Source organism: Papio anubis, chromosome 8 (genome assembly GCF_008728515.1).
Source record: "Papio anubis isolate 15944 chromosome 8, Panubis1.0, whole genome shotgun sequence".
NCBI classification, from domain to species: Eukaryota; Metazoa; Chordata; class Mammalia; order Primates; family Cercopithecidae; genus Papio; species Papio anubis.
Genome location: NC_044983.1, coordinates 84,098,379 through 84,242,557, shown reverse-complemented (window position 1 = coordinate 84,242,557; position 144,179 = coordinate 84,098,379). Strand labels below are relative to the sequence as shown.

At 34.9% G+C, this 144,179-nt stretch overlaps 1 long non-coding RNA gene across 1 annotated transcript; it reads left to right on the top strand.

Moving 5' to 3' along the window:
* Positions 1 to 29,114: 29,114 nt before the first annotated feature.
* On the top strand, positions 29,115 to 95,657 carry LOC103886946. The gene is made up of 2 exons (XR_650823.4): positions 29,115 to 29,412; positions 95,523 to 95,657. It is a non-coding gene; the product is annotated as an uncharacterized LOC103886946 (long non-coding RNA).
* Positions 95,658 to 144,179: the final 48,522 nt, after the last annotated feature.

Sequence of the window (144,179 nt, the reverse complement as noted above, 5' to 3'; positions counted from 1 at the left end):
TTTTTCACCCGCCTGCTTTCCCCTATGCTGTGGTTTCCCATACTGCCTCTGGTCTTTGATAGTATTGATGATGGTGGCGTACTGATGGGGTTTTGGTGTAGGTGTCCTTCCTGTTTGATAGTTTTTCCTTCTAACAGTGGGACCCTCAGCTGTAGGTCATTGGAAGTGCTTGGGAGTCCGCTCCAGACCCTGTTTGCCTGGGTATCAGCAGCAGAGGCTGCAGAAGATAGAATATTGCTGAGCGGCATGTGTGCCTGTCTGATTCTTGGAGGCTTCCTCTCCCAGGGGTGTACTCCACCCTGTGAGGTGTGGGGTGTCAAGACTTGCTGGTGGAATCTTCCCCAGTTAGGCTACTCAGGGGTCAGGGACCCACTTGTGAGCAGGCAGTCTGTCCCTTCTCAGATCTCAACCTCCGTGTTGGGAGATCCTGCTCTCTTCAAAGCTGTGTCAGACAGAGTGCGTTTGCATCTGCAGAGGTTTCTGCTGCTTTTGTTGTTGTTTAGTTGTGCTTTCTCCCCAGAGGTGGAGTCTACCACAGAGACAGGGCAGACTTGACTGCTGTGAGCCACTTGAGCTTCCCAGTGGCTTTGTTTTACCTACTTAGCTTCAGCAATGGCTGAAGCCCCCTCCCCAGCCTTGCTGCTGCCTTTGGGTAGATCACAGACTGCTGTGCTAGCAATGAGGAGGCTCCGTGGGCGTGGGACCCACTCCCAGCCAGGTGTGGGATATAATCTCCTGGTATGCCTGTTTGCTTAAAGCGCAGTATTGGGGTGGGAGTTACCTGATTTTCCAGGTGTTGTGTGTCTCAGTTCCCCTGGCTAGGAAAAGGGATTCCCTTTCCCCTTGCGCTTCCCAGGTGAGGTGATGCCTCGCCCTGCTTCAGCTCTGGCTGGTTGGCCTGCAGCAGCTGACCAGCACTGATTGTCTGGCACTCCCTCGTGAGACGAACCCAGTACCTCAGTTGAAAATGCAGAAATCACCCGTCTTCTGTGTCGCTCGCGCTGGGAGTTGGAGACTGGAGCTGTTCCTATTCGGCCATCTTCATGGTTGTTTTTGATATAGCCTACTTGTTCCTCATCTCCCTAACCCAAACCCAACTCACCCTACATCTACTCATTGTGATAAAATTCACATTCCAATACCAGAGTCATATAAATAAATTTTTCCTTTTATGCATGCATTTTTTTTTTAAAGAAACTAGCCAGTCCATAACCCCTGTGGAAAAATCTAAGGGATAATCCCACAGGTCTTAATAAGGGAATAGTCTTAAAGGTCCTCCCAGTCTCCCTTTTCGCTTGCTGGTTGAGCTTCCTGTCACCTCAGAACTTTCCATAGGCTCTCATTGATACACCCAACCTCTCTAAGACCTGTGAGTAATAAATTTCTTCTGTTTATACATTTTGGTTTCACCACCCCATCGTGTCTCACCTGACATATATCTGAACCTAACTTGCCCTTGGACAGGGCTTTCCTAGAAAGTGGCTCTCTTCTTTTCTTAAGGTCACTCTTTAAGGGAGAGAACTCAAGACCGAATTAAAACAAACCATATCAATAAAAATCAAACATGTGTAAATACTATAGATTTGAACTATAGCAAACTCATATCTAGCATTTTTTCTTTAGAGATTATTAGCTTAATGGCGTACTATTGTTTAGAAATTAAATGTATTCAATTTGTTTTATAACAGTCTGTACTTCAACTTTTGCCCTTTTGTTTTTAAAGAATTACTAAAACATTTCAGATGCTTCTCAGCTTGTCTTTCACACAAAAAAGTAACATGACTTTATTTTCCAGATTATAATTCTCAAAATATTATTTTGAAAATATTGCCATCACAGTTGCCTCATTTGTTCTGTCCACATGCCCATTCATCCATCCGTTCATTCATGCGTTCATTCATCCGTGCATTCCTCAGAAAAGTTTAAAGCATTTTATTCCGTTTCAGGAATACAGCTGTTGTCTGAATATACACTAATTAATATGGCAGGCAAAGTCCTTGTGTTTTTCAAGGTTTAGAGGATGGGATGATAGAAAGAAAACCAATATTTTTTAAATTACAGATTGGATACATGTTTTCAAAACATTTTATATTAGGTAAATGATATTCTCTTTGTGATGATGACATTTAAGCTGAGCCCTAAAATATTAGAAATAGCTGGGTACCATGCATGAATTGATGCCACCCAGATGACTTTCAATATGTTTTTAAAAGTCATTTAATGCAAAAAGCGTCATGGATTTTAGCGAATATTTTTGAAGATTAATAGAACTTAGAGAATGTCCAATAATTACTTTCTTTCATATAGAGATGCTTAATTTCCTCTATTCTCTTTTTTCTTTAGGTGAGGCAATACTGAGTAGAGGCAAAAAATGGCAAAACTAAAAAAACAAAACAAAACAAAACAAAAAAACCCTACTATGTAGATTAGTATCAAAGCTCTGTCAATTACCAGCTGAGTGAACATGGGCTACTAAAAATAGGTCCCTGTATCTCTTGTGTTTGAAGCTGGGATCTCAGTATCTCTCGCTTATTTGCTATTTCTTATAAGGTTTAAATTAGCACATATATATTACTTACAATTATACATTACTCAGAAATGACAGATTGTATAAGCTGCATATGTCTTAGCTATTATTAACTTTTAAAAATTTACTCTCACTTCTGTTTTTTCTTTGATTCCCAAATTTGAAAGAGTTACGTTTTTGTTTGTTTGTTTGATTTTACATTTGTGCTAAGACTTTAACTCACATTAATTTTTTTGTGTCCTCCCTCATCACCAAATGAGGTGGTTCTCACTAATAACTGTAACATATATCCCAACCTTACCCTCAGTAACATTTGACACAGTTAAATCTCTCATATTCCTTAAAGGTCTGTTGGCTTCCATGATGATACCTTTTATCCTTCCCCTTCTAAATTTCTACTCATTCCTTTATGACTTCCTTAATGGATACTTTTCAATATACTCGACCACTGATACTTAAGCATCCTTTAGAATTCCTCAGGTAGTCTTCTATTCTCTTCATATTCTAATCGTGGCCATATTTACATTCACAGCTTCAGGTGATGATTCCCAAGATCCCCAAGATTTGTGTCTTTAGTGTTGACTTCTTTCTTTCATACTTCAAATAGTGTTTTAGATTTCTTGTAACATAATCACCATCTGCAAACTCCCACATGTTTGAAACATATGTTTATTCAGCATGAAATCCTTCTTAATGTTTTCCTCTATTGACTCCTACTGATACTCAGTTACCCAAGGAAAAACTTTATTGAAATACCCTGTTCCTCTAATCTGTAACTAAGTACTAACTTTTCTATTTATTTGATATCCCTCCAGTCTCATGCCCTCTAGCTCTAGTGAAACAATGTGACTCAAATGTTACTAACAATTTTCTCTAGATTTTTTTTTCAACTGTTTCCTAATTGGATTTCCTCTCTCAACTCTTGTGTCACTCTGATCAATCTGCTGCTCTCCAGACCATCTTTTTATCATCCATGTTAATCCAGGTAGCAAGATATAAATGAAGTCTTGGATGCAGTAAACAATATTTCCAGAGACTTTTTTCTCCTCTTGCTATTAAAGGATATCTAATTTCTAACCCATACTTTTCTTCCTCAATTACATGCCATTTCTTTTTTTTCTAAATTTCTTTATTTGTTAACCTTTGCTGAGGCAATTTCAGCTATCCAAGAAGCCATATGACAGTTCTCCTGCCTTATTCTGTGTCTCCCTACATCTGCTTGGGACCCAAAGCTGAATTATGTATGTCTTAGAAAATCTTTTCTGTCTACACACTCTTAACCTGTGGCCTGCTTCTTCATCCAACCTAGTTAAATTGGCCAGGAAGAGAAGCAGACATTTTCTTTCATAGGCATCTGTACAAAAACCACTTCTTCAAAGACTCTTAACATTCATTGTAGATAATACATGAACTTGGGGATGAGTTGATTCCATCAATCCATAGAACACACCTAATCTATGAATTTCACTTTAGATTTATCCGCATACCCAGCTTTAAAAGTGTGCCACTTAAAATAGTGCTCCTCATTTTGGAAGTAAAGATACTTAAAGATAGATATGGATATAATATATAGAAAGATAAAATAGAGATAATATAATTTTTTATCTCTTTAAGTATTCTTTGGCTTTCTCTTGATACACAAGAAGGGATTTGGGTTCACAATAAGATGGATTAAGTTCAATATTGGTAAACAGGAAAATGACTAAAAATGGTTTCTGATATTTAATAACTATTTGGTGAATCATTAAATGGATGGTTAAATGGCAAAGGGAGTACTGTGTTGATTGACCAGACAAATCCAAATGAAATAGCACTTAAAAAGCAAAGATAATTGCTATTGGCTCTGCAGCACTTTTTTTCTTAGTTATTTCTCAAGGCAAAAGGAAATAAGATAAATTCTCTCATTTAATCGTATGTTTATTAAATTGCTGTTCTCTCACATTTTCCATATGCACACCTTTATGCCTAGCCTACATATAGGCACTTCATAAATAATCAAATCAACTTCATATGACTTGCCAATTTCTTTCAGGTCAATTTAATCCAAGCATTCTTGAGTTATGTATTAAAAATAATCTCTATTTTACTTTTCATGAATAAAATCTAATATTCTTTGGTTTCTTTAACCTTTAATGTTACTCTAAGCTACTCAATTTCAGATCATTTTAATGTTCTAACTTTCACGCACATTTGAGTTAATCCAAAATTTATATCATTATTATTTTATAGACCTTATGTCTATTCATGTTCCATTCACTCCTAAGTGTATTTGCTCACTATGAAGATAATTTATATAAAATGTCTAAAACAATACTTGATTTATTCAATCAAAAGGCAATTTTTATTCAGAAAAAGGTAGTTGTTCTCTTCTAAGATTCTTCCCTGATTAACTCTGTTTCTTCCCTTGTGTTTTGAAACATTTTTACTATTTTTATTCTAAAGCCTCTTTTAGATTGTTTTATTATTTGTAATTCCATTACAAATAAAAAAATTCAAATTCCATTTGAAATTCCATTACAAATAAAAAAAAATCCATTACAAATATAAAAATTCCATTTATTTCATTAACTCTATTTCTTCCCTTGTATTTTGAAACATTTTTGCTATTTTTATTCTAAAGCCTCTTTTAGATTGTTTTACTATTTGTAATTCCAGAGGCATTATGCCCCCCCCCCCTTTTTTTTTTTTAAACTATAATCTAACCAATGTTCCCATTTGTGGGGTGGGGAGGAGGTGATGACAAAGTCTTTATGTTTTCCTATTTGGTAGACTTTTTAGATGGTCCCTGTCTTGCTAGCTGTGATGAAGCAAGCTGCTATGTTGGAAAGCCTGTGTACCAAGGAACTGAGGACAACCTCTGGTCATCACCCAGTGACGCTCAGTTACGATAGGCCCTGAAAACTGAATACTGCCAAAGACAGATGAGTGAATTTCAAAGCAGAGCTCTCCCTACTGGAGATTTAAAATAAGACAGCAGCATATAAGAGACCCTGAATGAGAATCCAGCTAAAATGACTAAATTTCGGATCCATAATAATTATAAGAAAAAAAATCTGTATTACTCTAAGCTGCCAAGTTTTGTGATAATTTCTTTATTTCTTTTTTCTTCTTCTATTTTTTTTTTTTTTTTTGAGATGGAGTCTCGTTCTGTCGCCCAGGCTGCAGTGCAGTGGCCTGATCTCAGCTCACTGCAACCTCCACCTCTTGGGTTCAAACGATTCTCCTGCCTCAGCCTCACAAGTAGCTGGGACTACAGGCGCCCGCCACCACTCCCAGCTAATTTTTTATATTTTTAGTAGAGACGGGGTTTCATCATGTTGGTCATGCGGTCTCCAACTCCTGACATCAAGTAATCTGCCCCCTTTGGCCTCCCAAAGTGCTGGGATTACAGGGGTGAGCCACCGCGACCAGCCAAGTTTTGTGGTAGTTTCTTACGGAACAATAAATAATTAATACACACTTATGTTTGAAGAATTTCTGGTGTGGGGGCTAAATATAGAGTATTAAGTTGGCAATTACACCTACTCTCATCCCAAAACTTTAAAGATGTTTTTACATTCCTTTGTATTCTATAGTTTCTACTGCTTCTTGGATATTTATATTTTTTATCTGGCTGTTTTTAAGGTGTTTTTCTTCATCTTTATTTGGAACAGAATGATTATGAAGTGCCTAGGCATAATTTTCCTTGTATTTATCCAGTTTAAAGTTGCTGATCTTAGTGAATTCATAGATTGATGTCTTCCTGCACATTTTTTTTAAAATTAAGCATTTATTATTCCAATATTTCTCTGTTCCATTCTCTCTTTCTCTGGAAAACTAGCAATATTAATTTTACATTTTTCTTTTTTGAAACGGAGCCTTGCTCTGTTGCCCAGGCTGGAGTACAGTGGAAAGATCTCGGCTCACCGCAACCTCTGCCTCCTAGGTTCAAGTGATTCTCCTATCTCAGCCCTCCAGTAGCTGGGATTAGGGGCACGCAGTCACCATGCCCCACTAATTTTTGTAATTTTGGTAGAGATGGGTTTTTGCCATGTTGTCCAGGCTGCTCTAATTTTACATTTATAAATGTGTTCCACACATCACTCTGCGATGTTTCTTTTTCTTTTATTCTTTGATTTCTGTGTTTCACTTTAGATATTTTCTACTGAACTCCTGAATTTAAACCTATGCAGTAACTCCTTAATTTTATATTATTATGTTTATGTTTTCCAATTCATGACCTTCCACTGGTTTTTCTGAAGTCTATATCTGTTGAAATGCTCTACTTTTTATATATTTGAACTATTGTCATCTTTATTTTATTTTATATCTTAATCTTAACATTTTGAATTCTTTGTTGTCTAATATCTAACTCATCTCTGGATTTACTTTTACAGCTTGCTTTTCTTTCTTATCAGTCACTTTTTCATGCTTTTTTATATCTAATACATATTTTTAATTTTATGCTGAAATTGTTAATAAAACATTTAAATATTCTACATTAGGTAACTTTTCCCTGAAAGATGTTTCATTTCATCTGGTAGTCAATTAAATCGCCCTCAGATGATTTTTTATCATTTTGGAGTTTAAGTTTTGTTAGGAAGGTTTCTTTCAATTCTTGTCTTAGTCCTAAACAAGTGTGCGCTTCCTTAACGCTGGGTGTGCCTGCTTTGGTGTTAACTGAATGCATGAATGATCATCAAGATTTTCCACTCAGGATGGGTCAGGATTCCAGGTCTTTCCAATTCTCTGCTCCTTCATTAATCTCTGTTTCTTTTGTGTTTCCCAGAGTCCTGTGCTACACATGTGCAACTTTAAGATTAAGCTAAGTCTGTAAGAGCATCTGAAACAGATTTTTAAAATTTCTTCTGTGTGATCTACCTCTATGAAATCATGCCATTAAATCTGAGTTGTCTTAGAAACTCCAACACTCTAATACCTGTTTCATCTGTCCTGTCCTATGACTGTTCCTTTCTGCCTGGCGGTCATTTCTCTGCACCATAGTTTCAAAAGCTCTCAGAGTGAAGATTCCTTAATATTTGCCTCATGGTGTATGCTTCTCTCCTCTCAAAACGAGTATTTTTTATTCTTTTTCCAGATGTCATAATCCCATGCAGGACTACAGCTCTGAGGATTCAGGGATTCAGTATGCTGGGCAGCAATCGGGTTTCTTTTGAAGCATGCCACAGCAGAAGCAGAGTCATGAAATTACATTCAGGTGGCTGTATAGGCCAGAGAAAGCACAAAGGAGGCTGGATTGACTTGAGCAGACTTTTGAGACAGGTTTAAGAATTCCTAGAAATGCATTCTGAGGACTTTGAGAGAGAACTGACATGCTATGGTATAAAGATGAGGGCAGTGATCCAATGCAATCTGAGATATTGTAATTAAAGCAAATAATATTTATGCTATTATAAATATTTAAGTATAATAATAATTAAAATATTTAAAGTATATTTATCCACAGTGTGTATTTGGGTATGCATCTCATTTCATAGTCAACGGACTGCCTTTAAATGCAGCATAGGAAAAGCAAGTCCTTAAGAACCACAGCTAGCTGCCTGCTGTCTCTCCAGTAAAGGCAACATTGTGCCTGCCAAACCTGGAGCTTAGCATATAGGATGATATGACTTAGATTTCAAAAAATCATAACCAAACTTAGATTCATATCAAACCTATAATTTGTTTCTAGGTACCTTTTCATCTGGCTGTTCATATGTATCTTTTATAATAAACCAGAACACATACTTATGTTTTCCTAAATTCTGCGAGCCATTCTAGCAAAGTATCAAACCTGAGGAGGAGTTCACAGGGGCCCTCCCTACAGATGATTAGCCAGAAGAATGGGAATGCCCAGACTTGTGATTGTCCTTGAAATGGGAGCACTCTCCTGTGAGACCAAGCCCTTACCCGTGGAATCTGATGCAAAAGCCAACTAAATGGTGTCAAAGTTGAATTGAATTGTAGAATACTAGTTGGTGTTAGATAATTAATTGGTATGAGAAAAAATTCACACATCTGGTGTCAGATATATTTTGTGTGGGTGTAGAGAAACAATTTTCCCCAGAACGTTATTTGTTATTCTAAATATATAAACAAGTTGATGATGACTCTGGAAAATACTAGTTACATAATATTGCTAAAGGGACTCCTGAAAGTCATATATTTCATATTCTAATCAAATTTTCCAGTATTTGTCAAATATTACCAAATAAACAATCCAAGGTTTTCCCAGTAGCACCTAAGAGGCTAGTTATAGATTATAAGCAGACACCATTAAATTAATTAGACAAATATAGAGAGATCAATAAGAACTACAGTTAGTATATGCCTTTTCTTTTCAGGAAAAAAATAATTCTAGAACATTAATCTATTTACTTTTCTACATATGACACGTGAGACACTGAAAAACAGAAGCATTGAGGGCATCGTTTATAAGGTTCTAATGCCTTTTATTTTTGAAACAGAAACACTGAAACCAGTGCACTGTCTGGTAAAATGACTGTCAATTCATCTTTAAGTAAATTAAACATTTATAAAATATTTAAACTTTCACAAACACCAGCCTCTTAGACACTAAAGCTGCTAGTACTCTGTATCTATCTTTGAAAAGATAAAGAGCTGAGTCAATTATGTGGGGTTTAAAATTATGGCTCCAGGGAGTCTGAGTATTTTGAACATAGAGCAGAAGATTCATTGATAATATGAAGCTCTCTGCTACACTACGGTGTTTTCTTGTATTGACTTGCACTTTGAATCTTGATAACTGATTTAAAACGTATTAATTACAGAAGAAAAATAGGATTCCAGATTCCCACAATAAAGGGAATAAAAAAATACAGTACATGAAATTGTAAATCTTTTTTTTTTTTTTTTTTTTTTTTTTTTTTGAGACAGAGTCTCGCTCTGTCGCCCAGGCTGGAGTGCAGTGGCGCGATCTAGGCTCACCGCAAGCTCCACCTCCCGGGTTCACGCCATTCTCCTGCCTCAGCCTCCCGAGTAGCTGGGACTACAGGCGCCGCCACCACGCCCGGCTAATTTTTTGTATTTTTAGTAGAGACGGGGTTTCACTGTGGTCTCGATCTCCTGACCTTGTGATCCGCCCACCTTGGCCTCCCAAAGTGCTGGGATTACAGGCGTGGGCCACCGCGCCCTGCCAAAAATGTAAATCTTTTATTGAATTATTCAGTTATCTAAGATTATCTTAATTAAGTGCATTTTTTTCTGTGCATCAGCATGTTTGCCATCACATATTTAATTCCTTCCAGAAAGGAAAGAGTTACGTAAATCTTCAGTTTTGAATATCGCCCACAAAATATCTTTCACTAAGCAGATTAGCTCAGATATGCCATTATAGAGTTATGTAGCAGTTTCAAGTCTCTTTTTTCATATTATTAAGCTCACATGGTATGTAATTGTCATAATCAAAAAGCAGTGCTACTTGGGATTTTTAAATATGCCATAAAGGAAATAATGAACTTGTCTCTGTTACAGATCCTGGATGTAAAATATTAAATGCTAAAGATTTAATCAACAATATTGTAAAAGACATAGCTTAAGATAGCTAATTAAAAGAGTTTAAGAAACTTTTCAATCCTATTCTTATTTGCCTTCTCAGAAGCATTTGACACAGTAGATCAATCCCACATTGCTTTTGTGAAAGTTACTTCTCATGGGTTTTGGAAGACCACAGTGTCCTTTGATGGATTCCTCTCCCTGACCTGACTCCTAAATGTTGAGCCTCTCCAGGCTTTGTCCCAAGCCCTTCTTTTTCCATTTTCTGCATTCTCACCTTAGGCTCTTTACCCGGTTTTATATGCCAGCTATATGCTAACATTAAAAATGGAAGAAAGTGTTAAAGCTCTAGAGACAGAGGAAAGGCTTAGAAAGTTCTTGGTTTTGAATACTAGCAGCTAAAAAGTTGATCTCATAGAAATAAAAAATAGGACAGAAAATACTAGAGGCTGGGAAGGGTAGGAGGAAGGGAAGGATAGAAAGAGATTTGTCAAGGATACAAAATTAGCTACATAGGAGAAAAATGTTCTAGTGCTCTTTACCACCATAGGGTAATGATAGTTAAAAATAACATATAGTTTCAAATAACCTGAAAGGGGATATTGAACATTCCCAACACAAAGAAATGGCAAATGCTTGAGATTATGGCTATGCCAATTACTCTGATCTGATCACTATACATTATATGTACTGAAACATCACTATGTACCCCATGAATATGTACAATTATTATTTGTCAATTAAAATAGATTTTTAAAAAATCATCCATATTCTATATTTCTTAAATGTAAATTGAAGCTCAGACCTCTGCTCTTAGCTCCAGTCATTTATTTAACTTGCAAGTTAGTTATTCCTCTTAGATCCTCATAAGCATCTAAGATTTACCATGTCCCACCAAAATTAAATATATTGTAGGTATTCTTTACTTCAGTAAGTGACTCTTCATCCACACTTGGTACCTAGAAATCATCATTAAACTATTTAGAACCTGGGAGTCATTGTTAACAATTCTTTATTCCTTACATTCCAATGCTCTATTAGGAAGTACTGGTATGGATATTTATAAAATATATCTGAAATCACTCATAAAATCCTTGTCACCTCAATAAAAATGTCTTCTAGTGGTGCCCATTTCTATTTTGATTTTAACCAAAGCATTTTACACCTTCATCAAACTAACATAATAATACAGAAAAACATATAGTCATTTAAATAGATGGTAGAAAAGCATTTAACAAAATTTTATGTATATTCATGTTAAAACAACCAGAAAAACAGTAACATAAGGAAGTTACTTCAATCTGCTAAAGAGTGTCTATGAAAACCTTACAGTTAAAATCATACTGAAGAAGAAATACTGAATGTTTTCCTCCTAAAATTAGTAAAAAGGCAAAGAAGTTTGCATTTACAACTGCTAGTCAATAATTTATTGTATTTTGTGTTAGTGCAATAAAGCAAAAAGGAAAGAAAAGTCATAGATATTAGAAAGGAAAAATAAAACAAATTTACTTACAGAGGACATCATCTTTTATGGAGAGGATTGCAAGGGATCATTAAATAGACACAAAATTATGAAGTTAGTAAGGTTGCAACGTGCCAGGTCAATGCAATTATATTTCTATATACTGGCAAATAATGCCTGAAAACAATATTTTAAAATGCCATTGACAATAGCACTAAAAACATGACATACTTAGGAATGAATTTAGCAAAATATATCCAAGACCTGTACAATGAAACATATGATATTCTGTTGTAAGAAATTGCAAAAGAGGTGAACAAATGGTGAGATATACCAACTTCATAAATTGGAAAACACAATATTTTTATATTATCCTAAAATTGATCTAAAGACTTAACACAATACCACCCACAATCTCTACATGATTTCTTTGTTTTGCTTTGTTTTTGTTTGGTTTTAATAAAAATTGTCGTATTGATTTTAAAGTGTCAAATATCTCACTATCTCTCTTCACATATTTATATGTAGACTATAAGTTTGTTATCTTAGAAACAGACAGTAGAATAGTGGTTACTAGAGGATGGGGAGGGTAAAGAGGAGGGAGGAATGGGAAGAGATTGGTCAATCGATATAAAGTTACAGTTAGGAAGAATAAGTTCAGTTTTCCTATTGTACAGTAGGATGACTAGACTTAACAATAGTGTATTGTATATTTCAACATAACTAGGAGAAGTTCTTTAATGTTCTCATTACAAGGAAATGATGTTTAAGGTGATGGATATGTTAATTACCCAGATTTGATCATTGTGTAATGTGTACATGTAAAAAAACACATTATAACTCAAAAATATGTGCAATTAGTATGAGTCTATCATAAATTTCAAAAATGAAATGAAAAGAATCCTTAATAGCCAAAACAATTTTGAAAATAAAGGACACATTTTAAAGACTTTATTTCAAGACTTTTTTTTTCTTCTTGAGACAGGGTCTTGCTGTGTCACCTAGGCTGATGTGCAATGGAGTGATCTCCGCTCACTGCAGCCTCAACCTCCTGGGCTCAAATGATCTTCCCACCTCAGGCTCCCAAGTGCTGAGACTGCAGGCGCAAGCCCAGAGAGTTATTTCTATTTTATGTAAAGATGGAGTCTCACCATATTGCCTGGGCTGGGAGACTTTGATAAAGCTATTCTAATAAATACAGCGTTATGTTGATATAAGAACAGGCATAGAAATCAATCAAGCATAGATGTTAAAAGTATTTTACTTCTTGAAAGAGTATAAAGGGAAAAAATCTACAATCTCTGGGATTTTGTTTTGGTAACTTTTAGATAAGAATGCCCCAAATCATGAACTGTAAACAATAAATAAATAATTTAGGGATTACCAAAACATAAATGATATGGTTTGGCTGTGTTCCCACCCATATTTCATCTTGAATTCCCACATGTTGTAGGAGGAACCTGGTGGGAGGTAATTGAATCACAGGGGCAAGTCTTTCCTGTGCTGTTCTCATGATGGTGAATAAGTCACACAGATCTGATGATCATATAAGGGGGAGTTTCCCTACAAAAGCTCTCTTCTGTTGTCTGCCACCATGTGAGACATGCCTTTCACCTTCCACCATGACTGTGAGGCATCCCCAGCCACGTGGAACTGTAAGTTTAATGAACTTTCTTTTCCCACTCTCAGGTATGTTTTTATCACCAGCATGAAAACAAATTAATACGATAAATTTATTTTTTTCAAAAGGGATCCCCAGAAAATAAAAATGCCTAATACAGATTGGGAGGAAATATACATACATCTGATAAAAACTGGCATCCAGAATAAATAATGAATTCTTATAATTCAACAATGAAAGGACAATTCAATAAGTGTGGGTAACATATTTGAATAACCATTTTACATAGAAAGTATAATAATCATCAGTAAGCACATGAAAATATGCTCAACCAAGAAAGCTTCAATATAATTTTAATGAATTGTAATGAGATGCTATTATATAACCACTAGAATGCCAAAAAATAAGAAGACCAGTAATATTAAGTGTTGGTAAATATGTGGAGCAATTGGAACTCTCATCCACTGTGGGTAGGGATGAAAAGTTGTGCAGTCACTTGGAAAATTCCTATAAAACTAAACAATTCCATATGACACAGAAAGTCTACTTTTAGATAGTTACAAAAGAGAGATTAAAATATATTTACACAGAAATGATTTGTGTGAAAATGTTAATAACAACTTTATTTACCTTAACCAAAAAGGAAAAGCAACCCATATGTCCAACAGTGGATTAATGGATAAAGAATGATGATATGTTAAAATAATGGAATATTGCTGAGCAATAAAAAGGAACAAATTTTGGATATGCAAATTATTGTCAAATTTTAAAACATGGTGAATGAAAGGAGGCAATAAAAATGTACACTTTGTAGAATTCCATTTGTATGAAATTCCAGAAAAAGCAAAACTAAACTATATTTCTAAAAGCAGATCAGTGGTTGCCTGAGACTGAAAGGAGCACCAACAATTTTTTGGAGTGATGGAAATTTTCATACTTTTATTGTGGTGGTGGTTACACAGAGGTATATGTTTGTCAAAATTTACTCCACTGTGCACTTAAACTGGGACCTTTTATTGTATGTAAGCAAGCAATGTTACTTTAAAATATATAACCTAGAAAAGAGAAGATAACTAAGCCTCCTGACTTATAATAAAAATACTGCCATTTATTATGTACTGAACATGAGCTAGGCCTTTGTCTAAGTACTTTAAAGGCACTATCCCACTTAATCCTCATAACATCCTTAACTAGCAGAAACTACTGCTATCTGTCTTACAGATGATGGAAGCAAGTTTTAGAGAGCAAGACAACCGGATTTTTTCTTGCATTAAGCACTCAAAGATTATTTAGTGCTGTCTTAAAGTTTCTAGAAAGCTAAAAAAATTTCCTGTTTCTACTTTTTAAATTGCTTTTTCTTGGCAATGAGATTAAGTCTACTTCCTGTGGACTGAAACCTTGAAAATCAATACATCTGTTTAATAGTTTGAGATCTCTGGAATTCTCATTGAGGCCTTCTTCCTATATAAAAAACAGGCCAGAATGATGACTTCAACATTATCAAATGTAAAATGAAACCAACAAATAGAAAAAGCATTCTACTTTTTAATGTAAATTATATACAAGTATCTATGCTATATGCATGCAGTTTCTTCCAAAATATGATGATCTTCCCATATTTAAATTTTTATAGGGGTAAACTAAAAATTAAACAAAAAACTTCTAAAATATATACATAATATTCTACAGTAATATATTAAATATACTTTCTGAGGATAGAAAAGTTAACAAGATTGGAATTAAAGACAATATTTTGCTAAAGAGATATGCTGATAGCAGCATATTAGATTTTGCACAGAAAATACATTATCAGAAGGAAATTTTCTGGAGAGAATATTTAATCTTCCTCAAATTTCGATTTCCTCTGTGTATAGTAGAGAGTCAGAATGTCATTTCCAATAGTGTTCTCTGTGTCTTCAGAAGGTTTCTTCCTCCTGCATGTCTGGGCTACCCTTCTATAATTAGTTATTACTGGTAGCAGACTGGAAGCATGTAAATAAAAATAAAAATTATGCATTTCAATAATTTAAGATATACATACTATTTGTAACAAAAAGCTTCATAGCATGTCCCTTTTTCAAAATTTATCTTATAACCTATGTGTAGAATTCTTACTATAGGTGATGCCTTTCATAGAACAATGTATGTTCATCATTGTCCTTTGCCTTTACGACCCAAATTTTCTCTGCAAATTTAAGTAAACTGTTCTTATAGACACTTTATTCAAAGAATATCTTATTCAGAGAATAAGATTATATATGTGTACATATCCACATATGCACATACATTCATATCTACACATAAACACACACACACATACATGTCTATATTATATATTTATAATTTATGTCTCCGGAAATTGTCCAAACAGCAAACGTACAATATGATCAATGACTTAGATTGTCCCTTGAAATTCACTATAATCATATCTAACAAGTAATATTGATAGCAGCAGGAAGCAGACAAATTCCTAGGCAGAAGGGGTGGGTCCCCATGAAACCTGACCTTCAAGACAAAATCAGCCTGAAGCCTGAAAACAGGGTTGCCAGTTTGGGATGGTGTCTGCAACAGGAGTGAGAACTTCTATTTCTGTTCACCCAGTCTTTCCCAATTGGTTCTTTCTAAATACTACTTTTTAACCAATCGAATGTTGCCTTTTCCAAGACTACCTACAGCCCTCACCTCCCCCATTATAAGCCTACAAAAATTCCAGACTCAGCCATACAGGGAGACTACCTGTCTTCAGGTAGGAGCTACCCAGTTCAGGTTCCCTCTCTGCTGAAGGCTGTTCTGTCATTCAGTAAAATTCTTCTCTGCCTTGCTCACTCTTCAGTTGTCCTCATAACCTCATTCTTCTTGGATGCAGGACAAGAACCTGGGATCCGCCAAACAGTGGGTATGAAAGGAGATGTAAAGCTGTAGCCCTCCTGTCCTCCGCAGGTGTCTAGCAGTCACCTTACATAACAGGAAGCAGTGTCAGGACTGGGCCAGCCCAGGAGTTGCAGGTCAGAGTGGTGCAACAGGACCGAACAAGCTAGGACACGCCACTGTTCGCCAAAATGTGTGGATGGCAGGAACCAATGAACTGTAACACAAATGAGCTGCGACCCTTCTGGGGCCCAGACCTTAAGACTCCCCAAGCCAGAGTGGTAACATGCTGTAACACCCGCTTTGAGGCTCCATGGTTCCTGGTCTGAGTTTTTCAGGTGCTACCGCATTCCCCTCATCCAAACACCAGCACCCAAGGCAGAAGCTGCTTGCAGTACACCTGGTCCAGCTGTAGTCTCACACAGAGCCAGCACCTGGAGATTCTGTTCTGCAACAGCAGCCAACATGCCTGGCTCACCCTTGGCAGGCATGAGATCCAGGCCCCTAGCATAAGCCAAGTGCAGTCTGCCAGCCCAAGTGGGTGGAACAAACCCAGCAGGTGCAAGCAAAACTCAAGCAGGGGTGCTGCTGGCCATGGAGGTCTCCGGCTGGTGAAGCAGCAATGATAAAATCCTGTCAAGATTTTATGTCAGTGAATGCTATCAGTAAGAAATAAGAAAACATTTTATGCAGAAGGTTTTCTGAAAACCCATCAAAAAGGAATATTCTTGGTTTATGCACAATGAGCTTTCTACAAAGAATAATTTTGAACATTTCTCCCTGTCGTGCTTGACCATACAACCTGCCTTGTGATTAAAGAGTAACCATGGGTCTGTGTCCAGGCATACAAGTGAACATACACTCACAGAACTAAAGTTAACAAATAAAAGCCACTTAAGATGATGATATTTTTCAGTCCCGGAAGAGCAGAGAGGAGGATATTGCTGACCTTTTGTAAACAAGCATCAAAGATTAATTTCTCTTTGGTTTTATTTTCTCTTAAAAACAACTCTGACAACCCAAATTCAATATTCATCTGAACTCCCAAATCCTTCAGTAATCACAGGAAAACTGGATACTACAAGTTTTGAGATTTGGAGGGAAAACAAAGCATGGCATGGTCAAAACTACCTCTTTGTGTGGTCAGGTATGTGTGAAATAAACTTGACAGAATTTATCAAATATGTGCTGTATACAAGTTATCGAGAAAGAGCTCGAGGGAAAAAAGCCAGAACCTGTTCTCACCTACATAAAACTTACAGTCTACTTTCCAGAATGTTGGGTTATTTTTATTTATTCATCAATACACTTAGTGAGCAGCATCTGTGACTCTTGCAAACTGCTGAGAATAGAGTGCTAGATATTAGGTCAGGCCTTCAAGTTTTGAATAGACAAGCAAACAATTAATAGCATTTAACACTACGGTGTGAGTGATGTGTGATCATGGAAGATAAAATAGTATGCCGTGAGATATTGTAAAACAGTGCACCAATATATAGTTTCCTTAAGAGGCCAGAATCAGTGCACGCTCCTCCAGATTTGTAAACAGGATTGACATTGTGGCAAAATAAGCATGATAAGAGATAAATTTCATAATAATGTGCCTTACTAATAGTTCCAACTCCCCTAACATGGTTATGATGAAGAGTAAGATGTTCTTTGCAAAGTCTTATTAGCCCCTTCAACAAGTTTTAATACAAACTGGTGCTTCAATTACTAGGTTACCCAGTTTAATTGAGGAGCACAGAATTGGAAAACATGTTGTTTTTCAACACAAACTTGTCAACTAAGGGGCTGTGGTTCTGACAAGTCACTTAAAGAATGCGCTTATGTTACATTAGATGTTGAAGAGAGTAATATTTATTTTCTCATCTACTTTACAATGCTTGTATAGTAATGGAGCAACACCTTTAGGCTCCAGAAAAGAAAAATAGTGTGGAAGAACGAAATAGTCTAATGCTATCATTTAAGATGACAGAGAAAGAGTTGTAATAAATTTCGACATCTTTACCTTTCAAAAGACCTTTCTCTTCATTAAGTTGTCAGTGACAATGGAGGAGGCAGTTCAAGGGCTGCAAGAGGACAAGCACGAGTAGATTCCCTCCAGGTCCAGATTGGATTTCAACTTTCATTTGAAAAATTAAAAAACTCTGGACTCTAAATTTTAGGGTTGGTCAGAAAAATGTGTGACTGACATTCTTTCTTCTGAAAAGCAGTTACTAAACATTTTAACTGCAGGGATCCTCATTAGTCCAAATAATTACAGCTTAACTCTGCATCAAACTGGCAACAAATGTATCACTGATAATGTACAGATGCTTGTAAAGAATATGATGACACATTCTTTCCATGTTTTGCTAACTATTATAGAATTATTAGAGAATGTGTATGAAACAGGAATGTGTACAACACACACACACACACACACACACGATTCGTACTTAGATGTTCAAATATAAAATGGTAAATTAAAAGGAAATGGTTTGAGATAACGTAAGAAATCTGTGAAAGAAAGGAAGAGAGAGAGAGAACATCAAACTACTTGCAAAACGATACATAGATGAATGTACTTTTCAGCCCCGATCCAGTTCCGTGTGTGCCACAGAAGCAGCATTGGACATTCACAAAAATGATTCAATGAAATTCAAAATTTAATATGACTACCAAGCTAATAAGCAAATTTGTTTCCATTAGTAGGTGACCTGCTATTCAGCTTGAGAAAATCAAAACTAGCAGTGAATTCAACAATTAAAAGGTACTTTCACCCAAGCTATCTAAGGGAGCTATAAGTATTTTATTTACTTATTTTCTTTTTTTGACAGATAAAATTGTTTGTATTTACCATGTACAACATATTGTTTTGAAGTAAATATGCAGATGGATGAATACATCTACCTAATTAACATATGCATTACCTCATAAACTTGTCATTTTTATGGTGAGGCTCCTTTACATTAACTCTCTTAGCAATTTCAAGAATCCTATATCTTGCTACCTATAGTCACCATATCATAGTATAGATGATGCTGATGTTCCTTTTGTGAATTTTACAAAAGAAATGAGAACAAAAGCCAGAGAGAGCCAATGGGTGAAGCAGGGGGGTTAAGAAATTAATATAGATAAAATTAAATGAATTAAATATTCTCTCCTCACTCTTTTGACTCAGTCCACAACTCTGGAACACATATTGAATTTTTAGACTTACAATCATTTCAGTTTCTCTAAATCACTTTACCAAATGTCCTCCTGAAGGCAGTGAAATGATATATTAAAAAATTTGTATGGATATAAAGTCACATACTCCTAAGGGATAAGTGCATCATCACAGAAAACTCGGGACCCTGCTGGATACATTCTTGGCACCAGTTGAGGGAAACGAAAGCAAAAGAAATCAGAGAAAGTAGCAAATGCCATGTAATTGAATGCATTTAAAATAGAGAGCTCCTGACTTCTATGTGCAGCTGGTATCTGTACTGCAGGTCACGTTATGTTCCACATATATCTATAAATCTCATTTAACAATATTGTACGTAATAACATTCCTAATGATTTGTAAAGAGTAAGGAAGCATAAGACATAAACTGTTTCCTTTAAATGAACTGGGACACACAGATACACATAAAATATTTTAAAATGCTAAAAAATGCATAACAATGAACTATTGATTTATTGTTAGATTTCTCTTTTTAGCTCACACATGAGACTTTTCCTGTGATCAAATATCTATTTTCTAATGTGTATGCTTGTAGAAACCTTATGAACTATTTTTCTACTTAACGTATCATAAAGTAAAAACTTATTGGTGATTATGATTATAGGAAAAATTAATGGTTTTATCAGGCAATGTCTGATCGTTTCTTGCAGCAAGAAAAAATTATAATGTGGAATAATAAAGGCATGAAAACTTTTGTCCTCTAGCGAAAAATGACAGATTAAACACTGTATTATGAAATCACAAACAAAAAAAATGCAGTCACTTTCTGTTTTATAGCATTGCAGAAAGACTGGTAGGGAAACAAATATACCAAATTAGGAGCCTAAAGAACTGGATTCTAATTCAAACTTTGTGACTTACTAAATACAAGCTCTTTGAGTTTTAGCTTCCTCGTCTATAAAATTGGTAAGCATTACTACAGTTAAGCAATTACAATTATCTCTGTGAAACTGCTTCACTTGTTTAGGATTTATTATAATTACATGCTTAGTTCCCAGAATGTAACATAAAAAGTGCCTTTGAAAATAACTTTGTTTTAGATATGAGATAATTTTAATGTTAATTTTGCCATATGACAGATGAAATCAAAGCCCTTGGACATTTAAATGTGAATGGAAAAGTAAAGAATATATACAAGTTAAGCATCCCTAATCTAAAAATTCAAAATGTGAAATGCTCCAAAATCTAAAATTTTTTGAGGGCTAACAGGATGCCACAAGTGGAAGATCTCACACTTGACCTCATGTGAGATGTTGCAATCATAACTTTGTTTTATGCAAAAAAAATTATTTAAAATATTGTATAAAATTACCTTCAGGCTGTATGTTTAAAGTCTATAAAAAACATAAATTTTGTTTTTAGACATAGGCCCCATCCCCAGGATATCTAATTTTGCATATGCAAATATTCCAAAACCCCCCCAAAAAATTCAAAGTGTGAGACACTTCTGGTCTCAAAGCATTTTGGATAAGAGATACTCTATCTGTACAGCTTTTAATTTTTTTAGTGGGCATTAAAAATGATCTCCAAAGTCAGTTATTGATGGATCTTGCATCTTGATTTCACCTAAAACTCTCATTATGTCATTTAGATTAGAAGAGATGAAGCATCAATGTGTCCTAGGAACTCTCTGCACATTTTCTGTGGCCCAGAATTGTGCAAGCTTTGTACCTGTTTCTGTGAGTGGTGTTGGTAGAATGTGGATGTATGTATGTATGTAGGAAGGAAAAGTTTATGAATGATGGAGCCTCTGAACTTTGTCTTCTCCTTCCTTTTCTGAACATCATGATGTCAGAGACTTGTATTGGTGGGTCAAGGCTGGAAAGTCCACTTGACTAAAAGCTATGCATTCCATATCCTCAGCATTCTCAAGAATGCATTACAGTGTCCGATTTCCCTTCAGAATTCTTCAGAAGTATTTTTTGATATGTGCAGCACATAGATAGTAATGATTTATTACTCCCTTCTTAGCCCTTACCTGTTTATTTTCTCTTATATTCAAAGTGTGTAGAAGAGTGAACACAATTTGAATTTCTATCTTGTGTTCCAAAACTCTAGCATCCATCAAAACACAGTAGAACTCTAATTAGACTCCACATGTTTCTAACATCTGATTAATCCTCAAATGTTAATCTCCTTTGGCGACAGCCTCACAGACACATCCAGGAACAATACTTTGCATCTTTGAGTCCAATCAAGTTGACACTCAATATTAACCATCACAACATTCAAGAAAATACAACACAGACAAAAATGTGTGAGTATTTATGATGTACTTATATATAAGTATATGAAAAATCTCACAAACAAGTTTAGCTTTATTTGGAAAAAAATAAAAGAATAGCCCTCAAACATAATGCACGGAACAAGAGTTCAACAGAGGTAGGAAGTCCAAGATGAAAGAGTCAACGAAACTTCTGGAGGTTTTTTGGGATTCTCAGAAACAGTTGGGTTTTTTTTGTTTGTTTGACTTTTTTTATTAATATAACGGTGAAAGGGAGGTTCTAGTCACACTTATTTAGTTAGCGCTTAATGGATCGCTAAAAACCAGGCTTCGAGTGTATCTTGAAGGCCCTCCTTAGGTCCTAATTATCATTTAAATCTGATCTGGCACACAAATTAGGATTGCCAGATAAAATCCTGAAAGCTCAGTTAAATTCAAATTTCAAATTAAAAACATATTTTGTGTGTGTGTCACAAACGATATATCGGCCATAGCTATACTAAAAATTTATTCATTGCTCTGTAATCCCAGCACTTTGGGAAGCTGAGGTGAATGGATCACTTGAGATCAGGAGCTTGAGACTAGCCTGACCAACATGGTGAAACCCCGTCTCTACTAAAAATACAAAAATTAGCTGGGCATAGTGGCACATGCCTGTAATCCCAGCTACTTGGGAGACTGAGGCAGGAGAATCACTTGAACCTGGGAAGTGGAGGTTGCAGTGAGCCGAGATCACACCACTGTACTCCAGTGTGGGTGAAAGAGCAAGACTCTGTCAAAAAAAAAAAAAAAAAAATATATATATATATATATATATATATATATTTCATTGCTTATCTGAAATTCAGATTTAACTGGGTATTCTGTATTTTACTTTATTTGTTCAATCTGACAACCATAACATAGATATAATTTTTCTTTTCGTTTACTTAAGCTTAATTTCTGCTTGCTCAATCTTTCTCTCATTAGTCTTCATCATCACTGTACTTCTTCAAATGGAGTCACTTTGTCTTATCCATCAACTTGATATTATGTATCTGTGAGTGATTTCTATTATTGGATGTCTTTTAATGTGCTAGCTAACTTAGAGTTGCCTTCTGCTTCTGATGAACTGAATATATACAGGTTCCTCTTCACTAGGGAATAACATTTTGACATAAATAGACATAAATACTATTCCAAGCTCCACAGATGAAACTAGACATTCTAATTATGATAGTTGCTGTGGATACCTTTTAAGGCATATTTCCATTTAATAAATGCATCATAGATTAGGCAGTATTCTAGGAAATGGTAACAGAAAATTACAAAAAAAATAAGACAGGATTTTTCTCCTTAAAGTTCTCACATTGCATTTGGGAAAAATGTGAATAAATGAGTAATTTCAATATTAATTGCAAGACATAGGAGGTATGCACAAGAAGTGGCAGCTAGAGGCTGGGGCAGGTGGATCACTTAGGGTCAGGAGTTCGAGACCAGCCTGGCTAATGTGGTGAAAACCTGTCTCTTCTAAAAGTACAAGAATTAGACAGGCATGCTGGTGCCTGTCTGTAATCCCAGCTACTTGGGAGGCTGAGGCAGGATAATTGTTTGAACCCGGGATGCAGAGGTACAGTGAGCCAAGACTGTACTACTGGACTTCATCCTGGGCGACAGAGCAAAAATCTGTCTCAAAAAAAAGGGGGCGGGGAGGAGGAATTACAATATTTGATATTACTACTTACAAGAAGGTCACACAAATTTTAACCTTTGTGCTTGAATAAACAATTAGATCAATGGAGCTAAGTAGAGAGCCAAGAAACTTACTCACACATATACAAAATTTTATTCCTACTAGTAGACTTTAGAGATCAGAGGGAAAAGATGACTGACTCAATAAGTAGTACTGATACATCTGATTATCCATATAGAAATCAAAGTTGATTCCTATACAACATCATTTTTAAAAAATCAAATTCAAGTAGAATGAAGACTTGCATATTAAAACCAATGGTATAATCCTTTTAGAAACCAATCAAGGAAATTATTTCTGATTTTGAAGTAGGCAATATTTCTTCAAAAAGACACAAAGAAATTTGTTCATTTGAAGACACTAAACTGGGCATACAAAGTCAAGCCACAAACTGACAAACCACAACCCAAGCAATTGACACAAAAAACAAGACAATGGATCAATATTGAGTTACATGAATAAATAAGTGCTACAGATCAATAATACAATATCATCAATACCATAGAAAAATCAACAAAATAGGCTGGTGCAGTGGCTGACTCTTGTTATCCCAGCACTTTGGGAGGTGGAGTCACAAGGTCAGGAGTTCAAGACCAGCCTGGCCAAGATGGTGAAACTCCATCTCTACCAAAAATATAAAAATCAGCCAGGCATGTTGGTGGATGCCTGTAATCCCAGCTACTCGGGAGGCTGAGGCAGGAGAATCACTTGAACCGAGGAAGTGGAAGTTGCAGTAAGCCGAGATTGCACCACTGTACTCCAGCCTGGGCGACAGAGCGAGACTCCATCTCAAGAAAAAAAAAAAAAGAAGAAGAAAAATGAACAAAATATTCAAGAAGTCAATTTAGAGAATAAGAACAAATAATGGCCCCTCAAAAAAACCCTATTAAAAGGATAGCAAATATCATTATTAAAAAAAAAAAAAACAAAGAAATATACAATTAAAAAAAGGAATATTTTCTAGAACATTAAAAATTAAAAAGTTTGAGAACACCAAATGTTGTATGTACATGCAGTAAGTCTCTTCACATAGGGCTTCTTAAACTGCAAGTTGGCACTATTATTTTTGAAAGTCTTTTGGCAATATGTAATAAAGTTTCACATGCAAAGAAAAATGATCCAATAATTCCACTTCAAGGTACACACTCTGAAGAAACTATTAACACATGTGAACCAGGAAACAGGTCCAAAAATTTTAAAGTTGCAATGTTCATTGCAACTTTGTCATTTTAAAAATCTAGAAAAAATATCAATTGACAGTAAAACAGATGTGTACACTATATATGGATTGAATTGAATGCAAATCACTGAAAATGCATGAAATACAGTTGCACAATTCATCGGGGATTAATTTCAATACAGTATTTAGCAAAGTATTTTCATTATGAAGTTAATAAAATACATATTATATAATTTTATTAACATGCAGTGCAAAACAAATATTTGATAATAGTTATCTTAAGAAAGAAAGAGAGGTATACAATTGGAAAGTAAAATCCAGGAAGCATTCAATGAACAGGCAATATTTTATTTTAAGTCTGAGTAGGCCATTCATAAATGTTTATTTCATTTTTGAACTGTTAATACGTTGTATGTATTATTTGTATAATGCTTTTTTGTGTAAAACCTATAATTGATGCCTCAGTTGCTATGTTGGTAATGTCTTAGATGGAAATCTTGGGATTTACTATAATATTCTAGACATTCTGATTGATAATTATTATCACACATTTCAGATCTATTTGTTCCTGGCTTCCATGATGAATAACCAAACAACTTCCTTGGTGTCCAGCTTTAGAAATACTGTGAATTGTTCACTAGTTGTACTGGTTTCTGATCACAGAAGTTTCTTCCAGTATCTGGTGTTATCACTGCTGCTTAGCCAGCTCCTTGGTAGCCCAACTTCAGGCTAATTATTACCCGGACAAAAGGTTTGTGGCTTGCATTTTTTAGATCATAACATTATATTTTTCCTGTAAACTGTCATATCTGCCTGAACGACGTATTTGTTTACCTGTAACCAATTATACTTTGTCCAGCAGTTACTTTTCCTTCGTCAGAAGATTTTATTTGTTTCCTGCATGCTTGACACTGCTGTCAATTATAGAAGTCACAGTATTCCTTTCATTTCATCCAGTCTTATTAAAGTTTTGGGAGGAGTTTGAATTTACATTATGCTTCCAATCCCTAAAAGATCTTTAACAGATATCATGCAGTTTCCTACCATAAGCCCTAATAACTTTAATTAATCTGCCAGTGTTCTTTCTCCAGCTGAGGCCAGTTTAGTGACAATGAATGCATTTCCTTATTGAACCTGACTATAGTTCAATACATACTTTTTAAAAAAATTGTTGAAGGTTATTTGCTTGTTTGTTTGTTTCCTCAATGCAAAACCTCCTTATCTCTTTCAGCTAATGGTGGGGAGATTTCTATCTAATGGTAATATTTGAAGGCAATCAAGATTTTGCATCAGAAGAGAAAGTCAATAAGAATGGATTTTTGTAAGTTAGGTTCAACATTTTTTTGGTCTTATAAAAAGACTTGTTAGGTCAGAATGAGAGGAGTCAGGGCCTCTCCCATCCAAATTTCACCTCTTGGCAAAAGATGCTCTATTTTTGGTTCTTCTTAAGAGAAGTCCTTGTAGAGGTAGTGACTTTGACAACTAGTTTCTACTGAGCTATAGAAACCCACAGGCTTAATCCGTAATCCATTCCCCACCCTTCATCCCGCTCTTCTGCAAATCATTCGTCAACATGTATTGTTGCTTATTATTCACTAAGATCTTATTTGTGATGCAGTGAAGATATAGATACAACAAAATGACGGGTAAATTAAAGCAGAAACATACACACATACACAGAACCACAAATACACAGTCACACTGCAACTATCACCATGAATCATGAACACTGCTACCATCACCAACAACCCGTAATCCTAAATTGGAAATAATGAAAAGGAATAAATCTAGAAAGATATCACATTTCCAAAACTGTGTGAAAGTGATTAGATGTTTGAAAATAATATGTTTATTTTAATTAATATAGCTGCTACACTCTCATAAATAGTTGATACTTTCAAGAACAAGAAAATATGAAATATGATTTTTGTGTTGCTATGCAGGAGGATATAATCAATTTGCAAGTAGAGAATGTAACAGAATTACACACAAAAAGGGCTTCTTTTTTTTTTCTGTTGTGTACTCAGAATAAATGCTATTTGTTAAGGTTAACAAAGCTCACACAAAAGCTGTTTCAATCCAGGGTTTAACAGTGTAAATTCAGAGGCATTAACTTGTGGATTTACCTTACATCCCTGGGTTGAATGTGTTTGTGACTGGCTTTGATCAAAACTAAACTAGAGGCAAATCCTCCCCCGCTTAAGGTCAGGGTGGAGGTCAGTGTGGAGCAGGGTATCGCTAAATCTACCAAGATACTGACTAAATCTAGGCTCAACAAGATAAAATGTTTATATTATTATCATTTTTAATTTTGATGCATGAGCAGCTCGAAACTAGTTGTATACTCATGTTATTAAATATTACTGTAACATACGGGTCAAATGATTTTCTCAAAGCTAAATTATTCAGAAAAGAAAAATATACTAGAAAGAGCATGGGTTTGAAATTTAAAAAGACTGATTGCGTTCAGTCTCTTTTTACAACCTACCATGTGTGTGATTTGAAGCGATGGACTTACATTTTCTGTATGTGTTTCCTAAGCTTTAAAATGAGAACAACATTATTTACCTCAGAAATTTGTAAACTTTTTCATGTATGGCACATGAGGTTACACAAGAGGCAGTTTGTGGGTATTTATGTGGAGCTTGGCAAAACATAATCTTTATATTATATTTTTATTAGAAAAATACAATTCAAGTCTTGGGTAAAATACTATATTAGTTTGTATGATACTTCCAAGTAGTTTCATGAGCAACTTGAGCTTCATTCATGAACATAACATTTTGGAGGTTTTTAAAATATCAGGTCTTAGCTTTGCTTACATTTTTATAATAATCCTTTCAAAATATTTTTAGTTGTCATCAATATGTAACTCTGCACAAGTATATAAGAAATATAAAGCAATGGCCAGGTGTGGTGGCTCACGCCTGTAATTCCAGTACTTCGGGAGGCCAAGGCGGGCAGATCACAAGGTCAAGAGATCGAGACCATCATAGAAAACATGATAAAACCCCATCTGTACTAAAAATACACAAATTAGCTGGGCGTGGTGGCGTGCACCTGTAGACTCAGCTCCTTGGGAGGCAGGAGAATCACTTGAACCCAGGAGGCGGAGGTTGCAGTGAGCCAAGATCGCACCATTGCACTCCTGCCTGGTGACAGAGCAAGACTTCGTCCAAAAAAAAAAAAGAAGAAGGAAAGCAATATAAAGCATTTTAGAACCATGCAAAATTGTTCAATTGAATTATATTTAGAGTTGAATAACTCTTATTTTATTAAAGAATATAATATTAAATGTACTGGTATAATGTGAATGTATTTTAAATATAACTGAATTTTTCATATAAATGATTTCACAGTAAGATGAAGCCTTTATTTGCAAAGTTTTGTATACTTTCTGAGCAATTAACTCTGGGGCGAGTTTAAACAGCACTATTAGTTCCAGTTTTCTATTGCTACATAACAAGCCACCCTTAAATTTTGCAACTTAAAGCAATAATATTAATTTAGTTTTCCCACAAACTTGCAACTTGGGTAGGGTTCAGCAAGGATGGCTTATTCCCCTCCCCTCAGCCCCACCCCAGTGGTATCAGCTACAATAGCTTGAGTGCCACTAAAGGATCCATTTTCAAGAAAGACCATTTACATGGCTGACACCTTCACGCTGGCTGCTGACTGGAGGCTCATCCAAGTGCTGTCAGCCAGGGGCCTTAGTTTATATCTATATAGTCACCTTCATAGAGATCCTCAGGCTTCTCCCAGAATGATGACTGGGTTCCAAGAGCTACAATTCCAAGAGACAGGAAAGTGGAGACTGCTAGTCTTTTATTACCTGAGCTCAGAAACTAGGCATCACTTCAGTTTCATTTTGTTGATGAAACAGTTACAAATTCACCCAGATTCAAGAGGAGGGAGCATAGACTCCCACCATTTTCAGTCCACTACAATATTTAAAAATAGAGTCTTGGAGGTGCCACTCATAGTCATGTGTGTCGTGAGACAGTTTCCCTGTTTGTTATGCTCTACAGATCCCTGAAACCCAACCCCCTACAGCAGCATCACTAGTTCCTTGTGGGTAACAGGCAGTAGTGAATTCTGAATCTACTACAGTTGTTGAAGTAGCTATCCAGGTAATAGAGCATTTTCTTGGCCAAGCCCAGGATGTTAATGAGTATCAGCAAGTACCTGTGCTGCTCACTGTCTGTGAAGATCATGGAGTGCTCATGTGCCTGTGCTGTGCTTTGCTATCTATGGGGTACTTCTCATTGACAGAGACATTTCCAGGAGTTCTGACAAACTGAAAACCCTTCAAGTTTTCCTGAAAGTTGAGAAGTTCAACATCTTGTTGTACACCTGTCTTAGTCGGTTTGGGCTGATACAACAGTACCATAGACTGAGTGGCTTATAAACAACAGAAATATATTAGGTTGCTGCAAAAGTAATTGCAGTTTTTTTATTAGGTTGATGCAAAAACTGCAGTTACGTTTGTACCAACTTAGTATTTCTCACAGTTCTGGAGACTCAAAGTCCAAAATCAATATACAGCATGGCCAAGTTCTGGTGAGGGCCTCCTTCCAGGTTCCAGACTGACAACTTCTTGCTATAAGTTCTCATATGGTAGAAAAAGGAAAAGAGGGGTTGAAAACTCTCTAGAGGTTTTTTTTGTTTGTTTGTTTTTGTTTTGTTTTGTTTTGTTTTCAAGACAGAGTCTCTCTTTGCCACCCCAAGCTGGAGAGCAGTGTTGTGATCATAGCTCACTGCAGCCTAGAATTCCTGGGCTTAAGGGATCTTCCCACCTTAAGCTCCCAAGTAGCTGAGATTATAGGTGCAAGCTACGGTGCCTGGCTCTTGGGATCCCTTTTATAATCCCATTCATTAGGGTTCCATCCTCATAAGCTAATTATTGGTAAAAAGCTTCACCTCCTAATTTCATCACAATGGGGGCTGGAATTCCAATGTATGCGTTTTAGGGTGACAAAATGTTTCAGTCCATAGCAACACCTATAATCTATTGAAGCAAATCAGGTGTGAAATTTGTTTCCCTTCACAGAATAATTAACCATGATGCATATAATATGAGCTAATAATAGGTATGTAAATAGTGATTAAAAATGTGGGCTCTGGGTTCAGACCATTAAAATTAAATTTCTGGTTTCATCTTTATCTAGTTGTTTGATGTTGTTGGTAAAACAGAGATTAAAAGATATTTTACCTAGGGTTGTTATAAGGAATACATAGGATAAGGCATATAATAGATAAGGTCCAGCACATAGTCGATATTATAATAAATTGCTCTAATTACAATAAATGTCATAAATCACATATCTGCAAGCCATGGGTAAACCCAAGGTTTTCAGTGGTGCTTACTTTTATAATCTTTCCAAAACAATCATGAATGGCGATTTACTCAATTTGATAGGTTTTTTTATTTTTAACCATTTTGCCTTACACTTAATGTTCTCTATTTTCCTCTCATTTACAATGCTTGAAACACCTCCTATTTCAATATTGCCTATGGTACGTGATAATTCACTTCAAATTTCATACAGTAAAATATTAATGAAGAGGCCAAGGAAAAACAGACCACAGATCTGCTAGATCTGCAAATTAAGACTCCACATTTATTATTATGTTTTCTTTATCATCTTGAAGCCAGATTTCAATCTAATAGACTCAATCTTTATATAGGATCTAATTTTTAAAAACAAAATTTTAGGAAACACTGTATAGTAAGAGAAAATTAAATTTCACAACTTAAAAGTTCATTTAATTGATTTTTAATGGTGTAAGTTAAGCTTTCCAAAGTGATAGATTTTTATTCAAAAAGCATAATCAGAAAATATTTGGTGCCTCCCTGCCTTCCCCCCATATACTTCTGTTAAGACTGGCATCCATCAGAGGATTGACATGAGATCACAATATGTGGGGACGTCAGTCTCTTAGTGTGCTGAGTGTCAATGAGGTACAAGGCCGAGTGGACAAAGGAGTGCAAGGAAAAAGAGCAGAGACCAAGAAAATTGAAACAGAATAATATTATTTTCTTAAGAAGGAACTAAGGGGGAGTTCTTAGAGTACTCTAGGTATTTCCAACCCACTTAACTCCAAATAATATTTAAGAAACAAAGGGAATCTGTTCTTGGGTGAGCAGAATAGATTTTATATGTAGCAATAAAATCATCATGACGCAGTCGTAGAAATCCAGTCATTTGGGGAAATTTGCTAAGCATAACAATGGAGACAGAAGAAAAATTCAGGTGCACTGAAAACAGGGGTTGACAAAAAAGGAGAGAGAATCAGTAGACTTGGGTCAGATGGCTGAGGTCCTTCACAATATCTCATTCTCAAAATATCAGTAGTTTGCAAGGAGTGATCAGAGACAATTGTACCAAAGGCCTCTGTCAGAAGTGAATCTGATAGAGAAGACTGGCCTATTTTCCCTGATTTCCTTTAGTTTCAGGGACCTATTTATTAATATCACTCAAGTTTATTATGGCTTTGTCAATTTTTCTTGGTTTATCTCTAACTTATGTTGTATTTATTTTGCACTAGTTTCAAAACTTTCTGTAGAATTTGAAAGGCCTTCTTGCATTATCTTCTTGCACCTAGTCTTGCAGCTCATAATTTATCTTTCCTCAGAACCCCGTAGGTAAACTTTTCTTTGGAGTCAGGTAGTAAATACACTAGGTTTGAATTTTTAGGGGTGGTTGAATGGTCTCTGTTACAAGTTCTCAATTCTGCCTTTGTAGTGCGAAAATAGCCATGGGCAATAAGTAAATTCATGGGTGTGTCTGTGTCCTAGTGAAATTTTATTAACAGAAATATACAGCTCATTGTCTGTAGTTGTAGTTTACTGACCATTGCCTTTAGAAGGTAAACGCATCCCTTCCCTGAAAAAGCTTTTAGGATTTTTGTTTTGTTTGAATTCTTAGTTTTGCTGTTACTAGGATACGACTTCTTGCATATTTTTTTTTCTTGCATTAATCCTGAATGTCAAACAATAACCTTTTTCCAAAGACTGGAGCTTTTATTGTGGAAAATGTCCTTCTATTAGACTGATGATTCTCTCTGCCCATTCTCTCAATTCTGTTATTTTGTTATTATACTAAAGAATAGTTGGAATTCTTGAACTAGCCATATATCATATACCTTTTCTGTATATTTTTTCTCTGGTGATTATAAAAAAATTAAGTTCTTTCTTTTATCTCACTTATTTTAACTTTAATTGGGTCAAATCTGCTATTCACTTTTTTTAAAATTAATATTTGGTGGGTTTTTTGTCACAGTAGTCAATTAAAATAATTCTGTTTTCTCTTTTTATTTCTTTGGGTGGGCTAATTTTCCATTTACTATGTTTGCTATTTCAGTTTCTTTGTGCTAGGCAGAATCAAAGGCATATTTTAAATTATTTATTATATATGTAATTTGTCATATAAGCAGAATAGTATTTGTATCTAGAATGTTTGGAAGAATTTTTATTCAGCATTTAGTGAAGTTCAGGTATCTGCTACAGAAAGCTTACTCCTAATAATGAGGGTGCACATTGTGCAACTGGGGCAAGGTGTGTCGGTGTATTTTCTTTGCTTTTTTTTTTCGAGACGAAGTCTCACTCTGTTGCCCAGACTGGAGTGCAGTGGCACCATCTTGGCTCACTGCAAGCTCCGCCTCCCAGGTTCATGCCATTCTCCTGCGTCAGCCTCCTGAGTAGCTGGAACTACAGGTGCCCGCCACCACAGCCGGCTAATTTTTTGTACTTTTAGTAGAGACGGGGTTTCACCGTGTTAGCCAGGATGGTCTAGATCTCCTGACCTCGTGATCCGCCCACCTCAATCTCCCAAAGTGCTGGGATTACAGGTGTGAGCCACCGGGCCCGGCCGGGTGTATTTGTTAATTTTGGGTGACAGAAAATCCTTTCCCTCTTGGCAGTCCTAAATTACTTGGGATTCTATTGTGTTTTTCTTTCTCAAGTGACCAATCTAGGTATATCCTATGTTAACATTCTCACTGCAGAGAGTCATACTTGTAGTTTAAACTCAAATCCCATTAAAAAATAACATGAGCAAACACTAATACTGCACTTATGAGCAAACACTAATACTGAACTTAATATATTTCAGGTGCCATTCTAAGTACTTTCCACTTATTAACATTTTTAATATTCACAACTCCATATGAACAATTATTATCCCTTTATTATACCAATGGAAAAATTGAAAATTGCTAGATTATAAAATTTGCCCAAGTTTATGTAGATAGCAAGTGGAAGATGTGGTACTTAATCCCAGTGTTCACAAAACATAAAGATAGTTTTATGTTGAACTTTCAAAGTCTGTAATACCATCCCTTAGAGAAGGAGAAAATGAATGTGACTCTCAAGTGAAAGTCTTACTATGAAATTATAGATTTTGTTACTATGAGATCATTTTCTGAGTAATGACAGTGATATTTTAAAATTGACAGGAAAATTACTAATTAAAGTATGACTATAGCCCTTTTAACTATTTATCTGACAGTGTAAGACATTTTAACTTTGGGTCCAAAATGTAGTTAAATATTTTTTCAGTGCTATCAGTTTTAATTAGATGTGATACGATAAGATCCTCTATAGTATATTCCCAAGATCGGTCATTATATCTAATTTAAGATTTGAAGGGGGAAAGGTCGTCAAAATAGGGATTAACTTAAGAGCCTAATACACAAATGAATACTACAACCCAATTTCTTTGTTTCAACTGTCTGCTAGATAAAGCAGAGTAGATATAGCATGAAAAGATAGAATGATATGATAGTAGAATTATCTGGAATTAACAAGGTTCAGAAAAAAAAAAAAAAGCCCTTTTTTTAACATGTGATTATCTTCCTCACTTGACTGAAAGTCCCTGAAGGTAAGAACAAAATAGAAATAAACCTTGACACCATCTACAATTATTCATTGAGAAATGAGTACCCCCTATTTTTTTACAATATTTATGAAACTGATAAATCACATTGCTATTATGGAAAAATATATATAGAACGTGATGTAATTTTAGCCATTTGTAAATATACAGTTTAGTTGCATTAAATTTATTTACAATGCTGTCAACTGACACTATTATCTATATCCCCAAATGTTTTATCATCCCCAACTCATCAATAGCTCTCATTTGCATCTTAGTCATTTATAGTCTGGTATTGAGAAGTGTTTTAGGTTTGTATATTCCTTTTCTGACCTTTAATGTATTCACTAGAATGGTTTTGTGTATAAACCCTGTACCATTAAACAATAACTCTGTACCCATTAAACAATACCTCTCCCCTCTCCCCTCAATAACCCCTTCAACCCTTAGTAATTTATAATCTTCCTTCTGTTTCTATGAATTTGTTTATTCTAAGTACCTGACACATGTGGAGCCATACAGTATTTGTCTTCTGTATCTGGCTTATTTTACAAGCAAAATTCTTTCAAGGTTTATCCATGATAAACCTTGAAACTTATATCAAAATTGTATTCTTTCCATGACATTAGTAATGTGGTGAAGTAGGCTATCCCAACCTTTGTCTCCCCATACAAACAAGAATTAGACAACTATCTTTGGATGAAAACAGATCTGGATGAGTTCAGTTCAGATAAAAAGCTGCAACAATAAGTTGAAGAAAAAAAAAGTAACGACAAAGAAAAAAATAGCAGAAAGAGTTTTGTTGCCTGCATCGTCCTATCCCCCAGCCTGGGACAGTTCAGCCTTGAAAAGAAACTCTCAGCCCATGATTTTCCCTCGTGTAAAAGAAAGCAGGGCAAATGACTGGTTTCCCTGGCCTTTTGGGTCACTGCTTGAAGGGTCCATTTTGGTTATATCCCAACCAGGCTACAGGAAAGATCAATATAGCTGAGATGTCTGGAAAAGCTGAAAACAAAGAAAAAGGGCAGGGCCAAACAGTTCCAGCCATGCAGCAAGTGATACTATGGTCCCTAGTGGCCTGCAGGAAGACTCTAGCAGTTGTTGCTGCTGAGGAGCTCAAAAACCATCAAAGCTGCTGCGGAAACACCATAAAAGGAGATGTTGCTTCACCACCCTGGGCCAGAAGCAGCACCCACTCTTCTTTTTCCCCTGCAAAAACATGCACATTCAAACTCCAGCACTGCCATTACTCTACTCCCTTCTGTGTTTAGGATCCTGGCTCTGCACCCACTCTATGCATGCCCACATCTGACAGGAGCACCACAGGTGGCAAGCTGACACCATAGTCTCTGGCCATAGTCACTCTGTTCATGCTCATGCTTCCAACCCTAATTCTACAACCTATCTGCGCAATTTTATGCCTTACACAGTGGCATCACTGCCACAGAAAGCACACTCAAATGCTGGAATCAGCACCAAAATGAATTCCCTGAACCATAAATTCATCTTGTGGAGGTAAAATAAAGCGAGAGAACTGCAACAGCCTTCACCATTAAGGATCTCAAAATTCGTAGCTATGTTAGGAGAGTAGGAGAATGCCCACAGCCTTGGCTAACGAGATCTCCCTGAGTCTATGCTGACACTGACCTCAGCTGATGGAGTTGCATGGAAACTATGCTACCACACCCATTTTAGCCAGTGCCCTTGTACCCACCAATAGGTGAATATCTTCCAACACACACACACACACGCACACACACACACACAAAGTATGTAAAGGTAGGAAGAGGTGACTATAGGAAGACATCAATGCAAGGTTATAATAAACAAAAAAAATTAAGAAAACACGACACCACCAAAGAAACACAATAATTTTTTAGTAACTGACCACCCCAAAATGGAACTTTATCAATTCCCTGACCAAGAATTCAAAAAAATCTTAGGAAAGCTCAGTGATCTACAAGAGAACAAAGAAAATCAACTAAACAAAATCAGGGAAACAATACACGAACAAAATTAGAAGTTATATAATAAGAAACAGTTTTTAAAAACACAGAAATTCTGGAGCTGAAAATTTCAATAGGGAGCCCCAACAGAAAACTCAATCATGCAGATGAAAGAATCAGTGAACTTGAAGAGAGATCACTTAAAATTATCCAGTTAGAGGAACGAAAAGAAGAAAGAATGAAAATAAGTGAAGAAAGCCTTTATAATTTATGGGATACCATTAAGTGAAACAATTTACATATAAATGAAATTCCCAGAAAGAGTGGAGAAAAAGAAAGGAGTCAAAACTAATTTTTTTTAAATGATAGAAAATTTCCTCAAATTGTGCAGAGAAACAAGCAACCAAATCCATTATGCCCATAAACCCCAAATAAGTTGAAGATCAAGTGATCTTCAGAGATAACATTATGGCCAACTTGTCTAAAGTCAAGGACAAAAAGTACATTTTGAAAGAGGCTAAAAAAGAATAACATCACATATAACAGAATCTCTATAAGATTGTTGGTAGATTTCTCAACAGAAACCTCATAAACCAGGAGAAAATAAGATGACATATTCAAAGTAATGAAATAAAAAATTGCCGTTCAAGAATACTATGAAAGGAAACATGTCCTTCAGAAAGAAAAGAGAGATAAAAACTTTCCCAGGCTAAAACTGAGGGAGTTCAACACTGCTAAACATGCTTTACAAGACATGCTTAAATAAATTCTTCAAATTGAAGTAAACCCATACTAAACCACAATACAAAAGCATTTGAAAGCATAAATTTCACTGGGGAAGGTGACTATATAACCATATACAGATCATTCTTACTCTTTAATGGCGATGCAAAATTTATTTTAATTCTAATATAAAAGTTAAAAGAATTTGTCAATCCATATACAATATTAATAAAAGCAAATCATGACTACAATAACACAAAGCTGAAGGAGGAAAGTAAAATTGTAGTTTTAACTTCAGTCTTAACTGAAGTTAAGTTGTTACCAACTTAAAATAGAAGGTTTAACTATAAGATACAACTTATGGCATCTCAAAACGAGATACAGTATACAAACATTAAGCCAATCACAAAGAAAAATCTGTAATAGATGTACAAAAGATAAAGAGAAAATAATCAAAGTGAAATATTAAATAATTATTGAATAACAAAATAAGACAGCAAGAGAAGAAAAAGAATAGAGAAACAACTGAAAAATAGATTCAAAAGAATGAACGAAATGGCAATAGTACGGCCAAACTTACCAATAATCACCTTACATGAAAATGAACTAAGCTCTCCAATCAAAAGGCTTGGAAGGGTTATACAGAAAAAAAAATCACAGATATATGTACAATAGGCTCGCTTTAGACTTAAAGACACACATAGGCTGCAAGTGAAGGAATAGAAAAATATATTTCATGAAATAGATAACTAAAAGAAAGCAGGTGTGACTATACTTATATCAGATAAAATGTAGTTTAGTTCTAAACCTGTCTCTAAATGCAAAGAAAAACATTATATAATGATAAAAGATTAATTCAACAGGGAGATATGACAGTCATAAATATATATGCCCCCAACATCAAAGCATGTAAATATGTGAAGAAAATATTAACAGATTGGATGACAGAAATTGACAGCAATATAATAACAGCAGGGGATGTTTGATATTCCACTTACAATAATAATGAATAGAACATTCAGACAGAAAACCAAGAGAGATACAACAGACTTCTACAATGTGTAGACTAATGGACCCAACACACACAAACAGAACTTTCCAACAAACAGCATAAGAATACACATTCTTCTCAAAAACACAAGGAACATTCCCCAGTAGAGATCACTTATTAGTTCACAAAATACATCTTAACAAATTTAAGGATATTGAAATCATTCCAAGTATTTTTTCTTGACAATAGAATGAAAATTAAAACTAGTAACAGGAAGAAAACTGGAATATTCACAAATACTTGGAAACTAAACACATAGCTTGAACAATCATTGGGTCAAAGAGGAAATCAAAATACAATTAAAAATGACAATACAACATACCAAAACCTATGAGATACAGCAAAAGCAGTAATAAGAGTATAAGAGTAATAAGAGAAAAGTTTACAGTGATAAACACTTAAATTAAAAAAGAAGAAAGACCTCAAATAAACACTTGAACTTAACATCAGAAATAACTAGTAAAATAGCAACAAACTAACCTAATGTTAGTGGGGGAGAGGGAGGGAAAAGGAAATAAAAGTAGATCACAAATAAGTACGCTAGAGATTTTATGAAAATAGAAAAGAAGAAACAATTCCAGAGTTGGTGTTTAGAAAAAATAAGCCCTTTATTAGACTAAAAGAAAATGAGAGAGGACTCAGACAATAAAATCCAGACATGAAAGAGAAGACATTACAATGGATGTCTCAGGAATAAAAATGATCATAAAGGAATATTATGAATAATCATATACAACATGTTGCATAACCTAGAATAAATGAATAAATTCCTAGAACCATATAACCAAACAAAATAAAATCAAGAATAAATCAAAAACAGGAGCAGATAAAAAAAATCTAAGAAGATTGGAGCAATAATCAAATATCTCCTAACAAATAAAAACCCAAGACTAGATGGCTTTATAAATGAATTCTAACAAACATCAAAGAGGAATTAACATCAAACCTTCTTAAATTTTTCCCTAAAATAGAAAATGATCAAACACTTCCAAACTTATTTTATGAGTTCCAAGTAACCCTCATACCAAAATAAGACAAAGACATTACAAGAAAAGAAAACCACAATATAATATTTCTAATAAACATAAATTAAAAGTACTCAATAATATACGAGCAAACCAAATTCTGCTAAATTCAGAGCATCATACGCCATGACCAAGTGTGAATTATCCCTGGAATTCAAGGATCATTCAACATACAAAAATCTATCAGTGTGATACAAAACATTAATAAAATTATTTTAAAATGACCATCTCAATAGATGCAGGAAATACATTTGATGAAATTCAACATCCACTCATAATTAAAACAATTAGCAAAATACAACTGTCCCTTAGTGTCTGAGGGGAATTGCTTTTAGGACCTTCTGTGGTTACAAAAAACCATGAGTTCTCAAGTCTCATGGTCAGCCCTTGCAGAACTGTGGATACAAACATTGCCACTTCAAATCTGCAGATTTTGCATCCCGCAAATTATATGTTTTCTACCCATGGTTGAATCCAGGGATGTGGAACCCAGGGATATGGAGGACTGACTATAGTTTTAGAAGGCACAATAAAAGCCATATATGAAAAGCCCACAGCTAGCATCATAATTAATGGGGAACACACAAAAGTTGTTCCTCTAAGATATGGCCCAAGGTAAAGATTTCCACTGTAGTCACTTCTTTTGAAAATAGCACTGAAAGACCTAGCCGATATGATTAGACAAGAAAAAAAAATAAATGGCATCCAAATAAAAAATCATTTATATTTGTTGATGACATAATCATATATGTAGAAAACTGTAAAGATTTTAGAAAACTGTTAGAACTAATACACCTTTAATAAAATTGCAAGTTATAAAATCAAAATACAAAAATAATTACATTTCTATAAATACTCATGTATACACACAATGAAATATTATTCAATTTCAGAAAAGAAAGAAATCATCCCTTTTATGACAACATGCATACAACTAGAGGGTATTATGCTAAGTGAAACAAGCCTGACACAGAAAGACCAATACAGCATGAGCTCACATGTGGAACCTGAAAAAGTCAAACCCATAAAACAAAAATTAGAATGGTAGTTACCAGGGACTGGAGAAAAGGGATATGGGGAGATGATCAAGGAGTACAAAGTTTTAGTTACATGAGATAAGTAAGTTCTAAAGATCTAATGTACAACAATGTAACTATAGTTAATAGTATTCTATCGTGTACCTGAAATTTGCTAAGAAGATAAATCTTGTTTTCACAACAAAAAAGGAAATATGAGGTTATATATATGTTAATTTAGTTGATTGTGATGAACATTTCAGAATGTATTCATATATTACATTCATACACTATTCATACACTAATTCATATATTACATTCATACACTATATTACATTCATACATCATCTAGTTGTACACTATATATGTGTGTGTGTACATGTATAACATTTTTAACTGCAAACTATACTTCAATAAAGTAGGAAAATAATTTTTTCTATGACTGAATAGTATTCCATTGTGTCTTTAGGCCACATTTTGCTTATTCATTATCTGTTAATAGACGCCTGAGTTATTTCTACCTTTTGGTTATTATGAATAATGCTGCTGTGAAGACATCGCTGTATGGGTTTCTATTCCCTGCTTCAATTACTTTGGATATATACCTAATAGTGGAATTGCTTTGGATACATACCTAGTAGTGAAATTTCTGGATCATATGATTATTATATTTTTAACTTTTTTTTAGAATGTGTCGAACTGTTTTCCACAGTGGCTGCACTATTTAACATTCCCACCAGCAATGCAGGAGGGTTTCAATTTTTCCACATCCTCACCAACACTTGTTATTTTTCAGGGGTTTTGGTAGTTGCCCTCTTAGTAGGTATGAAGTGGTATTTTATTTTGGTTTTGATTTGCATTTCCTTAATAACTAATGAGGTTGAGTATATTTTCATGTGCTTATTGGCCATTTGTTTATCTTTAAATAAATGTTTACTCAAGTGGTTTGACCTTTTTGAACTTTTTTCTTGTTGTCATTATTGTTCAGTTTTAATTGCTTTTTATATATCCTAGATATTAATCTTGTGTCATTTACGTAATTTGTAAATATTTTATCTCATTCTACAGATTTTCTTTTAACTTTTTAAACTGTTTAATGGGAGTGGACGTATCCTTGTTTTTTACTTTTATTTTTTTCTCTTGTTCTCTATAAACAAACCAAAAAACAAACATTTTCCCAGTAGCAGAAACCAGAATCAATTTTGTCATCTCAACCTCCCAATACCACACCAATATATGACCCTTTTGGTTTTGGCTTCCATGTCTCAGTTTCATCACCTTTTATCCACTTCATTCTTGTGACCACCTATAAGTTACCATGATTCAGAGCAATCATAGGCTCTAAAAAATCACAGTAAACTTGTAGGAAATAAATTGTATAAATTTTCTGCAAAAAATTTAAATAATTTACACTAAGCATCATTTTTTCTTGTTCAACTTTTATTTTAGAATCAGGGTGTACATGTGCCGGTTTGTTATAAAGGTATACTGTGTAATGCTGAGGCTTGGGCTATGATTGAACTCATTGCCCAGGTAGTGAGCATAGTACTTGATAGGTAGTTTTTCATCTTTGCTCTTCTCCCTCTCTTCCCCTTCTATTATTCCCCAGTGTTCCCATCTTTATGTTTATGTGTATTCCATGTTTATCTCTCACTTATAAATGAGAATATGCAGTATAATCCATCCCACAGAAACACAAAAGATCTTCAGAGATGTTTATGAACACTTTTATGCACACAAAGTCCAATATCTAGAAGAAATGGATAAATTCTTGGAAACATTGAACTGAGATGAAAGTAGAAACTTAAACAGACCAATAACAAGTTCTTAAACTGCATCAGTAATTTAAAGAAATCCTACAAACCAAAACAGCCCTTGACAAGATGGACTTACAGCCAAATTCTACCAGATGTATAAATAAAAACTAGTGCCAATCTTACTGAAATTATTCAAAAAAAAAAAAAAAATGAGGAGGAGGACTCCTCCGTAACTCATTCTGCAAAGCCAGCATCATCCTGATACCAAAATCTGACAGAGACACAAGGAAAAAAGAAAACTTCAGGCCAATAATCCTGATGAACAAAGATGCAAAATTCCTCAACAAAATATTAGCAACCAGAATCTTTTAACTTTCTTGATAGTGTCCTCTGATAAACAAAAATTACTAATTTTGATGAAGTTCAACTTTACATTTTTTTCTTACCTGTGTGTTTGGTATCATATCAATGAAATCATTACCAAATCCAATGTCATGAAGATTCTCCCCAATGATTTCCTCTAAGACTTTTGTAGTTTCAGCCATTAAAGTTTTTGATAATTTTGAGTTAATTTTTGTATATGTTGTAACATAAGGGTTCAAATTCATTCTTTTGTATGTGGACAGCACATTTATTGAAAATATTGTCCTTTCATTCTTTGAGTGGTTTTGGCATCTTTGTAGATAATTTGACTAAGTATGCAGGGTTTATTTTTGTGCTATTATATTTTATGAGTCTACATGTTGTCTTTATGCCAACACCATACTGTTTTAAGTACTATAGCTTTGGGGGACATTGCAAAGTCAGGAAATGTGAGTCCTCCAGCTTTATTTTTCTTCTTTATTTGACTATTTGGGGCCCCTTAAAAATCCATATGAATTTGAGGGTATCTTTCCCATTTCTATGAAAAAGTCTGTTAGAATTTATATAGGGATTGCATTGAATCTGCAGATCACTTTATGTGGCATTAACACATTAACAATGTTAAGTCTTCCTGTCCGTAAACACAAACTTCTTTCTTTATTACTCATGTCTTATTTGATTTCTTTTAGCAATATTCATAGCTTTCAACATACAAGTATTTCACCTTATTAGATCTATTCCTCAGTATTTAACTACTTTTGACATTACTGCAAAGATAATTGCCTTCTTAATTTTCTCTTTGGTTGGTCATGTTGTCATATAAATACTCAACTGATTTTTCTTTATTGAATTTTATGCTGCAATGTTGCTGAATTCATTTATTAGCTATTGGAGATTTCTACTAGGTTCTTTGGGATTTTCTAGGTATAAGACCATGCCATCTATAAATAGAGATGGTTTTAACATGTTTTTTTTCCAACACGAATGCTTTCTCTCTCTCTTTTTTTTTTTTTTTTTTTTTTTACCTTTATAGTAGCTCTGGTAGGGACTTCCAGTACCATGCTTAATAGCAGTGGTGAAAGCAGGCATTCTTGTCTTCTTCCTACTCATAGGGGTAAAGCCTTCAGTTTGAATATCTTTTTGAATATAATATTTGCTGTGGGTTTTTCATAAGAGCCCTTTATCATATTGATGAATTATTCTATTCTAAGTTTTCTGAGAGTTTTTATCATAAAACTCTCCTCAATTTTGTTAAATACCACTTCTGCATCAATTGAAACGTTTATGTGTTTGTTTTTTACCTATATTCTATTTATGTGATGTATTCCATGGATTGATTTTCTTATATTGAAGCACCCTTGGTTTTCTATGTTAATCCCACTCAATCAAGCTGAATAATACTTTGAATATATTGTTGTATTAGATTTGCTAATACTTTATTGAAGATAGATATTTGCATGTATATTCATAAGAGATATTCATCTGTAATTTTATTTTCTTGTTATTTTATTATCTGGCTTTGGTATCCAAGTAATCATGGTCTCATAAAATGAATTAAAAAGTGTTTCCTCCTCTTCTATTTATTGCAAAAGTTTAAGAAAGATGCATATTAATTCTTCTTTAACTCTTTGTTAGAATTCACCTGTGAACACATCTGGTCCAGGGCTTTTCTTTGTTGGAAGGTTTCTGATGACTGATTCAATCTCTTTAGTTAGTATAGGTCTGTTAAGATGTTCTATCTCTTTTTGAGCCAGTTTCACTAATTTATGTGTTTTCAGGAATTTATGTGTTTTCAGGAATTTTTTAGTTATTCTTTATAATCCAATTTTCTGGAATACAATTGCTAGTAATATGCTCTTATAATTGTTTGTTATAAATATTGTCATAATTGTTACCCATTTAGTCAAGGTTTCAAAAGATGTACACTTTGGATTGAGCATGCTATATCAATATTTATTAAAGTGAATGGTAAAGAGTGAAACTTAAAGCATAGACATGCAGATCACAAAAGTTCAAGTTTACGTGGCTTGAATTGTCATTGAGTAATGGTTTGAGAAAGAGTACTGGTGAAGAAATATAATTTGGCTGATGAAGGAGGTAGAATGCCAAGTTAGGGACTAAATGCCTAACGTAGTAAATTCATTTATCACATAGGTGTTGGTTATAGGACTTTGACCCATATTCTAGGATGCCCTCTCATACTCTCAAGGTAAAAGTGAATATATTTCTATTAAGAGTCATAATTAATTGCATGAACTATTCAACTGGGTTGAAAGTATTCAGGCTCTGCTGAGGTTCTGATGTGCTTTTCTCTGCCATGCTGAAAAAGAGAATTTGAAATGCTGTCTGAAATTGGTCATTTGACCCTAGGCAAAAAATAAATTCTAGAATGTTATTAATGCTCAGTTTTTCTCCTCTGGGACTAAAGTGACTTAACTCACCTATATTTCTTCTTTTTCTTTGTCAGTGAGTACACCTTTTCCAAATCATCTGATGAGTCAGAGTCATAAGAGGTTTATGGTGCAGTGAAAAAGTCGGCTGCTCTTAGTTATAATCAATGTTCAAAGAGCTTTAACCTATGTTTTCAAGATACATGGCCTGATGCCCAGTAAAGATTACTTAAGATAGACAGACTGTGTCATCACCCAGAATTCTGATTTCTTGTAGGCATGCTAAGTCAGAAAAGCCATCAACATTATCTTATAACTTTCCTCATTCATGACCACACAGTGACCTTCTTCACTGAAGAGTCAATGTTTAAAATCACTATTCACCCTTTCCAGTTGCCAAGGACCTAGCTCCAAAAGAAATGCATTATATAAGTGAGTCATCTGTTTGCGAGTTTTCTTATTTGATATGGCAAAGGGCCATGCTGACTCAGAGCCAATTCAGTAGCCAAAGCTTTAGAAAATCACTTGACATGTAAACATATTCAAATCCTCTAATCTTTCAAAACTCTACGTTTTAAGGAGCAACTATATATATCCCTGCCATTTTATAACCTTCAAGCAACTACATTGCGGCGTTTGTCCTCAGTTTCCTCATTTACAAAATAAGGAATTTGGACTCTATAATCTGCTGGATCCTTTGGGGGCCTATACATTGGCAGTTCTTACATTTTCCAGTTTTGCTGAAGTTTTATTGTTTACTTTGTCAACTGAAGAAAAGCTAGTGTGAATGTCAGCAGCTATTGAAATTGAAATAATCTATTATTTCAGAATTTTACCCAGGCATTTAAAAAAACCTCACAATTTCCCCTTTGGATATTAAGTAAAAGACGATCCAGAAATCCAAATATATTAGTAATTTAATTTCAAGAGTTATTACAGACGGGAAGTATTGTCCCAGCAAACCATTAGCAACTATTTGAGGAGGAATTTACCATGTTAAATGTAGGTCCAATTAGTATGGTTTGGAACTTTCCCTTTCCAATGTTGGTTGAAAAACAATGTATACTTAAAAGTATGCTCCCAAGGCACTAAAATTACTGACCGTGGTTCTCTCTTGATGTCACGGTAGGTATTACCTGGTTATTTAAAAAGAAAATTATATGGAATATTATATAGAAACAACTTTGGAAGAATAAATTGCTGCTTTTGATAGAAAGACTGGCAATCCAGCTAAGCCATTGATAGAGAATGAAGGTGTTAGAGAAGAAAACTTTTCCTCTACCCTCTCAAATTCAGGATCTGGGTGGAAGGTATGCTGTGAAAATACAGATTAACAAGAGAAAAAAAACAGTTTATTTGTATGCAATAGTTTACAAAAGAAGTAGTTTCCTGAAAGGTTAAAGTTAGAAGTTTATATATCTAACTTAGTAGGAGAAGCAAGCCGGGAGAAAAGACTTCTATAAGGAAAACAAATGGATTTCTTTAGGAAAGACAAATAGGTTTTTGGGAGAACAAACAAGAGATAAGAAAGCTTGTGATAACATTTGTTTATGCAGGTGTGATCACTTTTTTCATCTTCTTTATGGCCATCAAACTCCCCTGGAGAGGGGATGTATGGTAGATTTACCCTTGGTCTTGTTTCTGGGAGCAAAGCCACTCTCAAGAGAGGATTTATACCAGTCTTATTTCTCAGAAGTGGCTGGTTTTAATCAGATGAAGGATAGTTAGCTCTTCCTGTTGAATTGATCCCTTTACCATTATGTAATGGCCTTCTTTGTCTCTTTTGATCTTTGATGGTTTAAAGTCTGTTTTATCAGAGACTAGGATTGCAACCCCTGCTTTTTATATGCACCCAATACAGGAGCACCCAGATTCATAAAGCAAGTCCTTAGAGACTTACAAAGAGACTTAGACTCCCATATAATAATAATGGGAGACTTCAACACCCCACTGTCAACATTAGACAGATCAACGAGACAGAAAGTTAACAAGGATATCCAGGAATTGAACTCATTTCTGCACCAAGGGGACCTAATAGACATCTACAGAACTCTCCACCCCAAATCAACAGAATATACATTCTTCTCAGCACCACATCGCACTTATTCCAAAATTGACCACATAATTGGAAGTAAAGCACTCCTCAGCAAATGTACAAGAACAGAAATTATAACAAACTGTCTCTCAGACCGCCGTGCAATCAAACTAGAACTCAGGACTAAGAAACTCAATCAAAACCGCTCAACTACATGGAAACTGAACAACCTGCTCCTGAATGACTACTGGGTACATAATGAAATGAAGGCAGAAATAAAGATGTTCTTTGAAACCAATGAGAATAAAAACACAACATACTAGAATCTCTGGGACACATTTAAAGCAATGTGTAGAGGGAAATTTATAGCACTAAATGTCCACAAAAGAAAGCAGGAAAGATCTAAAATCAACACCCTAACATCACAATTAAAAGAACTAGAGAAGCAAAAGCAAACACATTCAAAAGCTAGCAGAAGGCAAGAAATAACTAAGATTAGAGCAGAATGAAGGAGATAGAGACACAAAAAACCCTCCAAAAAATCAATGAATCCAGGAGTTGGTTTTTTGAAAAGATCAACAAAATTGATAGACCGCTAGCAAGACTAATAAAGAAGAAAAGAGAGAAGAATCAAATAGATGCATTAATCAGATGAAGGAAGCTCTGAGAAGGTTCTTTTCTGCATCTGTTGAATCTCAAATATCTTCAACTAAAAATAACCACACCAACTTGAGGGTTCTTTGTGGGTTTCAGCATTTCTTCCATTTTGAAACGTCTTGAGAAGTTTTACAAATGAGAAGCTGTGTTGGTTGCTGTAGAAAGATTTGGGTTAGAAGCTGTGAGGCAAGAGATCTGCAAAGGGAAAGAAGAACATAGATTAGAACAAGGATGAATAAACAGAAAACCAAGCACATTGCCCCATCCCCCACTGAACCTGTCTCCCCATCTTGGGAATAGGTCAGCCTAGTTAAAGACTATGCCTCATTTATTTGATGGAGAATATTAACCTTTTTTTGTCAGAGGTGTGAATTTGACACATTTTTTCCTGTCTGATTTACATAAAAGCAGCATTGTTTGCCCATAATTGCTCAAGTTCCACCTTTTGTTGTGCTCCAAAATTGTCCCATTCTGAATACTTCAGTGTATCCAGAACGGGACAATTTTGGAGCACATCAGAACCTAAACTTTAACTTCCAATTGGAGTGCTCCTAGAGACTTTATGTGTTATTGCATATTGATTGTATTAGTTTGGAAATATCTACCATCATTCTTTCTCAATCATATGTTTCAAAACTTGGAAAAAAGGTCTTCATCACTAAATAGAGGTTAGAGCTGTAAGACACATTGGGTTTTCTATGATGTCTCATTGCATATATCCATGTGGTGTTATCTCATGAACACAGGAGCTCAGATTTGTAATTTGGCTTGCATTTAATATAGAATTCCCCATGAAGGAGAGTGCCAGGTATCCAAATTCACATTGCCCTCAGCATTTAAGTAGAAACACTTTATTAATATATACTTTTTTGCCCCTTGAAATACAGAAACTAGTGTTGTTCATGAACAAGGTCAGATGGGAAACTGTGACTCACCAAGTTGGGATCTGATGTCTTTTACAACCTCTGTCATCAGTTATGCTGGATCTGTGCTTCTCTACTTACATGTGTCTCTATCAGGATGTAAGAGCAAAACAAGTTGTGAATTATTTGCTAAAGGAGACCTACAGCCTGATCTTGGCAGTTATGAAAATCACTTTTACCACCTAACCAAGTTAATAAAAAAACTTTGGTTTACCCACATACGATTTTTTAGAATAAGCAGCCTGATCAGAGAAACAGCTAAGGTATTCCAGAGCCTGCTAGCATGGCCCATAAACCAAGAGTGACACCCAGTGACCAGACAAATGCTTGTCCCTTAAAAGTTAGTAATAGAACTATCTATGACATTTGTGCAGGGTTTAAAATTACACCTTGGTTTGATTTCAGTGTTGTCATGGTATCTTACCTAGAAAGGGTCCAGTACCATTTCTTTTTCCAACGAAAAGGGAAATTTGTCCATTCAATAACGTCACCTGAACAAAGAATAGAACTTGAGCTTCCATGGAATTTTCCAAGTGCCAAATCAGTTTACCAGAAAGAGAGTTGAAGTGATTTTTGTCTTCCTGTTTGTAGATACCATACCCTTTTGCACATCTATAGTCCAGTCTGTGTCCACCAGGTATTTGCATTGGCAGAAACAAAAACTAGTTACCTTTGTCTGTGTACCTATATGTTGACATAACCAAAATTCAGAGTGATTAGTTAAAGTTGCCAGTGTTCAGAAGACTGGCGCAAGTAGGTGTTGGATTTATGCTAGAATTGTCAAAAAAAAAAAGAAGCCATAAGAGTTAGTTGAAGCAAGACATAGTTTGGAAAACATCTCATTGTGAAGAAACAGAAGAAGAAAAGAGTAGCAATCTCCAGACAGTCCATCAATAAATAAAGGGGAAGGTTTCTGTTTAAAGCTCAAAGAGGTTTTTGAGGTTTTTATTAACTTTTTTTTTCCTTTGGTCAGAGAAGAAAAAGATATCAAGGGAAAATAGGTGGAAAGGTAATTCTTGATCCAAGATATTGGAAAAAATAGTCTACTTTTTGTTGTCATCTGCTTTGGGATCCTGTGAATTGTCCCTGAAAATCCTTGGTTTGAAGTCAGCTCTAAGAATAGCTTTTCAATTTTTCTGGAAATGATGATCTGGGTCTAGCTTGGCATGACTTGCATGAATTCAGGAAAGATTTCTTTTCATTTTGATGGCCACGTAGGTGTACAGCAGTGCTTCATAAGGTACTTCCCAGAAAGATGACAATGCATGCTTTCTTTTCCAAAGTTTGATGTATACTTGATAGTTTGGCCAAAAGCGATAGCAAGGCTTCTTGATAGACAATGGTCATGACATTTTTGCCTGTTAATGGTATGCTCTGAGTATAACAGATAGTTCTTTCAGATATCTAGTCATAATACTGAACCTTGCACCCAGGTCTCCATAATGCTCACTCACTTCAGGAACAAAAAGTTTGGAGATGCTAATAGGCATAAAGCTACCAAAAATTATTCAAAAAGCAATTAATCCATCTCTCTTGTTTGGGGTTTTCCAGATTTTATCGGGGTCGGGGTGATGCTTCTGGCCACTTAGGTCTATTGTATTGACGTATTTTATAGTTCTTTTACTGTCTAAATTATCACATTCCACCTCTCTGAGGACCAAGGATGGTAAAAAGTATAGAATTTTAATGTCTATCCTAAAGTTTTTGTGAGCATGTAATTTACTTCTGCTGGTAAGTGAGTTCCTTGGTCTGATTTAATATATAAAGTAATGCCACAATGAAAAATAATCTTAATTATTTGTTTTCTCACTACTGTTGTGGCATTAGCATGTCTAGGTGGATAGTACTCAGTCCATCTACTAACTATGCAGGTAATCACCAATTATGAGTTGAGTATTCCTTATCTGAAATGCTTGGGTAGGACCAGAAGTGTTTCAGATCTGGGATCATTTTGGACACTGGAATAGCTGCATCATATTTACTGGATGAGCATCCTTAATCCAAAGACCTTAAATAAAAAATGCTTTCATGGGAATTTCCATTGAGCATTATACCAACACTCAAAACGTTTTGGATTTGTATCATTTCAGATTTTGGATTTTCAGATTAGGTATAGTCAACCTATAGTGATAATAACCTGAAGCCTGAGGGAAATCTATAAAGTCCGCCAGGAGTGTTGCAAAGGGGAATGTGGGTCTCAGAGGATTTCATGGGGAATGCTACTTATACCCAGAAATCTGGTAAGATTTACAAATAATACATTGGTAAATAATTTGATCAGAAATGTTGTGGATTCTAGGGCAAAACCAGCTGTCATTTACCTCTTCGATTTGCCCTTGTTTACACAAATGTTCCATTTGATGGGCAATAAATAGAAGCATAAAACATTAAAAGATAAGGGACTAGAGGAAATCCATTTGGTCCAATGTATAATCCTTCTAACAATTGTCTGGTATCTTCTTGCAGGTTTTTTTTTTTTTCATTGTAAGGCATCTGCCAAATATTATTGATATCAGTCAATGTTAAAGGCAGGGTTGTAAGCTGGGTGAAAAAAGGGTTATTGCCAGAGTTGGGGGGTCCATATTTGGCAGCTTTTTCAGACGTATTGTCTGCCAGAGAAACACTATCAGTCTCCTTGGCATGTGCCAACAATAAACAAAAGCAACCTCAGTTAGAAGATGAATAGGCAGTAATAGGGTAACAATTATATGGCCACTGGCAATAGCAGTACCGGCAGAGGTCAGAAATGGAACTTTTCAATAGAGCCAACAGTATGGTGGAGTCCAAAGCACACCTCAAGTGTAAATAGTGTCTGTTTTCTCTTTGCCAAGGCTCGTGTAAGATCTAGACTGAATTCAGGTTCAGGCTGATTCCATAGAAAGCAGAGTTTGTCTCAAGTGTTTCATGTAAGGAAACTATGGCACAGTCAGTTATTATGTGTCAGTGAGAATTCTGCTTAGGACAGCCATGACAAAACAGAAATCTGGACTGTCGAGGAGGTGTCTAAAAAATCATAGTTTTAAAACCATTTATATAGCTATAAAGCAATCACGTAGAATAGAATGGGCTTTCCATCATCAGGGAGGAATAATAGAATAGCACGGTTCAGGGTGTTACAACGATACAATAGAGACAGAATTGTTAATAGGTCCTGTTCATCATTGGTCTGCCATTGTACAAAGAGGTGCTGTGTTTTATGAGCTTGTAAGAGTGCTGACACATCAAGGGTAACACAGAGGTGAGTAGGGAGGCCTAATGTAAGAATAAAGTCTTTGTCCATTGGGGTGGTAGCTGTGGCTTCTGCACACAGGCATGGAGGCATGCCTGATGTCATAGGTTGATCAAAATGAGAAACATGACATAAAATGTAATTGAGAGACAAACAGCTATTCTGGAATACTAGCAACAATCTCATTAATTTCATGGCAATATCATTGAAAATGTTTGTCAAAACTGGATAAACTGAGAGCTGGGGGTGAAGATAATGCTTATTTTAATACTTCAAAGGAGGCCAGTGTCTCAGAGGGCCATAAAAGGGGTTCTGAGGTTATACCCGAGAGGAGAACATATAAAGGCTTGGCTAGGATGGCAAAACTAAGAATCCATTGATGCCAATAACCAGCTACCTCTAAAAATTTTCGTATTTTTTTCCCTTTATTCTTAAGATTGACAAAATTCATTCAAGGCATTTTAGTGTGAGTTTTTAGTGCTTCAAGATGCTTTATGGCCTAAATAAGTCAGTTGTTTGTACCCATTGAAGTTTAGATTTGGAGGCTTTGTAGCCTTTCTCAGTCAGTACCTTCAGAAGGATTAGGGAGTCTATACAAGCATTCTATTCAGTTTGGTTGCAAAGTAGGGGTCATCGACAAATTGGACAAGTGTGGAGTCCTGGGTAATGATTATAATGTCTCAATCCCTTTGAAGACTTGAGAAATATTGAGGGTGACTTCGCAACTCTTACTGGTATGAGATTCTTGGTTCTCCATATAATAGCAATTAACACGAGGCCAGACAAACTTTTCCCACATAAGGTTTATTAAAACTTATGCCCAGAATTGTTGGGCATAAGGGATACAGTGCAGGAAGAAGGGTTCTTTGGCTGGCTCCTGGAGGGTAGGTCCTTGTGGTGTTTTCAGGAGTGTAACATGAATAACCTATGAGGTAAGCAAGCATCACTACAAGTGCAGAGTGAAGTACTGGGTGCACAGGCACAGTAAGAAATCATACTAGCACATACATTGCATGATCAGAAAATAACAAATAAGATCCACCCTGAGCAAGGATCAGGATCTTGCCCCGAGGGGAAGGCTATGGTCAGTCACCTTCCTTGTCTTGTGTGCATGTGGGTGGTAGGGTTGGCTGTCCTGGGTAAGCTTTGTGATGGAATGTTGTTTACCCTATCTTTCTAATAATTTGCAGTATCTCAGCGAGTAAGGGGATGATCATGCAAGGTCTGATGGTTAGTGGGTATGTATGAAAAAATACATTAGTGGGAGTGGGGCCAAGTCCCACATCTACTCTTTCTCAAGTTCAAATCTAGAGACATATATTTTTAGATATTTTTTATTATCATCTAATTTCTAGTATACATTTCTATGTTATTTAACTTTTGTTAGAACACCAAGTAGTCAAAATATCAGAGACTTAACCTAAAAAAAAATACTGTTTGCTCAGATTAATTCAAATGGGTTCAGCTAGGCTTCATTTGTCTTCTCACTCTAGAACCTCAGCTTAATGAGTAGTCACTATCCAGAACATGTGTCCTCAAGGTAGAAAGCAGGAGAAGGGGAGATGAAGAAAAATAAAACAAATGTGTTTTTTAATGCCTCTGCTGGTACATGGCATAATGTCACCTCTTCTCATATTCAATTAGCCAAAGCAGTCACATGGCCAAGCCCGAATCAGTGAGTGAGATAGGTATACTCCACCCACAGTAAAGCATCGTAAGGGAGAGGAGGAATTAAGAGTTGTAAGAAACCAAAATAGGCCGGGCACGGTGGCTCACACCTGTAATCCCAGCACTTTGGGAGGCCGAGACGGGCAGATCACGAGGTCAGGAGATCGAGACCATCCTGGCTAACACGGTGAAACCCCGTCTCTACTAAAAAAATACAAAAATTAGCCGGGCGCGGTGGTAGGCGCCTGTAGTCCCAGCTATACGGGAGGCTGAGGCAGGAGAATGGCTTGAACCTGGGAGGCAGAGCTTGCAGTGAGTGGAGATGGCGCCACTGCACTCCATCCTGGGCGACAGAGCGAGACTCCATCTCAAAAAAAAAAAGAAACCAAAATATCTGCAACAATGTGCAGGGTAAAACATTTAATTGAAGGACAGACAGTGTCTAATAAAAATATATATAATTAATCATTACATTTATTTATTAGTGTAGACATGGTATGCATACTAAATTCTCATCAATTATAGTTATTAACTTAGTAAACATGTCATAACATTTATTAATGTTTTTGTCCAGTCTATTACATAGAAATCATTAGTAAAATAAGTTGCAGTAAATAAAACATGATTTGGAACGGCTTTATTGTAAGTCATAAGTACCGTGATTTTTGATAAATGAATTAATCTTTAAAGGTGTGGAGCATAAGAAGTAATACCTGTACTTTTTAATTTAAAAAATAGCACTCTGGTGAATGTTGGTAATACTTTATTTAGAGGAAATACAATAGAAAGAAGTCAGTAATAAATTTAGGGTTTTACATAAGGAATTGGTACCTCCATCCTTAAATGCATCAGTGGTCCCCAAGTTATATTTGTGTTGAAGAGATAAGCCAAATGCCATTACTCTGACCTACAGTGGTTTGTATTTTTAGAAAAGATGGAATAACCAACACTTGCATTTTTACATCTGTGATATGAACCAATAACCCCATGAAATTGGATGAGCACTAAACTTTTGTTAAAAAAAAAAATGATTAGTCCTATTTTCTAAGATAAAAATAATAAAATATGAAAATATTTGAAGGGGAGATTTTCTTCTTCTAAGCCGTGAATTAGATTTCTTTGAGAAAAAATGTTGAAAGCCACACATTTCCCTGAGAAGATGAAAAACTAAGATGTATTATTTATTATTTTGAACTTAGCAAAGAGAGTGCTAAAAAAATTACATATTCTCCTAAAAACAATTTGCTCCCTAGCATTTTTTCCAACCCCTTTCATTTCTATGTGCAAAGAGAACAGAAGCACAGAGGAAGAGTGTGCCAGTAGTGATGTCAACTACAGAGGAATAAAGTTCATGGGCTGATTTTGAAGCATAAACATCATACAAATCAATGCATTCTAAGGATTGCTGAAACCCAGATCAAATCTAGTTTTTCTGAAGCAATATGTTTCTTTGCTTGAGGCATCAAACACAATACAGCATTACATTATTTTCCAAAAAACTATTTTGTGAGAAATATTCTTGAACTTCAATAATGAATATATGCTCAGAAAGCTCATCTGCCACTACATCTAGATATGCTTCATAATTTAGATTTTGTTGTCATCAAAAATACTAATATATGACATGATATTTTATGTTTACTAGGTTAATAATATGTTGATGAGACATAAGCTCATTAAAAGTTAAAGAAATATATACACAATGCTACTTCTTCGGTTCTACTACAGTAACAGATAATTACAATCAAAATGAAAAAAATGCCACAATCTTTATGATTTTAAAATTCTCATTTCTAGAATTTATTTTGAAAAATATTTTGGCCTATTGACTTATGCAGAAAAATAACTGGAAAAAATATGAAGGAATAATGCTGCAAATTAAGATTATGCAAAATTACCCAGACTCGTAATACATTTTAAGAGCTATTTAATGAAATTGCAAATAATAAGGCATATGTTTTATATATGTGCTATTTCTTAAGAGCCACAGTAAACTTCAGACAAATTTATGGCTTAATAAACATTTACAATTTCCAATTAAATAGATTAAATACATTTAGTTTGTTTATAATGATATAACTATATGCTTAAATGACAACGATGCTTCTTGAGGAATCAGCAATAGAATTTAAGTATATCAACTCCAAACTGTTGGCCTAATGAGGGCTCAGGGCAGTATTTCCTTTATTCTTCATTAGCTCAACGGTATTAATCAAGGCTGAAGCAAGTATCTGATTATAGGGCTGGAAGGAGTCACTTGTATGAGAGGCAAAGAGGTTGAAAGCTATTATATTCATAGGGCTGGTACTTTTATATGGCTTGCCTCGGTAGATTGCTTCTTTGTATTAAAAATTTGATGTGATTAGTGGGCACAATGAGTTTGTGATGAATAGCCTTTTACTTAGTTGGGCATTTTGTTCTGGGAAGACCAGAGATTCTAGTATAGGGCGCAGATAAAAAGAGAATTTAACTGGTATATTTAGCTTGTTGCTCTAGGCTTTGAAAAGAAAATGAGAAAATGTCCTTTTACTTGTATTTCATTTTTCCTGCCACTGAAATTATAGAATGCTAAAGGTCTTTGGAAATGAGTCAAAGAAGCCAAAGGAAATTCTCCAACTTTGCATGGTTCAAACTGACTCACCAGAGTAGGAGCCTGCATAAGGCTTTGTGGGTGGATGGTGAAGAGCGTCTTGCAGCAACTCCAGAAGCTAACAGTCTCCTAAATGCTATTATTCTAGTAACTTCACACTTCTTTCACCCTAATTATGAAGAGTAAGCATACACATTAAGCTAAAAAATGTCATGGAGTCACAGAGTTAGAGGTGGAACTTTAGATATTTAGTCTTAAAAATCTGAAAACTGATTAGAGAAGAGAGTTCTCTTTTTTGTTATCTTTGCATTATCTTCACTCTGTATATAACCTGTGTGGAAAGGCTGCATGAGATCTTTGGAAGAAGTATGATCTTCTAGCCCATACTGGTGCTTTTCTTCTTATCTGGATCTGAGGGGTGGAGGAAGGTGAAATAGATTCATTACCTGCATTTAATTGCTCATTATTTTAATTTTCTACAATTTTGTTTTCTTGGTAGCATTAATTAATTGCTTTACATATATCTACCATTTTTTTTTCTTCTATTCCTTTTTGATCTTATGTGTTTATTCAAAACTTTATATTTTAGAGCAAGAGTTGAGTGGAAAGTACAGAGAGTTCCCAAATAACTCCTGACTCCACACACATACAGCATCCCAAAGTAAATATAACTAAATATCACAGATAAGAGTGGTATATTTGTTACAATCAAGGAATCTGCATTGACATGTCACTATCATCCAAAGTCTATAGTTTATATTAGGATTCACTATTGGTGTTGTATAGGATATGGATTCTGACAATGTCAAATGCTACTTTTTATAGCAACCTATCAACACTAATACATGTATGTAGTATATTTTGAATATTAATATTCAAAGTATGATTTTAAACACGGTGATGACAAAATTCATGGAATATAATAGTAATTGGAAGTGCTATTTATCAAGAACTTTTCCTCTTTCCTTTATTGGAGACAGTTCTCAGGATTAAGGGAGGAGACAGAACTGGAAGGAATCTATTAAAGGTAATATTTATATAAACTCTCTGTGAAAGTCTTGTTCTCTGACTTGGATCTAAATAGTGCAATCATCTAACCCCCATAGTCTAGTCAGTAGTAATTTATAAAAAGTCTAAGATGCTGTGAATAAAAAGCCCTTTGTTCCCTTTCACACTTACCCAAGACCTGTAGGAGAAATAGTTATTGGGGAATAAATTCTAGTACTGGTGACACCCTTGGTCTTATATTTTCTCCTTACCCTGTGCCCTACTTTTCTAAAATATGCCTAGTCATTATCTAAAAATCAGTTCATACCTCACCCTGTTGAGGAAGGCTTTTCTTATTACTGTAATGTGATAAAATTAATCACTCCTCATTTTCAGTTTAATACATAATTCTATCAGGGCACTGCATATTAATTTCTGTGTTTACATGAACATCTCCTAGAATAGATTTCCTTAGTTGAAAGCTGGAGGTCTCATTAATCTCTGTTGTGCAGCAAAAAGCACAATGTCCTGCCTGATATATGTGCTCAATAAATAATTTTTATTTGAATTAACTAATGGTTACACTACAACTCATTTTTTATTCCCTTTAGTTGAGACTTATCTTTGTTTCTCCATATGGTTTTTCTGTTATATTCCAAACCATTCGCTGTTCAAATAAACAAAGAAAATGTGACTTTAATTTTTCTATGACTAATCTAATATTTATCATAAGCACCACAATCCCCAGCTGGATAACTCAAGAAAATTAAATTTGGTCCACTTTAGTTAACTCAGTCCAATCCAGTAATTTAAGCAGTCTCTTCTGATGACCCAGTCCTATGTTCATTGTTCTATCATTGTTAAATCTTTGAGATTTTTGCTATGATTATTTTCAAGATAGCATATGTATATGTAGTAGAGATGGGTCTTTAAATACTTCATTATTTATATGACCACATTAGTCTCTGCTGTAAAGGTAATAATGTTGTCTTCTTCTTGGACTAGTGACAGATATAAACAGTTTCTATTAGGTTTTTTGTTTGTTTTTGGGGGGAGGCCAATAAGCTTTTACCAGGAACTGTAATCTCTATTTCTAATCATTGGTCTATTAACTCTTCACTCATTTTGCCTTCATCATTGTGATCCCAGCCATCAAAGTGTAATTTTCAATTTGTTCAAAATATAATTCTCATACACACAACCCACATATACGGTAAACATGTGTTAAAATGTCAAATGAGAGAAACAGCAACATACTAAACTTGTTGAAAGAAAAATTCAATAAATGGAGTTTTATATATAAACATTCAACAAAAGAAATGCTGAAATACGTTTTCTAAGAGAAAACTTATTCATCATCCTTTTGGGCAATGAAAATCTTTTTAGTTATCTTTTCTACGGAAGAGAAGTCAACCATGAACATATAACTTTTCAAAGTCTGAATCCCAATAAAGGGTAAATAATGTAATAACAATGGTGTACTTTTAGAGTATTAAATAATATTTGGGTAGACATGTTAGGCAATACTTAAGCATAACATTGGAAAGTCATGTAGTCATCTTTTTGACTTATTTCCAAGTTTCAGATTATTTCTCTTAACAGTGATCGAGCCCTCTAAGGAATTTTGATTTAATTCATTGGATAATGCCTGAATGTCTGAATTCTCACTATGCCATGTGTAGGGCATAGGAAATCAGAAGGCATACAAGAGTTATTTCCCCAAACTCAGATAACAACTCCCCTGTTGCAGGAAGTCAGGGACCCCGAAAGGAGGGACCAGCTGGAGCCACGGCAGAGGAACATAAATTGTGAAGATTTCATGGACATTTATCAGTTCCCAAAATTAATACTCTTATAATTTCTTATGGCTGTCTTTAATCTCTTAATCCTGTTATCTTCGTAAGCTGAGAATATACATTGCCTCAGGACCACTATTGTACAAATTGATTGTAGAACATGCGTGTTTGAACAATATGAAATCTGATTGTAAAACACAGGTGTTTGAACAATATGAAATCAGTGCACCTTGAAAACGAACAGAATAACAGCAATTTTAGGGAACAAGGGAAGACAACCTAAGGTCTGACTGCCTACGGGGTCAGGCAGAATACAACCATATTTTTCTTCTTGCAGAAAGTCTATAAATGGATATGCAAGTAGGAGAGATATTGCTGAATTCTTTTCCTAGCAAGGAATATTAATAATTAATACCTTGGGGAAGGAATGTATTCCTGGGGGGAGGTCTCTAAATGGCCACTCTGGGAGTATCTGTCTTACGCAATTGAGATAAGGACTGAAATACACCCTGGTCTCCTGCAGTACCCTCAGGCTTATTAGGGTGGGGAAAAGATCCCACCCTGGTAAATTTGAGGTCAGACTGGTTCTCTGCTCTCGAACCCTGTTTTCTGTTGTTTAAGATGTTTATCAAGACAATATGTGCACAGCCAAACATAGACCCTCATCAGTAATTCTAATTTTGTCCTTTGCCTTGTGATCTTTATTGGCCTTTAAAGCATGTGATCTTTGTGACCTACTCCCTGTTCGTACACGCCCTCCCTTTTTAAAGTCCTTAGTAAAAACCTGCTGGTTTTGTGGCTCAGGCAGACATCATGGACCTACCAATATGTGATGTCACCCCTGGAGGCCCAGCTGTAAAATTCCCCTCTTTGTACTCTTTCTCTTTATTTCTCAGACTGGTCAACACTTAGGGAAAGTAGAAAGAACCTATGTTGAAATATTGGTGGCTGGTTTCCCTGATACTCCTCACCATAGCTGCTATTGCACTACTGTCTCTTAACATGTTAAAAGTATTTGCTCATAATGTTTCTTCAAAAATATTGTGGGCTTCCTCTTTTAGATATTATGAAGCATACCATTAAATCTGTATCTATCTGCATGTTTCTATTTTGTGGTATCAACTTTTTGGGTATCAGGGTGGGACCAGCAGAAGGGCAGAAGAAGAAAACTCATTCAAGTTATCTATTTCCCTCAGTTCTAAAGCCAAGGTAATAAAGCTTTCAGATTCCTCTCTCTTTCTGGTCAGAACATTCTCTGTGTAAAATTTATAATCAAGTACATTAGGCCTGGCTGTCAGAATGTCAATGAAGGACATATTGTAATTATCATTTCTTAATTATTATTTTCTCCAGTCTCATAAAATAGTACAGAAATAAGCTTTGAGTCCCAAATATCATGACTTATTATTAAGTTATTCAAATTATGTAAGCCTTAAAGCCATTATCATATTTTTGATACTTTTATGATAAATTTCCAATTTCTAATTTAGTCAAACAAAAGAGTATGTTACACTCTGGTCTCTCTCTAGACTTACCTCTTAGCACTTTTCTCATCATAAGCTATTCTTTAATCAAAATGTGATTTATGCCTGGGCGCAGTGGCTCATGCCTGTAATCCCAGCACTTTGGGAGGCCAAGACGGGTGGATCACCTAAGGTCAGGAGTTTGAGACCAGTCTGGCCAACATGTTGAAACTCTGTCTCTACTAAAAATACAAAAAAAAATTAGCTGGGCTTGGTGGCAAGCGCCTATAGTCCCAGCTACTTGGGAGGCTGAGGCAAGTGAATTGCTTGAATCCGGGAGGAAGATCAGGCCACTAAACTCCAGCCTGGGCAACAGAGTGGGACTCCATCTCAAAAAAAAAAAAAAAAAAAAAAAAAAAAAGGGGATGTGTCATTTTTCTCTGTGTGCTTCTGAGTTTGTCTTGCTAATCATTTTTTTCTTGAAACACACTTCCCTAGCTCTTCTGGCTAAATCTTAGTCATCTTTCTTGTTTTGGCTTAAGAATGACTTCCAAAATACCTCTTGTATGCTATGCTTCTCACAGTCTAGAAATTACCATTGTTCTGTTTGTCTATTTCTGTGTAATGAACCACCATAAGTTTTGTGGCTTAAAATAACAAAAGTCATTTATATCGCTCATGAATCTGCAATTTCCATGGAGCTCTGTGAGAATGATTTTCTCTTCTTCAAGTGGCATTGGTTGGGTTGGCTCTGAAGCAAGACTCTGGTAAAGTCTTTTTCACTGAAGAGTAGGCTATTGCTATGAAGAATGTTCTCTCTGTATTTTAAGAGGATTACTCTTGCTCTCCCATGGTGGAATGTAAGGAAAGGAAATATTTCCTGGATTTTCACGTTGAGAATCTGGTAAGATTCCTGGAGATTAAGAATATAAAACTTTGCCTCTCCCAAGAGCAGCCCTTAGGGGTTTCTTAGTCTCTACACTGTATTAGGCTATTTTTGCATTACGCTAAAGAATACCTGCATTTTATATTTAAAAAGAGGTTTAATTGGTTAACAGTTCTGCAAGCTGTACAATCATGATAACATCTGTTTGGCTTCTGTTGAGGGACTTAGGAAGCTGACAATCATGGTGGAAGAAAAAATGGGAACAGGCACATCACATGGTGACAACAAGGGCAAGACAGTGATGCCACACACTTTTAAACAACCAAATCTCACATGACACTAACTGAGCAAAAACTAACTCATTACCAAGGGATAGAGCTAAATTATTCATGATGGCTCTGGCCCCATGATCCAGTCATCTCCCACCAGGCCCACCTCCAACTTTGGTGATTGCATTTCAATATGAGATTTGGAGGGGTCAAATATTCAAACTATATCACACACTAATCTAACTTAATCTCCAGCAATTCATCAAAATTACCATACAAGTATTCCTCCCAGTTTTTAGCTATAGCACCTTCTTCTCTAGGAAAGCAGATATTTGCTACGACTTTATTAATTCCCCGTCTATAGAGATTTTGGGGAAGTGGTTTGTCCTGAAAACCCAGTTTTCTTATACATCCAAGAAAAGTCGTTGGTTTTTTAGTTTGTCCAGCTTTATCTTTCTGTCAGGACGCAAGTGATAACTTCTAAAGTTGTCTACATATCATATTTAAAACTGAAAGTCATCACAAAACACCATGGGAGGCGGAGCTTGCAGTGAGCCGAGATCGCGCCACTGCACTCCAGCCTGGGTGACACAGCGCGAGACTCCGTCTCAAAAAAACAAAACAAAACAAAACAAAACAAAAAAAAAAAAAAGAAAATTAGGACACAGAGTAACATGGCTATTATCAAAATTCAAAAAAATAACAAATATTGGTCAGGGTATGAAGAAAAGGGAACTCTTGTATACTGTTGGTGAAAATGTAGATTTGTATAGCTATTATGTAAAATGGTATGGAAGTTTCTAAATAAATCTAAAATAGAACTACTATATTACCCCAGCAATCTCTTTTCTGGGCATATATTCAAAGGAAAAGAAATTGCCATCTCATAAAGTTATCTGCACTCCAGTGCTCATAACAGCATTATTCACAATAGCCAAAATATGGAAACAACTTAAGTATCCATCAATAGACAAATAAGAAACAGTGGTGTGTGGATACAGTGGAATACTATTCAGCCTTAACAAAGACTGAGCTCTTGCCATTTTCCACGACATGGATGGGGCTGGAGAACATTATGCTAAGTGAAATAACCCAGAAACAGAAGGAGAGATGTTGCATTGTTTCACTGATATGTGTAGTCTTTTAAAAAATTAAAAATACAGATATAGAGAGCAAAATAATGGTTATCAAGAGTGGGGAGGGTGGAATGGATTTGGGTTTGAGGTAAAAAGTAGCAGATATGTAAGACAAACAATTCCAGAGATTTAATATACAACATGAGGACTGTAGGTAATGAAATTGTAGTATATATGGGACTCATGCTAAATGAGCAGATCTTAGCTGTTCTTGCCACAGAAACAAAAAGGAACAAGTAACTGTGAGATGATAGTTATGTTAATTTGCTTCACTGTGTTAATCTTTTTACTGTATATATGTACTCCAAACATCATGTTATATACCTTAAATATACACAATGAAAATTATTTTTAAACAAGAACATTTAAAAATTACACCCAACCTTTTCTCAGCAGTACACATATTTCTAAAATAAGAGTTGGAAGAACAATTGGAAGAATATTCATTGAATATAATGGAGTACCTACTACTGAGGCAAGGAAAACAGAAGTGGATGACATAGTAGAAAGGGGAAATAATAAAATACAGTTTTTAAAATTGTGCTAAACTTTTTGTTCAACTGTGGCCTTCATACCAAACCAAAAAAAAAAAGCAACAAAATACATAATGAGCAATTATTAGTTTACAAAGATGTATTGTATTGAGGTTTGTTAATACATGAATTCAATGAAGATATCAAAGTCAAGACATGGGATCTTTAGGTCTCTCCCCTCTATTGTCCACATTTCCAGCTCTATGCTGAGGCTGGTTTGATTCTTTTATTGCTCTATAATGTTGCCATTATCAGTCAGCACTTCACTCATTCCCAGAAACATACAGAAAACCTCTCCTTGGTTTCATTGCCCACATTTGAATTTCCTATAAATACATGGCATTGAACCATGCAGAAAGACAGAAGGGCATTTTACTTTAGTCATCCCATCAGAATTAACCTTAAACATTTCCTTAGTATGTGTCAAACAAAACGGGCATATACAGATAAACCCAGATAATTATATATAACATACTTACCTACAAACTCAATCTCAGCCTGTCAAGTCCTAACTCTTCATTTGATTCTTTAATATGTCATCCGTGATCTGGTATTTATTTCTGATAGCAATACTACCCTACTATACTGTTGTATTGTTCTGTATCCTTCCCACTTTTCTTCATTTCCTGTATCCTACACACACACACACACACACACACACACAGAGGCACGCACAGATATTTCTCTCAGATTTCCACCTGATTTTCCTTTCCCAATGTCTTCACACAAAATCAGGCTGTCTCATTTTAATCACAGAAAACCATCAGTCTTCTAGCAGGTTCCTCTTCAAATTCACTTTACCTTATAATTTCCTCTTTAATTTGTCATTCCCTACTCAAGAGCCTACTACAATCTCAGATTCCCTTAGCAGCTGGCACAAAGCTCTTTCCTAGCTTTCAAACTAATTGTCTATTCTTCCTCAACATGCAGTTTCATTTCATTTATGTGACTCTTTTCACAGTCCCTGAAGACAACCTGCTTATTCCAATTTTTATTCTAAAAATATCTGCTTCTTATTGTACATTTTGTTTTTAGGTCTTTATTAATGTCTTGCACCCAGAACTGGAGTTGTCAGTCTCTCCTTTATCAATCAAAAGCCTACTTGTATTTTAAGAAAAATCCAAATAGTTCTTTTTTTATGAAGGTATTGGTAATTCATTATTCCTTGTCTGTACCTCCCAGCCTTCTTTGTTCGAATATAATTGTACTTATGGTCAGAAAGGAGGACTGAAGAGGGGAGGGAACAATATTTATGGATTATAATGCTACAATTTACATGTTATCTTATTTATTTCTAAAAAAAAATATAGTCTTATGTTATATTAGGCTTATTTTACGTATAAACAAACAGAAACATAATATAGCAAATAAATATCACAGCCAGGATTCAAATTGAAGTCTGTCAGAGTCTAAAACTTTTCTCTTTTAACCAAAGGGGATTTAAAAATTCACCTCTCAGTGTATCTTTCTCTCAATAAAGCCTAGTTACACTCTCAAGGGGTCTCAGATAATTTCTTTATGTTAGTTTTACATCCCCAACTACATTCAGTGGAAGAACAGTGTACTAGTTCATTCTCATGCTGTTAATAAAGACATACCCGAGACTGGGTAATTTATAAAGGAAAAAGGATATTTTTTTTTTTGGAGATAGTCGTGCTCTGTCGTCCAGGCTGTAGTGCAGTGGCACAATCTCAGCTCACTGAAACCTATGCCTCCTGGGTTTGAGCAATTTTCATGGCTCAGCCTCCTGAGTAGCTGGGACTACAGGTGCATGCCACCACACCCGGCTAACTTTTTGTATTTTTAGCAGAGACAGGGTTTCATCTTGTTGCCCAGACTGGTCTCGAACTCATGAGCTCAGGCAATCTGCCCACCTAGGACTCTCAAAGTGCTAGAATTACAGGCATGAGCCAACATGCCCAGCTAGAAAAGAGGTTTTATTTACTCACAGTTCCTCAGGGGTAGGGAGGCCTCAGGAAACTCACAATTATGGCAGAAGGGGAAGGAAACATGTCTTTCTTCACATGGCAGCAGCAAGGAGAACTGCAGAGCGAAAGAAGGGAAAAGTCCCTTATAAAACTATCAGATCCTGTGAGAACTCACTCACTATCATGAGAACAGCAACATGGGGGTACCTCATACCAGGTCCCTCCCACAACACAGGAGGATTATGGAAACTACAGTTCAAGATGAGATTTGTGTGGGGACACAGCCAAACCATATTAGACAAGAAGAGTCACATACATATGTGATTGACATTCATCACTATCTTACAGCTAGTTACTAACATATCTCTCTCCTCTTCTTGATTGTGATTTCTTTAAGAAAATGAACTTTCTCTTCATGATTATAATTTCAAGAAAATGAACAATAAGTGCATAATTTTTCTATTAGTTCAATAAATGAATTCATGTATTAAGCAATTAATTAAGAAATAATACATTATTGGCAAAGTAGCTGGCTTTAGAATAATGCTTTGACCTAGTATTAGGCAATAAATGCCAGTTGATTATAAATTGGCAAACAAAAAGGTAGAAATTTTGATTAAACTAGATATGTTATTTTGACATTTTAAAGAGTGATGGTAATATTTTTAAAACAAAATTCCCATTTTTTGTTGTGTCCATTCATTTACTCCATTTACACTTCTAACTCATTTTGGTGTCAATGAGAGAATAGCTGACTGCTATAGAAAATACATTTAATAATTTATTTATTTTTATGAATAATGTATTATATAAATCTATATTTTATGTATTAAAAATTTAAGGATAATATAATAAATATAAGTATAAATAAATTTATAATATAAATATATAATTAAATACATTAAATTAAATCTAGAAAATAAATTATTTAATAAATCCCATATAATAAAGCTACACTGAATTTACCAACAGCTCACTTAAGAATTGGAATCTTTAAATTTTTAAAATTATTATGCCTATACATACGAGAAACCTGTATGAATACTCAGTCTTTTTAAACCAGATTCCAGAAATGTCTACCTAGTTCATGGATAAAGGTGTAGCATAATATTATAACCTCAAATATTTAAAAATAGGCCCTTATATTTGCTGTTTTTCATTGAAAAAGGCAGACTAAAATTATGGCAAACTCCTCTCAGTCTTGGAGTGTGGTTTTAAATCTTCATATTCAACCAATGACTGAAGTGAATTTTAAAGGATGTTTATCTATATGATTTAAATCTATCACTAAAATATGTAGTTGTAAATTTTGACTATACATAAAAGATTAATTCTCTAAAATGAATGTACTTTCATACTAACAACAATGTAATAAAACAAAGTTTATTGCAATAGCATGGTTAATATGATTGCATACCAAGGAAAATTAATAACTAATTTATGAAATGTGTTTTGTTTTTATTAGCATAAAGAAGATTTAAAATTGTTCTCTGCTTTAAGTACAACTTGTGGAGGTGTGTGGTAAAATATTAGTGAAATACGTCACACATACAATCATATTAACTCTCCTTAAGACTCAAGGTGACCACCAAGCAGCTGTTGTTTTGTAAGAGAAAAAGAAACATTGTACAATAAAAACAAAAATACAAACTTTGCTTTATATAGGAGAGTAAAACTGAATTCAGCTGCCTTTTGTGGAGACTAAGTTAAAAAACAGGTAATTGTGCACATAGTTAAAGGCCAAAATAAAATTCATCATATATCCCAAAGATACTGGACTATGTGCTTTCTGTCTTATAAAGTCAAGCTTCACTCAGACTTATATTTATTTATCAAGAAAATATTCATGAATTCTTAATGTTTCTTGTTGACATTTAAAAAATTGATATGACAGAAGATAATAAGGTATACTTGTTAAAAGGCAAATATGAAAATTAACTTCTGTGGGACTTTTTGGCTTCCACTTGCGGTATATAAATCTGGAAAGAGTATCATTCTCACTCCAGTAAAGAAAAGTCAGAGAATCTACAAAAGCACAAGTTTTCCTGAAGCCTTACAGGGCAAATTACTATGGAATTTTGACTAAAAGAAGTTACATGTAAATATGAACAAAAATACATAGATAAAACAAAATGCCCAGCATCCATTGGGTCAGGGAAATTACACTAGACCCAGAACAGGAGGTCTGTTTTGATCTAGGCTGTATTCTAGGTGTGACCTTGGGCATCCTACAGCATTTGCACCACCTTCAAGTGGTCTCTTCTCAGAGCATTTCTCTTTATTTTCAGGAAAGTTTTCCACTCTTCTGTTTTTCCATTGTTTTAAGATGCCTATATTAGCAATTAATGTGACTCTAGATTGTAATTTTTACCTTCTTTGTGTACATGTTAATGATAACACAAGCTGCAACATCCTAATTGATGCTTGCATTTGACTGCAATATATTCTAATTTGAATATTTTCCAAGTAAGTGGTTTGGGGTTTTTAACATTCTATTGCATTTGTCGTTTATTCAGCAAAATAGACACCTATATATCTTTGCTCAAATTGCGTTGACTATAAACCATAGGGAAAGAATATACAATTAGTATTTAACGTGATAGTATTAGCCTACATATGAATATGCATTTTAGTTTATTCTTGTGATAATTTCATACTGATTTTAGCAGAAAACGACACAAACAAAATGTTCTGTTACATGAGACTTTAAAAAGAATACAAAAGAAAGAAAGAATGTGAGTAAAAGTACTGAGCATTTCCTTTAAAAAGAGTGAGGAATTAGCAACCTCGTTAAGATCTATGTTGTAGTATGCAGCTTCTGGACATTCTAGCTGCCTTAAAACACTTTGAAAGCTTTTATGAACTTTCGTATAATTAGGATATGAGTTTTAGCAACTTAAATATGTCTCGAAGACTGCAGGCAGTTTGCCTCAATAGGCAAAGTTTGCAATAATCTGTTTATTTTCTTAAATTCTTATTGTACTTTAGACAAATAGCATTTCTTAAAAACTTCTTTCCCTCAAATAGCTACAAAATATTTTTAGAGTTTTGAAGTTAATTCTCTATTTGTTCAATAACAGTAACCAAAACAGTGAAACAAGTGCAGTTTCTAAATGACATTTTTATGTCTGCAGCCAGCAATTGAAACACTCCCAAACACTACAATTCCAACAGCATTCTTTCAAAATAATTCTGCAAACCACTGAGCCAATGGCTGCCCTTATAAAAGATAAATAGGTAGTAACTGTAATTTATTTTTGAATTTTCATATTAGAAAGGACAGAGGCTGAAATCATTCTAAAAGGTAAATTCTATGAAAGGTTGATGTAAGTGCATGGTTTTGGTGCCCTTTAGCTAGCCATCTGTATCCTGAATAGAAAATAGTCTACAATTTTTTCAAATGTTGAGTCATATCCCAATTACGCAAGAAGTGATTATCTAACAGCTAAACTATTTAAAAGTTCTAAAATCTCTCCCCACACCCCCAATAATTTGATTTTTTTAGTCATTACTTTCTTTACACAGTTTATATGGTACAGTAGGTGGGTTTATTTCTCTGTGTAAAACATATTAGAGTAGGGCAGGGTAATTCTGGTTTCAAAATAGAAGTGTAGAAGCAAGCTGGCTTTACTTCTACCAAAAGAAAAGCAAATACACAGCACCAAGGTTATGACCAGCAATGTCCTAGAACTCAAATATGAGGATGAGATAGCTCCCAGAACAACAGAGAAGTGAAAAATCTCTGATAAAAGAATCAATCTTCCATTTCTGTGATGTGCCTTCTAATCTACTGGTACCAAGTGTGTAGAAAATTCCCTCATGTCATGATTTCTATATTGGAAATAATGAGATCAAGGTGAACAACGATCTTCCCTACCATTTGAGTTCCCTAGCAGGTGATATGTTCCTACCTCAACCCAAAGGAAGCACTGTGAATGCTCGAAGGGAGAAATAGTCCTAAGGACAGTCAGAAACAAAGGAGGGAGGTAGGACTACTAACTCCAGCCCTAGAAGCTGTTCTTTAACTTGGCTAAGGGAGATGGCAAATCACAGTAGTTGTTCAGCAGCACTACACTGCAGGAAATACATTCCACAAGATCCCTGGGTACAAATCTCTAGACAACCTTTTCATACTGCTATGGTAGTCCCTTTGAAGCCTCTCCTATTCTACACCCTATGTTGTCTGCTAGAGCTAAGGCACACCTGGAATTAAGGCACTATCCAGTGCCAAAAAGGAGCAGTAACCTAGTGGGGGGAAAAATCAGCAGGTGAATTACAAAAAAATTCTAGTCAAACATATCCAGTGAAAACCAAAACAAGCCACACAGAGAAGACTGGAATAAATAAATAATCATTCAACGCAAATACACAGATGTACATCCACATAGCAAACAAGAAATAATGAGTGCCCCAAACAGACAAAGCAAGGAACCAGTAACTGACCATAATAAGATGGTGGTATGTGAGCTCTCTGACTAAGAATTCAAAATAGCATTTCTAAGAAACTCAGTGATCTCCTAGATAATACAGAAAAGCAGTTTGGATCAGAGAAATGTAAGAAGAGATTGAAATAACAAAAGCAAACAAACAGAAATCTTGGAACTGAAAAACACCTTTGCTGAACTGATACATTTTTTTTAGAGGCACTCAACAGCAGATCGTATCAAGGTGAGGAAAGAATCCATAAGCCAAAATATAGGTTTTGGAAATATACAGTCAGTGGAGAAGAAAGAAAAAAAGAATGAGAAGAAAGAAGCACCACCTACAAGATACATAAAATGATGTCAAAAGATCAAATCTAAACATTACTGGTGTTAAGAGGCAGCTGAGCAAGAGCAACGTATAAAAGTTTACTAAAACAAATAATAACAAAAATCTTTCTAAAACTTAAGAAATCTGTAAATAACCAGGTACAAGAAGGTCAAAGAAATTGAATAAGTTGACCTGTATAAGACTACCCCAAGGCATCTAATAGACTCTCAAATGTTAAGCACAAAGAGAAGATCCTAAAAGCAGCAAGAGAAAAGAAGCAAATATCCAGAAACAGACTTCTCATTGCAAACTATACAGGCCAAGAGGCAGTGGGATAACATTTTCACAGCATGGAAAGAAAAACATCTACCATCTGAGAATATAATATCCAGCAATATAATCCTTCAAATACAAAAGAGATATGAAGAATTTCCCAAACAAACAAAAACTGAGAGAATTCACCACCACCAAAACCATCTTATAAAACAATGCTAAATGCAGTTCTTTGATCTGAAAATAAAAACACAAACATGCAAAAAGAACATCTGAAGTTGTAAGATTAAATGATATAATTAAGTATATAGACAGTTCCAAAATACTCTAATAATGTAATTGTTGTGTGGCTTCCACTCATATCTCTAACCCAAAAGACAAATCTTTGAAGAACAATAACTTGAAAAAAGCAACTTGTTAAGAGATAAGCAATATAAAAATATTAAAGATCAGAACAGAAATCAATGAGACTAATATAACAGCACAGAAGATCAACAAAATGAAAAGTTAGCCTTTACAATAGATAAGCATAATCGATAGCCTTTAGCTAGACTAAGGAAAAAAAAGAACACTCAAACAGGAAAATCAGAAACAAAAAAGGAAGACATAACAATTCAAACAAACAAAACCAAAATCATTAGAAACTATTATAAAAACTGTAAACCAACAAATTGGAAAGCCTAAAAGAAATGGATACATTCCTAGACACAGACAGCTGACCAAGGCTGAACCATAAAGAAATAGAAAACTTCAACAAACTTATAATAAGTGTCAAGATCAAACCCATAAAAAAGATATCCCATCAAAAACATCTTAGGACCTGATAGCTTCACTGCTGAATTCTACTAAACTTTTAAAGAAGATCTAATATCAATTCTACTAAAACTCTTCAAAACAATTAAAAAGAAAAGTATATTTCCAAACTCATTAGTTAAGGCCAGCATAACACAGATACTAAACCAGACAAGGATACATACAAAAAAAGAAAACTATGGACCAATATCACTGATGAAGGTACATGCAAAAATCCTCAACAAAATACCAACAAACCAAATCCAGGAGATCATCAAAAAGATTATGTAGGCTAATACTATCGTGTTAAATACAAATTGTACTTTCTTTCCCTATGGTTTATAGTCAATGAAATTTGGGCAAAGATATATAGGTGTCTATTTTTCTGAATAATCTACAAATGCAACAGAATGTTAAAAACCCCAAACCACTTACTTGGGAAATATTCAAATTAGAATACATTGCAGTCAAATGCAAGCATCAGTTAGGATATTGTAGCTTGTGTTATTATTAACATGTATACAAAGAAGGTAAGAATTACAATATACATATATATGTCGTTGTGTATATATAGTTAAAAAACCATACTGCCCAAAGAAATCTACAGGTTCAATACAATCACTGTCAAATACCAAGTCATTCTCAATGAAATATAAAAAATGTGTATGGAGCCAAAAAAGAACCAGAATAGCCAAAGCATCCTGAGCAAAAAGAACAAAGCTGGAGGCATCGCACTACCTAACTTCCAAATACATTACAAGTCAATAGTAACCAAAACAACATGCTATAAAAGTAAACCCATACACCAATAGCACAGAATAGAGAGCTCAGAAATAAATCCATGTATTCACAGCTAACTAATCTGCAACAAAGCTGACAGAAACATACATTAGGGAAATAACCCCCTCTTCAATAAGGGGTGCTGAGAAAACTGGATACCCTTATACAGAAGAATGAAACTAGACCCATATATCTCATCATATATAAAAATCAAATCAAAATGGATTAAAGGCTTAAATCTAAAGCCTGAAACTATGAAACTCCTAGAAGAAAACAATGGGGAAATGCTCCAGGACACTGGTCTGGACAGTTTTTTGTGTAAGACCTGAAAATCCCCAGCTAACTTAAGCAAAAATAGACAAATGGAATTACATCAAGCTAAAAAGCTCCTACAAGGCAATGGAAACAATAAAGTGAAGAGACAACCCAAAGAATGGGAGAAAATATTTGCAAACTATCCATTTAACAAGGGATTAATAATCAGAATTTATGTGGAGCTCACACAACCCAATAGCAATAAAATAATAATCCAATTACAAAATGGGTAGAAGATCTGTGTAGAAATTTCTCGAAAGAAATCACAGAAATGGTCAACAGGTCTATTTTAAAAATGCTCAACATCTCTAATCATCAGATAAATGCAAATCAAAACCATAATGAGATCTTACTCCATTTAAAATGGCTTACATGAAAGACACAAGGAATAATGAATGTGGAGGAATATGTGGGGAAAAGGGAACCCTCCTGCACGATTAGTAGGAATGTAGACTATTGCAATCACTATGAAAAACAATATGGAGGTTCATCGAGAAACTGAAAACAGAACTGTCATATGATTCAGCAATTCTGCTACAGAGTATATATCCAAAAGGGAATCAATATATCAAAGAGATACCTGCATTCCCATGTTTATTGCAGCACTATTCACAATAGCCAAAATATGGAATCAACCTAAGTACCCATCATTGGATGAATGGATAAAGAAAATATGGTGTATATACACATTGGAATGTTATTTAGCCATTAAAAAATGGCATCCTGTCATTTGCAGCATCATGGATGGAACTGGAAGATTATGTTAAGTGAAATAAGCCAGGTAAGAAAGACAAATATAGTGTGTTCTCACTTATAAGTAGGAGCTAAAAACATAGATCTTATGAAGATAGTAAATTGGTGGTTACCAGAGGCCAGGAACAAGAGGGAGGAAGGAGACATAAAGAAAGATTAATGAATTAGTACAAATATACAGTCAGGGAGGAGAAATAATACCTAGTGTTTCATAGATCAGTAAGGTGACTATATAGTTAACAATAATCTATTCAAAATCTATTTCAAAATATGTGGGAAAGAATAATTCAGAGTTTCTAGCATAAGAAAAAATAAACATTTAAGGTGATGGAAATCTCAGTTACCCTGATTTGACCTTTATACATTATAATATATCTAAATATCAGATGTACCCTGAAAATGTGTACATCTATTATGTATCAATACAGAAATAGAACAGGGAAGGGAAAATTTTCTGAAAGAAAACACAGAAAGCACAAATTATAAAGAAATTATTGAAGAGATTAACTGTACCAAAAATCACAAATTTGGGTATAATAAAAAAAACAGAGTAGGAGAACATATTTACAACACATATACATGGCAGATTATTTTTATGTTTTGGAATCTCAGTGCAAAGTCTTGGTCCTGTATCTCTATCATTTTTGAAGGAGGCTTTGTCTGGCATCCGAGCCCTACTTCAGTGTCTCCAGGCTATGGGTTGGCATTAAATCGGCAGTTCACAGTGCCTTTCCTGTGCTTATATTAAGGATATCAGAGAACCCAGGTCTGGCAAAAAAGGTATGTTGCTCCCTCCAACATCCCTATTGTATACAGCTTTCATATTCTATGGTCCTCGGAAATGGGCAGCCTGGTTCCAGCCCACCAATGCTTTAAAGTCTGTGTGTGGGTGTGTGTGTGTGTGGGTGTGTGTACAGCAGATCACTTTTAGCCCTCATTACCTTTGAAGTTGAGTTCCAGGATTAGATTAGATTGTATAGTGTTCAACATTTGATGGCGATACTTACTGAGTTGTTGGGTATGATTATATCAGTCACTTTCTCTTTTAAATATTTTATCTATCATTGCTATGTGTTAGACTTAGAATGTTCTCAAAGCATGTGTTCACCATGTACATCATCTTGGCTAAAACTTGAATCCTCAGCTCTTTTACCCAAACCATTTCATGTTGCATAAAAAAATCATATGTCCATATGTCAGTGTTGTTCAGAACAGCAAGGATTTCAGTATACACACTAATATTTAATTAGATAATATTCATTTAAACTAATACTGAAATAGAAATTTTCAATAGTCTTACCCTTCTTCATTGTCTTCATTAATTGAATAAGCAATCATAGTTCTCAGCATGAGCTGGCCATTTAAAGTGAAAAATTCTACTGAATATTATGATTCTACCGCTATTTAACATAAATGAGTCTTTGCAATTTTAGTGACAGTTGTATAGATGGAATGCCTGCAGGCCAGAATTCTGTTTGATATTTCTAGCAGGAGGCTCTATAGGAAACTTGACATAAAATAATTGAATAGTTTCAAAGCAAAATAATGGAATAGTTTCAAAGCCTGAAACAACAAAAAGGTTTCAGTTTATTGATTCAGCCCTTTATTCCATCATATTGTACCAATAATTTTCATAATTCTATATTTGGCTTTGTAACATTTACAGTAAAAATATTTTAAAATATGTTCATATGTTTTACTATTTATAATTGATGTTTTACTATTTATATTTTGATATTCCTACTACTAATTTCTGATAATATATTGGAGAATTTGGTTTTATCAGGAAACATTATATTAAGCTCTCCATGTACAGGGATATAGGCAATATAACATACTGGTGAAAACTCAGAGTTCAAACCCTGCCTCTACCAATGATTAGCTGTGTGGCTCGGGCCAATAATATTACCTTTCCAAGCACTATATCAGATAATTATTTGTAAAGAATAATTTTAAAGCACTAGAAAAATATATTGCACAGAGCAAGACCATGATATTTAATAGCTATTTTTTTTGAGACGTTATTTTTATGAAGATTGCCTTCATTATTTATCTTTGAATCCCCAATTGACCTATCACACTCCCTTGCATATTGTAATTGCTGATTAGATTTTATCTGATTATGTATCCCCTTTTAACTAATTTTTCAACCTTAGAATTTTTCATTTTCTGGTACTTAAAAATATTTCAAATAAAAATAGTGTAAGTCATGTTCATCATTAAAATGTTATAAAAATACAAATTCTGTTGGCATGCCTTACTTTTAAGATGATGATACTGACCCTGTCTGTAAGTGTACCAGTGGTAAAGGGTAAACTATATGAGTGTAAGCAGCAAACATCTCTCTTTTACATAGTGAGCATGTGAAGCTTTTGGTGTTGATTTTGAAATAACTTGACGGGTTTTTGTTGGTCTGCCTGTTTGCGTGATTGTTTCTGAGACTCAGTATTAGCCTGGATGAAGTTTTTTTTCTTCCAAATAGTGCAAGTGAGTGAATGTATCACTTCATTCCTTAGGGAAATCATTCAACTGAAGAACAAGAAACAGAGGGACACAAAGGTTAAGTAACTTGACAGCTAGCCCAGTGAATTGCCTTCTGAACATTACCAACTGTGTTTCCTAGTATCCATGCAAAGATGTACAGTACCTCTTCAAGATAAATGACTTCCACTTTAGTAAATAAAAGTATACAGGAACACGCATCAATGTCTATACTTTGCTCATGCTTTGTTTACTTCACCTGAAATTTCAACATTTCAAAGGCAGGTTGATTGAGACATTTTATTTTCCTGTGTCCTTTATCACACTTTCTAGAGATACTCTCAGTATCAATTCATCACTTCTTAAAATCAGCTTGATTCTCTAGGAATTAGGTAACCCCCATTTCTGAGAGACTGGATTTCCAGAAAGTATACAGCCAAGGTCGGTTTTTTAAAAAATAATCTTCCAAACCTCCACTGTCTCTAAGTATTTTTAAGTATTCTATAAATATTCTGTATGTATTCTTTCCTAAAGTCATTCCCTCCTAAAAATACACACTGCTGTCTGTTCTTTATTTGGCACAACTCTGTTCATCATTACCTTTACCTCACTTTACACACACACACACAAAAGAAAGAATGCACACTTCCCACTCTCCTTAAACCAAAGGATGGTGCACTGCTCTATGGAGTGTATAAAGCTCTGTGGCACCAACCAAACATACAGATGGAGAATATATAGCTCTTGAGAGAGCGTAACAGGAAGCAAAAAATGAGATAATAACAGGGGCAACACTTATTCATCTAAGGCATGTGATATACTCATGCTCATCTTTGCATTCCGTCTGTCTGTCTGACTGTCTACATATCTATCCACTCTTCAATCAATCTATGTTAGAATTAGATTTCAGAAGTGAGATATTAATTACAGTGATTCATAAAATGCATGTCACTTTGAATTTCAAAAAACAGTAAGCCTGGCCTGGTGCGGTGGCTCACACCTGTAATCCTAGCACTTTGGGAGGCCAAAGCGGGTAGATTGCCTGAGCTCAGGAGTTCGAAATGACCCTGGGCAACATGGTGAAACTCAGTCACTACCAAAATACAAAAAAATTTAGCCAGGCGAGGTGGTGTGTGCCTGTAATCCCAGTTACTCAGGAGGCTGAGACAGGAGAATCACTTCAACCCGGGAGGCAGGGGTTGCAGTGAGCCAAGATCATGCCATTGCACGCCAGCCTGAGCAACAGAGCAAGACTCCATCTAAAAAAAAAAAAAAAAAGAAAGAAAAACCAGTAAGCCTGATTTTCCTGATTATTTGATAGGTGGTAGCACTTTTCTTAAATTGACTGAGGTAAATCTGCAGTTCTAAGGAATATATACTTACTGTATACAATATGTAAATAATTTATATATTAATGTATGTTTCTTTCAATTATTTTAAGGTGTCATAAAATATAAAAATACAATATTTATGTATTCCTTCACTTACATACAGTCATTTATGCTGGTTTTTTTTTTTTTGCTACTATAAAAAAAGCACCATAAACATTCTCTATCTTCCTATATACAAACTGAATGTAGGAAATCACAGAGAACTATGTTGTATGATAGTATTTGCACTTTTCCAACTTTGTAATAGATATTTCAAAATTGTTTTCAAACGTGATTATATCACATTATATTGTAACTCCAGCAGAGTTCAGGAATTTCTGTTTATCCTCATCCTCACCAGTAATTGCTGTTATTATGGTTTAACTTTTTCTTTTATTTTTTCCCCATTTGATGTTTATTATGCTGGTGATTAAGTTATGGTCTTTTAGCTCCAAATCCACTTTGAAATGCGTTAGCTGGGACTGGCTCCACATTTGTGCTTTGGGAGATGTTAATAGGAAGCACTGGAAGAAACTCAAAGCTGGAGGAAGAAAAAGGGTCTTGCTCCTTCCTGTGTGCTTGCTGTTTCTGTCAGCACCAGCAAACAGCCAACCCTGGCAGGAGCAATTGGTTCGCATTTAACAGCTATTTCGTAGTCACCAAACTAGCCGTATCACACTCCCTCAGTAATATCAGTGCATCAAGAGATCTGAATTCCAGCTCCACAGAGCAAAAGAAGTGCTACAAAATTATTTACTTCAGGAAGAAAATACAGTCACTTCTCATTCTTCGCAGAATAGTCTATAATGTTGCTAAGAACACTGAATAAGTGAATATTGAACTATTCCTCCAAGAGGAAATACAGAGTTAGGTGCCTATGAGCTTCTGGTGACGCTTTCATCAACCAAAACAACATTGTATTTTATAGGTTTGTTTATCCACATCCTTGTAAAACAAGCCAGCCTCATCAGTGTCAAAAACTTGCTTTTCCACATGACCTGTTCCTGTATAATACTTAGCAGGTATTTTCAGATTTCCTCCACAGCCTTCTGATCTGTAGATACTGCCTCTCTTGTAAGTTTAACATATTCCATACCTTATCATCTTTTGAAACTTGAGAAATGGAAACTAACCAGCATAAGCGAGAAGGGCTTAACCTTTCTTGACTCTGACTTTCAGCCCCACAACAATGCTCTCCACCATACTTTTTCTTTTTTCAACAGAGCATCATCTCAGGAATCCATATATTTAGTAGCTTTTCCATCTTTCCAATAGTTACATCACAGGCTATAGATGCCACTTTAGCACTTTCCAGAGTGGTCTCACATACAGAGCAGTGAATTTTCTCTTCCTTTCTCTGGATGTACGGTATTATTGATTCATTAACATTGAACTCACAGCCAACAGCATTGGAACTCATGACTGCACGAAGCTTATCTAACACATGTATTTTCTCCATATGGCACATCACAGCTTTTGTGTGCTTGGGAACACTAGGCAGTATTTCAGCACTATGCATAAGAGATCATTTTAAACCAGAATCACCAAAAAAAAGACACAGAAAATAAGAAAAGCTTGTCACTCAGTTGACCACAAAAAGGAAACTTTAGGTCTACTGTCTGAGAGCAAAACCAGGGAGGAAGGGCATTGTCTTCAACCTCAGGTGAGAACGTGTGTGCTGAGTGACTCAGTTTTTCACCACTCTGAGTATGTCCGTGATTTACTGGGAAAGCGTTATCAATACTAAGTCTGAAGTTACAAATAATTTTAACAAATAGGCAAATGATGATGATTGACATCACAAGGAGGAAAGGAGATATAAAAAGATGTTAACCACAAAATTCAGTGGACAAATTTTTAAAAAATTGTCAGTGCTCTGTTAAACCATAAAAATTATGAATAATTTTACATAAAAACAATTGTACTTAAAACATTAAACAAAAATAATGTATAATAGGGGAAATCAAAATTAATACTTGATATGTTTGCCCATAGAATAGTGTCATTTAAGTCAAATAAGAATATTGAAAAATTAACTGTAATTAAAGAATGGAAGTCAAATTTTACACTCAAGCAATATAGAAAATAAATGGGAACAAATAAAATACAATCAACTCATGATACAGAAAAAAATAGAAAAAAGAGGCAAGGAAACAAATATGTTAAAGAGAAAGCATAAACTAAAAAGTAAAAAGCAAATACATAAATCCTGGCCAAAGAACATGAAAAAAAACTAAGACAACAATAAAAGACAGAGGTTGGAAAAATCTATATGCTGTTTAAAAATACAATGGCACAGAAGCTGAGAAATAAGGTGAAAAGTTTTACCCAATAAATGCTAATTAGCAGAAATATTGACAATAAGCAAAATATAATGCATGGCAAAATGCACTAATAGTAACAAATAATAAAAAGAAATAATCCACCAAGAATATTAATCATGAACCTGTATTCACTTTAACAGTCTCCGAATTTAATAACAAAACCAATATAATTTCAAGAAAAATAGTAATATTTAACACATCTTTATCAGAAACAGACCTAATAAGCAGACCAAACAAAGAGTTGTAAGAATATAGGAAATATGAATTACATGAGTAAAAGCCATATAAAAATATTGTACAAAGACCTCTCTACACAACAGGTCAGTATCCATTCTACTCAAATACATGTGAAACTTTTATAACTGATCAAGCTTCAGTTAATTTAGAATTGATAGCAAAAGCTCAATGGTTCAATATTTTACCTCTTAAAAACTTTATTTTAAAACAATGTTAAACTTACAGAAAAAAATGCAAGTACAATACAAAGAACCTCTTTCCTGATTTGTCATGTACCATATGAGAGTAAGTTGCTAATCTGATGCCTCATCACCCCTGCATATGTTAGTATCTCCTATAAACAAGGACATTTGCCTATGTCGCCATGAAGAAATCATGAAATTTACATTAATAAATTATAAATCTAAATTGCATTTTGCCAGTTGTCACAATAATGTTCTTTATAGTAAAGGCATCAAGTTTGGAATTGTGTATTACACTTACTTGTCATGCCATTATAGTATCCTTCAATAATATCTAACATTTATTTCAATGCTTGTGCATTTGGGGGGATTTTAGGCTATTTTGTACCAGACCTTCCTATGAAGCTACTCTTTTCCCTTTTCATAATTAATAAATATTTTGTAGAGAAGTAATTCGAAACTATGTAATTGTCCCCTTTCTATTCAAACTTTCATTTACTAGTGTACTAATGTATATTAATATAGACTCATTTTCTTACTATCATTGTTTGTTTGAATGGCTCAAATTCCCTTAGATTTGGCCAGTAGGATCCCATTGAAGCTCGCTTCTGTATCCTTTTGACATGCCCCCATTACTCTTTAAACACGTCCTTACTTTCTGGTGTATGAAGATATTTCAGGTTCATCTTGTCTTTTCCCGGACTTGGTGGATTCAGTCATTTCTGCAAGAAACCTAGTTACTTTTGGAAAAGAATGGTATACACACACTCTTTAGGCTAAACTGCTTATTGGTATGAGGAATTTACTGATATAAGGCACTCTCCATGGATAGAACTAGGGAATGTGTATGTATATATGTGTGTAAGCGTATATGTGTGTGTACATATACACATCTATATAGTCAAGTCTTTCTATCTATAATCTATCATTTATCAATCATAATTTATAAATCTGCATCAGTACTTACAATTCCATCATAATAGGATAATTTTTTTGTTGTCTACATGTTTGTAAATACCTTTTCAAACAGAAACCTGATCACCATTTTTTAAATATAACTACTGATATAATCAATCTCCATTATAAAACCAACTTCTGATTGCAGCAGCCTCCCTCTCCCCTCACATGATTACCCTTCTCTCCCGGCTTGGGTTCTGTCTCCTCGTGCCATGTTGCCACTCTATGTGGGCATGCTGCTCGGGCTCTGACACCCTGCCCAGGATTACCATCAAGAATATACATATTCTCACTTCTTTTAAGCACTCACTTCAGGCACCCCTATGCATAAGCACCCTACTAAGTCTCTTGGACTCTGACACTGTATGGTAACCAGTCTCTGAGGTGACCTCAGATGATCTGTCTTCCAGTGTTCATAATCTTATGTGGATCCTACCCATCATGTACCAATGTGACTAATAGCCCAATGCAGAAATTATGGGATGCCATTCTAATAGTAGGTTATAAAAGCTGTGACCTCTCCCTTGGTGGCATCTTCTCTCGGTAGTGCTCTTTTTGCTCTCTCACCATTGGATCAGTCACTCTGAAAGAAGAAAGCTTCCATGTTATGATAAGCTCTGCAGATGCCAACATGGGGAGGAAATAAAGCCTCTGGCCAACAGCCACATGGATGAAGTAGGAAGTGGACTCTCCAGCTCTAGTTGAAGCTTTAGAAAACTCAATGGAAACTTCATGTGAAACCTTAAGTGAAAACCACAGACAGAAGCTGCTGCAGATTCCTAGCTCCCAGAGACTGCATGAGACAATAAATGTATGTAGTTGTAAAATGTAAGTTTTGCATTACTTTGTTAGATAGCAATAGATAACAAATAAACATCCCCTGTTTGGTGCTACCCTCTGGCCTCCACATGAACATCATCTTCACCCTGCCTGAGTTCTGACACATCACATCAATCATCCCCACTATGGATACCCTCAGCTCCTACCTGGGTTCTGACACCTCATACTGGGCTTTCTCTTAGCAAAGGCAATGTCCTGGTTGTGCTCCACCTAACTGGAAAGTTCAAAAATTGAATTAAAAGGAAGATGACAGGGAAAAAAGGAGGAAAACCAAAATCTTAAATACTGTATTTGGAAATTTAAAACATAAACTAGAAAACACCACAAAGAAATAACAGAATCTCTTGTGGTAAACAGGCAAAGCAGTAAAGGAATTTTCAAAGATTAAAAGTATGTGTCTATGTAGATGAAATTAGATAGAGATTTGAATAGATATACTTATCCAAAAAATATGGTATGAGGGAAAAGGATAAACCCCAAAAACTAGTGAAAAACTGTTTTTAAAGTCATACATTAATGAAAAGTAGGACAAATCACTAATTAATAACAAAGCTAATAAATCGTTTCCTGGGAATGCTAATGAGGTGCACTGACAAAACAGATCCAAAAAGAGAATTATATAAAATAAGCAATATAAGAACTTTAAAGGAGAAATAACTATAGAAAGAATAGATTTTTTCAAATTCATAAGAAAATAATATGAAAACTTGGTAACATATTTTCTAAAAATTAGCAATTCTAGTTTTCAATAAGTATATATTTATATTGTATACTTTATATATTAATGGATTATATTACTATTTAGTTTACCAAACCTGATTTCGGAAAATATACAAAATTCAGATTGATTTATAGTCGTGAAATAAATTGAAATGGTATTTCGATATTTGTTTTGCACACATACACACACACACACACACACAGCCACACACTTCCTTTAAATATCTTGATGGTTTTATAGCTTAGTTTTAAAAATCCATCAACATCCCTGTCATCATCAAAACAATCTAGAAAAGAATAAATAATGGAAAGCTCTATGGAAATCATAGTTTGTAAGAAAGATAAATCAATCCAGAAAAGGGTACAAAAATAATATTAGCAAACCAAATGTGATTGTAAGTATGTAAATACACATATGAATATATATGTATGTACATATAAATATGTACATATATTTGTGTGTGTAAGTTTATTCTAAGAACAGAAAGTGGTTTAACACTGGAGGGCAATTTCAAGTAATTCATTGCAGTAACAGTTTAAGGAGAAAACATTTTCATATCAGGAAAAGCACTGGATAAAATTCAGCACCTCATCATTTAAAAAGAAAGGTTTTATAGACAAGAAGCACAGACCATATTCATAATTTGGTAGTGTCCTTTATAAAAACATATGCATTATGTTAATAATAAAAAGTGAAAAAGATTCTCTTCAAATATCAGAAATAAGAGGTGACTGCATGTTTTGCTGATTTATTCAACATCTAACTGGGGAATAAATAAGTAAAAAAATAAAATAAAATTACATTAAAGATAGAAAAAATGAGCAAAACTAACATAATTTACTATTATATCTAAAGAACAGTCAAAATATCTGCAGAAAAACTATAAAATCAATAGAAAATTTCAGGTGGTTATAAGATAAACATTTAAATAAGTTTATATTTAGCAAGATGCTAACAAGAATAGCTATCATTTGTTGCTACTTATTCCACTTATTACTATGTGTTAATAAATACAAGAAGAGATACCATTTACAATAACAAATAAAAAAAACCACAAAGATCCAAAAGAAGAGAAACATAACCATGAATGGCAATTTTCAATATAAAAAGATGGAAAACCATTTTTAATTTAATCAATAAAGTTAATTCCATTATTATCAAATCCCAACAGGAATATTCACTGGACTTGATTAAATAAAATGGAATGTAATCATGAAATACAAATGGCAGAGAAATGCCATGAGAATTCTGAAGCTGAAAGAAGGGAAGGAATTGGAGGGTTAATAAGGTGGTGATGAGGATAGTTTTTCCACCCTAGATATTAAAATTTCATGTATAGTTACAATAATTTGAACAGACTTCTGGTACAATAATGGAAGCTCTAAAATATAAACTTTCAAATTATAATAAAGAATATATTATATGGAATAGATTCTACACATAGTCTTTAATAAATCTTACAAAAATTGCGTATTACTATTAAATACATTTAAATATATTATCAGTGGATTAGAGATTTAGGTGTTAAAGATATCATAAAACTTTGGGTAAAAGTATAAGTGATAAAGTTGATTATCTCAAAGATAGAAAAAAATTTTCTTAGACTGACACCAAAAGCACACATTGAGAAAACAGGAATGTGTTATTAATACATTACAATTAAAACTTCTGTATGGCAAAATACACCAAGAACAAACTAAAAAGTAGCAGATGTGTTGAATTATTTGAATGAATTTAAAAGATAAAAACTCTGCCAAAATAATAAGAAAAGACAAACAACCTTTCAGAAAAGTGGGTGTGGGATAAAAATTGCCTAGTAACAAAGAGGAAACAATGGATCACAAAGGCACTAAAGTATGCTCAATTGTTTGGTAATTAAGATAATACAAACCAGACTAAAATTACAAATTATTTTTACACAGATCATGTTGGCAAAAATCACAAATCTAATAAAATCCAATGTTGGCAATGATATGGTAAATATTTTTTAAACATGATAAGGCCATAAATGGTATATTTGATTTTTGAGAGCAATCTGTTAATAGCTGCTAAATGTCTCAGAAAAAAGACATTTGTTCATGATGAAGGATCACTTTTATGCATTACTGTATCCAATTTGCTAATTTTGACTCAAAGTTTAATGTTAATGTTCATGAGGGGTATTGTTCTGTGATTCTCTTTCTTGTGATATTTTCAGTTTTGTTGTTAGCCTAGTATTGCTGTAATAAAATGGTTTGAGAAGACTTTCCTCCTTTATTTTATGAGCAAATTTTGTGGAGATATTGGTATTATGTTCATTTATGTGGTTGTGTGTTGTAGGGTAGATAATTTAAAAATTCAACAACTTTAATTGATACAGGGTTATTAGTGTTTTATATCTGTAATGTTTTAAAATTTCTAAGGTTTTGTGCATTTACATAAGCTGTCGTATTTATTAGCATAAAATTGTTTATGATATCCTCTTTTTTCCTTTTAAGGTCAGTAGGAGATGTAATGATGTTTCCTGTTTCATTCCAGACATTGACAATTTGTGGTTTCTATGTTCTTTTCCAGATCAGACTGTCCAGATACTTATTTATGTCCCGGATCTTTAAAAACAAAAAAAGAACTATTTTGGTTTAATTAATTTTCACTATCTTGTTCTTTGGGTTTAAATTTTTCCTCTTTTTCCAGTTTCCTAAGGTGTGAACTCTGATTTTGTATATTTATCTTTTTTTAATATAAACACCAATTTAGCAGCATTTCACAAAGTTTCACAGGTTAGATGTTCATCTTCACTCAGAACAAAGTAATTTTTCAGTTTCTCTTGTAATTTATTCCATGACCTATGGTGATTATTTATGGGTATATTTTTAAATTGCAACCATTCAGTGTTTTTCTGGTGACATCAGCATTTTCATGACTTAGTGTTGGTATGTTGTATTCATTTCCTAGGACTGCCATAGAAAAATACCATGGACTGGTTCCTTCAACAATAGAAATTCATGTTCTCACAGTTTTGGATGCTAAAATCCAAGATCAAGATGCTGGCAGGGTTGGCTTCCTCTGTGTCCTTGCTTTTTGGGTTACAGATGGCTGCATTCTAGCAGCCTCTTCACAAGCTCTTTTCTCTGTGTGCACACATCGCTGGTGCCTCTCCTGTTCTTCCCAATCTTTTCTTCTTGTAAGTACACAGATTAGATTAGGTTCCTCTCAAATTGTATTATTTAACTTAACCACCTATTTGAATACCTTCTCTGCAAATATTATTATATTTTAATTATTATACTTTAAGTTCTAGGGTACATGTGCACAACGTGCAGGTTTGTTACATATGTATACATGTGCCATGTTGGTGTGCTGCACTCAATAACTCATCATTTACATGAGGTATATCTCCTAATGCTATCCCTCCCCGCTACCCCCTCCCCATGATAGGCCCTGATGTGTGATGTTCCCCTTCCTGTGTCCAAGTGATCTCATTGTTCACTTCTCACCTATGAGAGAGAACACACGGTGTTTGGTTTTCTGTTATTGAGATAGTTTGCTGAGAATGATGGCTTCCAGCTGCATCCATGTCCCTACAAAGGACACGAACTCATCCTTTTTTATGACTGCATAGTATTCCATGGTGTATATGTGCACATTTTCTTAATCCAGTCTGTCACTGATGGACATTTGAGTTGATTCCAAGTCTTTGCTAATATGAATACTGCTGCAATAAACATACGTGTGCATGTGTCTTTACAGCAGCATGATTTATAATCCTTTGGGTATACACCCAGTAATGGCATGGCTGGGTCAAATGGTATTTCTAGTTCTAGATCCTTGAGGAATCACCACACTGTCTTCCACAATCGTTGAACTAGTTTACAGTCCCACCCACGGCGTAACAGTGTTGCTATTTCTCCACATCCTCTCCAGCACCAGTTGTTTCCTGACTTTTTAATGATTGCCATTCTAACCAGTGTGAGATGGTATCTCATTGTAGTTTTGATTTGCATTTCTCTGAAGGGGAGTGATGATGAGCATTTTTTCATGTGTCTGTTGGCTGTATAAATGTCTTCTTTTGAAAAGGGTCTGTTCATATCCTTTGCCCACTTTTTGATGGGGTTGTTTTCTTCTTGTAAATTTGGATTTGTTTGAGTCCTTTGTAGGTTCTGGATATTAGCCCTTTGTCAGATGAGTAGATTGCAAATACTTTCTCCCATTCTGTAGGTTGCCTGTTCACTCTGTTGGTAGTTTCTTTTGCTGTGCAGCAGCTCTTCAGTTTAATTAGATCCCATTTGTCAATTTTGGCTTTTGTTCCGTTGCTTTTGGTGTTTTAGACATGAAGTCCTTGCCCGTGCCTATGTCCTGAGTGGTATTATCTAGGTTTTCCTCCAGGGTTTTTATAGTTTTAGGTCTACAATTTAAGTCTCTAATCCATCTTGAATTAATTTTTTATATGAGGAGTAAGGAAAGGATCCAGTTTCAGCTTCCTACTTACGGCTAGCCAATTTTCCCAGCACCATTTATTAAATAGGGAATCCTTTCCCCATTTCTTGTTTTTGTCAGATTTGTCAAAGATCAGATGGCTGTAGATGTATGGTATTATTTCTGAGGGCTCTGTTCTGTTCCATTGGTCTATATCTGTTTTGGTACTAGAATCATGCTGTTTTGGTTACTGTAGCCTTGTAGTATATTTTGAAGTCAGGTAGCATGATGCCTCCAGCTTTGTTCTTTTGGCTTAGGATTGTCTTGGGAATGCAGACTCTTTTTTGATTCCATATGAACTTTAAAGCAGTTTTTTCCAATTCTGTGAAGAAAGTCATTTGTAGCTTAATGGAGATGGCATTGAATCTATAAATTAGCTTGGGCAGTACAGTCAGTTTCACGATATTGATTCTTCCCATGCATGAGCATGGTATGTTCTTCCATTTGTTATTGTCCTCTTTTATTTCACTGAGCAGTGGTTTGTAGTTCTCCTTGAAGAGGTCCTTCACATCCCTTGTAAGTTGGATTACTAGGTATTTTATTCTCTTTGAAGCAATTGTGAATGGGAGTTCATTCATGATTTGGCTGTTTGTCTGTTATTCGTGTATAAGAATGCTTGTGATTTTTGCACATTAATTTTGTATCCTGAGACTTTGCTGAAGTTGTTTATCACCTTAAAGACATTTTGGGCTGAGACGATGGGGTTTTCTAAATATACAATCATGTCATCTGCAAACAGGGACAATTTGACTTCTTCTTTTCCTAATTGAATACCCTTTATTTCTTTCTCTTGCCTGATTGCCCTAGCCAGAACTTCCAACACTACAATGAATAGGAGCTATGAGAGAGGGCATTCCTGTCTTGTGCCAATTTTCAAAGGGAATTTTTCCAGTTTTCGCCCATTCAGTAGGATATTGGCTGTGGGTTTGTCATAAACAGCTCTTATTATTTTGAGATACGTTCCATCAATACCGAATATTTTGAGGGTTTTTAGCATGAAGGCTGTTGAATTTTGTCAAAGGCCTTTTCTGCATCTATTGAGATAATCATGTGGTTTTTGTTTTTGGTTCTGTTTATATGCTGGATTATGTTTATTGATTTGCATATGTTGAACCAGCCTTGCATACCGGGGATGAAGCCCACTTGATCATGGTGGATAAGCTTTTTGATGTGCTGCTGGATTTGGTTTGCCAGTATTTTACTGAGGATATTTGCATTGATGTTCATCAGGGATATTGGTCTAAAATTCTTTTTTTGTTGTGTCTCTGCCAGGTTTTGGTATCAGGATGATGTTGGCCTCATAAAATGAGTTAGGGAGGATTCCCTCTTTTTCTATTGATTGGAAGAGTTTCAGAAGGAATGGTACCAGCTCCTCCTTGTACCTCTGGTAGAATTTGGCTGTGAATCTGTCTGGTCCTGCAATTTTTTTGTTTGGTAGGCTATTAAATGTTGCCTCAATTTCAGAGCCTGCTATTGGTCTATTCAGGGATTCAACTTCTTCTTGGTTTAGTCTTGACATAGTGTATGTGTCCAGGAATTTATCCATTCGTCTAGATTTTCTACTTTATTTGTGTACAGGTGTTTATAGTATTTTCTGATGGTAGTTTGTATTTCTGTGGGGTCGATGGTGATATCCCCTTTATCATTTTTTATTGCGTCTATTTGATTCTTCTCTCTTTTCTTCTTTATTAGTCTTGCTAGTGGTCTATCAATTTTGTTGATCTTTCCAAAAATCCAGCTCCTGGATTCATTGATTTTTGGAGGGTTTTTTGTGTCTCTATCTCCTTCAGTTCTGCTCTGATCTTAGTTATTTCTTGCCTTCTGCTAGCTTTTGAATCTGTTTGCTCTTGCTTCTCTAGTTCTTTTAATTGTGATGTTAGGGTATCAATTTTAGATCTTTCTTGCTTTCCCTTGTGGGCATTGAGTGCTATAAATTTCCCTCTACACACTGCTTTAAATGTGTCCCAGAGATTCTGGTATGTTGTATCTTTGTTCTCATTGGTTTCAAAGAACATCTTTGTTTCTGCCTTCATTTTGTTATGTACCCAGTAGTCATTCAGGAGCAGGTTGTTCAGTTTCCATGTAGTTGAGCAGTTTTGATTGAGTTTTTTAGTCCTGAGTTCTAGTTTGATTGCACTGTGGTCTGAGAGACAGTTTGTTATAATTTCTGTTCTTGTACATTTGCTGAGGAGTGCTTTACTTCCAACTATGTGGTCAATTTTGGAATAAGTGTGATGTGGTGCTGAGAAGAATGTATATTCTGTTGATTTGGGGTGCAGAGTTCTATAGATGTCTATTAGGTCTGCTTGGTGCAGTGTTGAGTTCAATTCCTGGATATCCTTGTTAACTTTCTGTCTCGTTGATCTGTCTAAACTTGACAGTGGGGCGTTAAAGTCTCCCATTATTATTGTATGGGATTCTAAGTCTCTTCGTAAGTCTCTAAGTACTTCCTTTATGAATCTGGGTGCTCCTGTATTGGATGCATATATATTCAGGATAGTTAGCTCTTCCTGATGAATTGATCCCTTTACCATTATGCAATAGCCTTCTTTGTCTCTTTTGATCTTTGTTGGTTTAAAGTCTGTTTTATCAGAGACTAGGACTGCAACCCCTGCTTTTTTTTGTTTTCCATTTGCTTGGTAGATCTTCCTCCATCCCTTTATTTTGAGCCTATGTGTGTCTCTGCATGTGAGATGGGTCTCCTGAATACAGCAAACTGACGGGTCTTAACTCTTTATCCAATTTGCCAGTCTGTGTCTTTTAATTGGACCCTTAGCCCATTTACTTTTAAGGTTAATATTGTTATGTGTGAACTTGATTCTGTCATTATGGTATTAGCTGGTTATTTTGCTTGGTAGTTGATGCAGTTTCTTCCTAGCATCAATGTTCTTTACATTTTGGCATGTTTTTACAATGGCTGGTACCTGTTCCTTTCCATATTTAGTGCTTCCTTCAGGATCTCTTGTAGGGCAGGCCTGGTGGTGACAAAATCTTTCAGCATTTGCTTCTCTGTAAAGGATTTTATTTCTCCTTCACTTATGAAACTTAGTTTGGCTGGCTATGAAATTCTGGGTTGAAAATTCTTCTCTTTAAGAATGTTGAATATTGGCCCCCACTCTCTTCTGGCTTGGAGAGTTTCTGCCGAGAGATCTGCTGTTAGTCTGATGGGCTTCCCTTTGTGGGTAACCTGACCTTTCTCTCTGGTGGCCCTTAACATCTTTTCCTTCATTTCAACTTTGGTGAATCTGACTATTATGTGTGTTATAGTTGCTCTTCTAGAGGAATATCTTTGTGGCATTCTCTGTATTTCCTGAATTTGAATGTTGGACTGCCTTGCTAAGTTGGGGAAGTTCTCCTGGATTATTTCCTGAAGAGTGTTTTCCACCTTGGTTCCATTCTCCCCATCACTTTCAGGCATACCAATCAGATATAGATTTGGTCTTTTCACATAATCCCATATTTCTTGGAGGCTTTGTTCGTTTCTTTTTACTCTTTTTTCTCTACACTTCTCTTCTCACTTCACTTCATTCATTTGATCTTCAATCACTGATAATCTTTCTTCCAGTTGATTGACTTGGTTACTGAAGCTTGTGCATTTGTCACGTAGTTTTTGTGTCATGGTTTTCATCTCTATGAGTTCATTTATGGACTTCTCTGCATTGGTTATTCTAGTTATCCTTTCTTCCATTTGTTTTTTCAAGGTTTTTAGTTTCTTCATGTTGGGTACGTAGTTCCTCCTTTAGCTCTGAGAAGTTTGATCGACTGAAGCCTTCTTCTCTCAACTCATCAAAGTCAGTCTCCATCCAGCTTTGTTCCGTTGCTGGTGATGAGCTGCATTCCTTTGGAGGGGGAGATGCACTCTGATGTTTTGAATTTCCAGCTTTTCTGCACTGCTTTTTCCCCATCTTTGTCGTTTTATCTGCCTTTGGTCTTTGATGATGGTGATGTACTGATGGGGTTTTGGTGTGGTTGTCCTTTCTGTTTGTTAATTTTCCTTCTAACAGTCAAGACCCTCAGCTGCAGGTCTGTTGGAGTTTACTTGAGGTCCACTCCAGACCCTGTTTGCCTGGGCATTAGCAGCAGAGGCTGCAGAAGATAGAATATTGCTGAACAGCAAGTGCTGCTGTCTGATTCTTGCTTTGGAAGCTTTGTCTCAGAGGTGTACCTGGCCGTGCGAGTTGTTAAGTGTCAGTCTGTACCTAGTGGGGGATGTCTCCCAGTTAGGCTACTCAGGGGTCAGGGACCCACTTGAGAAGGCAGTCTGTCCATTCTCAGATCTCAACCTCTGTACTGGGAGAACCATTGTGCTCTTCAAAGCTGTCAGACAGGGACATTTACATCTGAAGAGGGTTCTGCTGCTTTTTTTTTTTTTTTTTTTTAGCTATAACCTGTCCCCAGAGGTGGAATCTACAGAGGCAGGCAGACCTCCTTGAGCTGCGGTGGGCTCCACCTAGTTTGAGCTTCCTGGCAGCAGCATTTACCTACTTAAGCCTCAGCAACGGTGGGCTCCCCTCCCCCAGCCTCGCTGCAGTCTTGCAGTTAGATCTCAGACTACTGTGCCAGTAACAAGGGAGGCTTCTTGGGCGTGGGACCCTCTGGGCCAGGCATGAGATATAATCTCCTGGTGTGCCATTTGCCAAGACCCTTGGTAAAGTGCAGTATTAGGGTGGGAGTTACCCGATTTTCCATGTGTTGTGTGTCTCAGTTTCCCTTGGCTAGGAAAAGGAATTCCCTTTCCCCTTGCACTTCCCAGGTGACGAGATGCCTCACCCTGCTTCAGCTCTCACTGGTTGGGCTGCACTCACTGACCAGCACCGACTGTCTGACATGCCCCAGTGAGATGAACCCGGTTCCTCAGTTGAAAATGCAGAAATCACTAGTCTTCTGTGTCGCTCACGCTCGGAGCTGGAGGCTGGAGCTATTCCTATTTGGCAATCTTGGGCACTCCCTCCCTTTGTCCCTCTGCGAATATTATTACGCTGAGCAAGGGGATGGGACTTCAACATATGAATTCTAGAGAACACAATTCAGCCAATAATATACAATAAACTTTCTGTATGAATTCACTTTCTGCCTATCTGTGTCTTTAAACTTTAAGCACGTCTCTTGAAAAGTACGTATAGTTTTGTCTTGTTTGTTGTTTTTAATCCACTAAGACTATTTTTAAATTTTAATTGAAATGTTTGCTCTATTGTCTTTCTTTTTTTAAGTAACACTATTTTTAAGGTACATATTTAAGATATAAAACATGATGTTTATATACTACAGATAAGTAAATTAACATATTCATTAACTTTCATAGTTACCTCTTTTTCTTCTAGTGGTAAGAGCACCTAAAAGCTACTCTCTTAGCTAATTTTTAATATACGATACAATATTATTATCTGTAATCCTCCTGTAGTACATTAGATTTCTAGACTTATTCCTTCTACAAAATTGCTAATTTGTGCCATCTGACCTACATCTTCCCATTTGCCCTCACCCTTTTTTAACCACTATTCTACTATTTTTATTTATTCAGCTTTTTTTTTTTAGATTTCACATAAAAATGGGATCATGCAGCATTTGTATTTTTGTTTGTATACTATTTCACTTAACATAATTTTCTTTATTTGCTGATTGTCATTACAAATGACAGGATCTCCTTCATTTTTAATTTAAATCATATTCCATCATGCACTTACATATGTACCACAATGTATACATTTCTTTCTTCATTTATCTGTTGATGGACACTTAGGATTTTTCTGTACCTTGGCTATTGCCAATAGTGCTGCAATTAACATGGGAGCTCAGATATCTCTCCAGGTGCTAATGTAATCCCCTTTGGATATATAGACAGCTGAAAAACTACTGGGTCATATGGTAATTCTAATTAATTTTTGAGGGACAATCATATTGTACTACATAATGGCTATACTAATTTACATTACCGACAACAGTGTACAAGGGTTCCCTTTTCTCCACACCCTTGCCTGCACTTCTCTCTTGTATTTTTGGTAATAGCCATTCTAACAGTTGTGAATTGATGTCTCATAGTTTTGATTAGTGATATTGAGCACCTTTTTGTATAACTGTTGGCCATGTTTATGTCTTCTTTGGGAAACTGTCTACTCAGGTCCTTTGCCCATTTTTAATTTTTCTTTTTTTTTTCTTTTGCTATTGAGTTTTATATGTTCCTTATGTATCTTGATATTAACCACTCATTAGATACATGTTTTCCCAATATTTTCACCCTATCTGTAGGTTGCCTTTTATTTTTGATGATTGTTTCCTTGGCTGTGTAAAAGATCTTTAGTTTGATCTAGTTCCACTTTTTTTTGGCTTTTGTTGCTTGAGTTTTTGGCACCATATTAAAAAAAATATTGCAAAGCCAATATCAAATAAATTTTCCATTATGTTTTCTTCTAGGAGTGCAATGGTTTCAGGTCTTTTCGTTAGATCTTCAATTCAATTTGAGTTTATTGTGTTTGGTGTGAGATGAGTGTACAAATTTATTCTTCTGCATGTGGATATTTAGTTTTTCCAACACCATTTACTGAAATGTCTATCCTTTCCCCATTGTGAGCTCTTGGTGTTCACGTGAAAGATCAGTTGATCATATATAAGCAGATTTATTTTTGGGCTTTCTATTCTCTTTCATTGGCATCTATGTCGACTTTGTGCCTGTAGCCTGTTGTTTTGCTTGTAGGGGTTGGATTGTATCTGTATGTTGCTTTGGGTGATATGGGTATTTTAACAATATTAGGTAACGCGAGGCTGGCTTATAACATATGCAGATTAAATAATGTGATACATCACATTATCAGAAGGAAAAACAAAATCATACAGTCATCTCAATAGACGCAAAAAAAGAAAAGTTTTTGAAAATGTTTAACATCTCTGCATGCTAAAAACTCTCACTAAAAATGTATAAAAGGAAATGTTCTCAACACAGTAAAGACCGTTTATGAAAAGCCCACAAATAATGTGATAATGAATAGGGAAAATCTGAAAGCTTTTGCTTTAAGATTGGTATAAGGCAAGGATGCCCACTCTCACCTCATCTATTAACATAGTACTGGAAGTACTAGCATCAACAATCAGACAAGAAAAGAAATAAAATCATCCAAATCACAAAAGAAGTAAAACTATCCAAGTTTATGGGTGACATGATTCTATATGTAGAAAACTCAAAGGATCCTACCAAACTCTATTTGCACTAATAATTGAATTCAGTAAAGCAGCAAGATACAAACTCAATAGCAACATACATAAATTCATCATGTTTAAGAGAATTATGCTCAATGAGAAAAATAAAAAAAATCTCATTTACAATAGCATCAAGAAGAATAAAGTACTTAAGAATAAATTTAACCAAAAATCCAAAAGATTTGTGTACAGTGAGAACTATAAAACTCTGATGAAAGGAATTAAAGAAGCTACCAATAGATGGAAAGGTATCCCATGCTCCATTTTCAATTAATGTAATCACTGAAATGATTGGATTTAAGTCTATAATTTATTATAATTTTTCATTTGTCTCTTCTATTTTTGATTTGCTATTCTGCCATTTTTGTCCTTTTATGAATTATCTTTAGAATTCTAGTTTTAATTTTCTTATTTTGCTAGATATACCTTATTGGTTTTGTTTGTGAAGATAATACTATACACATCCTTAACTTTTCAAAATTTATTTGTAATTCTTATTGTAGTGCTTTGCATGAAATGCAGTAATTTTACAAAAGTATAGAGTATAAGTTCGTATCCTCCCATCTTTTATGTTGCAGTTTATATAGACTACACAATTTGACTTCCAAGAATCATATGATTTATAAAGTAGGAGGAGAAAGGCAAAAAACAGTTTTTGTGTTAAATATTTCTGATTATATTTATTTATTTATCTATTTTGGAAAATTTGAGTTTCCAATTGTGTCATTTTCCATACACATGAATAATTTTCCTTCTCATTACTTGTGCAGGTCTGATCACAATGAATTATCTTAGTTTTCTTTCACCTAAAAATGTCTTTACTACACCCACATTTATTTTTAAAGGATATTTTTGCTAAATGTCAAATTCTGATTTAACTTTGTTTTCTTTCAGCACTTTAAAGATATTCCTTTTTGGGGGCCTTAATGATTTATTGTTAAAAGTCCAGAAATTCATTAGTTTACTGTTTTCCTACCTGTAATGGGCTATTTTTCTCTCGAAGCTTTCAAGATTAACTCTCAACATTTACCTTTTAGCAATTTGATTTTGCACAATTCTTTTTTGGTTTTATTCTACATGTGCTCATAAATCATCTTGTATTTGTACATTTCTATTCTTCATTAAATTTAGGAGATTTTTATATAATGTTATTTCAAATATTACTTTCTGACTCATTCTTTCTCTTTTCCCTTCCAGGATCCAATTATATGTATATTAGACCATGTAATACTATTAAAAAAGTCTCTGAGTCTCTCTTCTCTTCTCATAATATTTACATTTTTTTCTCTCTTTTCTTCACTTTCTATTTTTTTAGCAATCAGTGTTCAAGAGCATTGACTCTTCCTTCTATTTTGCAGTTAATTTTTTCATTTTATTTAACACATAGTCTAGTCCCAAGATTTAATTTCGATATTTTAATTGTTTATATTTATCTGCTGAAATATCCTATATTTGTATTCATTGTGATCATATTTTATCTGATTTTATTTGCGTATTCACAAAAGCAACTTGAAAACTTCTCTTTCAGAAGTCTTTCATCTGACTGACATAAATATTTGGTTCAATTTTTTTCTTTACTTTTGAGACTGTGTTCCATTTTCTGTATTCACATGTTGTATAAATTTGAATTATAAACTAGACATTATGGACATTATGTTGTAGATAGTTGAATACTGTTTTTATTTTGTGTTTGTTTTTTAATGAGTGTTTATTCCTTAGGTTTCGTTTGGCTGGCTTTAATTACAAAACTGCTTCTTAGTCACAACTCCATTCTCAAATGAGATCTTTGTCTTTTGTTGAGTTGCTCTGGGTGTGTTTAGCTCAAGTACAGCTCAGAGATGAATCAGAACTCTACATAGACATAATCTGGGGATGTCCATTCCGGATATATTCTTCTTGAAATTTTACTACCCTCTTCAGCAATCATCTTTTCCCCGGTTTCAGTTTTCTGTTGGCCCAGGGCTTAAAGATTACAGTTTATCCAACTCCATCACCGACATGTTTTTCATCAATAACTCTGCTGCCATTGTCATGCCATGCCATCTATAATTAGCCCAGGCTAAAAACTGCCAAGATACAATGCACTTGTTCAGTTTTCTTCAAAGGAGTCTGAACTTCCCACAAGAATCTGTGTTTCTATTCACTTGCTGGTACCTTCATATAATTGCTTTTGTATTATACTTTCATGTTGTAGACTTTTCCTTGCATGCTGAATGGTTGCTTTTAGAGTTTGAGGACCTTATACTCCAGAGCAGATATCTTTATCATCTTCTTCTGATTTTATTTTTCTTCTTACCATACATTTTTTGTCTTTGATTATTTCTACTTTCCTACTTTCTCTTATCCATATTCTTCTCTTTTAAACACAAGCTACACATTATATTCTCAAATTTTTTCAGTGGTAATCTACATACACATACATGCCCACACACACATATTTTCTAATATATAGTTATTTAATAACTGTATTTTGATGCTAAACATAACAGGAATCTTTTCATTCTTTAAATATAATAGAATTATTCAACCACATATTCTTGATTATTTATACCTAGAATTTTTGTTTCATGTATGATATATAGAATTTATTATTATTTGACAGTACACAGTTATTAAAATTTACCACTAAAATTAGCTCACTGTTTTTGGGTGGTTATATTCTCCTGCTTTTACCTGTGTTCATTTCTTCCTGTTAAAAGTTTAACCTTTTGGAAATATTTCATTGAAGTGGTAAATCCCCATAGCTTTTGCTCATTTGTTTATTTTGTTACCATATACTCATTGTTGATGATAGTTTAGCTAACTATAAAATTCTGGAATAAGAAGTATTTCCCATTAGTTCTTCAATGACATGAGTATTTTTTGGACTTTCTTAGTTAGCAAAAGGTGACTACTTATTTCTGAATTTACACCATGGTATCAGCCCCTGCTTAGTTCATTACCATTTTTAGAGATTCTGCTTTTTATTTGTAAAATTTCTTCACATGTTCCTTGACCTAGCTATACTCTTATTCCCAGGATGACCTATGGAACAGGTTGGGGGATAAAACTGAGAATACAAAGGAGCGACATATACACTGACCCTTTCCTAAGCCTCAGTATGGTTAATTGGTAGGGCTTTTACCTATAGCTCCCATACAAAAAAATTCAGTCATGAATTCAGACACAGAAGCCAGGAACGCAATTTTCATTAGTTGTACTGTGTAAAATGTCCTCAGATGGAGTTTGTGGAGTTTGAGGTAAGATAGATATAATGGCCAGATACATTTTATAAAACAATATTTATGTACTTTGAAGGATAAACAATTAAAGTTAAAGTATTATCACAATTGTAAATGTTATGTTTCATATAATTGAAAAGTTCTTTATCACCTAGCCCTTACAGAAAAATATTATTACCAGGAGCAAATTTGATTTTATAACTCTATTTAGCAAAGACATTTCATTGTAGGTTAAGATAAATATTTGTCTCATTTGTAATTATATTGTCTATATTTTTTACTGAACCATTTTTTCCTACTGTATTATAGAAATAACTAAGGAAAAAGGAAGAGTTATGTGCCTTATATTACGATGAAGAAGGACACCCACACCTTACTCAACATGTACATCAACACCTGCATTGGCAAAAACCTAAAAAATAAAATATTTACTTAGCAAAGAAACATATTTGCATGAGTCTTACTTTCCTAAATATTACTTTATTTGAAGACACTTGTTTTGGTGTCAAACACTACCTAAATTAAAATGTTTATTTCAATAATTATGGCAAAACAAATGTTTGTTTTGGGCCCAGTGTAAATTCACAAATGTTCTTACAAATGTTCCACGGGCCAGCTGTTACTAACACTCCTTTTTAAACTTTCTTTGCCAAGAATTTTATCTACACTGGCTGCCTATTTGAAGACATTCATGAAAATGTTTACCAGGTAGAATGTTATTCATGTTTACAAATGTTGTCTATTCATTATACTTTTTGGTTTCCAAGCATAAATTATTTTCATGTGCATACTTCTTGTTGATTAGTGGATGAAATTATTCAAAATAAAATGGAAGAAAGATATTACGGTAATTCCTTAAAAGGGAATAAAAATGAAAATAAAATTATTCACTTGATAAAGTGCACTAAGAAGACTGGCATTTAAAAAAATCTAAGGGGAAAAAGATTAATACAGAAAATTGGTTATTCACAAATAGTTTGAAATGGCTAGGGATGAAGGCGCCAAACTGAGCTTCCAGGTTGATTCCTAGAATGACACAGAACTAGCCTTCTAAAGAAAGTTCTCTCTGCTTCAATTCAAATGCTAGGAAATAGAAAAGCTGCCGCCCCAACTAATGACTCAACGTGTCCTAAGATCCAGGAATCAAGCAATCTAAGTATAATCTCCAGGATAAAAATTTCTCAGTGTTAACATTGCCAGCAAAACTGATGTCCAATGCCCACTAAGCTAGGGATTGAACACTAAACTACCCGTTCTAATGCTACTGAAATAACCACATGCATCCATGAAAATACCTGCAAGCAAAAACAATGGAAGCCACAGAATCTTCGTATCATTTCAACTTTTTATGTTTCAAGAAGGCCCATCAGCTTGGGAGGAGCTGGGATATATGTAGGACATAAACTGTAAGGAGGTCCAGGAATTTTAGACTTTATAGCCTCTACAGAGTAGTCAGTCCCGAAATAAAGGGGTTGGAGTTGCATTTATTGATTTAAGCTGAAATAATTGCCAGGATTCACATTAAAGAGATGGCTTTATCAACTCTACAGTATCATTTCTATAACAGCATTTGACATAAAGTGAAAATCTATTAGCTAATTATGCAAATCGAAATTGCGTATTGCCAAGTAAGACTACTCAATAATTCTATCAAAATAGGCCGGGCGTGGTGGCTCACGCCTGTAATCCCAGCACTTTGGGAGGCCGAGGCAGGCGGATCACTAGGTAAGGAGATAAAGACCCTCCTGGCTAATACAGTGAAACCCCGTCTCTACTAAAAATGCAAAAAATTAGCTGGCCGTGGTGGGGGGTGCCTGTAGTTCCAGCTACTCAGGAGGCTGAGGCAGGAGAATGGCGAGAACCCGGGAGGCGGAGCTTGCAGTGAGCTGAGATCGTGCCACTGCACTCCAGCCTGGGCTGATAGAACAAGACTCTGTTCAAAAAAGGGAAAAATTCTAATAAAAATACACTCATGAGCCATTGCACCATGCTGATTTAAATGGCTTCTCCTTTAAGGAGAGAAACTTAAATTGCTGTTTTGCATTAATTCGTCATTATTTTTAAAAATATTTGATGTGGCGTGGATTATGAAGTATTTCAAACACATAAACTCAATCAGGAAGCATTTACAATTGCAGCTACTATTTATATGTAGACCATTTACTGGTCTTGATCTATGGTACTTCTGGTACCTGATGTATGTATGACTAAGAAACTGGCAGCTATACTGTTTGTTTTGGTCTTGCTTTTTTTTTTTTTTTTTGGACAAGGTCACTCTGGTCTGGTGGTACAGTGGCACAATCTGAGTTCATTGCAGCCTCCACCTTCCTGGTTAAAGTGATTCTCGTGTCTCAGCTTCCTAAATATCTGGGATCACAGGTGAATGCCAACACGCCTGGCTAATTTTTGTATTTTTAGTAGAGATGGGGTTTTGCCATGTTGGCCAGGCTGGTCTTGAACTCCTGACTTCAAGTGGTCTGCCTGCCGCAGCCTCCCGAAGTCCTGGGATTACAGGCCTGATCCACCATTCCTGGGATAGGGGTTTTGCCTTTATAATAATTGACTGCATATATTTTTTCACCTGATCACCTTGAATTGGGTTCATAGAAGCTCTCCAACTCTATGTCAAGATATTCACACTACCATTCCACGTGGCATTCCACTGATTCATTTCAGTGATGACAACATGTAGAAAGGCCTTATACATCAGGATATGGTAGCCACCCTGGTTAGTACAAAACATGCATGCCTGAGAGTGGGACATAAACCTCACAAAACCAGCGATGAAGTGTTAGGGGATTCCAGTTGTCTGAAGCATGGTATGATACTCTTAGAAGTGAAAGACAAGTTGTTTCTCACATCTCCTTTAACTAAAAATCAGCTAATGTTTGTCAGATCCTATTGTACATATAGTATGTTATTGTATTCTATTTATCAAGAAACCAATAAAGCTATCATCCTTGAGTTGGGCCAGATCCTGAGCGGATTCTCTAACTGGTTCAGCCTCTTATATCAAGAATTCTGTCACCCTGCTTTTATGATCTAGCCGATCCAATGATGCTCACTAAGTCTGTGGCAGATCAGGATGTTCTATGGAGCTTGCTTAAAAGCCCATAGAAGAATCACAGCCCTACAATTTTGAAATGAATTGTGCTTTCTGATACACATCCTTTCTCATGCTAAGAAATAATGACTGGTTTGCTATTGGGTAATGATATAACCTGGAAAACCACCGAGTACTTCATGTAAACAGAAGACCTAAGCTCTAATTCAGATATATGTGTGTGTGTGTGTGTGTGTGTGTGTGTATGTGTGCTCAGCAGCATGTTAGCATCTAGTAAAAGAATACACATGAGTTGGATTACAGTAAGCCCCAAAGGGTAATTTAAGTTGCTGAAGCAGCTGAACCATACTCCTAAAACATATAATGCTCCTGCAGGCCAATTCTTCTTCACTCACTCTTCACAGGAAATCTATATGAACTAGTTAAGCCACTTGTATACATTACTATACAAAGTGCACACATCTGTCCTAAGTTGCATCATTTCATTTTCACTCATAGGAGGCCCTAAAGACACTGAGGAATGAGAAACCTCCAAACTTCAAAGTTTATATCTGGTTGTCTACATTGCTCAGAAGAACAAAAGACACTAAGATATGAATCAGTCATGATCCATGATCAGTGGCTACTGGTTTGCTCAATAGTCAGTGGTTTTGAAGGAACATATTAGAAAACTAGTGCCAAGTAGGTTTTAGGGACAGTTATATGAATGAATCTCTTAGACCCAGAGTGTGAGAATACTTGTATGCCATTTGAATAACTACCAGTGAGTCCATACCTGTTTCCTCTAAAGTGAAGTGGACAAGATGCCCCATCCTTTAGATATCACTAAATTTCTTTCCTCAGCCACATCAGTGTTTGCTCAATGAGCTAATGCACAAAGTGGCCATGTGTCCAGGGATGGAAATACTACCTGGATTCAGCAACTACAGACATCACTTCATGACAGTGGTCTAGTAACTGATATAGCTAACTGTCCAGTCTACCAACAGCATACCCGAACACAGCCTGCCCAAATGATACTGTAACTGGAATGGGATATAGCCAGAAAATTAAAATCTAATCAATAGAACTTTCCATTGGCCAATGGGTAGCAACTTCAGATAAGTTATCTTATATTACATTAAGCTTCAAATTGATAATTATTTATCCTAATATACTGATAAGCTAGAATGTGTTGCACAAAAGAAACATTTACTAATATTAAACATTAGTAAATCCTACTTAGTAAATTCACTCTCTTGGAAAAATCAAAATTATTATGAAGCCTGGCCATTGCTTAGAAAAATTGAAACTATGAAAATATGGATGCAAAACTGAATTATAAGTTTGTCTACTGCTTTTTGAAGGAATGAAATGGACCTTCCTCATCATTATGAATGAGATGTATTGAATCCTTATTGAATGAATGCAGTCTATGGTGGCTGGAGTTCAAGTTCTGTTTAGAGTTTAGATTTGTTACAGTTTAAACCTTAACAAGGAAACTTTAATTTCTTTATTTACACAATGGAAATAATAATACTTGCCTCATGGATTACTTTTTATAAAGACTTAAACCTAGACAGCAAAAGTAAAGTATCTAAAGCTTTCTTTCACAGAGTAGGCCCTTCATGAGTGTTATTTTTCCTCTCTCTTAAATGTTTGAATCATTTCTTTGCACTTATAGCACAAGTTGATTTTATTTTTATTTTGAAATTACAAGTTATATTTGAATACATATATTTATGTTAAAAGTAATATTGAGAGGGTCAGTAGACTCCTTCACCAGTGTTCTGAATGCACCTCACAGTAACTTTTCTTTTTTTTTTTTTTTTTTCTTTTTTTTTGAGATGGAGTTTCACTCTTGTTGCCCAGGCTAGAATGAAGTGGCACCACCTCGGCTCACTGCAACTTCTGCCTCCTGGGTTCAAGCAATTCTCCCGCCTCAGTCTCCCAAGTAGCTGGGATTACAGGCATGCACCACCATGTGCAGCTAATTCTGCATTTTTAGTGGAGAGGGGGTTTCACCGTGTTGGTCAGGCTGGTCTTGAACTCCTGATCTCAGGTGTTCCACCTGCCTCAGCCTCCCAAAATGCTGAGATTACAGGCGTGAGCCACCGTGCCCAGCTACAATAACTTTTCAGCAACCACCATCACAACATGAAAACAAATAACCAGTGTCACTTCTCTGTGCTTTGGTGTGACTTCTCCATATAGCAAACTGCTACTTACCTTTCAGTGCAGTATACTGGTTGGCAGCCGTGGTTAGTAATTATCTAGTTTAAATTGCATTTGAAATCCCCAAACATTATGAAACATTATGAAAAAAATACTTGGCCAGGAGTGGTGGCACATGACTATAGTACTAGCTACTCAGGACAGTGGAAGGAGAGGATTGCTTAAGCCCAGGAGTTGGAGGCTGTAGTAAACTATGATTGCTACATAGTTTATGCACTCTGGAGAGCTAGGCACTCCAGAGTGAGACACTGTCTCAAAAAGAAAAAGAAAAAACTTACTCATAGGATGGGCCCAATTCCTAACCTTCTATAAAGCATTGCTACCAACATTTGAAATGTATTTGACATTCTTATAACTGCCATTTTTCAAGCCATTTTACATTTTCCTTTTTGCAGAGGAATGATTGCAGTTAAACTTGCAAGCAACTCTAGCTGAGACTTCCCTGTAACTGTCATAAGTGAGAAATGTTTTAAAAATGAATAGTTTGTAAGGGTTAAGTCTTCTAATAGGAGCTGTTTATTTGTGGAGTTTTAATTAACTTCCCCAATTCTTGTGGAATAACTAGACAGCCTTAAGGTATTTTTTCACTTACTAAATAAATTTAAGTTACTCCCTAGGTTATATCATAATTACACATGGCATTGGTAATTGTCAGTTTGTTGCAAATAACCAATTATGACTCAAAAGTGTCTTGAAAGGATTGTTGACGTGCCAATATTGTTGACATGAGCTTAAAAGTAGCCTTTACCAGGTTTGCGCTTTGGGCTTTTCTTTAATGTCCTTTGGAATTAGGTGCAATTTTATTTTCACACTTTAACTGTGAAGTAGGCCACTTCAATATTATTTTCTTGTCTTTATTATTTCTTTTTTTCCTATTCTGTAAAGTATTTGCCCCAAAATCCACAAATGACAAAATTCTAAGGGAGATTTTATACTTAGGTATTTACATATGAAGTATTAAAAATAACATTTGACAATACCATGGTGAGGTTATGAAATTTATCCCACAGAAATACTTGCATGCAAAATTACTTACAAACAAGAGTGCACCAAGACATAGTGATATTATAAGGATATTGAAGACAAGCTAATTTTATACCAATAGAGCATGGATCAAATAAATTACTATGTATCTATTTATTAGAGTATTAAAGGAGTAAATATATATATATTTTTATTTTACCTATTAATTTTACATAATATATTAATTATTGTGTTATTAATTTTAATATCTCTAATATGTAAATATATGCATTCAATGTGCTAATTCATTAATATTTTATAGCAGCATATGCTTGTAAATGCAGTGACTCTCTGGAAAGAGACTTAAGGGCCTTATAAATAGTTTGTCTCATTGAAGAAGTACTGAGTGACTTTGAAACAGAGGTAGTCCACTTGGAACAGGCAGACTAAGGTACTTAATAAAAACTGAACTGTTTTTATTTAATAGAGTGCAAATTCAGGGTGTTCACTGAGATATATTACAAGATGTTAAAAGTCTTTTCTCAAGTTTTCCCTTGATGTTACAAATGTGGTAGTGGCATTGCTGTTTTACTCACCTCCCTCAAAACTCATTGATAATAACCAAATGAAACAAAACAGAGAAAAAAATTGCCACAACTGCAAATCACAATCAGTTGATATCAACAATCAATTAGATAAACAATATCTGCCAAATAAAATGAAATATGTTTCAAAATTTTAAGCTTACATAGAACAGATACATGCCCTCTTGGCCTCAGGCAGCATGCAGATTTTTCTAGACATAGTCTTGAAAGGTTCATCTAATGATATACCTTTAGTCCTACTGCAATAGTGCTCTATAGAAGAAACTAGAAATATTCTTGCATCACTTCAATTTAATGGCACAAAAAGTGAGGGGAAGCTCAAAGAAGAGAAGGCAATGTGTTAGTGATCTTCTTTATCAGTGCTGACCAAAGACAGCTGAGCAAGTATAGACAACTCACTACATATATGCAGGTTACAGAAGGCCGCCACCAAAAGCCACACCAATCTCTTATTGCCCCAATGAAGGTGATAATAAAATATAAAAGAGGAATATGCCCCAGGAATTAGTATATCATAAATTTGTGAGAGTGTCATCAGAGAACAAAACTGCTAGCTAAAACTTTCAACGCATGCCTTTTCTTTCAATACCTTCTCAGTTATTCTCAAGTGCTGGCTTGCATGGATCTACTCCACTTAAAAAGAAATACCATGAAAGGAACCAACAGTAGACCAATCCAAAAATATGTTTTTAACTAAATGATACATATTAGAGGAGGAATTAACTCCCCCAAATCTTCAGATGTGTAGTTCTCTATATTACCAAATAAATGAATGGTCACGGGTCAGTTTTCTGGGAGAAAAAATTTCTGAGAGAAGGATATTAATGAAGAAATAATAAGAAAATTAAGGAGATTAGATGTGATCTGATGGATTTAGAGGAAACAACTAGAAAAATAAAATAAAATTGTCACTAAAGGCCAAATGAAATTAAATGAAAGCAGTATCACAAAGGACATGCACAAAGTCTATACAAATTTTATCAAAACAAAATGATATTAAAGCAAGAGATAAAAGAGATCAGAAAAAAGATGGTAGATATGAAAGAAAGAAAATCCAAATAAGCACAATTTATATTTCTGGGAAATGAAAATAAACAAGTAGAGGATATATAGAAAAAAATGAAATATAAATATATTTATGCACACACACACACATATATATATGATATTACAAATTAAATGACAAAAACTGTGTCCCAGGAAGAACTGATAAAAAGTGATTCATTACTAATCATATCTTGATCAATTTGCTAAACCTCAAACATAATAAAAGTACTCTAGATATACAGACAGGAAAAATTAGTTACGTACTTCAAGGAAAAATCAATCTAAACTAAGTTTTTCAGTTCCCAAAATTTAATGGCAAAAATGTTGTCAAACTTTATATAATAATTCTGAATGTTATGGTATGTGCTCAAGAAAACTGGCAATCACATGTAAAAACAATGGACAGATAATCTCAAATGTGCAAAAACTCTGATCAAATATGCAGTGACCATACGTCACAGTTTGCCAGAACTCATTTATGCCTATTGTTCTTAATTGGCATTAAAACTGCCCTTTTTCAGTTTTAACCTTGTCCTGGTTTGGATAATATATCATATGGTTATACTAATAATAAACTGTACTCAAAAACTTGACAAAATTAACCATCTAAAATATGTGCACAAATGAAAAATCAAAAATGGTAACACAGAACTTCCAGTTTCAGCTCTAACATCGCAACAACTTATAAGTCATCACTTGGATTCTAAGAAGACAAAAAATTGAACAGAGTAAAAGTCAGTAACTTTTCTTGGCCCATGAGACAGCTGAGGTTTCAGGACAAATCATCTCCCTATACTCAGTAGAGTCAGGTGAATATAGTGAGTTACAGCCAGCAGCTTATCTGAGCAGAAGCCACTGGAGCCATAAACTGGCAAACACACTTAATAGCAACTTTGACGAGTGGCTGGAGGCTGAGTGTGAACTAACCTGAGAGTGAGAAACTCCCTGGGCTACAGTTTTAGTGGGGTCTACATGTTTTCACAGGTTTGACCTCCAGGAATCCATACCAGGTCTCAACGTAGAAAGTCAAGAAATAAAACAAAACAAAAACCCCTCCTGTTTTGGCAGAAAGAGGAAAAGTAAACATTTAAAAATACTCCCAGAATGTTCTTTAAAATAAAGAACTACTCAGACTTTAGCATAGCCTTTTCCAACCTATGGGAGGAAAATTAACCAGCTCCAGCTGCCTCTGGCCTAAAAACTAAGAAACACTTATGAAGGTCACAGTTCAGAGACATGGGCTCAGTAAAGATGGAAATTTAATCATAAGATTATAAACCTTTTTCACCTACCACATCATAAATAGGGCTTCAGTATAATAATGGTATATTACCATTAGAGCTATAAGGTGAAGATTATTTTTAAGAAGGAGATTTTTAAAGAAACCCAAAGACAACATGTGGAAAAAATAAGGACATTAGAGGAAATTGATACCTACCTTTACAGCAAACATGAAACACAACACAACTCCTAGTCAGATTAACAAAATCTAAGACTAAAGGCCTGCCTAATACGACATGTGTATCTTTCAACAACAAAAAATACAAGGCATCCTAAAAGGCAAGAAAAAACACAGTTTTAAGAGACAAAGCAAACATCAGAGCTAGATGCATATATGACAAAGCCTTTAAAATAACAGACAGAAAATTTAAACTATGACCAAATTATTAAGCACTCTAATGGAAAAAGTGAGCAACATGGAAGAATAGATAGGTAATGTAAGCAGAGAGATTGAAACTCAGTGAAAGAATCAAAAAGAAATGCTTGAATCAAAAACACTAACAGAAATGAAGAAAGATGTTGATGATTTATCAGTAGACAGAACATGCCTGAGGAAAGAATCAGTGAGCTTGAAGATAAGTCCATAGAAACTCCCAAAATTGAAATGCAAAGAGAAAAAAAGAAAAAAGCAGAAAAAAAAATCATGTAACTATAAGACAATTTCAAAAGTTATAATATGCATAGTTGAAATACCAAGATGAGAAGAGAGAAGGGAGTAAAATAATATTTGAAATAATAATGGCTGAGAACTTTCCAAAATTTACTACAAACACTAAATCACAGATTCATAAAAACTCAGAGAACATAAAGCAGGCTACTCACCAAAACAATCTACATCCAGGAATGGCATACTCAAATTGCAGAAAACCAAAGACAAGGAGAAAATGTTAAAAATAGCCAGAGAAAAATAACCTTATTAGTAGAGGAAAAATAAGAATTATAGTGGATTTCATGTCAGAAATCTTGCAAACAAGAAAACAGCAAAGTAAAATATTTACAATGTTGATAGAAAGAAAATCTACCAACCTAGAATTATATGGTGAAATTATCCTTCGAAATGAAAGAGAAATAAAGACTTTCTCAAACAAACAAACACTGAGACAATGTGGTGCCAACAGACCTGCCTTGAAAAAAAATTATAAAAGAAGTTTTTTAGGGAGAAGGAAAATGATACATGTCTACATAGTTGAAAGGAACCATGACAAAGAAGAAATAAATGGAGGTAAAGGAAAACATTTTTTCTTAATCGATCTAATGGTAACTATTTTAATAATAATATTGTATTGGATGATTATAGTATATGGGTAAGTGAGAGGAATGAAAGCAATGTTATAAGGAACAGAGGGAGAAGCAGGACTACTCTGTATTATGCTATCTGTACCACATGTGAAGCAGTATAGTGTTATTTCAAAGTAGATTTAGATTTGTTGTAAATACATATTGCAGAAGCTAAGAAAACCACTAAAACGTTTTATAGAGCTATATTTTATATGCTAAGATAGGTGATAAAATTGAATCATATAACATTCTACATTAAAACCAAAGAAGGCATAACAAGAGCAGAAGAAAAGAAAAGAAAGACACCATAATTTCTTGACACAAAATTGCCAGAGAGGTCCTAGATTTTGCTTTCACATAATCAAAAATCTACTTTTCTTTTCATGCTTAAATAGAAATTATTTGAAAAAGGAAAAACAGATCATCTATATGGGTGAATAACGATTTCCATAATTTAAAATTCAGTGACAGTAATAATGTTGTAATTTTAGTAGTTGTTGCCCACATTTATGTGAAAAAAGTCACTTTTTAAAGAATTAAGAATAGACATAGAAACTCATGTTCTAGGTATATAAACTTATATTTGAGGAAACAAATGGAAATGAACCAGTATATTCATATTGTCATGCAAAATTAAGTCCATTTTTTATTTTGAAAAATTTACATCTTTTTAAAACAGACACAAACATTTTTTGCATTGCATAAAAATATTTTTTTAATTCATTCATGGTCATTTCAAAACTTTAAATTCTGATACCCTAAGAGTCATTCATCTTTGATGAACATATTCCATAAGTTTTTGAGGCATTTAAATGCACTGAACCTGCCAGTTGTATGTATATATCATCAGAGGTTTAATTGGAAAAATAAGTTGTTTGTTTGGAAATTTTTTTGAGTAGCTCTGTTTCACATTTCAATTTAACTGGTGTATTTTAAATATTGTATCAGTCAAGGTTATCCAAAGAAACAGAAACAGAATGAATAGGGGAGAGAGAGTATGTGTGTGTATGTGTGTTTGTGATTTACTATAAGGAATTGGCTCAGTAGTTATGGAGACTGGTAAGTCTAAAATTTCCTAAAGTGATGTGCCATTTCCATTCCAAAGGCTGAAATCTGTGGCAAATATTCAAATGTGAGTCCAAAGGGCAACAGTTACTGTAAAGCCAGCAAGAGCGGCTGCCCCAGTTCAAAGGCCAGTAGGCAGGAGAATTCTTTCTTATTCAGGGTAAGATAAAGCCTTTTGTTATTCAACTGATCAGATGACGCCCACCCACATTATGGAGGGCAATGTACTTTACTTGGTCTAGCAATATAAATGTAATTCTCATCCAAAAACACCCTCATAGAAACACCTAGAATAACATTTGACCATATATTTCAATACAGTGTGGCCCAGTCAAGTTGAAACATAAAATTAATCTTCATAGAAATGTAACATTCTTCCAAATAATTTTATTAATAATATTCAGTCATTAGCTAAATTATTTGTACATCTCATCGAAATATTCCATACTATTTTCAGGGTTATTATTGCATATCACTTAGGATTTACCCCTACGTGTCACTCTTCTGAAAAAGCTCTTAAACTACTTACATTTCAAAATAAAGTTATCTGTACAGAATTAGATAACTTTATATTAGATAACATATAATGTCTAAATGTCTCAATTATGACAAGAGAGTTTATTGTGTATGTGTCTTATATTCTTTCGATCTCTATCAGAAGCCATTATGTGGTATCTGTCACACAAACAAAGAAAAGAGTATGGTTTTCCCTAGAAGAATTTGAACGTCTTTAGCAAAGTTTAGAATAATAAATACATATTTTTTTTTTTTATAATTTAGTCCTTCTGTTATCCAAGATAATGCTGTCACATTTTATACACTCCAAATTAATTATAACAACAATAAGAGAGAGAACGTGAAATAAGCATTACGGAAATATGCCAAAAGAATTCCAATACTTTCTCGTAGCCCTATTTATCACAGAACACAACACAATAAATAATCAGAGAAATAGGTACTTAGGTGAATCTTTGTTCTTCATTTCTCATGTTATAAAAACACAAATAGCTAACACTTGAATATGGAAATGTCATGTGACCCTCATTCTTTTGGTGCTTATGGATGTAATCCTGTTTAATCTTCACAATAACTTTTTGATATAGTTATTCCTAGCTTTATTTTATGGATGAGGAAACTAAAGCTCAGAGAAGTTGCATTCCATACCCATCAGCAAGCAATAAGTCAGAATTTTAATTCAGATTTTCTGTCTTTGAAATCTCTTATCCCTAGTTTCCATTAGTACTTTCCCCATAAGAAATGTTCTACTTAGTAAAAATAAAAATGTAAAGGTTAAATGATATATTTCATCGAGCACTGGCATGAAATAACACTCTATACAATATATTAAAATGTCATGGCATCAAACTTTCTTAAGTTCAGTGTTTTTATAAATTCATCCAAATTCACATTGAAATTACTCAGTTTATATTATATATCAAATCTCATCAGATTTTTTAGAAGTACACAACATGTGTTTATTTCTGTATTTTGAAAACTTTTTAATTCTTTAACACTAGTAGCATACATGTATTGATACCATATATGCTAATGTTTCCTTGAGAGAAAACTAAAACTCCAAATCAGTCCTGGTTCAACTTACCAAATAATTATGTTGTGTGCTACTGTGTATTTTATCTCAATAGGAGCTTGCGTCAGAGGCTACACTCAAAAGAGTCATCTCATAACCTTTCCTGCTAAGGATTAGCAATGAGAATCTAGGAACAGATGTCTGTTAGGTGTCCCTGCATGCCTGAGTGTAGACTATGATCTCATTTTATGCACTATTCTAATATCTTTGTTTTTTTTGTTGTTCAGCAGTGAAGCCTGCGGAGAACTGGAAAGAAATATTATTTCCTGTAGTTCACCATCTGTGGACCAAGGTTTTTTTTTTTTTTTTTTCTTTCTTCTTGTGGTACAGTGCAATGCATACACCACACAGTTTTGGCCTAAACCAAGTAGTTTGTTTCATCTTTAATTTGTAATTGGTTTAGTATACAAGTGCAGATAAATGCAAATTTAATTTGCAGAATGTGCAGAAGGAATAAAGTTATAAGAATATAAAATATATGCTACAAATATTCAGCTAGTGAAGTAAAATGATCACATAGCTTTTATTTGTGAGTCAAAGTGCCTAAAAATACAGGTGATATGGTTGGGATCTGAGTCCCCACCAAATCTCCTGTTGAACTGTAATCCCTAGTGCTGGAGGTGGGGCCTGGTGGGAGATGATGGGATCATGGGGGCAGTTTCTAATGGTTTAGTACCACCCATCTGGTGCTGTCCTTCTGATAAGAATTTTCATGAGATCTGGTTGTTTAAAAGTGTGTAGCGCCTTCCCCCCACTCTCTCTTCCTCCCACTCTGGCCATGTGAAGTGCTGGCTTCCCCTTGGCCTTGTGCCATAATTGTCAGTTTCCTGAGGCCTCCCCAGAAGCTGAGCAGAAGCCATGATGCTTCCCATGCAGCCTGCAGAATCATGAGCCAATTAAAGCTCTTTTCTTTATAAATTACCCAGTCCCAGGTATTTATTTATAGCAGTGTGGGAACAGACTAGAAAAAAGACAAATTCATGGTACATATTGACATGAGCATACAGTAACATGTAAGAAGTAGTATTTGAGTTGTTACTCAATATTCAAGTTGAGAGAATACAGGTGAAGATGCTTAAAATGGTCACAAAGCAACTTAAAAAAATAATAACAAACACAAAACAGAAAAGACCAAAGCAAGAGTTAGTTTTGTCATGTGAAGCTAACTAGGGAACTGGGGTGTAACCAGTCATGTGACTGCACAGATCATGCCAAAGATGACTGAATGTCAAAAGCTGTTTATCAAAAGTGGGAGCATGTGGCAGGACTGGGGATCATTGTTGCTTTTGTGGTATGCCAACTTGTATATTTTACCTTATAACACATATCTATGGAATGCCATTTTCAAAAATTTCCCATGCTGTGAAAGTTCTCGTCTGATTCTATTACTATAAAGAAAGGCATATTTTAAAATTTTGCTGCGTCTATAAAGAAATAGACTACTTGACTGAATTATCAACTGAATTATCAACTACATCAGTAGATGTAGATTTTATTGTATCACATCTACATCCGATACTAAGCTTTATTAATACCTATGTTTACTCTAAGCTCTCAAACATATCTTATAACCTATTTACACAAATGCATAGGTGAAGTAATTATAAAGCATGGCAATATGATAATTGTACTAATTTTTAATGTTGATGAATGTTCACTTAAATTAGAGCAAATAGTTGTCATAAAAAATCCACAATCATTAAAATAAATTTCAAAACTCAGCAATATTCTACTTAATAAAACTTTACACTTCATAAATCCATTGATATTTTATTTAAAGTAAGTAGCTCAGGGTTTATTAATAATAAAAAAGTCTTGAATTGCCTAATTTAGCTTCATAGGGGTTCCCTGTGCAATTAAACTGTGTGAAACAGAGAATGTTCTTAATAATTAATTACAAAAATTAATGATTAAATAAATGAATGAGTGAATAAACCTATGAATATATAGAAAAAGAAAAAGTGGCCAAAACTGCCTAAAATCAGGAATACATTGAAAAGTATTGAGAAACAGTAGAAAATTTCCACAATACTTGTAACATATTGATGTGGATATTTAAGTTCTTATTATTTGAAGTATATACACACATGCATAAATACACACATAAACATACACAAATCATTGAGATAATGAGATAAATATAACTAAGCTGAATATAGGTAAGAGTCAAAACTAATTTTCATCTTGGATTTCATCAGGAAATTGTATGTCCATTCCAAAGTAGGTATCTTTTAAAAACTGCCAATATAATATACCCATAAATACTGTTATCGAGCAAACATCATTTTATAGAAAAAATGTAGATCTTTTAATTGCAGATTTTTGCAGATCTTAATAGCCAAGAAGCATGTGTATCAATAGATATTCAGGGACAGAGGTCTTTGGATTTCACTTGAATTTGTCCTAACACTATGGTAGAGGAAAATCCCAAGTTGGGAAATAGATCTGGCTTGATACGTGTCCAAAGACCCTGATAGAGTAGAAATAAGTCAACAGAGAAGAAAGAGGTTCAGCCTCAAGGAAGACATCTCAATATGACGGTGGAAAAATCTCTATTAACCTTGAGTTCACAGTTCAAAGTTATCATAACAAAAAATAAGAAAAACAAGCAATAAAGTTGACCTTACCATTAACTTTCGACATACAAGACTGCTGAACCATGGGACATAAAATAACTATGTTTACAATATTTAAAGAATAAAAGAGACTGTTTATAACTGGTAGAGGGAAAATTATACTAGAAAAACAAGACAACATGCAAATTTGAAAGAAAACAAAGGAGACGTTCTCTAAGTATATACACCAAAATTAAGATCTTAATGTCAAATAATATGTAAGTAAAAATTAGAAAATTGAATATTAGTCTCAAGAAATTACTCAGGATGCAGCAGAGAGAGAGATGTGGAGACAGAAAATATGTCAGAGAAGTTAAGAGTAAAAAGACTTTTTATTTTATTATATTTTCAGAAGCCAAATTAGAGAAAAAAAGGTGATATGATATTTATAAAACTGATGGCTAATAAATGTCTAGACTTTAGGAAATACAATGAACCTTTTGCTGTGCTTTAGGAAACACAGGAAATCTCAAGAATATATTTTTTAAAAGAAGAAATCAAATGTAAGCATATTATGGATATAAAATCCCAAAATTGGTGGTTTAACCAAGCCCAAATTCCTATTCTACAAAGTTATCCTTCTATCTAATTGTGAAGTCCCCCAAAGGGATGTCCCATTTAGGGCAGGTCAGTTGTCTACATTTCAAACAGTCATAAAGAAGGAAAAAAGAAAAGGAGCATAATTTCCGTTAAACAGCATGATCTGGAAGTTGTTTATATTGTGCTTTTTGTTTATTTTATCCTTTTGCTAAAACTAAGTCAAGCATGAGGAAATCTGGAAATCATAATCTTTCAATTGGAAGTTATATGCACAGTAAAAAAAAAAAAAAAAACAAATCTATTACTATAAAACTGTGCTGCCTGAGAAAGTAGCCACTAGTCACATGTGGCTGTTTTAATTTAAATCAATTAAAATTAAATATAATTAAAAATTTGGTTTCTCATTTCCACTAATCATATTGTAAGTGTTCAATAGCCACATAAGGTTAGTGTTGGAAACAGTAGCTTAAGACATTTTCATAACTCAATACACAACATTCTATGGTCTAGTGCTGCTCTAGAAGGATAGACTACAGATTAAAGGAATTTGTCTTTCTGAGTCATTAGCTTTTCCTTTTGCCACCCTCATATTTATGTGACCCTTTATTTCTACACTTGAAACACTCTCACTCAAGAAAGACACTCACAACATCTTATCCGGTTATATTAATCATGCTCAAGTACAAAATCTTTGGGTTCCGCGCCTTCCAACAGACTCGGATGTGACTATTCTAGTGATCTACATAATGAAAGTTAATTGATCTATCTGTGGCCACCCTATACATAGTGGTGGAGCAGGAAAAGGAAAAGTACATTAAAAATACCATTTAACCAAAGGGAGAAAGGGAACCACCCGGCAGTCACTGCCCCCACACAATTATGAGATTCCTCCCATCTAGCAATCCTGGTTTTTCTTTCTGGGAATTATTCTCTAGTCCACTGTTGCCTTTGGCTCTAGCTGTGGATTTCTGGAAATGCCTTCCTTGGGGCCACAGCTGAAGTGAGCATTGGAGAATATTATTCCTCAATATCCTGGTGCAGATTTGTGGGGTTACTTTAGAGGTTGAACAATCACAAGCTTTTGCACTCCTCGAGGTCATCTGAAATCAAGGTTCTACATAGGAGCACGAGATTCTTAATTCATTGCCACTGGGCAGATCCTTAGTTTTCTGGCTTAAAACTCTTAATGGGAAATACTTGAGAGTGATTGGTACTAGAGTTGAACCTCCTGCTAATGCTGCCTCTTTAAAGATACTTGTTAAAATTGCTTCTGGTTGGAGCACAGCAATAAATGGATTTCTAAAGGTTCTCTATCAACTTACATTGCAGGCCACAGGCATAGAGTGCCAGGGCTTTCTAATTATCACTTGACAATGGCAATATTCAAAATATTTTGCATCGTCTTCCTCTAATCTAGCAGGTCAGTGTGTACTAAGAAAATGGGAGGCATTGGCAAACCAAAATTATTGAGAGATGAATGAAAAGAAGTCCAGGATAGTTTCTGTTCTATGATGTATAAGTGAAATTTGATCCTATTTACAAAATTAAAAGAGACAAACTACTTTAGTATCCTCTGGCATTTCTGTCAGATTTGATGGAACTTGCTCAAACAATTTTAATTCTGTCAAGTGAAGGGCAAACTTACAGGTAGACTGAATGATTTATAGCAGAAAGACTTTTCACTATCTAGTCTATTAATCATTCACTTGTGTGTGAAAAAGTTCCAGTTGTTTCTAAAGCTAAATGAGTGACAGCAGCTTTCAGGTATAAAACAGCCTGAGTTCTGGCCCTAGCTTTACTACTGTCTTAGCTATGTCAATGCAAGCCTTTTTATTCTTGCTTGTAAGATGGCAGGTATACTTTAGTCCTGCTATGTGGAATTAAGCTGACAACACAGCTTATGTGACATGCTTTGAACTAGGAAATATTGAAGTAATAGCTGAGTTTTCTTTCTTAAGGCCTAGAGAATGATTTCCTTTCAGCCAGTGGGAGAAATCCTAACCAAGTGTAGCCAGGTGAGAACAAGTAAACAGAACAAGTCTCAATAAGAAGGATAGTTATAATCCGTCGTCTCATTTCACCAGTTGTAAAGATAGCTGTCATAACCTTTTGGTATTCTACCCAGCAGTGTGGGATTTATAACACAGGGCATTTTATATTAAATAATCTGAAGGATATTCAGCAGAAACATCTATCTCAAAACATTTTTCTAAGTGCATGTTCAAAGGATAGAAATAACAACAATGAAAAATACTTCCCCTGCATTTTCAAGTTTCCAACAAGCTCTTTAAAAATGAAATTTTTAAGGAATTAACTGTACACTTAAAAAAGGTTAAAATGCTAAATTTCATGTTACTTATTTTTTATCACAATTTTTAAAGGAATATTTACCAGGTTTTAGTTCTCAGAGAAAGCTCTTGGAGAATATGAAAAATCACCTTATTATGTTTTTTATTTATGAAATTTTATTCTTATAAAAATTATATTTGATTTTTAATGAGTGCAGCCGGCCACCATGACACATGTATACCTATGTAACAAACCTGCACGTTCTGCACATGTATCCCAGAACTTAAAGTATAATAAATAAATAATAACCTTATTTTTTGAGTGCTAACTTTAAGTTAGGTTCTATTTGTGACTACATTTACTCTTCACAGGAACTCTTACAGATATTATTCACATTTGTAGATGAGAAGCTAAGGTTCATAAGCATATACAGTTTACCTGAGGTTGTAGAACTAATAAGTAGAAGAGCCAGGATTCAAACCCATACTATTGGCCTGCAAAGTCACTATAAGGAGGCCAAGGCGAGTGGATCACGAGATCAGGAGATCGAGACCATCCTGGCTAACACGGTGAAACTCCATCTCTACGAAAAATACAAAAAAAAAAAAAATTTATCCAGGAATGGTGATGGGCGCCTGTAGTCCCAGCTACTCGGGAGGTTCAGGCGGGAGAATGGAGTGAACCTGGGAGCGGAGCTTGCAGTGAGCGGAGATCACGCCACTGCACTCCAGTCTGGGTTGCAGAGCGTGACTCCGTCTCAAAAAAAAAAAAAAAAAAAAAGGCAGAAGCAAAGGGAGGAAAGTGGAAAAGAGCTCATGGATTCCGTAGACTGTGGAAAAATGGAATAGAACCTCTCAATCATATTACAACTACTCTAAGAGTTTTACTATAATCCATTCCGGAGCAGTTTCCTGAGTGATCATGAAGATAGCACAACCTGAATCCAGCAATCAATGCAAGTAAAAGAGAGAAATAAAAATCTCCTGTTGATTGATTGGTCAGTTGGTTGGCTGATTTTAGCCACTAAAAGCCTTGTGCTGTCTAAGGAAAATAAGACTTTTATTTAGTATTCAATATGACATCCTATCCAAAGTATGTTTCAAACTGAATCTGTTTGAAGTTTTTTCTCAGAGCTAACTTTTAAAAATGAAATTTCAAATTATATTTTATCAGAAATGTAGCCTTTATTCAATCATGAAAAACAAATAAAACATCTGCCTGTCATAAAGGGTAAAGACCAAAGATGAGTTATAAATACAGTTTCAAATATACACATACACAAAAGTTATTATAAAAATAGAATGCAGGTAGTGAATGCTTTCCTTATTCTTTGCAATTCTTCTCTCTGTTCACTTTTCTCAACTTCACAGCCAATAGTGCTCAGAAAATATTAACTTTGAGAATCTTAATCTTAAAGTCAGATTTACTAAAACTCTTTAAAAAATGATTCAACAGAAAAAACCTGCCTATGACACTTACTGCTTTTTATAGGAGCAATAAAAACCATTCCTCATCATATGCAACCAAGAAAGTCTTTAACACTTAGGTTTAGAAGGTGACAAAACATTTTAAGAGCTGAAGTCTCCATATACAATTTTTTTTTTAATCAACAAAACCTCATGACTCACCACTATTCTTTTCCTAACATTAGTGTGATCCAGAAAAAGAGTAAAAGATGTAGCCTGTAATTGCCTTTGGGTTGCTGTAGTATATGCTGAAATAATTGAGAACTGTTTCTAGTATTAGAAGTGGGGAATCTGCATGGGTCTGCAGCAACTCAGCTCTTGCCTACTCACAGGAAAGAACTCAGCTGAGAGGCATAAAGCACAGTGAGAGATTGAGGCAAGTTTTAGAGCAAGAGTGAAAGTTTATTAAAAAGTTTTAGAGCAGGAACAAGAGGAAGTAAAGTACACTTGGAACAGGGCCAAGCAGGCAACTTGAGAGGTCCAAGTGCACTGTTTGGCTCTTGACTTGGAGTTTCACACATTGGCATGGTTCTGGGGCTTCTGTTTCTCCTCCCTTGATTTTTTTCCTTGAGATGGGTTGTCTGCATGCATGGTGGCCTGGGAAGGGGCCACAAGCACAGTGTGTTTACTGAAGTTTGTGTGCATGCTCACTTAAGGTGATTTTCCCTTACCAGTGGAGTGTTCCCCCAGAGGAAGGTCACATACCAGTTAAACTCTGTCATTTTGCCTCAGTGCAGACGCTTAAGTTCACTCGCCCAGCTCCTGAGATCTTCTCGGGAAGCTGCTGATCGCCAGCCTTAGGTGTTTTCTATCTGTTTGGAGACTGTCATTCCCTAGTGCCAGCTGAGACCAATTATTAACTTAGCAAGACAGTTTAACAACCACCTGACTCTCACCTAATGGTAGCCTGACATTAGTAGGGGGTCCCTCTTCTGTCCTGCTCATGTCTGCTTAGTTACCTACTCTAACACTAGGAATCGCATCAGAAACTTACCAGAGGAGGATTTTGTCTGTTTTTTGAAATATTTCAAATCACCTTACAAAATTTATAAATAGGCTAGCAGATAAATAAAGATATCCAGATTGCTAAATACCTAATGATTCAATTTTGGGATGGCCCACTGCAGAAGTTAGCCTACTACAAGGTAGAGGGACATTCGCCACAAGAGACCACCTCCACATTTGACACCAACTGCAAGTTCAGGAGATTTCCAAAACTACCTTCATGTCTGATAACTTTCTAGAAGAACCCAGAACATACTGATAGCTATTATACTTGTGTTTGTGGTTTATTTCAGATAATAAACACAGAATAAAATCATCCAAGAAAAGAAACGCAGGGGGCAGAGTTTAGGAAATTGCCAAACATGGAACTTCTGCCATACTGTCCACACGCAGTCTGGATGCATTTCTTTCTTGGCACTGATATATGATGATATACATGGAGTATTGCCAAAGGGTAAGCTTGATTCAGAGTTTTTATCGGAACACCATCACATAAGTGTGATTGGTTGGTTGATTGTCCATGCGTTTGGTCTCCTTCTACAAGCTCACTGATAGCCCATGACTCAAAGTCCCCACCATATATCATATTGTTTCACATTCTGGTGTAGCCAGATACTATCCTAAATCCCATTGATGCTATCTGGCTAGCCCAAGGCTCCCACTAAAACAAAGATTATCTTCCAAAGCTAAGGGCATAAAGCTAACCTCTTTTGGGGCAAAGTTATATGCCCACGTGTATTAGTTGGCTAGGTTGCCATAAGAAAATACTGCACATCTAGTGGCTTAAACAACAGAAATTTATTTTCTCACCATTCTGAGGGCTAAAAGTCCAATATCAAGGTGCCACCAAGATTGATTTTCTCTGAGGCCTCTCTTTGTGGCCCACAGACGGCCACCTTCTTTCTTCCTCCTCATGTGGCCTTTCCTGTGTGCATGCACCCCCCCGGTCTCTCCTGTGTGTCCTAATCTCCTCTGGTGGTCAGATTGGATCTAGACCCCCCCCCCCCACAAGAGCCTTGTTTTAGATTAATCACCTCTATAAAGACCTTATCTCCAAATACAGTCACAGTCTGAAGTACTTGGAATTAGAACGTCAGCATATGAATTGAGGGGAAAAAATTTAGCTCATAACACTGCCTAAATTCTAAAGTAAGGCCAGTGGCTTTTATCTTGCCTTCTTTACAACACTTAGCACAAATCAAGGTGTATATTACAAATAAAGTCAGCAAATAAGTATTAATTCACTGATTTAAAAAATCACTCTATCTTCTGGAATTCATATGTCACAGGAAAGGATACAAAAAAAGAATTTGGGTGTTTGCTTATTTGTTCCAGTCAGCATCTCAGTTTCAGTGTTTTTGTTCTCATTACAAAGAGACAGAATTAGATATTATAGCTATGTCTGCGAGGGAACAATCATCTTGAGCAAGGTTTTTTATTCCGCCCCCCCCCCCCCCCGTATCTATGAATGTAGTTCCTGAAACATTGACGTGGGGTGAAATAAAATTTTGTTGTGATTATAGAAGAAACTGTCAAGGTAAGGTTCAATATGCCATATATTCAGTATGTGAAAATAGAAAGTCTGATAAAACCAATTTTTAGGTTGTTGATTTGTTTATCTGAAATTTTTTGCAGTTCTGTGAATACTCTGTAGCCATTAGGAAAGCCCTCTTTGTGTGTTTATGTGTTTGACTATCTCTAGTATTCAGTGCTGTAATCTAAGAAATCCCCTATGTTTTAAAGCATGACTTTGAGAATGTGAGGTAGTTTTTTGGTTTTTGTTTGTTTGTTTTACTTTGCTTTGCTTTGTTTTAGAAATAAAACAGTATCACTCTGCTGTCCAGGCTGGAGTGCAGTGATGCAGTTATAGCTCTGCTACAGTCTCAACCTCCCAGGATCAAGTGATCCTCTTGCCTCAGCCTCCTGAGTAATAGGACTACAGGTGTGTGCCACCACACCTGACTAATTTTTTGTCAAGATAAGGTCTAACTATATTGTCCAGGCTGGTCTTAAATTCCTGGCCTCATGCAATCCTCCTGCCTCGGCACTGATATGTAATCTCTTTCCTGGCACCAAGCGATGATATACATAGAGTGTTTCTTTTTTTTCGTTCTTTCTTTCTTTTTTTTTCTTTTGAGATGGAGTTTCGCTCTTGTTGCCCAGGCTAGAGTGCAATGGTTCCATCTCGGCTCGGCTCACCGCAATCTCTGCCACCTGGGTTCAAGCAATTCTCCTGCCCCACCCTCCCGAGTAGCTGGGATTACAGGCTCCTGCTGCTGCTGCCATGCCTGGTTAATTTTGTATTTTTAGTAGAGATGGGGTTTCTCCATGTTGGTCAGGCTGGTCTCTAACTCCTGACCTCAGGTGATCCACCCACCTCGGCCTCCCAACATGCTGAGATTCCAGGTGTGAGCTGCAGCGCCTGGCTACATAGACTATTTCTAACTAGAGGAGCTTACCCAAGCCCTGGTTCAGGGCTTGTGTGCTGGGATTACAGGCATGAGCCACCATGCCTGGTCTGATGTGGCTCTTTTGAAGGGAAGTTTGGTATTATTATCAGAGATCACATTTTTTAAAAAATAGATTTTAATTTTTAGTACTGTTTTAGATTAACTGAAAAATTTTAAAAAGAGAGTTCCCATATACCCTACACCCAGTTTCTCCTATCGTTAACATCTTACTCTATTATGGTGTATTTGTTTTCATTAATGATTAATGTTGATATTATTATTAACTAAAGCCCATAGTTTATTCAGGTTTTGTGGGGGTGTGTGTGTGTGTGTGTGTGTTTTCAGCTAAAGTCATTTTTCTATTCCAAATCCTATCCAGGATATGACATTGCATTTAGTTGCTTCCATAGGCATCTCTTGACTGTGACTGTTTCTCAGACTTTCCTTACTTTTGACGATCTTAATAGATATGAGAAATATTGATTAGGTATTTTTCAAAATATTCCTGTATCCTGTATTAGAATATGTCTCATATTTTAGTGTGTATTTTTGTTGTTGTTCTCTATGATAAGACTCATACCATGGATTTAGGGAAGGAAGATCACAAGTAAAGTGCCATTTGTGTCACATCTTATCAAGTATGCATAATATCAACATCATTCATAACTGTTGATGTTAGCCTTAATCACCTTACTGAGGTAGTGTCTGTCAGCCTTCTCCCCTGGGAAGTAGCTTTCTGTGTCCCCCTTTCTACAGTGTAGTCTGCAGAAAGAAGTCACTGTCCACAGCCTACACTTGAGAAGCAGAAAGTTATAATTCCCCGGCTGGACAATATCCACATAAATTATTTCAATTTCTTTTGCATAGAACATTCTTTTGTTCTCCCCTATTTATTCATTTAGCAGTCTTTTATTTATATCAGAATGGACTCATGAATAGTTATTTTATTTTTGGTGTTCTAAATCAACAATATTTTGTTGTTCGTATTATTTCAACTGAGGCATTGGGAGACTTTTCAGTTGACTTTTATGCTTCTTTTATGCTTCTTTGAGTGACCTAATTTTTAGAAAACATGAAATGGTATAATAAAAAGTTTCCTATTAAGTAAATAATAAATCCAAGAAAATATCTTGATCTTGTTCAAAAAGCCATACATGCCCCTCTATGTTCTCTTTCTCTGGCTGTGCTTTCTACTTTTTAAAAGATTGTTTTATAACCATTACTTCTCCCATTGTCAGGTTCATGACTAACCTATACCCCAAATTATTGCATGTTATCTGCTGTTCAGCAAGAACAGATAAACTTCAATACAATGTAAAACAGCGATTCTTTCACATATCCTAGCAATCTTCTCCAACCCTGACTGTAGTTCATCTTAGTAGATTATTGTAGTATAAATAAGTTGTATAACTCAATATTAGGGCAAACTGAAAAACACTGAAAAGAAAACATGTTTTCAGGGTGGGTATGGTGGCTCATGCCTATAATCCTAGCACTTTGGGAGGCTGAGGCCGGTGGATCACCTGAGATCAGGAGTTCAAGACCAGCCTGGTCAACATGGTGAAACCCCCACTCTACTATATATAAAAAAATTAGCCAGGTGGAGGGCACCTGTAATCCCAGCTACTTGGGAGGCTGAGGCAGGAGAATTGCCTGAACCCAGGAGGCAGAGGTTGCAGTGAGCTGAGATCACTCCATTGTACCCCAGCCTGGGCAACAAGAGCAAAAAAAAAAAGGAAGGAAAGAAGGAAGGGAAGGAGGAAGGAAAGAAGGAAAGAAGGAAAGAAGGAAAGAAAGAAAGAAAGAAAGAAAGAAAGAAAGAAAGAAAGAAAGAAAGAAAGAAAGAAAGAAAGAAAAGAAAGAAAGAAAGGAAGGAAGGAAGGAAGGAAGGAAGAAGGAAGGAAGGAAGGAAGGAAGGAAGGAAGGAAGGAAGGGAAAGAAAGAAAGAAAGGAAGGAAGGAGGGAAAAAGAAAGGAAAGAAAGAAAGAGAAAGAAAGAAAGAAAGAAAGAAAAGAAAAGAAAAGAAAAGAAAGAAAAGAAAAAGAAAGAAAGAAAACATGTTTTCTATATGCTTTTCTTTAAGGACAAATAATCATGCCAATTTTCATTTAGCTCTGTATCTGAGTAAAACCTCATTTTTGCTGGAACTTGTAAATGCTTTGGCAAATAACTTCTATAGTCTTGGGTCAACTACAATGATTTTAGCATGTGTTCAGTGAAGTTAGGATAGTCCAGTAGGCAAAAAATTCCAAAAGGAAATTTGATATTGTATTCTCAGACTCCTGTTTCTCTTGAGTCCTAAAAGTGAACATGCTTTCTGTAGACAAAATGTTTTCATTATACACATTGTTTTACATGGAGCTTAGAATAAACACACAGATGTGATCTGCATTGTTGAAGAAGTGTCTTTATAAACATCAACATCGTTTTAAGTATTAGGCAATGCATATTACACTCTATGTAACCCTTTGAAAACCAACCAAGAAACAGAAAGTCTGATATTCTGGTTGTTAAATAAAAGGAATGAGTCAAAAATAAGATTCTTTTCCTATAACATGAGAGATACATCAATCAGTTTTCTGTATTCTATATAAAACTCTTAATCTAAAAGATTTTCTATTTTTTCCTAATTTCGTTAATTTATTTAGTCAGAGTTCAATGATTTTTATATTAATCAACAGTTTCGCACTCAAGTACTTTATGCCAGTTATCAACAGCAAGATTAATGATAGATACCTTTGATCTTAAAGATCTTTTTGATCGAATGACAACATAAAATGTACCACTTTACCAGGACCTAATATATATTATGAATATGTTAATTCATTTTATTTAGTTAAATTTATATAAATTAAGATTTCAATTATATTTGCTCAACATGTTTAATTCACCCTTAGTATGTCTTCTTATAGTGCCTGTATAATTTTAGGTTGTTCCACATTAACTTTAGTTTGTTGCTGATTCACAACCAGTACATTCTTCTATTCGACTGGTCGTATGTTATTTCCATTTGTCATTACCAGTTTTTTGTTTTCTCTGATATCAGCACTGCAGAGGAGTTTCTTTCTTTCATTTCTATTTAATTATTCCAATGTTTCATTAGCACTCTACCACAGTTTCTTACACTTCTTATAGTTTAGTCATATTTACATTTCTGAAAAATTTTAAACATGATCTAACATAAATATTTTCAAGTGAACTGTTAGAAACACAGAATTTTTATAACAACTCTTAAGCACTATGTTAATATCTATCATAATAGCTATTCATTCTGAAATGTAAGCAAGTAGTATGACCAATATCCACTTGTATAATTTTGCGGTCAATGTAAGAAGACCCTTATAAAAGTGATGGATGAGTTTATGTCACACGTTGTGCTGATGGTTTCACAGGTGTGCCCTTATCTCCAAACTCATCATGTTGTTTGCCTTAAGTATGTATGGCTTTTTGAAGGTCAATCATACCTCAATAAAAGTGCTTTTAAGAATATTATATCCAGAAGTCACTAAAATGTTCTATGATTTAAAAGGTTAAGTTTTGATACTACAAAATATAAAAAATAAATTATTAATGAAAGTATTACAATAAAATGAGTGTACTTGAAAATAATAAAATTTAAACATGTTGATTTCTTCCAAAAACTGAAATGTTTTAGGATTTCTGGTATGATTATGTGATGATTATATCTTTCTGAGCCATGAGGAAGAAAACAATTTTTGTTAAACAGAGTTAATCAACAGTATTATCAAAATAGGCTTTGACAAGAGATAATTGTCTTAAGAGGAAAGAAAATTAAAAAAACATTGTAACTATGGCATTTCAGTCTCAAAATTAAATATTAAATGGTTGCTACACTAAAGTTTATTTATAAACAATAGGTTTGAAAAAAATAGAAAAACCAAATTAATCAAGTCTCTGCTCTTACAAAGTAGGAGAGGGGAAGATGAATCATTGTGAAATATTCCCAGAACCTTCTCTATCACAAAGTTCTAACTGGGGGCAGACTTTACGGGAGCCTTATCCCACCAGCTGAGGGAAGAACATTCATCCTACTCCAGGCACTTCTCGCCTTCCTGTCTCACTTAAGGAGAAAAGAAATGTACAAAGTCAACAGGGCTCTAGACGTCAGGGAAATCAATGGGAAACACTGCAGTCAGTTAAGCTGGAGAAGGCAAGGGATAAAATAGCTGTACCACTGGGAGGAGCATTTGTCAAGGTCACTGTCCCAAGAAACAGACCCACAGAGACACTGAAATTTATTGGTAAGATTACCGAATGTACCCCTTCCTGAGGCCTTACCCCCACACCAACATGGCTCCAGTGTAACAGTCTGTTACACGTAGAAAATCTGCAAGACTCTCATTGGGAAGTGATAGTTTAGGGAAGCCCAAAGTTAAGAGTGGGAACAAAAAGTTATTAAAGGAATTTGAAGCTTCTGGGACCTATGACTACAACAAACATTAAACACTGCCCAATCTCTAGTTAGTTTAGCATGAATTTTTATACAAAATGTTTAATTACCTCAATTTATATTATCTAATATATGTCTCAATTTCAAGCAAGATTAAAAAGCATGTGAAGAAATGCCAAAAGTCTTAAGGAAAAAAAATCAAGCATAGAACCAGACATAGCTATGAGACAAACTGGAAGTTTAAATAACTAAGATTAGTGTGTTAAAGTCTCTAATGAGGAAATAAATGATATGCAAAATATGATAGGTCATTACAGCAAAGAAATGGAAAATATAGGACTGAATCAAATGAAAATGTTGGAAACCAAAGACAGTATAGTAGAAATGATGACCTTCAAAGTGTTCATTAGTAGATTCAACAAAGTTACAAAAAAACATCAGTGATCTTGAAGACTGGTCAGCAGAAATTATGCAAACTGAAGCACAAGCATAAAACAAGAAATTAGAAAATAGCATCCAAGAACTGAGGGACAATGTAAAACCACATAATATACTCATAATTGAGATATTTGATACTGGAAAATGAGAGAATTGGGCAGAGAAAATAATTGAAGAAATAATGGCTAAGAATTTTCTAACAGTAGTGGCAGATATCAAATTGCAAGATGTAATAAGCTCAGAGACCAAGAAGAAGAAAAAAACTGCTAAAAATCAAGGATGTAGAGAAAAGTATCAAAAGTAGCATGGGTGAAGAAAAGAATATTTTTTCTACGGAGGAATAAGGATAACAATTACACTACACTTGTTGTCAAACTATAAGCAAGCCAGAAGAAAAAAAATTGACATTTTTGACATTTTGAAAAGAAATGAACCAATGCAGAATTCTATAACCAGCAAAATTAACTTTCAAAGTCAGAGGAGATATAAAAACTATCTCAGGCAAACAAAAACAGTAATATATTTTAATTGCTAGCAGACCTACTTTATCAGAAATGTTTAGGCTGGGCACGGCGGCTCATGACTGTAATCTTAGCACTTTGGGAGGCCGAGCCGGGTGGATCACAAGGTTGGGAGATCGAGACCATCCTAGCCAACATGGTGAAACCCCGTCTCTACTAAAATTCAAAAATTAGCTGGGCATGGTGGCGTGCACCTGTAGTCCCAACTACTTGGGAAGCTGAGGCAGGAGAATCGTTTGAACCCAGGAGGCAGAGGTTGCAGTGAGCCGAGATTGCACCTTTGCACTCCCGCCTGGCAATAGAGTGAGACTCCATCTCAAGAAAAAAAAAAAAAAGAAATGTTTAAAGAAATTCTTTATGCCAAAAGAATGTTTTATGGGTCAGAAACTTGAATCTACACAAAGAAATAAATAGTGGTGTAAATGGATAAGTGGATGTGAAATATAATCATTTTAATGCCATTTTTAATTACTTGAAAACATAAACTATGAAGTAATAATAGCAACAATGTATTGTGTGTTAAGGTGATGTGTAAAAATAAAATATATAACAACAATAGCCCAAGAGTGGTGAGTGTGAATTGGGAATATTGTTGTAAAATCTTTACATTGCGTGTGAAGCTTTATACTATTTTTTGAAGGTATATGCAAATTATTAAAAATTCAAATTTCAAACGCTGGGAGACTGACTAAAATATTTAAATAGGCAAATAATAAAAGACAATAGAAGAGAAGAAGTTGAATCATAAAATATCTACAATTGAATCTAGAGAAGGCAGTAACAGAGGAAAAATAAAAAACAAAGGCAACAAAATTAGAGTATCTAGGTCTCCTCCAACAATTCCAAAAAAATTAACAGGAATAATTATCCCTAACTCATTCTACGAGGCCAGCATTACCCTGATAGCAAAGTCAGACAAGATGTAATAAAACTACAAGCCAACATCCCTGATAAACATAGATGCAAAAATTTTCAACAAAGTACTAGCAAACAGTTTCCAACAGCACATCAGAAAGGTAATACACCACGACCAAGTTGGATTTATCCCAGAGATACAAGGATGATTCAACATATGCAAATCAATAAACATGATATATCACATCAACAGAATGAAAGACAAAAATCATATGATCATCTTGATAGACACAGAAAAAGCATTTCATAAAATTTAACATCCATTCATGATAAAAAGTCTCAACAAACTAGGCATAGAAGGAACATATCTCAACACAGTAAAAGCCATATATAACAAAGCCACAGATAACATTAGACAGAATGGGGAAAACTGAACGTGGAAAAGTTGAAAGTCTTTCCTTTATGAACTGAAAGAGGACAAGACCTCCTATTCAATGCAGTAATAGAAATCATAGCCAGAGTAATCAAGCAAGAGGAAGAAATAAAAGGCATACAAATGTGAAAAGAGGAATTGAAATTATCCTTTTTTTGCTGACGACATGATTTTATATCTAGAGAAACCTAGACTTCACCAAAAAACCTCCAAGATGCGATAAACACATTCAGTAAAATTACAGAATACAAAATCAATGCACAAAAATCAGTAGCATATCTATACACTATGAACAAACTAGCTGAGAAATCAATCAAGAAGGCAATCCCATTTACAATAGCAACAACAATGACAACAACAACAACAAAAACCTAGAAATAAATGTAACCAAGGAGGTGAAAGATCTCTGAAGTAAAAATACAAAACACTGATGACAGAAACTGAAGAGGACATACAAGAGAAAAATGGAAGACATCCCATGCTCATGGATTGGAAGAATTCATATTGTTAAAGTGACCATTCTGCCCAAAGCAATCTACAAATTCAATGCAATTCCTAGCAAAATATCAATGCCATTTTTCACAGAATTTTTTAGAATCATGACATTCATATGAAACCAAAAAAGAGCCCAAATAGCCAAAGCAATCCTGAGGGGGGAAAAAACAAACAAACGAAAAACCTAGAGGCATCACACCGCCGGACTTCAAAATATTTTACAAGTCTATGGTAACTCACACAGCATGGTACTGGTACAAAAACAAATGCATAGACCAATGGAGCAGAATAGAAAACATAAAAATAAATCCACATTGTTACAACCAACTGGTCTTTGACAAAACCAGTAAGACTGTGCCCGGGGAAAAGGATACCCTCTTCAATAAATGCTGCTGGGAAAATTGGGTATCTATACGAAGAAGAATGAAACTGGATCCCTGTCTGTCAACATATACAAAAATCAGCTCAAAATGAATTCAGAACTTAAATGTAAAATCCCCAAATACAAAAGTACTAGGAGAAACATAAGGCAAAGATTGTATGGCTAAGATTTCAAAGCACAGACAAAAGAAACAAAAATAGACAAATGGGATCATATCAACCTAACAAGCTTATGCACAGATAGCAAAAGAAAGAATCAACAGAGTGAAGGAACAACCTGTTGAACACACACACACACACACAAACACATACACACACATACACATTTCCATTATAAAGTGGGAAAAAGACATGAATGAACAATTCTCAAAAGAAAATATATAAATGGACAATAAGTATATGAGAAAAGCTCAATATAATTAATCAAAGTATATGAAAAAGCTCAACATAATCATCAAAGAAATGCAAGTCAAAACGACATATTATCTTACCATAGTTAAAATGATTATTATTAAAATGAAAAAAAAATAACAGATTCTGGTGAGGTTGCACAGAAAAGGGAACTCTTACACACTATTGGTGGGAATTTAATATAGCCATTATGGAAAATAGTACGAAAATTTCTCACAAAACTAAAAATAGAACTACTATATAATTCAGCAATCCCACTACTGGTTATTTATCCACAGGAAAATATATTAGTATATCAAAGTGGTACCTATACTCACATGTTTATTGCAGCACTATTGACAATAGCATAGATATGGAATCAACCTAAGTGCCTATCAGCAAATGAATGGATAAAGAAAATGTATATATACAAACAATGAAATGCTATTCAGTCACAAAAAAGAATAAAATCATATTATTTACAGTAAAAGATAGGGAACTGGAGGTTATGTTAAGTGAAATAAATCAGACACAGAAAGACAAATTTCAAATGTTCTCATTCATATTTGACAGCTAAAAATGTTGATTTATGGTGGTAGAAAGTAGAATGATAAATACCAGAGGCTGGAAAGGATGTGTGTGGGGTGGGGGAGGGATTAAGTGATTTTCGTCAATGAGTGCCAGCTTAAGAAAGTTTCAGTTCTAATATTCAATAGAGTGAGTATAGTTAGCAACAATGTATTTTATATTTCAAACTGACTAGAAGGGAGAATTTGAAATGTTTCCACTACATAGAAATGATAAATACTCAAGGTGATGGATGCTCCAAATATTTTGACTTTATCATTACACATTCTATGCATGCAACAAAATATCACACACACTCCACAAATATGTGATATATTATGTATCGATAAAAAATAAAGCAGCTAGGAAGACAATAGGTTTTTATCCAACCATTTTAATGATTACTTTAAATGCGAACTTCTAAAAATACACTGAATGACAAAAATTGTCAGATTGGAAAAGAAAGCAAAGAAACCCCATTGTTGGTATAAGACTTAAATAGAGGAGTTTTTAATGGGGAAATATATTTCATAAATATAGTTAACTGGTTTTTACCAAAAGCAAAGAAATTCAATGTAGAAAGCATAGTCGTTTCAACAGAAACTACTCAAACAGTTGAACTTTGGCAGGAGAAATATAAACTTTGAGACATATCTTACACTTCTTTAAAAATTAACTCAAAATGAATTACAGACCTAAATATAAAATATAAAATTATAGGATTTCTAGAAATGGTCATAGGAGAAAATCTATGTAATCTTGAATTATGTGATGAGTTTTAAAAAAGGCAACACAAATTGCACAATTCATGAAGAAAAATATCGATAAATTGGTCTTTATTGAAATTCCGATATTTTCTCTGCAACATACATGACTAAGACAATGAAAACACAAGCCTCAGATTGAGATTAAATATTTTTAAATTACATATGTGATGCAGAATGTTAAAACTCCAATAATTAGTAATACTGATATATTGATATTGACATGTGCCTTGAGATATGATTTCATGAGAGAAATAATTTAGCTAGTAATCATCTGTTAGAATCTTCTAGGAAAAAAACTCTTAATCCTAGTCTAATCATGGAGATAACATCAAACCAACCTAAATGGAAAGAATTCTTCAATTGTCTTCAAATTTTCAATAACAAGATTGATAAGGAAAGACTGAGAAACTCCAACACACCAGAGCATATAAGGGAATTAAGATAAAGAAAAAGCCAAGTAAAGGAACAGACAAGGAATGCCATTTAGTTATCAGTCCAACCTAATGAAAAGAAAATGCTACTTATAATGACAAACTGCAGTGTGGTGTCATGCATTGGATTCTGGAACAAAGCTGAAATTACAATAAAGTCTCTATTTGGTTAAGTGTTTTACCAATTTCAATTTCTTAGCTTTGACAAATGTGCCAGTTAAGCAAGGGGAAACTAAATCAAGAGTATGCAGTAACTCTGCACCATGCTTGTAACTCTTCTGAAAAACTGTAACTATTTCAAAATTTAAAAGATTATTCAGGCCGGGCGCGGTGGCTCAAGCCTGTAATCCCAGCACTTTGGGAGGCCGAGACAGGCGGATCACGAGGTCAGGAGATCGAGACCATCCTGGCTGACATGGTGAAACCCCGTCTCTACTAAAAAATACAAAAAACTAGCCGGGCGAGGTGGCGGGCGCCTGTAGTCCCAGCTACTCGGGAGGCTGAGGCAGGAGAATGGCATGAACCTGGGAGGCGGAGCTTGCAGTGAGCTGAGATCTGGCCACTGCACTCCAGCCTGGGCCACAGAGCGAGACTCTGTCTCAAAAAAAAAAAAAAAAAAAAAAGATTATTCAAAAACTTAATTTGGTTTATGTTCCTTATAGCCAAGAGCTACTAAACGTGTATACTACTATAATAGTTTGTGTGAAATCAAAGGAAAATAAATACAAGAAAGTAACTAAATCTAAAGAGGAATGAGGGCCTTGAAAATAGTTACAAGGAAAATGAATGATTCAAATTCTGATGCTGAGAAAGAATGTATAGTAAAACAAAATAGAAATAACTTAAGTTCTAGTTTTTGCCATTGGAAGAGATAGAGGCATCCCTAACAGAAATGCTGAAAAAAATCAGGAAGAGAAAGAAATTTGAGAAAAGAACTGATTTCTTCAGTTTTGCAAACATTAAGTATGCCTTGATGTGCTGGAAGTGTATGCAATTGTACAGGTCAATGAAGCAGTTATTAGAATGTAACAGTAAGAAGACAGATTAGAACTGGAGATAATGATCTGGTGCTAGCACATAGAAAGATAATAGCTGAAATCCTAACAGTAAATTGCTAAGGTAGAAATTTTTGGAAAAAGTCAAGTTAATGAAAGAGAATGAGACAGCATAGAAAGGATGGGGATTCTAAAGACAGCACTTTAAAAAATACACTAAGAATTCATGAAGAAGAAAAATAAAAGGAAATGGTAAAGGAGTAGGGAGGTAACAGGTAAACAATGAGAGGAATATATTACCACCTAAAGAGAAGAGAGGATGGCGAGAATTAGAAGTATTCATTAGTGTCAAGTACTACAGAGACAAGGATCTATGTTGACTGAATGAACACCATAAGGTATGGATACTGAGAAGTCATTGATTACCAAAGGGCTCAATAGAGGGGCAAGGAACAAAAGTAGAGAAAGTACTTCGAGAGGGTAAGAGATGTCACGTCTCTCTTATTTCCTGGGCGACAGTAAAATCTCATTCTCCCTCCTTTACATACAGTGATTACTCCAGCAAAATGGCCCACTCTTGAAAAGCTCAGCAAAAAATGTTCGTCCGGTGTACGTACTTTTTATTTTGTGGAAAGTCCATTTTCATGAAATGAGAAGGGATGCAATTAATAGCCCCAAACTGAAGCTCTAAAAATAAACTATGGAGCTATAAACTATGGAGCTAAGGCTACAATTATATTTAAACGTTGTGTTTATGGAAGGGGCAATTAATAAGCAAATAGTGTAGGTAATGTGCATTAAGCAACTGTAGAGATGCAATAGTAAATCAACTGCAGTAGACTTCCTCAAAGATAGAAACATCTAATTAGTGTGATATGTGAATAGACACACACACACACACACACACATAACATTTAAACATTATTTTTACACAACATCTTTGAAATGGAAACCAGTAGTCAGTAGTCACAATCTAGCTGCCAGCAGGCAGAAGACAGTCAAAGCTTGTGTTTGGCCGTCATGTTGGTTTCTTGTTGGTTTGTGTTGTTTTGTTTTTTGTTAGTTTTTTGAGCACTTTGGGTTGAGGCATATGCTTTGTATTTTACTATATTTAGCAACATTCTTTATCATCTTACTTCTAGCTAACAAGTTTATTGCTCTTCTGTGGCCCTTGAAGGTGGTTCAGTTTTGACTCTTTGTCTGTACATTATATGCAACTATTCTTGTATAACAGAGCAATAGAGCAAGTTTCCTTTTTCTTATTTTTGGAAAATCAAACATTTTGAGCATTTTTAAGTGGAAATGTTTAACATTGTTTTACTTTGGGTTCTGCCATTTTCTTTTTTCTATGTTGACGTGCAAAGTTTCACTTTAGAAATTCCAGTTATGTTTTCTGCCTTTTCTGGATTTGGAAAGAAGCGACAGAAATGCAATAGAAATTCATTATACTGGAATCTATGTGCATGAACAATAGTTGTAACTGCTTGAATAAAAATGCCATGATATTTATATCTAGATTTATAAATATGGAGATTCTGAAGCAAGACCATAGATCCACAATTGTCAAAATAGCTCTAGGCCAATTATCTATCTGCATTTATATAGCTCACAAATAAAAGCAAACCAGGAAATCCAGAAATAAATCAATAGCTATTGAGTGCTTCATTGGAGCTTTGTTCTATGCATATAGCTTACAGCTGTAGCTTTATTGACTGATGTGGATCACTTCACAATCAATATGGCGAGGGCAATATTTATAAGTCATAAAATCTGGCTGGGACAAACAAATAAATGTGTTTATCCTGTAGTTCACATTACAATTACATAAGAATATGACTTCCATCTGAATTGTTTAAATAATTAAGAACAGATAACAATTTTCTTAATAACTCAGATTATTTAGATAAAGCCTCCAAAATCATTTCTGCAGTATATATTATATATAATATGCAACTTTTTCTTCATCAGAGTATTTCTAAATACTTCTACTTTAATCAATTTTATGTTAAAAGACTGTATTCTCCCTTTTATTAATTTTTTGTGGTCTAAAATTTTATAATAAAAACCAGAATAGAATATCTATAAGTTACTGAAAGTAAATGTCAGTAGAATACAGGGTAACAAATCTGGAAAATATTTTGAAGGAACGAAATAAAGTGATTCTTCTGTTTAATCCTTAATTAATGGCACCAAAAGGAGGATTGCTAACTGTCTTTCCAAAGAGTGTAACAGAACTCGGAGCCTCCACCAACCCAAGTTTGACCCCAACCTAAAATCCTTTGGTTTAGTAGGGGAATAGAGGAGAAATAAAGAGAGACCAGAGAGTTCAGAGAAGTCACTGCTGCCTTAACAGCACAAAAACAGTGTTCACAAAACGCTCTCTCAGAAGCATTCACCAGAGATTGCACTTCAAATATTTGATCATTTCTTTTTCTTTTATTGGACACAGTAAGCAAGGTAGAGAAAAAATCCATACAAAAGCATAACTGGCTTTTCAAACTGTACTCTCATTCATTCATTCTATTCTTTAAGGAATAGCTGTTGAACTAAGCAAAAACCTTTATTTTCAAATAAATTATATAGAATGCATTTGCCTTGTTGTCGCATGTTTGGAAGAAAATACCTAACATCCATTTTGATTTGTCTAAATGTTTCCAATATGCAGATAACAGAACAAAATGACTATCCTCTAATATTTCAGAGATGTGTTTTATTGTTTGTTTGTTTTAAAAAAATTTGAAAATAGACCTTGATCTATTTCCAGAGTTTTAATATAGAGAATGTTTGGAATACTTAGCAAATGTTTAGATTATTACTTGAGACCTATGATTACCTGTTCACATGGAATGCGAGAAACATTCTACATCAATGGATACAATTTTATTTCAGCAATCCCTTTTTTAAAAGGTCTAGAATACATATTCACTAGAGGTCTCAACAGAGCACAAACTGACATTCAGAGTCTAGTTACATCCAAAAACCTGTATAGATAGCCCTGAGGAGTTCGGAAGCCACGATGCAGGCAAAGAGAGTTTCAGGGGATGGAGAAAGTCTATTCAAATAACATTTGTGAAAGGCTGTAAGGAAATTAAGATAAAGAAAAAGCCAAGTAAATGAATAGACAAGGAATGCCATTTAGTTATCAGTCTAACCTAATGAAAAGAAAATGCTACCTTTAATATTCCTAGATATTTTAAAACATTTTCTATCGGCCCTATACACAAATTACACAAATGTAATTTTTCCTTTGTATCTTTTTTTTTTTTTTTGAGACAGGATCTCACTCTGTTGCCTAGGCTGGAGTACAGGGTGTGATCTTGGTTCACTGCAATCTCTATCTTTTGGGCTGAAGCAATCCTTTCACCTCAGCCTCCAGAGTAGCTGGGGCTACAGGTGCATGTTCCCATGCCTGGCTTATTTTGTTTACTTTACTTTTTGTAGAGATGTGATTTCACCATATTGCCCAGGCTGGTCTCAAACTCTCAGACTCAAGCAATCTCCTACCTTGGCCTACCAAAGTGCTGGGATTACAAGTGTGAACCACCATGCCTGACCTGTACATTTTCTCTTACTAGGCTCTCTGTTCCCCACAGGAACCATAATGAAGTATCAACTGAGATCATATTTCTCAACAGAAATATAGGACCTGGCAGGAAATCAGTGCAATAAGAATTGTGTATGAAATCAGTTGTGGAGACTCTTAGACATACCTTTAGAAATTCTGCAGAGAGCTAAAATACTACCTAAGGAAGAAGCTTCTTGTAAATGGAATTGAAAAATTAAAGATAAATGACTTTCATTCTACTGACTGAAAGAAATCCTGAGAAAATTTGGGATTCCTTTATTTAAAAGTGTAATATATTGGAGCAGTTTGGCTTTCAACCACAAACAATTCCTGAATCAGACACTGTAAATGAAAGAATCCTCTGTTAGACCTTTGACAAGTCTCTTGCAAAATGCACATACAAACCATGTTTGTCTCCATTTCTTCCTCATTGTGGAACACTTAACATTTTGATTTCCCTAAATTATACCTTTATGTGGGAAAATTATTCTTTTTTTCTTATATTTTTGAAGCATGTATAACTTTAACTTTACTGAAATATCATCTTGCCCATACTGGATCTTATCTGTGCAACAATATCTACTAATGTTTCTGGCATTTATTTGCTTGTTTTTCATTTTTGTTTTTGTTTTGTGACAGGCTCGCACTCTGTCGCCCAGGCTGGAGTGCAGTGGCACAATCACGGCTACTGCAGTCTTGACCTCCCAGAATCAGGTAATCCTTCTGACTCAGCCTCCCAAGTAGCTGGGATCACAGGCGGCCACCGCCATGCCCAGCTTTTTTTTTTTTTTTTTTTTTTTAAATTATTTGTAGAGGCGGAGTCTCCCTACTTTGCCCAAGCTAGTCTCAAACTTCTGGCCTGAAGGGATCCTCTCACCTAAGCCTCCTAAAGTCCTGGGATTACAGGCATGAGCCACTGTGTTCAATCTATTAATGCTTTCTTTTTTTTTTTTTTTAAATTTTGGTAAAATATAGCTAAAATGAAATTTACCATGTTAACTTATTTTTGGTATCCAGTTCAGTGGCATGAAGTATATTCACATTATTGTTACAACCATCACCACTATCAATAACTAGACTTTTTCCTTTTCTCAAATTGAAACTTTCTACCCATAAAACAATAATTTCCCATCTACCCTTAACCTCATTCCTTGAAAGCTACCATTCTACTTTGTATGTCTATGAATTTGACTACTCTAGGTACTGTGTATAAGTGGAATTATAACCACATTTGTCCTTTTGTTTCTGGTTTATTTCACTTTGCATAATGTCATCACTGTTCATCCATGTTATAGCATGTGTCAGAATTTTATTTCTTTTTAAAACTCAATAATATTCACATGTACAGATATACCACATTTTATTTATCCTTTCATCCATTAATGGACATTTTGGTTGTCTCCACCTTTGGTGGACCATTGTGATAATGCTGCTATGAGCATTTATGTATAAATATCTGTTGAAATTTCTGCTTTCAGTTTTTTGGGGCATATTCTCAGAAGTTGAATTGCTAGATTAAATGGTAACTCTATGTCTAATTTTTTGAGGAACGTCCATACTGTCTTTCTCAGTGGCAACACCATTTGTACAGTAGGATGCTGTACATCCTACCAGCAATGTACAAGAGTTGCATTTTCTCCACATCCACTTCAACACTCGCTATTTTTATGGTGGATTTTTTTTTATTTTAAAATATTATAGCCATCCTGAGTGTTAAATGGTGTTTCATTGTGGTTTTGATTTAGATTTCCCTAATGATTAGTGATGTTGAACATTTTTGCACGTGCTTATTGACTATCTATATATTGTCTTTGGATAAATACCTATTAAGTTCTTTTGTCAATATTTAATTGGGTTGTTTATTCTTGTTGTTGAGTTATAGGAGTTACTGAGTTGTCTTTTTTGAATTGTAAGGACTTACTGTGAGGTTATGTTCCATTAAACCCATTGCAAATTGAAAATATTTTAAGTCAAATTGTGGTTAATACATGTACCCTACTAAACATCATAACTTAGCGTAGCCTACCTTAAACATTTTCAGAACTTTTACATTATTCATCAGTTGGGTAAAATCATCTGGCAACACTATACATTATAGAGTATTGGTTGTTTACCCTTGTGTTTGTGTGGCTAATGGAGAGGTAGCTCGCTGCCCAGAATTACACATCAAGAGAGATTTATACCACTTTCTACTGAAGGTATATAGCTTTTGCACCACCACAAAGCAGAAAAATTTTAAGTTTAGTCTGGGTGCAGTGGCTCACCCCTGTAATCCCAGCACTTTGGAAGGCCAAGGCAGGTGGATCACCTGAGGTCAGGAGTTTGAGACCAGCCTGGCCAACATGGCAAAACTCCCTCTCTACTAAAAATAATAAAATTAGCCGGGCATGGTGGTGCATGCCTGTAATCCCAGCTACTTGGGAGGCTGAGGCAGAAGAATCACTTGAACCCAGGAGGTGGAGGTTGCAGTAAGTAGAGATCATGCCACTGCATTCCAGCCTGGGTAACAGAGGAGATTCCACTCTCTTTCAAAAAAGAAAAGAAAAGAAAAGAAAAATTTTAAGTTGAACCATTGTAAAACAGGGACTGTCTCTATGTCCTAAATATTAACCCTTTGCCAGGTATATATGATTACAAATATTTTCTCCCATTCTATGAGTTGTCTTTACTCTATTGACAGTGTCATTTAATGCAGAAATGTTATTAATTTTGATTAAATCCTATTTATTTATTTTGTTGCCTGTGCTTTGGGTACCATTTGAGACCATATTGGTATTATGGTACGTCCAAGAAATCATGCCAAATCAAATGTCATAAAGGTTTTTTCTAATTTTTTTCTTAAAGTTTTATAATTGTAGCTCTTACATGTAGGTTTTTTATCTATTTTCTTTTTTTTTGAGATGGAGTTTCACTCTTGTTGCCCAGGCTGGAGTGCAATGGCACAATATCTGCTCACTGCAACCTCCGCCTTCTGAGTTCAAGCAGTTCTTCTGCCTCAGTCTCCCGAGTAGCTGGGATTACAGGTGCACACCACCATGCCCAGCTAATTTTGTATTTTTTGTATTTTTAGTAGAGATGGGGTTTTTCCATGTTGGTCAGGTTGGTCTCGAACTCCTCAGGTGATCCGCCTGCCTCAGTCTCCCAAAATGCTGAGATTACAGGTGTGAGCCACTGCACCCAGCCTTATCTATTTTCAATTAATTTTTAATACAATTTAAGGTACGAGTACAACTTAATTCTTTCTCATGTGGATATTCAGTTTTCTAAACATCATTTGTTGAGAAACGCTGCTTAAACGTTTTTCCTCTTTACCTTTTTCGAAGTAGGTACAAAGCTAGTACTTAAACCTCAGTGTGCATTTATTGTCAATTATTTATAAATCACACAAGCTATTCAGGAAAGAAAATCTCACATGCTGTTATAATTTATTTGCACCAAAATAGGCACCTATTACATAGTATTCTTTGTCGTTGAATTTTTTGTGCCTGAAAGATGTAAGGTATGTTTTTGTACAGTAAAATAATTGAAGGACACATATATCTGACTCTGAGATACTGAAGTGAGGTGTTAATCTTTAAAAAGATTTATTGAAGAGGTGGAGAATATTATACATAGGAAAACCTCTTGACTATTTTTAGGCTTCTCTTCTCCACCACATTCCACTCATTAAAATATCTAATCTACTAACCTGCTTCACCTCATCACATGCTGACTTTCTGACTGTCAGGCCCCTCTTACTTCAGAGCAGCTCCATACCTTCTGCTGTGTAATCCAGCCTCTCCTCTCAGGTTTTCCTGTTTGCTTCCGTTTTCTACATTTTTCTCAGCAAAACAAAAGAATCTTACTATTGATCTACTTTACAAGAAGAGAGTTGAAGGGCAAGAGAATAATAACATAATTGCCAATATGAGTATTTTATTTTATTTTATTTTATTTTATTTTATTTTATTTGAGACGGAGTTTTACCCTTGTCACCCAGGCTGGAGTGCAATGGCGTGATCTCAGCTCACTGCAACTTCCACCTCTCAGGTTCAAGCAATCATCCTGCCTCAGCCTCCTGAGTAACTGGGACTACAGGTGCCTGCCACCACACCTGGCTAATTTATGTATTTTTAGTAGAGACCAGGTGAAACCATGTTGGCCAGGCTGGTCTCGAACTCCTGACCACAGGTGATCCACCCACCTCAGCCTACCAAAGTGCTAGGATTACAGGCATGAACCACCACGCCAGGCCAATTCATTTTTTTCATTATGACATGTAGCATACCCAAAAAATTTTATGTGATTTAATTAAATAATGACAAAGCCTTATTTCCTCTAAAGTTCCATGGATACCACTTCTAATTACATCTCCCACCATTTCCCAAAATTTATCCATAATCATGAGTTTGTGTTCAACATTCTTTTGCTTTTCTTTATAGTTTTACTACAAGTTGTTTTCTAAACACAATAAGATACAATGTTACCTAGCAGACAGAAAAATGTCAAAGTTTGAAAATACCAAAAATAAACCAAGATTTGGGACATGGGATTCTTCATAAACCACTGGAGCATACATTGTTATACAGGCTATGTGTAAAACAATTTGGTATTACTTTATAAATGAGGCTGTACATCCAGCTGTTTTCTTTCTCAAAACTCTTACATATGTACTCCAGGAAAGATGTATTTGAACGTTCAGAGCAGCATTTTAGTGGTATAAATGTTAAACAACTCAAATGTTCACCAGCATACCAGTGCATAAAGATGAAGAGATTCCAATTTTAGGTATCAAAATAAATGATTCTCAAATATTTAATGTTGTATGGAAAAGCAAGTCAGTGTATAAAATATATGATTTAATATTTTATTATATAAAATATTGCATGTAAAAACTTTACCAAGATCATACAGTAGACCTTACTAGTGTTCATTGACCTCTAGTCAATCTCTGTAGGTTATATGATATAGCTTATAAAAGACTATACTTTCTTGCTTTATTACAGTCAGTTGATGTCATCTGTTTAGTAAGGGCCATGATGAGAAGATCCTGATTTAAATAATCAAAGTGCAGATGTATGACATTCGTGACTTCTGTTCCACATCCACTGCAATTGAAGGGGCCATGGATTTTAGAGGGTACATCTTCAAATCAGTGAAACCTCTTTCTGCCTAGCAACCAGAGTGATTTGTGGAGTAGAGTCCCTGCTGACCTATAAAAGACATATAGCTTGAATGAGAAATAAGCTTTGATCTGTTAAAATGGTAGGATTAAGGCATTGTTTATTATTGCATCAGGTTAGCTTATTCAACTATTGCAGTTGCCATGATCTCCTGTATGTATTATTCTCAAAAATGCAAGTTTTAAGTAAAAGAAGCCACACAAAAGAAAGTATATGCTGTATGATATCAGTCTTATAAAGTTTTAAAGTAGGCAAAACTAATATATTGTGTTAGAAGCCAAGAAAGTACGTGCCTTTAGGTTTTATTGATTGGAAAGACATATGAGTGGGGTTTCTGGGGGGCCTGGTATTGTTCTATTCTTAATCTGATTGCAGATTCATTCTTGTTATCTCTGCTAATAATTCATAAGGACTGTAGTGATGTCCTCCTATTTTTTGATATTTATAACTTGTACCTTTTCTCTTTTTTGCTTGTGCAGTTTTGTTAGGGTATATTAAATTTTATTAATCTTTTTCAAAGAAATGAGCTTTGGCTTGGTTAATTTTTTCTATCATTTTTTTGTGTTATATAAATTTCTGTTCTTAATTCTATTATTTCGTTCTATTTTCTTTAGATTCAATTTACTTTTTTTAACTTTGTGGGAGTATAAATGGTAAGTTCATTGATCACAAGCCATAAGAATTGAAGAATGCAGGTAGGATTATAAATTAACCTGTACTCATCGCTTTATCTGCATTGCACAAGTAGTGCTTTGTTATATTTTAATTTTCATTTAGTAAAACATTTCCTAATTCCAATTTGTGATTTCTTCTTTCATTCATGATTATTTACAAGTGCTTGTATAATTTCAAAATATTTAGAAATTATCTAGTTATCTTTTTATAATAATAAATTATTAAATTTCCAAGTTAAATCTACTGTAATCAGGTAACAAAATATGTAAATTCAAAAAATTAGGGTTTTGCGTCTCACATTAAGTCATTGATGCATTTGGAATTGAGTTTAGTAATAAGATATAAGGTAATGATCCATTATCAGTTTTCCCAGATATTTACTTATCTTGGCTCCATTTATTAAATAGCTAATTATTTTTCCATTAATTTGCCATGCCAAAGCAATTTGTAATGCCAAAGTTGTCATATATCCGATTTTCTAAAATCTAACATATGATTTCTGTTTTATTGCTCTTTTTGTCTACTCCTTAGTCAACATCAGCTATTTTACATATTAGAACATTAAAATAGTTCTTAGGATCTGAAAGAACAAATCTGCCCCCTCCCACCACCTGATTCTTCTCGTTTAGGAGGTTTTGTCACCTCTCCAGATGCTGCTTCTAATTAATTTTGAAATCAACCTGTCAAGTTTCTCATATATAAAAATTATATATATATATCAGTTTGCACAGAATTAATACCGGTATGATGCCATAGTAATCTTTTAATTCACTCAGATTTTCTTTAATGAACTTTAATGTTTGTATTTTATTACAAAATCAGCTTGCATATGTTTTGTGAAACTTGTTACTAGGTAAGATATGTATTTCATTGCTATTGTAAATGGTATCCTGCATGTGTGGCGTGTATTTTCAAATAGTGTATTGCTTTTGTATATAAATATACTGAATTTTTAAATTTAAATTTTGAACTTATTATCTGGAAAACTTGCTAAATTATCGCATCTGGTCAAAGGATTCTCTCTTGATACTATCAAGCTGTTCTTCCTTTCCTATCTCATATCTTTTTTTTGTTTAATGACCCTTATTGTACTGACTGGAATGTTCTGATTGTAAATGGAATCCTTTTACCACTTAAGATAGTTTTTCTAAATGCTTCTCAGGTCAAATAAGTTCTTATCTATTTCTAATTGGCTAACAATTTGTCATAAATTCTGGGTGATTTTTTAAATATTATTTTCTTCACTAAATGCGATAATCACTTAGATCTTATTCCCCTTTAATTTGTTATATTTACATATCCTCTAATTTTGAAGCAATCTTGCAGTCATAAAGTGAATCTATATGTTGTGGCATTTTACATTTTTATAAAGCATTACTGTATTTGGTTTGTAATAATTTGTTTATATCTGTATTTATGTTCAATAAATTTGGATTTTATTTTCTTTCTATTACTGGCCTTGTCTGGCCTTGGTTTAAACATAAAAGTAAATTAAGATTGAAACATACCTTCTTTTTCCTAGTCTTTGAAGACACCTTGTAAAGCTTAATGTTACCCATTCCTTGGATATTTTCTAGAACAATGATGCAAAATTATTTGGATCTGTTATTTTATATGAATATGGGGAGGATGTAAAGGAAGGTTTTAGTCTATCGACTTAATTTCTTTCTTTGAGCTAGGCCCATGTAAGTTTTCAAAATTTTTTTGAATTATTTTTGATAATATCTTTCAAGGAATTTATTTTTTCATTTCAGATTTTTCATGTCCATTTCTACACATTTTTCTTTCTACTAATTCTTGAACCAGGAGGCTTAAATATTTACTTTTAGTAATTTTTATGTTTAGGTGTGATTATGTTAGTGTTCATAAACTTGGTGAAAATTTTTTGAAGTTTGTCCAAAAGAACATTTTTTAGACATTATTTGCATTCCAAATCCCATCTCAAACAATGTGAGCTTGAGTTAACAAATCTCAGAGGAAAATGCTTGGTAGGAAATCCTAGTTAGAGACCTACTCAGACACCTATAGACCTACCCAGACACCTACACCCTCTCAGGCTCTACGTCCCCAGCTCCAACATCACATCTTAATCCATGGGGTTTTGTGCTTTCTAGTCTTTTATGACTTCTGAAAAATTTAAATATTTTTCCACAAGTCCAGCCACACAATAAAATATTTTGAAAAATTACCCATTACTGTGCAGTTTTCTGAATGTCTATCTAGTCTGCCACAAGGAAGGTAACAGAATAATAAACATATTTTCTTTCATTCTGATCATTTCCTTTACCATTTCACCCTTTCCCATTTAATCTAGAATTTTTGGTCTATAACTTGGAGAATAGAAGACATAATAGAACAAAAGAAGATGATTATCTGTTTTTGAACCTTCAAGGCTAAGGATCTCGGACAAACAATAGATTAGAAAATCACTTGGGGATCCAGTTTCTTCTACCCAACTCACCTACTCACCTAAGAAGAAATTAGATTCCTCAGCAAAGAATAATTTTGAAAGTAATAAATAATATTTCCTGAGAGGCTCTGAGAAGAGAGGCTTTGCATCTTGCCCATTTACTTTGCTCAACAGTTGATCCGAAGGGGGATGAAACCTTAGAGTAGACATTTTTTGGATTCCCCTAGACAGAAACAGGGTATCAGTATATCCTTTCTAATATGATGTGAGAAAAATGAAATACAAGTGGATATTTGACACATGGATGCATATGAAAACTTTTTTTCTAGACTATGAGATAGCTTTTCTTCTTTTGAGAGGAAGGTATAAGCACCTGAGATAAAAAGCCAGATCGAAATCTGTCTTATGTTGAAAGAGGAGTATGCAGAGCACATGCTATTAACAAGCAATGATACGAATCATGGTGGTACAAAGATTATTCCTCAGAGTCTAACTACTCAGAACATGAGCTCTACCCAGACAAGCACCAGCAGCAGCAGCTTTTCCTAGGAGCCTGTTATAAACACAGAATTTCAGGCCCTACCCCAGTTCTATTTAACCTGAATCTATATTTTAATAAGATCCTACAGAGGATGACAGCAAGAAGCAATGAAAAGAAATGAACAAATAGATGAGACAAAATGTATCCAAAAAGTGACATCAGAAGATGGCACAGTATTCAACACCTCTGTTTACATGATTACTGATTGTCATTATATAAACTCTCCAAGTAACTGAGGGAAGTACAGAGAAGAAGACTAAATTGTTAGAGACCCTGATATTATGAGTTTATTCTAAGATTAAAGGTCTACCTTCAGAAAGATGTGGTTATAAAGGAGGTAAAATATCAGAGAAACTTAAAAGAAAAAAAAGTTTATTTTCTAGCATGGGCTGAAATTTGTTCCTGCCATATAAACTTTATTCCTGCTTAAATCTTTGAGGACAGGGATTATGTTACATAATTTCCAAGTCCCTACCAGCACTTTGCCCAGCATGTTTCAAAAAGGATGTTTTCAATATATGTTTATAAATAAATAGAAATAAATTGGACTGTAAATATTTTTATTGATAATTCTAGTATATTGTTTGTATTTTATATATAATATATATGATAAATATATATATTTTATATATTATTTATAAATTAAACAAATATACATAAATAATAGTAAATAAAGAGTATAATTTATGAACTTATTCACAATTGTTCCTTACCTTAAATATCTCAGTGTGGTAGTTCAGTCAGGGTGATGGGAAAAATTATAGAGAAAAAGTTATAAAGACAGTTTTAGGAAACAGACACAAACCTTCTTGGAAGGCCAGGGGATTTGCATAGCTTCAGTAAAAGATTTGGCTGAAGGGAACCTAATCCTCTTACCTTGAGTTAATAGCTTAAAATAGGAACAAAGGAATGTAAGGGAGTTTATCTAAATAGCTTGTTTACTCATGTGGTCCTAAGACCAAACTTTGATCATTTGCCGGCAGGATGGCTCTCTCTGGAGGAAGGCGACTAGATTAATTAGCCACAAGTGTGTTGACTCAAAGCCTTTGTCATTAAATCTGTGCTGAACAAATGCCCACACGACTGGCTTTTCAAGGCCAATGCCGCAGACTCAGGCAGCAGAACTCCTCAGTCAGACTGACAGGCAAAGTACTGTGTCAGTGTACTCTTTCATCCATCAGTTGGGTCAGGGTCTGCGAGATGGACCCCCGCAGGTGGTGCCCCAAGTGAGGAAGCTGCAAAAGGATTGCAAGGGATCCCTCCAAAACGAAGGTGAAAAGGACTGCACAGTCAGTGAGTCAGTAAGTCATTGGTGCCTGCTCGAGATTTCCAAATCTGGGGGGGATTGTTCAAGCAAGGGTTTCATCATGGGACAACAGTTATCAGCTCAACAGAAACAGTATACAAAAGTATTGAAACAGTTGCTTAAAGCTAGTGGAGCCTCGGTTTCACAGGCTCTATTAAGGGACCTAATGCTAACTGCTGTAACCCATAACCCATGGTTCACAGAAGACATACTAGCTGTAGAGCTCTGGGAAAAAGTGGAGAGAAATCTTAAACAACACCATATGCAAGGGCAATGGGTCCCTTAGTCTATGACTATGACTTACTAGAGCCATAGTCTAATGCTACGGGCTCTAGTAAGGGTGGCTGTGGTCCTGCTATATATAGAAGAGCCTAAAAAGGGGAAGAAGGAAGAACCATCACCTGCCTTACCACCTCCTCTTTCCTCAGCCCCGATATTACCGGGCCAAAATAACAAAGAGGAAATGGAGGCTTTCCCTGAGCCCCTTCCTCCAATAAATAGGAAAAAAGACAAGGGATACACTACAGCTATGGCACCCTGTCTTAAGCATGGGAGGCATTAGAAGGGGAGCTCTTAGCCTTCCCAGTAATGCAAGATCAACAAGGCAATCGGGTATATAAACTCATTTCTTTTAATGCTTAAAAAAAGATAAGAAAAGGCATTAGAGGCCAGAGCTGCGGGGTCAAACAGGCGATAGGTAGAAAGAAAGGCTCTGCAGTGGGGAAGCTCACAGACCCGAAGCCAGCAAGTGCTCCCAAGAACTCAGCCTGCACAGCAGCAGTGGTGGTGATGGGGAGCCAGGCCCAGCGCTGAAGCTGGCCTGCTGGGGAGGGGCAGGATGTGTGCGCAGGAAGGTCCACCCAGCCAGCAGCAGCCACCCGGTGGCAGGAGTAAGGAGCAGCACAAACAAAAAGTGGCACAGGCAAAAAGTGGCACCTAGGCAAGCGCAACTCAGCTGCCACCCTGGGACCCACTCTGCTGCCTTCTGGCAGAGCACAGCAACATTTCATGTGTTCCTTGTATACAAGCAACATCCTAGATTATAACTCTCTGCTAAGATTTAAGTAAAATTTAAGAATTTGAAAGACTTCTTTCTGATAATGGCCACTGTTATTATCTCTCTTTTACCCCTAAAGTGACTTTCCAAATCCAA